Below are 144179 nucleotides of genomic sequence, written 5' to 3'. Positions count from 1 at the left end.
AAATTGCCTGCACTATTTAAACTGTTTTCCTCTGGGGGGACGACGACAACAGGACAGAGTACCTGTATTTGAAGAACGTATGAAGCAGAGCTCATTAAAATGTGCGTACCTTTTTTTGACATACCAGGTATTTACATTTTGACTATGTCTGCCTATTCCATGTTCACATCTCTTCATCCTGCAGATGCTGCCATAGTTTTGATTTTTAAGAAGAACCCCAGAGTTCAGTGCTCTTCTGGGAACACAGTGCTCTTTTTTCCCCATATGCCCCCCCCCCCGGGCCAGGTCTCTGTAGCAGATAAAACTACATAAAGAGGATAAAACTAGTCTCTCAGTGGATAAAAATTATAAAGTTTTCCCCAGATTAGCTACTAGTCTGGGTAAAGGGAAATCAGAGAGCAGGAAGCGATGTATGCATGCTAACCACTAGACACAACTCCCCTCAGTCAGCCTGCCTTCTCTCAGGGGTCCTCTTCCCTGACAGGGACCAATGACAAGAAGGTAAGATGAGGACAATTAAGCTACCCACAATTACACTGCACCCCTTTCAACATTCAAATCAAAACCCCACACTTTAAACACAAATTGGGCAGAAATATGAAAAAATGTGGTCGCCTCTATCATGTCTTTACCTTTATTACTTTACCTGTATTGGCATAAAAATAAGCAATTTCATACAGAGTCATAGCACAGAGTGAAAAAGGCAGCTCCTTATGAGGAGCTGTGTCACATCAGCGAACATTTACCCTTACACAATAGGGTAGTCCACATATTGCTAAATTATCCTCTGGGCTCCAGACATTGCTATCCTCTGTCATGTCTCAGATCCATTTTTTAAGCCTCAAAAATAAAAATGTGCTGCAAATTGAGTCTTTTCTTTCTCACTATCCCCAACATATCATTCTTAGAAAGATGGTCAATACAAATAGTTGGTTCAAGATAGGCAACCGCACAATTATGATATTGTTTTCTTGCCCATAACCTGTTCTCTAGAACCAATAGTCTCATTTGCTGCAAAACTCAATAATTTTATTCCAACAATTACACAGCATAATTAGAGTACTACTATACTATATACAGAACATACTACACAAATTCCTGTCACCCATACTCAGACATTTGTGCCAGATAAACCAGACAGATTAAAAGAGATCAATTGTGCATAAAAATCATGTGATAAGCTTTTGAAAAAGAGGGCCTTGAAAACATTGTTATTAACATTCAGACAAACAGTGTGTGCCAAAGTTCTAGAGGTTTCTGTATCAAGTGTATTGGCAAGCCAGGAAAGGATGTAGCCATATATATATATTATGTCCACATACAATTGTAACTGTTATAAGAAACAGCAAATCTAAGCTCTCTATCTACTTTCAGTCTCTTAGGGTTTCAAAATACACTGAGTTTGTAAAAAGATGAAAAAAGTTGCATAAGAGATTCTCTGGATATTACGTTCAGTTTTCAACTTATACCAGTGTCCTTGTAGAACATATAACTTGAGTTGCAATTTGATCTAAGCACACTTTCCTAAGGAGTAAGCTTCACTGAACACAGTATAACTTCACTAAACACACATTCTGGAGTAATGTCTGGAATCTTACTGCTAAGTCTGCATCTCAGATTTTCCATTACATGTACATACACTGAAATCCTTCTGTGAATCAAAAAAAATATTTTGGACACTGAAGTGCTGCAACGATAAAGGACTGTGCACCATAAGTCAGGAGCAGGGATGCCCAAACCCAGCCCACAGGCCACTTGCGGTCCGCTGTGGGTCACCATCCAGCCCCCAGGGGGTCCCCTCATCTCCAATGGGCACTTGGCCCTCACCCCAGCCTGTGCTGGCCCACCGCAGGAGCTCCACGCCTTACTTTCCCTCACTGCCGCTGAGCTCAGTGGCAGCGAAGACAAGCCCAGTGTGTGTGCAGGGCCTTTTATAGTGGGAAGGTAATGTGAGACTTGCAGGTCTTGCGTTACTTCCCACTATAAAAAAACCTGTGTGCTTGCCGGCTGGTCTCTTTCTGCCTTGCCCATGGGCTGGACTGGGCTGGGCTACAATCCGCTGGGTTTGGCTCCCCTCCCCTCCTACAACCTGAGCCAGGGGAGCACAGGAGAGAGAGATCCCCTGGGGGGGGGAGAAAGGAGGAGGTCTCTCCCTGCCTTGCACATGGGGCTCAGCTGGGCTCGGCTCCCCTCCCCTCCTGCAACCTGAGCCAGGGGACTGCAGGAGAGAGAGAGAGAGAGATTCCAAAGGAGGGAGAGAGCTCAGCCTGCAGCACATGTCTCTGAGGGAGGGAGGGAGGGCTGGTTGGCTGGCCAGGAAGGCAGACAGGCAGCAGCAGCACATGCCGCCCTAGCTAATGAGGAAGGGCAGTTAGGTGGGCAGGCAGGCAGGAGCAGGCAGGCAGCTAAGCGGGCGAGTGGGCGGCCAGGCAGGAGCACAAACCGCCCAAGCAAATGAGGGAGGGAAGGAGGAAGGGCGAGGGGGCAGGCGAGCAGGCAGGTGTATGTGTGTGAAAGTGTGGAAGATTCCCCCCCCCATTTGTTTGTACGAATGGGATCATAAACTGGCATGAAGATCTCCCCCCCCAGTATTAGTGTGAATGGGATCATGAACTGGCATGAAAATCTCCCCCCCTTATTAGGGTGAATGGGATCATAAACTGGCATGAAGATCTCCCCCCCTTATTAGGGTGAATGGGATCATAAACTGGCATGAAGATCTCTCCCCCCCCCTTATTAGCTTGAATGGAATCATAAACTGGCATGAAGATCTCCCCCCCCCCCCAATTAGGGTGAATGGAATCATAAACTGGATTTAACTCATTCATTCATTTTCCGTCTCTAATATATTTATGTAAATTTATCCAAATTTGAAATGTAAATTACCGTATTTTTCGCTCCATAAGACGCACTTTTTCCCCCCAAAAAAGTGGGGGGGAAAGTGTGTGCGTCTTCTGGAGCAAATACTGCAAAAAAAAAAAAAAAAAAACTCCGCCCCTGGCCCCGCCCCCTGCCCGCTCTGCTCTGCTCACCTTCCCAGGAAAGTGTGGGTGGGATGGCAGTCTTGCTGAGCAAACCCTCCTGTCTACTCAGAAGTAAGTCTCAGCGTCACTGGGGCTCACTCCCAGGAAAGCGTGGGTGGGGTGGCAGTCTTGCTGAGCAAGCCCCTAGAGCAGGGGTGCTCATTATGTCGATTGAGAGCTACCAGTCGATCTCCATGCAAAATGAGTCAATCGCAGGCTTCTCTCCCATCCAAGCATCCCTAGGAGTGAGCCCCTGGCAGGCTTGTGAGCCCAGGGAGGGAGCCTAGGGAGTGAGCCCAGGGAGCCCAGGGAGTGAGCACCTGACGGTTCTGTGTGGTTCTGTGTGCAAGGGGTTTTGCACTGGTCTTGCTGTGATTTCTATACAGAGATCTTCCCTCCCCCACACCTTTCCCCTGCTTTTGCACTGGTACGTATGGAGATCTGCGCCCCCCCCCACTTCCATCTGTTGGTTCTGTGTGCAAGGGGTTTTGCACTGGTCTTGCTGTGATTTCTATACAGAGATCTTCCCTCCCCCACACCTTTCCCCTGCTTTTGCACTGGTATGTATGGAGATCTTCGCCTCCCCCCACTTCCATCTGTTGGTTCTGTGTGCAAGGGGTTTTGCACTGGTCTTGCTGTGATGTCTATACAGAGATCTTCCCTTCCCCACACTTTTCCCCTGCTTTTGCACTGGTATGTATGGAGATCTGCCCCCCCCCACTTCCATCTGTTGGTTCTGTGTGCAAGGGGTTTTGCACTGGTCTTGCTGTGATGTCTATACAGAGATCTTCCCTCCCCCCCACCTTTCCCCTGCTTTTGCACTGGTATGTATGGAGATCTTCGCCCCCCCCACTTCCATCTGTTGGTTCTGTGTGCAAGGGGTTTTGCACTGGTCTTGCTGTGATGTCTATACAGAGATCTTCCCTTCCCCACACCTTTCCCCTGTTTTTGCACTGGTCTGTATAGAGATCTGCTCCCCCCCCCCCTTGTATTGGAATCGAGGAAGATCTGGTGAGGAGGTAGATGTGGTGTCAGCAGTGGCCCCTTTAAGGGTAAGGCCTGGGCATCCAGCAGAGTGTGCTGCACAGCTGCAGCCACTGGAAGGCAATAGGGCCCTCAGGGATATAAGGAGTACCAGAGGCAGAAAGGGTTTGTGGGTTTTGAAGGAGTGCAGGTTGGAGGTAGGGGAGGAGACTGACTGGGTTTATTGAATTTGGAATCTGACTGTGGATTGTGACTGGACTTGGATACCCTGATGGATTTGACTGACCTACCTGGAACCTGACCTTGGACTGTAATTTGGCTTATTGGCTCTGGACTCTGATTTGGTAACTCTGATTGATGGGACTGATTTACTTGGCATCTGTGGACTGGAATTGGACTCACTTTTGCTTGCTGCACTGGTGAGTTGCACAAGGGGGACTGATCAGCCTTAAGCGGGCACGAGGCCCAGTGGTTTGGAATTTGGCAGAACATCATTGTAGCAGAAAGATGATGTGATCCCCTATTTGTGTGCACCTGCTTTTGTGAGCTTCATAAATTCTGACTCTAGCGATGATGAGTTCTTGGGGTTTCCAGAAAACTAGAGTACTCAAACCTTTAAGTCTCTCCATTTGTTAATGCCACTGTTGACTGCTGTTCACTTTACATGGTTCAAATGTTATTCTGTTATAGTTTATTAAATATTTTATTACACTATTTGGTTCAGAATATTTTTTTCCTTGTTTTCCTCCTCTAAAAACTAGGTGCGTCTTATGGGCAGGTGCGTCTTATGGAGCGAAAAATACGGTAATTCTTTTATTTCCAGCCCCTGACACAGTGTCAGAGAGATATTGTGGCCCTCCTGCCAAAAACTTTGAGCACCCCTGGTCTAGAGATACATCTGTGCTTCAAAAATATTTCAAATAGGCACCAGTTTTGTACAAGAATAGAGAAAACAGCAATGTTCTCCATTGTCAAAAATTAGGCACTTTGCTCAACTAGGCAGTATGACCAGACCTACTTAAGCAAGCTGCAGACTACAATGTCAGTTGTCCTATATGCACAAGACTAGCTTTCCATACCAAATAAGAATAGTAGTAGGCACTCTATTCTGCCTCCCTTGCAGTTTATCAAAATATTTCAAAACCTCATCATCTACAACACAAACAATTTCAAGAAAGAGCCATTAGGAAATTCAGATTTGTAAAATCCTCCTATTCCCTAACCAACAGAACAATCATTATAAAATGTATCTCTCAAAAACTCAATGGTCAACCCAAAATAAAGCCTCTAGGTTAAGGAAATGCTATACTACAGTGGAATTTAATATCCATATATAGAAAATATAGAAGGCAGAATTTACACTTGCATTTTCTGCCTTGTGTATCTGCCTGTGTAAACGAGCAAGTTTCACTACTGCTTTTGAAGTATTTTTGTTTAACATGTGTCAATACCTGCTGATTATTATATTGTTTACTAGAACCTGCTTGCCTGAGGTGAACAATTATACAGAGCAACCTTGCTATTGACATCAACAGAAACAAAATCACATACACACAGCCCCCATACAGTTGCCCTATTTGACAAGGTGCAACATTGTGAAAGCAGCACATGTGACTCCCCACTATCCTTAAACAGCGGTTCAAAGGACAAAAGACAAAGCCACATAAACAGTTCCATATCACCAAGTTCTTGGTTCTATAAGAGTTCAAGTAAGGGCAGAACAATACACACAAGAGCTGTACATGCAGCTCTACTACCAACTGCTATTCCCAAGTCAGGAGTGCAACTTGTAAGGAAACTGATGATAGAAGCACTAGAAGGCAAGCAGAAAAAGTAAAGCAGGTGAGCAAAGCAGGCCAAGTTTAGAACAGAGGCACAATTTATAATATCTGTGAAAGCCATGACAACCATTACACATTTCCTAAATATAGAAAAGCACTTCTTTATAAGAATAGGGTAAGAAGAGCAAGGTGATCACATGTAAAGATAACACAAAGATAAGACACAAAGCTTCATTTCACTCTTTGGTCCAATGCCTTTAATCACTATGAAAGGTATTCTATTCAGTACACCAACTCCCAAGTTGAGTTAATTCTTCACTTACTACGTTTTATTTGTGAGTTCTACCTGTTATATCCAAAGATTATACTATACTAATCTTCTACATTTATACTTCTACATTTATACATTTATTCTTTTTCTGTAAGGAAACATTTTTCTGCATTGAATCTTCTGCTGTTTGATTCAAGAATTCTTTTCCAATTCTCTGTTTCAGTGGTTCTCAAATTGGTGGGTCGTGATGCACTGGCCTGAGAAGCACTGCTTTTGGTCCCTTAAGGCGCAGGGGAAGGACAAGGCAGCAACACAATCTCCAGGATCAAACCACTGCTGGGGAGGTTTATTTACCTCCTGTAGCACTGGCCTCCAGGGGATGCAAAGGGACCCGCAGAGCCCTCCGCAGTGCTCCCCAAGCCTCTGTGAGAAAAAAAAGTGACCAGAAACCATTTCTGGTTTTCAACTGCAAAACCAGAAGTTGTTTCCAATCACTTTTTTCTCACTTGCAGAGGCTTGGGGAACCCTGCTGAGCAGGCACTACAGGAGGTAAATAAACTCGCCAACCGCCCCAGAAGTGGTACAATCCTGGGAATTGCATCCCTGCCTTCCTCTCACTCCTGCAAAGACTTACCAGGATTCTCAAACTCCCTGGAAGTTTCAGAACTACTGCTCTATTTTCACCTGCTCCTTCTTCACGGTCTACTCAACTGTTCTTATTTCACTGACAAAAATTGCTTCTAATCTCACCTACCCTATTAGGGTTTCCTTTCAAGTTCTCAGGACACTCATTTTCTTATTTCTTTAAGCTTCTTCAACATATATTCTCTTTTTTCTAGCACTCTGTTGCTACTATTTATTATCTTTATCCAATACAGTATTTAACGACACACCCACCCATTTCTGACCTTAAAACAAGTCCACCATTGAGGTTTCAATCATCACACATAAACCACGAAGGCTACAATCCTATCCACACTTTCATGGACATAAGCCCCACTATCATGGGACTTACTTCTGAGTAGACAGGCATAGGATTGGGCTCGCAGTTTCTTAAGCACAGCCCCTAAAAGTCAGCCAGTACAGATGTCTACTAGAGTGACTAAAATGCATTTGGGCATTGACAAACTGAAAAATACACGCTCTTTTTGCATATGCACGTAAGTGTAGGTGAAATCAGAATCTATATGATGCAAAGGCAATAGGTTTTATTTTAGGAGATTAGAAAAATTGGCCAGGCCCAAAAGAAATTCCAGATTGCTACACAAAATACAACTGATCCAGAGGATAAGCAATTTAGCAAGTCCTGAATAATTATAACATAAAGATCTATCTAAAGTTATATTAGAAAACGCTTCTTCAGTGAAGGTTGTACTGCTGCAGCTGCAAATTCCATTTTAATAGAAATAAAATTTTATTCTTATTCTATTATACCATATTTGGAAGACACAGGAACTATCACAGAACAAATGGCTCTATATTTATGCTTTGTTGATACACACAGATACTGCTCTGCAAAGAACTGCATCTATAGGATAAACATTATGAGTACTGTAAATAAAAGTTCAGGGGTTGGTCATTCATATCCAGTTGTATGTACTCTTTTGAAGCTTCCCCATAATTCACTATGCCCTCCTGAGCTTGCTTCTTTTCCTTCCCATGCCCTAGGGTTGAGAATACGTTTGACTAGTTAAAAATAACTGGTCAATTGAGAAGTGTTCTGACAAATAACTCAAAGGAAAAAGTATTTCTGCTGCAGACCTATGTGCCTGTGAGAGCTGACAAAGAGGTCAGAGAGTTCCCAGGAAAAAGGTAGAGGTGGAGAGAAGGGGACGGGTAGCTTAAATGACACAAATGAAGGGGCAAGGGAAAAACCAGACAGAGCAGCTAGTGAGCAAGTGAGCCAGAGAAAGGAAGAGGCAGGAGCTCAGAGTGATGGGAGAACAGAGAAAGGATGACAGACAGGGGAAGAGGACCAAGAAGCAAGAGAACAGAAGTAGTGGGATAGAGAGAAACAGAACAGACAGCAGTACAGAGAGGTGGGAAGAAGGAAAGAACATAGAAAGAACCTGGCAGGCTCAAAAAGATGAAGCGGAGTGGAGCAGAAACAGACAGCCAGGGAAAAGGCTCAATGGAGACAAGAAAAAGAGTTATGAGGGAAAACAAGGCAAGGTCAGGGGGGAAGATAGGAGGGGCTAAAGACACAGAAGACCCACAAAAATGGGAGGATATAGGAGGAGGAGAAAGGAGCAGGAGCATGGAATCGGATGACACCAGGACTAAGGGATGAGTAGGGAAAGAGAGAAAGCAGCCAGGTGACTCCCAACCCTTCTCACCTTCCATGGCCATCCCAATTAAGTGGCCAAACCAGGGTTTGGTAGGTTGGACAGCCTACTTCACTGCTACCAGAGGTTGGTTTGAACAGCCTCAGCATTCCTCATCTCTGCTGGGGTAATTGCACTCCTGGACTAGGAGACTGGCAGGACTTGGTGGTTGGACTCATTCCTGAATAAAACTCTCAATAGACAGACAGCAGGTATCCTGTCCTCACTCTAAATAGCCTGACCTCTGGCAATGTCCTATACTTCCCCTTTCAACATCAAGCTCCCCCTTGGGAAGGAATGCCAAAGGAAGGGGTGCCCACAGTGCTCTTCCTTGATATTTAACTGCAACCCTCTGTGATAGTACCTACATACCTAGTACAACAATTCAACAAGCGTTTTTCCATTCTGCTCACTGGAGTATCATTTGCAAGCATAATTTACGTAGCATATCTGAATTTTAAAAGTTTGCCAATATATCCATGCACCAAAAGAAACTTTCACAGAAATAGTATAATTTCACATCCCACCAAATCTCCTCCACATAATTCATCCAGTAACTGTCTATTATGCACCTATACTTTGAAATCTGGAGACAGCAACATTTCTTCCCAGAAAGAATAGACTATGCTGCCAGTGCCAGATGAAGGCTTCTCCTTTCCAACATACTCAATGGCAATTGAGTCTTGGACTCTGTCCCACTGGGCTAATTGTGTGGGTGCTTACTTTCCATTCCCTGAACATTGTACAGGGGATTCCTCTGCACAGATGAGCTCCAGCAACCTTACACAATTTAACTAGCATGCAAGTGGAAGCTAGAAAGAGCCGTGCTGGGCAAGGAATATCCATTCCCAAATTAACTGTCTAAATGAGAACCACCTAATTTCTACTGGATAGTTTAGGAGAAATTCTTGCTTTCTCAGATGCCACCATAATAGAATAAAAATATCATTCTTGGCTTCTTGAATATTTGGCTCAAACGGGCAACCCAACTCAATTTCATGCTCTTCTTCAGACGTCACAAATTTTGGCAGGACTTCCTACAGTTCATATCTAGGAGTCACAGAGACTTGGCTTTGTTGTATCCTGTTCCAAAGAGGCAAAACAAGTGCATCCTTTTTGTACTCACTGCCCTCTAGGGTACTTTACAAGGGAGGAACTGCAACTACCATGCTACTCTCTCCCCTCTGATCCATGATATCTATGCTACAAGAATATATGAAGTAAGAGAAGTAAGATATCGATGCTGCAAGAATATATGAAGTAAGAGATGGTATCTGAGCATGAGTCAAGTACTTATCTACTAAGAATAATATAAGCTCAACCCCAAAAATTGATACCAGGGTTAGATACATGTTTTGGTCTATGGATCATTGTACAGAGGGTCATGCTGCATACTTGTTATAATTACTATCACAACTTTGCTGTTAGCTCTACTATTTAATTAATTCTGGAGCACACAATTTTAACTATCCACTTTAGTGTGTTTGTTCCATACCTCATTTTTGAATTGAAGCAGTTCTGAGGATGAAAATAGGAAGCTATCCTCTTTCATGTACAAACAACTTTTTAAAACCTGTACTCCTCCCAAACAGTACTCACATTTGCTCATGTTTGGTTGGCATTTGCCTTCCATACATGTGTACAAATGCTGATATGCACATACATATATACCCTCTGATACTATATCTAGGAGAAAGGCTGCAATGCCAGTATCTGTGTGTGTTGTATATGGAAGCAGAGTCTGAGGGCTGGGTTGTTATCCATGGATGGGGACCAAATGGAGAACTGAATTGGAGGCTCTTGTGGGCCAGATCTAGGGCAGAGGTTTTCAGACAGGGGTGTTGCGACACCCTAGCCAGAGGGCCCTGGCCTCTTTCCCCTTAAGAGGCGGGGACAGGGGGGATGCAGGGAGGAGGCAGCGACACGATCCCCAGGATCGTGCCGCTCAGGAGAGCTGCAGGGACTAGGATGCACTCACCAGTCGCTGCAGCAGCCTGTAATGAGTATTGGGACCCTTGCAAGAGCGTCTGCAGGGATCCCCAGGTCAGCAGAAGTGGAAGTGGAGTGTGACTGCTCCACTTTCACTTCTAACAAGCTGGGGAGCCCTGTAGCTGCTCACGCAGAGCTCCCTGCACCCCCAACAGGCTGCTGCAGAGACTGGTGAGTGCATCCCATTCCCTGCAGCCCTCCTGAGCGGCACGATACTGAGGATTGTGTCGCTGCCTTTCCCCCACCCACGCTGCCTCCCCCTGCCCCCGCAAGGACTTACTGCAGGTTTCAAACTCCCTGAGAGTTTGAAAACTGCAGCCCTAGGGCCTTACTTTGCTCACCTCTGCTATACACAAAAGCAGTTTGAGCTATTTTCCCTTAAAGCAGCAGTAGCTAATGAACAGTTCACATCTTTCTCTACAACAGTCACAAGGCAAAGAGGAGGCAACTGACAAGTGGTCTAGGTCAGATATCACACACAGCCTTCCTCTTTCAAATGTAAATAGGAATCCCATGTTTGCCTGCTATCACTAACAGCAGTTTGACCAAAACCTAGTTCAGACTTGGTCACTGGTCCAGTTTGCTCACCTGACTTGGAAGTAGAAAATCTGAACATTGGTTAATTTCAAACCAGCCTATCTAAGCTGGGGGGGCGAGGCTCCCAAAAATGGGGTAAGAGAGAGCTTGCCCAGCTAGGCTGAGAGAGCAAGATGTGTAAGATATGCAAAATGCAAGTTGGGCTTTGCAAGATGCCAGCCAAGCCAAGATGCAATCCATGATGTTGTCCAACTAGGAAAGAATTAACACCCAGGAAGATCTTTCCCTCCTGTGCCAGGAGGATGCAGAATTGTAATTGGATATTTCAAGTCACGGACTAAAGTGAAGGCGCTCGGGTCGGGCGAGCAGCCCTACCCGAATGCCCTGGATCCTGCGGAGCTCGGCTTCACGGACCTGCCTCTCCCCCACCCCCAGGAACGCCCCCAACCATGCCTCCCCCTTCCCGGAACGCCTCCCCCACGCCCCCGGGAACGCCCCATTCCCCATTCTGCAGCCTGGCGGTTGCAGTCACCACTGAGCTGCGGAGCACGGGCGCCCACCTCTGGTGGGAGCCTGGCAGTAAGCCCTGCAAACGGCAGTAAGCCCCTTACGGCACGTTTGCAACTGTGTTCTGCGCCACGCCTCCACAGGATTGGGCTCTAAGCCAGTGATTTTCAACCTTTTTCATCTCATGGCACACTGACAAGGTACTAAAATTCTCAAAGCACACCATCAGGTTTTTGACAATTGACAAGGCACACCATACTGCCAGTGAGGGGCTCACATCCCCCACTGACACTACTAATAAATGACCTACTCCCAAATTTGTGGCACACTTGTGGACTGCTCATGACACACCAATGTGCCACGGCACAGTTGTTGAAAATGGCTGGGTTAAACAAATGTTCTTCTCCAAGAATCCTGCTGTGTTTTTCTTTACCAATTGTTAATCCTTCCTGAAGCAGAAGTAGCTGGACTATGGGTCATATACAATTTCCCAGTATATATAGTTAGAACTGATGCACACACAATACGGCAAAAACAGAAGTGCATAGACCAACACAGAATCCAAGACAAATTTCAAAGTGAATATCCAGTGAATATGCTATTTTCTAAGGTAGCATAATTACATTAATGCTTAAACTATTACAGGCATGCCCCCTAAACTGCGGGAGTTCTGTTCCAGAACCCTCCCCCTGACACCTGAAACCATGGATATGGGTGAACGCCTGTTTCCGCAGCCCGAGGGCCATCATCCTCCCCCCCTCCAGAGGCAAGGGGACCTCTGCTTTCCTTGTCTCCAGAGGAAGTCTGAGCTTAGCAGAGGCCAAGGACATTTGTCCCCAGTCTCTGCCGGGCTCAGACTGAGCTGTATAACTCAAAACACATGACTTCCGGTTTCACAGAGAAACCAGAAGTGATGTTTTTAATGACTTATAAGGTATCAGGAGGCCCAGGGAAGCCCTCCAGCTTGGTTCGAGCCTGGCAGAGGCCGGGGATGGACATCCTCGGTCTCTGTTGAGCTCAAATTCCCCTTCAGAGGTTTCCCTCCTTTCTGCTTCCAGAGAGGGCGTGCGCTTGGGTGAGCGCACGGGGGGGGGGGGTCTGGACCCAATCCCTGGATAACTGAATCTGCAGATATGCCCCCCCCGTAATCAGAAATCTCCTGTCTAGAGATGTTTTTGAAACCCCCTCCCCCCACATTAACTATTTTATTATTTGAATACATTTTGGAGCTCTGATAAAGAACGTTATGATACTGAAAAATCTGTACAGGTGGGGCCTCTATATCCACGGATCCTATATCTGTCCCTGGTGGGGGTCCCCACGCTGAGTCAGACTTGGCTCCACCCGAGCCCTCCAGAGGCAAATGGAACTGTGTTCCAGTTGCCTCCGAGGGCTTTCTGCAACCCACAGAGGCTGCATGCATCTTGCCTGAGGCTTCTGTAAGCTTCAGAATGATCTTTTCAGACAAAAAACACTACTTCCAGTTTCCTAAGGGAAACCAGAAATGATGTTTTAATACCATATACGGCATTCTGGTGCACAGCCTCTACAGGCTTCAGAAAGAGCATTGCTTTGATTATCCATGATTTTTGGTATCTGCAGGGGGTTCAATAATGGATCCTCTGCGGATATCAAAGCCCCACCTGTATTGTTCTTCAACATGAAGTCAGCTCTGTAAAAGCTACTCACAGCATAAGCATATGTGTGTCTACTCAGAAGTAAGCCCTAGAATTCAATAGGACTTACTCCCATGCAAGCATATACAGGATTGCTGTCTCAGCCTCACTCAGGGCCCAATTTTATACTGCTCTGCCAGATTCTATACTCCTCCAGTCTGCAAGTGGAGCTCCTTCAGTCTACACCAGCAAAACAGTCAGTGCAGAATGGAGGAGACCCACTGTGGCCCCTGTGCCCTTACTAGAGGGAAGGGGACAAAAGCCCTCTTCTCCCAAGGAGACCTACCTCCAGTAGCCCCAGTGGTGCCGCTGGATGCAACAGTAGCCATTCTGGTGCCACTGCACCCCGTGGAACCAACGGGTATAGGACTAGGCTCTTAATGTCTCATTTTCTGGGACACAAAATTTTAGTTCATAATTATAAGCCATCATCTAAGCATAGTAAATGACCAAGTATGATATACCATAATCATACTTGAGCAAAATTTAATCCAACGCCAATGATCAAAATAGCTTGGAAGCGCAGGCTGCTTGCTGGTCTTGTGCACAACAAAGTAACATCCAATAACCAAGATAAGAACACCAACCACTGACAGATATTTCTGCTTTTCTTCAGATTCAAGAAATATCTGAAGTATTAACATAGAGTGTTGACACTATTTTACTAATTAGGGATGCATTACCCCATCACCAGATTTACCATCACCACTTGTTTTCACATTAGCAATACTGTTTATAACTCTCAGTGAAGAAGGGAAATCACCACGATCTTTTTTTTTCTAAACAAACACTAAAATCTTAAGGTTTTCTCCCAAACCTCAACCTTTGAGGTTTTCTCCTCAAAATATTTTTGACGTAGGACTAATATATAATTTCTCTGAAAGCATGAGAACTTTTGCTGTAGCAGTAGACAGAAAAGTAGTTTTTTCAGACTTTTTAACCATTCTGAAGCCTGCAGAGGCTGCAGGCGGATGTCCACCACCTCTGCAGGCTTCAGAAAGCCTTCGAGAGGGTTTTAAGGGGCTGAAACCGCAGATTTCGGGGGGTTCGAGAATGGATCCCTCACTGATACTGAGGCCCCAACTGTAGTTATATTTTGCACACACATAATAGAGAGAGAAGATGAATTAAGCATGCATAGTATGGATGTTCCTAATGTACACACAGACAGGACTATTTTTTGAATGTTTACATTAGCATGATGACAGTATAAATATTTATATTTGGTTTACCTAACATTTTCATCAAAAGTGGAGAACAAAATAACAAATTATGCAAATGGACCGCTCTGTGGAATTCAAAAATAATGTGTTGGACAGGTTAATAACTTTCAAAGGAATATTTTCCAAACCTAGAGATATCTTTGGGCATTGCAGGACATGGAGAAAGGATTGGGCTGTTAATTGTTTTACACCGTTTCTCCAACCATATTCCACCATGCAGCTATGCTGCCAGAGTGTGCACTATACACTATGGTGTGTATGTGGGGGGGGGGATCAGACTTTACTTACCTTCCAGTAAGCCGCCTGATCCTCTATGGGTCTTCTCAGACCCATGCCAGCTATTTTGCCATGTTATGTCCAAGAAGAGGAAGGGATGGTACAAATTAGAAAATTGAGGATAATATCCAGCATGCATCTTTGCAGCCAAGATTCACCCCCTTTGTAGCCAAGATCTACCCATCTCTTGTCCCAAACCTCCTGTTACCTAGTTTGGCATGGGCCACATCTGTCAGTGGTGGATATGCAAAGCTGCTGATACTTTGCATTGACAGCTCTGAAGTTCCCAGCAGCAGTGGGCCATTTATAGCAGCGCCACTGCATTTACAACAGTGGAGTTGAGTTCTGCTACTGTAAATTAGCCTGTAACGCTAACTACGTTTGCACCAGCCTATTTCTTCCTGGTCAAGAAGGATCAGCCTCAGGTTTGGCCATTCTTGATCCAACAAGTCCCTGTACTACTTTTTGCATATGTGCAGTTTACATTCTCTTCTCCAGCAGACTGGCACACAAGCAGGTAGAAACCATTCTACCATTTGACATTCAGACCATCACTGAAAAGCTTTTCTCAAAAATAAACTCTGATATTTCCATATTTGTACAAAGACTACGCATAGATCTTCTATATGGAAAAAAAAAGAACTTCTGGAAGTTCATGTACTGATAACTACAGATATTTGAACAGAGAATGGTATATTGACTACTATATAGGTCCAGCCTATTTATACACGGATTTTTTATACACTGATTTGACTTAACACGAATGGCCCCTGCAAATGAGAAGGAATGTGCTGATCCCTAGAGAAGGGGAAAAATGCATCCCTTTAAAATCAGTTCAAAAAACTGAACAGTCCTTTAACAATAGCCTCCTTAATGAGAGGGGGGGCAGCAGGCTAACAATCCATCAATCCTTCTCTCTCCTGCGGACCCCTCCCTTCCACCCAGCATGTGAAAGAAAGGTGATCATTTTGCATTGGTGAAGGGAGGGGCTGGGTGAAGCACTGATGGATTCTCTTCAGCGGGATAGAGAAGAGAAGGGCGGGATAGAAATAAAGTTTTATTATTATTATTATTCTAAATGACTCTTATCTTAGAGTCAAAAGGTCAGCAAGGCTGTTTTTAAATCACTGGAGCAAAGAAACTTCGTTTTTAAAATTGATTTGCTATAGTGCGTTTTTTGTTATCCACATGAGTGCTTGGAACGGAACCCACGCAAATAATTAGTCTCAACCTGTACATCAAAGTTTTTGTTGAAATCAAGAACAATACCAGCAACCTGTAACCTGAACTCTGAGGTTTCAATAATGTACAGTTTGAGCTCCACAGGAACTGTATCTAGGTTAGAGTCTAGATAGAATGTGATTAGTAAAATACTACTAAGCAACTCAGAAATGCTGTTTTCTATTATATATATATTGTAAAACCTACCCAATTAAAAGCTAGTACTTCACAAATACTTAACTTCTAACAGAAAAGGCAATTTAAGAGAGGTTTAAATCAGATTATTTTTTTACAGTTTCCAGTAGACAAAGGCGAAAACTGCTATCAGCTGTTATTCTATCTGCTACCTCAGTCAGGTGATATAAAGAACGCCTGCACAACAGTTCCTTTCTGACTGATAATTCCTTCAGATACGCAAGACAGTTGCTAGCCGTCTCATTTCATTTGACACTCAATTCAGATAACTTTCAGTTGAGGTTTTTCCACCAAACAGCAACTCCCCAGAGCAGAAAACCATCTCTCCTAACATCCTCTGCTTGAACTGTGGCAAATCAAAGCACAAACCACATCAACCACTATAAATGCTACCCATTTGTCTCAATTGTCTAACATAGTTTTCATTCTTCAAGGGAAATTACGTAAATTAAGAAAACAAACAATTAAGAAAACAATGTATAATAATTACCTGAAGACATATAAGCTAATATATGGTCAAAAACCCACTATAGAACAATTTAAATAACTAAATAAGACCATTCCATATTAAAAGGTTTAGCAAACAAAGTAACTCCTGTAATGTAATTTCCCAGAACATACACAAGCTAGCTTGGAAGTAAGAGATGTAGTAGAAGATGCTGTTCTAATGAGCTAAGATAGTGGTTCTCAAACTGGTCACAACCCACTAGTTCGTGTAAAGGGTCCTCCATCCCTTTAAGGGGAGGGGGAAGGGGCTAAGACAGCAACATGATCTCCAGGATTGCATCCCTAAGAGAGGTGCTTTCACTTTAACATAGGTAGGGCTGCTGGAGGCTCCAAGAGGTGTGGGGGAGACCCAGGAAGCCCTCTGAAGGGCTTTCTGAGGCTTAGAATGTTGAGAAATAAGAAAGCACAAAGTTCTTCCCAGTTGTATTTGTAACCCTCTTGTCCCCCTTAGGAATCGCATCGCTACCCTTGCCCCTCCTCCACAAAGTCTTACTTAGGGTGCAATCCTAACCCTTTATGTCAGCTTTCCAACACTGACATAAGGGCAATGCAGCTCTGAAGTAAGAGAACAAACATTCCCTTACTTTGAGGAGGCCTCCGTGAGTGACACCCAACTGCAGGATGCAGCACACGTCCCTTTGGCACCGCTATGCCAGTGCTGGCTCTGCAATGGGACTGGCTCCCAGGAAAATGAGGTTAGGATTACAGCCAAACAGTCTCTGGGTCTCAGTTTCACATCAGTTTGCAATTAGCAGATACACACAAAACAAAGTCTTCCCCTCCCCCAGCAAATTCATCACTTCTCCCCTCCCTTTCCAAAACCCTCCTGGTGTGCTGCTAACACACTCAGTGCATAATCCTAACCAGCTTACTCAGAAGTAAATCCTATTTTATTCAATGGGGCTTACTCTCAGGTAAGTGTGGATTACCTTGCAGCCTCAGAGTGCTTTTTTTGTTTCTAGTGTATAATTAGAACACCTTCATCCCCATTTTGGGGTAACTGAGATGAGGCAATGTAATGGGGAGCCGTGGCCAATGGCCATGAGGATCAGGGGAGTTGCAGGATGGAAAAGTTCAAGAACCACTGCCCTAAAAGTTTGAGAATCATTGAGCTAAGATAGGAGTGCCCAAACCCCAGCTCTGGGGCCACTTGCGGCCCTCGGGGGCTCCCAATCCGGCCCTTGGGGAGCCCCCAGTCTCCAATGAGCCTCTGGCCCTCTCCAGAGACTTGCTGGAGCCCATGCTGGCCCAATGCAACTTTTCTCAGCATGATGATGACTGTTCAACCTCTCACCTGAGCTGTGGGATGACAGCTCCCTTCACTGCTTGCTGCTTCACACCTGTGATACTGCGGCAGCAGTGAAGGAGAGACTAGCCTTGCTTTGTGCAAGCCGTTTTATAGGCCTTGAGCTACTGTAAGACCTTCATTCATTCATATAAGTTCCATCTCTAATAAATTCATTTATGTAAATTTATTCAAATTTTAAATGTAAATTAATTCATTTTTTTCCTGGCCCCCAACTCAGTGTCAGAGAGATGATGTGGCCCTCCTGCCAAAATGTTTGGACACCCCTGAGCTAAGATATAAAGCTGTACCAAGGCTGTAACCTTACAATAAAATCCCCTAAGTTACACCCTACAACCTATTAGGCAAGGCAAGTTCATCCTACAAACAGCCCGATCCTGAGCAGAATTAGGCACAGCTAAGTTAATTGCCTTCAATGGGTTTACTTGTACCTAATTCTGCACAGGATCAGGCCACATATTAGCTGCAATTTAAATTAAGTTATTACTACATATGGGGTAGAGGGATTGAGGCAGCAAAAATATACTGAAACACAGCAGGGAGCCAAAAGGAGTTAACAACCTGTAGCATGCTTTCAATAGCATGCCTATTTATAAGTAAGTCTAACTATATTTAAAATGCATTTCTTCCCAAGTTGGTGTGCACAGGATTGTGGCTTTAATAAACTTTACAATCAGAAGTACAAGCCTCTGGGTTAATGTGAACTATAAACCTAAAACAAGATCAATCACGCAGGCGTGCAGCAACATGAAAAGAACTCTTTAGGGAATGTGATTTCTTTCTGATACATCACACACACTGTCCTGCTCCCACTCTGTTCCTGCCAAGCCCTGCTTCTGTGCCATATACTGTAATACATCTAGGAATGACACCAATACATTTTATGGACCTTATAACAAAGGCTGCTGTTGCAAACCTACTGCAATGCCACATATGCTGTAGCGCAGTGGTATTCAAACTAGGCCGTCGCAACGCCACAGCCTGAGGGTCCTGGTCCCTTTCCCCTTAAGGAGCAGGGGCAGCCAGGAGGCGGCGGAGCTCATGGAGGCTGCAGGGGCTTGATGCACTTGCCCAAGCCCCCTGCAGCCCCCCGGAGGTGTGGGGAGCCCTGTGCGACCTTCGGCAGGGCTCCCCGGGTCAGGGAAGGTGACAGCGGAACGATGGCACCCCACTCAGCTAAACTGGAAGCGGTGCGCAATCGCCCCACTTCCCCTTTTGACCGGGCTGCAGGGACTCTCACTTTCCCTGACTCTAGGAGCCCTGCAGGCACTTGTGCCCGGCTCCCTGAAGCCAGGGACGGCTGCTGCAGGGATTGGAGGGTGCACCCCAGTCCCTGCAGCCCAGTCAAAAGGGGAAGTGGGGCGATTGCGCACCACTTCCGGTTTAGCTGAGCGGGGTGCCATCGCTCCGCTGTCACCTTCCCTGACCCGGGGAGCTCTGCTGAAGATTGCACAGGGCTCCCCACACCGCTGGGGGGGCTGCAGGGGGCTTGGGCAAGTCCCCCCGCCCCTGCAAAGACTTACTGCGGGATTCAAACTCCCTGCAAGTTTGAAAACTGCAGCTGTAGGGGTATATCAGCCACAGCAGGCTGACCTTTTTGCTAGGTCAGTGACACACAGGATTGGGCCTTGTACACAGTGTTATAGGAAATGAACTAGGTTTGCTGTCTCACACACCTCTGCCTCCTTATATCAAATACTGCCCTTCATCTGCTGATGACAAAGTTTAAAAACTTTGAGTGCCAAGCCACTTTGGGTCCCATCAGGGACAAAGGCAGGATAGAAATATAGTTAGTAAGTAAGTAAGTAAATACAAATGTCACACAAACTTCAATAAGGGAAGCACAGGAGGAGCCCTACATTAATTTTGTTTCTTAATAAATTGTTTCAGTGGAACAGTACAAACCCCCACCACTAACTATTCTCTGCAAAACAATATTCTTCTCCAAAAGTGGTCATAACCAAGATCCCCATCAAACAAGAACATTTACAGAGACTCCTACTGAAAACAATCAACAGGTAGCCAATAAAATTAGTAGCCCAAAAAATTAGACAACATAATTTTTCCTTCTATGTCTCCTCTGCATAATTTCCTCTTGATCAAGAAGGAAAAAAATCTGATCTATTTTTACAGTCTGATGCATTGGTATTTTGGATTATTTCCAATTATTCTTTATAAGGCTTTACAAATAAATGCAAAATATATGAATTATTTCAGCACTCATTGTTCATGAAGGTGAACCAGATTTCATCAGGAATCATGGAGATACACCTGTTCATATGGACATATGTCGGGATCCAGTAAACATAATCTGGCCTGAGAATGTAGATTTGTATTTTTTCTTTTTTTACCTGTTTTCTCCCTGCTTGTTATTCGAAGGTGGAGGATGCAACACAGTTTGATTCCCTTCCATCTCCACAATACACTTGGTATTCAACTCCATCTCTGAAATATAATGCAACAGAAGACTTCAGAACATTCTCTTACAGAGCAATATAGACACTTCGATAACCAGCAAGGGTTTTTACTCCAAAATAACTTCCAAACAACTGCTAGTATAGGAAATTATATAAGTGTAACTCTTAACAAAAATTAGAACAAGAGGTTTAGAGACCTATAGTTGAATGGAATCTTCCTCTAATGGGGAAATAGGTACTTTCTGGGGAACATGAACATCTTTGTAACATGCACCAACAGCACTTTGCTTATCAGATAACAGAGAGAGCTAGATTTTTCCATTACAAACATAGTCAGAAGGAATTGTGACAGATGTTCAACACTGTGTAGCCCACACAGTGATTTGTCTGCCTGGTGAGAAGATGGCGGACATAACACTTTGTCTAGATAGACTGCCCTATTAATACTGAGGAGGAAGCACTGATCATAGCGCACATTGGCTCCAACAAAATTGGGAAATGTAGTTGAGTTGTCAAGGAAGCCAAATGTAGGTTGATGGGTAAGATAATGAAGGCCAGGGCCTCCATTATTGGAATTTTTTGCAAAGCATTTTTGGAAATGCTAATTGTTCCATTTGCAGAATGGATGATGGCTGGATCCCAAAGGATCTCCTCTATGGAGAACTCGTGCAAGGAAAGCGCCCTACAGGTAGACCACAGCTGCGATACAAGGATATCTGCAAGAGGGATCTGAAGGCCTTAGGAGTGGACCTCAACAAGTGGGAAACCCTGGCCTCTGAGCGGCCCGCTTGGAGGCAGGCTGTGCAGCATGGCCATTCCCAGTTTGAAGAGACACTTGGCCAACAGTCTGAGGCAAAGAGGCAAAGAAGGAAGGCCCATAGCCAGGGAGACAGACCAGGGACAGACTGCACTTGCTTCAGTTGTGGAAGGGATTGTCACTCCCGAATTGGCCTTTTCAGCCACACTAGACGCTGTTCCAAAACCACCTTTCAGAGCGCGATACCATAGTCTCTTGAGACTGAAGGTTGCCAACATATATAGGGCCAGGCACATAGGTGGAGCTGAGGAATCCATGTGTGGATTAAATGGTAGTGTTAGGAGTAGGAATAGGGTACTGGTAGTGTTAGGAGAAGGGGCTCAGATCTATTCGGCCAGCAATTTTTCAGCAATCCTTTTTTTATCTCATGGTACACTGAAAGGGTGCCAAAATCGTCAAGGCACATCATCTGTTTTTTGACAACTGACAAAGCACGCCCCACTGTAGGTGGAGGGCTCACATCCGCCATTGGCCCTACTAATAAGTGAAGTAATAATGACCCTAAAAATAAATGACTATAAATGAATAATAATAGGTTGTCATGTGAGGCCCACCCAAGATGGCGGCAGAGGGAGGAGGAGGAGCAGCAGCACCAGAGTGGTTGCAAGTCTGCCACCACTTCCTTATGTTTCAACAATTTTGGGGTCTTGCAGCCACCCTACTCCCTCTACCTGGAGGGTGAGCCGCCAATGGAGAAGGAAAGGGCAGCAGCAAGACTACAAAGCCACCTCCTCCTCCTATTTTGGCAGCATCTTGGGTCTGGCTACTGAGCCCTCCTATCCTCCCACAGAGGCCTCATGAGAACCTCTGGGGGAGGAGGGGACGGCACAGCAGACAGACCAAGAAGTCACGGCTGCCTCCTTTTTGCATTTGCTGTGCTCAAAGAGGAGGAGGGTGCCGCCTCCTCCTCCAGAAGTGATGCTGCACAACATCACCATCCCAGGCACCACAGCTCCTTGGAACACCACTGGATCCAATGTGCAACAACTGTGAAGGTAAATTCTGCTGGGGTCATCAAGAATGGGATCATGAATAAGATCGCTAATATTATATTTCCCCAATACAAATCTATGGCATAACAAACTTTGTAATTCTAACCACACTTCAACAAAGATATTGTAGAGCTGGAAAAGATGCAAAAGATGGCAACCAAAATGAACAGAAAAGGCCACAACATTAGGGGATTTTTAGTGTGGGAAATGCTAAGGGGAACATTGAAACTTATACATGATAGAGTGAAGTTTTTCTTCACAATGTCAGAACCAGGAGTCAGTCAATTAAACTGATTGGTAGAAAATTTAGAAGTAACAAGATGGAGGTAATATTTCAGACAGTACACTACGAGTCTGTGGAATTCACTGCCACAAGATGGATTACTATAAAAAGGGACTGGAATGCTGTTCATGGAGGGCAGGTTCATCAATAGCTACTAGTTATGATTACTGTGTGCTATCTCTGGTTCAACAGCAGTAAGCCTCTGAATAGCAATTGCAGAGGAAGGGAGGTGCAGAGGCAGGAAAGAGGTATGCCTTTTTCTTCTCCTTGTGGTCTTCCCAGAGGCAGCTAGTGGGCCACGGTGAGAAACCAGATGCTGAAATAGATGAGCCCATGGCCTGATCAAGCAGGGCTTACAAATCATTAATGTAGATTTTAAGCCCCTGTTCACACACACAACTGTTCAACAAAAGAGTGAAGCGAAAAGAGCTCTCACTCTTTCATTTACTGCCATGACTGTGACTATGACAGAACGGTTAAAGGTCATTAAGGAGCAAATGAACCCCATTAAAACAGATTTTGAATAGGTAGGGCAAGAAGGAGAGACCCTGAAATGCATTCCCAGCATGATCTCCACTACTAGGAGAGACTGTGCTGCTAGCTTCCCCAATGGAGAAAGGGTGGGGGCTGCGGTGGCAGCAACTGGCATGGAATGAGAGTCACAGGTTGGGGAGGTTATCCAAGGAGAAACTGCCCCATGAGCCAGCGAGCAGCTTCCCCACACAACAAGCAAGAAAACGAGTTCTCTTAATAGGCAGCTTTGCAGCAAGCAACTTGTCTTGTGCTCCACGCCCCTCAGAGCTGCCAAGACAGGCTTGCACACCATTCTGAAACTTTCCCAATTGGTGAAGCCAGTGGTTCCCAAACTGGGAGCTGTGGCTGTCTGGGGATCCAGCCAGGGGAGCCGCAGAAACCCAAGTCCCTATGCAAGGTGTAGGGTAGTGGCCCAGTGAACCACCAGTTGAAGAAGTGTGCGGGCCACTGGGCTCAAAGTCCTTCTGCCCAACGTTGCATGCACGCAACAGGGATGCAGTGTGCACAACCTGCGGGCAGAAATGGGTTTAAGTCAGAGGTGGGATGCTAGTTCTGGCGGTGGCGTAACTGGAGGGGGGCGACGCACTCAGGCTGGCAGCGAGGCGGGCAAGCGGCCCCTCCCTTCGGAGCCATTCCCGGCGGGGGGGAGCAAAACGAAGCCGGACGGCTCCGAAGGGAGGGGCCGCTTACCCGACTCGCTGCCAGCCTGAGTGCTCCGGCCCCCCTCCAGCTACGCCACTGGGTTCTGGCACAGCCCGCACCCACACCTGCCCCTGGGGCGTCGCTGCGAGCAGCAGCAGCAGGCGCAGACAAAGTGGTCCAGAGCCAGCGCGCTGCTACTGCAGCTCCCCCCGCCCCTCCCCCCAGTCCCATCCAAGCACTTGGCCAAGAAGTTGCGGAGAAGTCCGGGAGGGGGAGGCGCCCGCAGGGGCTGCCGCGAGGGAGGAGTCGCGCCATTACCTCTCCTGTTCAGGGGCCGGACTCTGACGGCGACCTTCACCTTGGTGTCCGACATCTTCCCCGACTGGCGGCGGGGAGAACGTGACTGCGAGCCCTCCTTCCACGCGCGCGGGGAGAGCGGCACAGGCGCGCGCAACACCCTTCCCGCCTCGCCTCAGGGCAGCAACGGCCCCCTCGGGGACTCTCCCTCAGCGGCGCCGGGCTCCGTCTCGGCCGGTGGCGGGGAAGACCAGGAGAAGGGCGCCTCAACCCCGCCGCCCATCCTCATCCCAACCGCCATCTTCCAGCCCCCACGGCGGCGGCTGCTGCCTTCCTCTCTCTGCTCAGGCTGTGCTGAGATTCCAGAACCAGACGGACGGCGGAAATAGCCGAGGCGCTTCGGGACTCACTGACTGACAGGCGGAGCTGGAAGGCCCCCTAACGGCCATGCGCGGCCGCGCCTCCGCCGCCTGAGGAGGGGGTGGCGACGCGTCTGCGCAGGCGCCGATGGAATGTTCAGAAGTCACCTAGAGTACTGTGGATGCCTTTCCCCAGCTCGGTCCTATGCTTGTCTACTCAGAAGTAAGCCCCAATGTAGTCAATGGGGCTTCCTCCCAGGAAAGTGGGTAGGATTGCAGCCTGTGAGCCCAATCCTATGCATGTCTACTCAGAAGTAAGCCCCACTGTAGTCAATGTAGCTTCCTCCCAGGAAAGTGGGTAGGATTGCAGCTTGTGAGCCCAATCCTATGCCTGTCTACTCAGAAGTAAGTCCCACTGTAGTCAATGGGGATTCTCCCAATGGAATGTATGGGCAGGATTACCGTCTGAGGGCCCAATCCTATCCAACTTTCCAGCGCCTGTGCAGCCCTAAAGTAAGGGAAGAAATGTTCCCGTACCTCAAGGAGGCCTCTGTGACTGCCTCCCCACCACAGGATGCAGCGCATGCCCCATTGGCATGGCTGCACTGGCCCTGGAAAATTGGATAGGATTGGGCCCTGAGGCTGCAATCCTAACCACACTTTCCTGAGAGTAAGCCCCATTAAGCACAATAGGACTTACTTCTGAGTAGACCTGGTTAGGATTGTGCCCTAAATGTCTTATTGGCAATGCTTATTGTTACTTTAGTTTGGATTTTAAAAAATTACTTTTGTAATTTACGAACACGTAGTTTATGTCTTTGATGAGTGAGAGTTTTGTATCATCTTTGGATGTTGGATTTTTGAATTAACCACCTTGGGTTGGTGGATGGGTAGGGAAAAGTTTTTGGGAGGCTGCTTTTTAAAAAATTGTTTTAACTTTAAATTTAAATTTTATTTTATCTGCGGGCACTGTAAAATGAGTGTTTATTTGAAATTATTTCAATTTTATGTTAAGAAAAAGGAAAATTTTTATTATTATTAAATCATTTTATTATAGAATATTACTTATTTTTATTAATAAAATCTCATAACAGAGAAAAGTACCATAAATGTTGAAAAGACACACACAGTGGAGGGGTTCCCCCCCTCCCGCAGCAGAAGGATGGGTGATGGTGTCAAGCTGAAGAGAGGGGAGGGAGGGGTAAAAAGCACACAGCTCATTAGGCCACAAGCCTAATTTTAAGGGAGTGGGAAGAGATGGAGTAGGATTGATGAGGATCACAGCATAGTGACCTTGGTGGATAACTAGAAACGGTGAGGAGGATGGAGATCTGTTTTGTCACAGAGCAATAACTGGAACACTGTCCATTCTAAATGTAAATTCACAGAATCCTGAATTCTAGAACACTGTAATAGAATTCTCAAATCCTCATGTCCACTGAGTGTTATAAGGGAAGGTCACAGTTTCATTTGAGCCAAGACTTACAAGTCTTTATTAATTTTTAGTGTTCATAAGGCCAAAATATTAGGACCAAAAGGCAAGATATGAATGTCTGGAGAAATACACGTTTAAAAACTTAGGCCACAATCCTAATCAACTTTCCAGCACTGACATAAGGGCAATGCAACTCCAAGGTTAGGGAACAAACATTGCCTTACCTTGAGGAGGCCTCCATGACTGCCCCCCCCCCCCACTGCAGGATGCAGCACATGCCCCACTGGGATAGCTGTGCCAGTGCTGGAAAGTTGGTGAGGATTGCGCCCTTAATATAGCAATTTAGAACAGCTGTTTTTAATTTTTTTATTCTGGACACAACTTTAGACCTCCAACATAGAATCCATGTTTTACATAATTTCTTATGTTTATCCATGTTTTCTGTCTTCTCTCATTTCTTTTTTCTGTGTATCTCTCCTCATTCATCTCTTAAAAGACAAAAACAGTCAGCACAATCCTATGCATGTCTACTCATAAGTAAGTTCTGTGCTACTCAGTGGCAGTTACTCCCAGGTAAATGTGTTTAGGATTGCAGCCTAAGGCTGCAATTGTATGCACATTCACTGGAGAGCAAGACCCACTGAACACAGTGGGATTTACTTCTGAGTGAACATGGTAGTATAGGGTTATAAAATGGTGTAATCTACTTGGGTTGGGGTGTATACCCAGTTATGGTTCCTGACAACCTGACCTGTTGGTTGAAGTGGTTTCAAAGTGCTTCACGTAATTTAGTAATTTTTACAACATCAAACTCTGAAAATAATATTATAAACCTAATATTGCCCATTGGAGGAAATACTGTGTAGGACCATGTAATAAGTTCATTGTTGAAGGTAGATTTGAACTGGGGATGTCACCATATGATAAGACCCTACTTGAGCCTTCTTTCAGTCTCAAGAGTTCAACAGTGGAATTTCTTAAATTAGGAATGGAGTGCTCTGAACATGTGCAGCATGCCCTTACCTTATCACTGAGTAGTTAGCTCTGGAATTAGTGGGAAGGAGACTATAACCAGAGCCGCAGGCAAAAGGCTATACGTGGAAGGCCCAGACTTGGGGTGTGTAAGAAATTTCCATATGGCTAACTGGAATACAAATCATATACTGAGCACAGCAGTGGCATAACCTGGAATGTCACCTGATGCTGTCTTGGGTCCACTGCCTCTACACAACTTAAAGCAAGCAAAAAAAAACAAAAAAAAAACCAGCTGCTTACTGCACTCTTACTGGTTTCTTCAGGTATGGGAGTACAGAACACATTCTGTTTAAATGGATCACAGAATGAAGGAGCTTCTTCATTCACATGGTCCCTGTAAATCAAACCAGAAGTCCTGCATTTCCATGTTTGAAGAAACCATGTGAGGAACAAGGAGGTGATCCACTTTCTACTCACTTTTAGTGGGTGGAAAGTAGGCTAAAGGGAGGCAGTGGCTGTGGTGATGGCAGACTCACCTACTAGTTTGGAGAACCCACTGCCCTCTGATCCCCCTGCAATCTACCACTGATGCAACTCATATCACCTTCCCTGATGGATGAGTTGCTCCTGACTGAGCATAAGTACAGCAATTCTTATTCTGTCCCTGAATATAGAATTTCCAGGTCACCATCCTGTCTAATAGCCAGAGATAGACCTGTTATGAGAAACAGCTGTGGAAAACCAAACCCTGATTTAGTAGAAAAGCACATACCTTGCATGTATGATGCCTTGGGTTCTTCAGATACAAAAATCATTCAGTTGTATGCCCACCTCTCAGCCCAGTGCTCCTAAGGTATTTCACAGTGGGACTTAACATATAATATGTTACATATTATATTATATGTACAATATATTTGTACATATAATATAATACAAATTAACAGGATTTCAAAGACTTCTGCTACCACCTCATAGCTTCACATTCTCAGTCCCTAAGACATTTTCCCTGCAGTCAAACTGCAACTCTGGCTGTAAAGTGTTTCAGTGTGCTATTACCCACCCCACTTGTTAGTTAAAAGCTAACAAGGAACATTAAGGTTCTTTTGTCCTATTCCTAACCCTTTTCAGGCAACTCTTAAGGCTAAAGAATAGTGACAGACCCATTCACTATAATCCAGACAGCTGGAACTCATAATGCCATATTGCTTTCCTAGATTGTTCTGGAGAATAGATACAACTCCCCTTGCTATTTGGATAAGCCTTGAATGTATCAGTTCCCAGATCCATTTGCTATCACCAGGGACCAATTTCATTTTGTTCCACTTAAAAAATGGGAAAGCAAAGCTGAGTTTCAATGGAATAACTTGTACTATATTATCTTGTTGGAGGTTGTTTTTTTTCCTGACAGCCAGCTGAGGCAGAAGAACTTTTGACAAGTCTTTACTATAATTGTTATAGTATAGTATAGTATAGTATATATATACTATATAGTATATATATAGTATAGTAGTATATACTATATAGTATATAGTATAGTATATATAGTATATAGTATAGTGTATATAGTATATACTATATATATAGTATATATATAGTATAGTATAGTTATAATTGTTTACTATAAATGTAGTCACCGAAGAAGCGCTGAACAACGTTGAGTGCCTGCCTGTGCTGGTGGAGCTTGACAGTGAACCAACCCTAGAAGAACTTCATGTGGCCCTGGACTCCCTTGCCTTTGGCAAGGCACCTGGAAAAGACAGCAGGTCTGCTGAAGTCCTAAAGTGCTGCAAAGAGATCATCGTCACTGAGCTGCATGAAATCCCCTGTCTTTGCTGGAGAGAAGGTGGAGTACCTCAAGACATGAGGGATGCAAATATCATCACGCTGTACAAGAACAAAGGTGGCAGGGGTGACTGCAACAACTACCGCGGCATCTTTCTCCTTAGCGTTGTAGGAAAGCTGTTTGCCCGAGTTGCACTAAAGAGGCTCCAGGTACTTGCAGAGAGCATCTATCCAGAATCGTAGTGTGGATTCCGAGCCAACAGGTCCACCACTGATATGGTATTCTCCCTTAGACAACTGCAGGAGAAATGCAGGGAACAACGACAGCCACTCTTTATAGCCTTCATAGATCTCACGAAGGCTTTCGACCTGGTCAGCAGAGACGGCCTCTTCAAGATTCTCCCCAAGATTGGATGTCCACCCAGGCTCCTCAGCATCATCAGATCTTTCCACAAGGACATGAAGGGCACTGTTGTCTTTGATGGCTCCACATCAGACCCCTTTGACATTCGAAGCGGAGTGAAGCAGGGCTGTGTTCTTGCGCCAACCTTGTTTGGGATTTTCTTCGCTGTCCTGCTGAAGCAGGCCTTTGGAACTGCAACAGAAGGCATCTATCTCCGGACCAGATCAGATGGAAAGCTCTTCAACCTCTCCAGACTGAGAGCAAAGTCCAAAGTCCAGCTGAAATGTCTGCGTGACTTCCTCTTTGCCGACGATGCAGCTATCACTACCCACTCTGCCAAAGATCTCCAGCAGCTCATGGATCGTTTTAGCAAGGCCTGCCAAGATTTTGGACTGACGATCAGCCTGAAGAAAACACAGGTCATGGTTCAGGATGTGGACTCACCTCGCTGCATTACAATCTCTGAGCATGAACTGGAGGTTGTCCATGACTTTCTGTACCTTGGCTCAACGATCTCCGACACTCTTTCTCTCGATACTGAGCTAAACAAGCACATCGGTAAAGCAGCTACCACGTTTTCCAGACTCACAAAGAGAGTCTGGTCCAACAAAAAGCTGACAGAACATACCAAGATCCAGGTCTACAGAGCTTGCGTCCTGAGTACACTTCTGTACTGCAGCGAGTCATGGACTCTTCACTCACAACAGGAGAGGAAACTGAACACTTTCCACATGCGCTGCCTCCGATGCATCCTCGGCATCACCTGGCAGGACAAAGTTCCAAACAACACAGTCCTGGAACGTGCTGGAATCCCTAGCATGTATGCACTGCTGAAACAGAGACGCCTGCGTTGGCTCGGTCATGTTGTGAGAATGGATGATGGCCGGATCCCAAAGGATCTCCTCTATGGAGAACTTGTGCAGGGAAAGTGCCCTACAGGTAGACCACAGCTGCGATACAAGGACATCTGCAAGAGGGATCTGAAGGCCTTAGGAGTGGACCTCAACAGGTGGGAAACCCTGGCCTCTGAGTGGCCCGCTTGGAGGCAGGCTGTGCAGCATGGCCTTTCCCAGTTTGAAGAGACACTTGGCCAACAGTCTGAGGCAAAGAGGCAAAGAAGGAAGGCCCATAGCCAGGGAGACAGACCAGGGACAGACTGCACTTGCTCCCAGTGTGGAAGGGATTGTCACTCCTGAATCGGCCTTTTCAGCCACACTAGATGCTGTTCCAGAACCACCATCCAGAGCGTGATACCATAGTCTTTCGAGACTGAAGGTTGCCAACACTTACTATACTTGTTATAATTTATTATAATTCACTTCCTTGTAAGTGAATCAGGATTTACTTACTTACTTTGGGTTGTTAAAAATAGCCTTTCCAATTAGAAGTGTTATTTAAGAATTATTTGGGTAGGACTGTCACACTTGCATCTAGTTTAATAATTCCAAGGTCATGAGGCAACCAGATGTAATATTTTTCAACTGATTGAGCAATTGGATTATCTTTTGGTTTCTGCTGTTGTCCCAGTGCAGAATTTTAGCAGTGATTTCAGTGTAAAGTGCAGCACAACATGTAAGTACCCCTGGCTTAATATCTATGTGAGAGTAACTCACTTTAATGACACAAAGATTTAATACATTAAAGTACTGCAGAGTATAATCCCGTATTCCATTACTCTAAAAATAGTGTGAAGAAACTATGTTGCATTATTCCACATGCCATGTTACTATAGTTAATCTGACAAAATAAGCCAGCAAATATTAAATTGCTGTAGCAGCTGTGAAAAATTACAGTCAACGTGAAACATACTATTTTCCTTTGAATCCCAGTGCTGCAGATGATGTGAAACTTTATTCGCAGTAGTATGAGGAATTATCTCAATTTTTTAACTTCCAAAGAAATAGAGTGTTACTTTATTTGCTACAATATGGCTCATATAAATTAACAGAAAAGCTGTCACTGACTTTAGTAGGCATGGCATCAAGTTATGGATTCTTTCAGTGAAGGCAAAGAAGTTATTTTTGCTGTGCTAAGTTTGTAGTAAAAATATGTGCAAAATTAATCCCAGAAACTAAGAAATGACAAAATTAATTAAGGGCTCAGTCCTATTAAAAAGTTAAGCATTTTAAAGTCCAGTTTTCAGTAGTATTGAAAAGTACTTATATTGGGCTGGATTGTGTTCTGGTAGGGTGACAAATGATAAAGCCATATAAAGAGTGCATACTATCATGTCATCTGAAGTTGATCCAATAAAATGTACTACCTTGCTTATTTCACATCAGGCACCCTGACTCAGTTTCTTCATTGATTTTTTTTTTAATACACCAAAGGAAAGGGGGAAAATCCCAGAGATTTATTGACATTACGTAGTGTTAGAAAGAAAGCTAAGACTATAACATTCATCTGAACACAAGGGGATTTACAGTCTGCTCTCATGTTACTCAAGGGTTAGGTTCTGAAGTCAGTGCATAAGGCAAGAATTACTTATAGTCAAAATTATCCTTAAATCTGAAAAATGCATACTGTGTCTTTAAAAACTAAAATCACACCAAAAGAGACACTTGGGAACTGAAACAACCTAGGGAATAGCAGATTCTCCAATCTCATGGTCACTCCAGGGCAGGTACTCAGTGAGTGGAATGGTGAGTAAAATCACCCACAGTATTTAAACTGTTGTTTTTTCTTTTTTTGGCCAAACATGTATGCCTGAATTTGTGCATGTAAAATGTGTGAATGATGCAAGCTGACTGTATATGTTAAGTGGCAAATTTATCTCCCCTCACAGTGCTCTGGAAAGCTATTTGCCATTTTCTAAACTGTGTCAGGAACTCTAGTCCAGGTCTTGCCCTGGGCACCTCAGGATCTGAGACTGGGACCTAATGCAATGATGTACCAAGGACTACTGTGTATCCCTACCTCAGAGCTATGTATCCCTACCTTCAGCTATGAAAGAAAATATGGGAAGACAACATCAGCCCCTGCAGTAGGTGGGCAGTATGACTAGATGAAATGGTGTGAGTAGTAGAAGCCTGGCTGGCCTTCTAGCTGTACTTGGTCAACATAACCGTTCCTTGTGGTTGTTACTGGCTCCAAGTTTGAGATTGTCAAGCCACTTACCTTAGGTATCCTGAGCTGGAAAGCCTATATTTCAGGCCCAGATCTCGTATAGGCTTCTAAAGCTCTGACTGACCAGAAAAGCCATAGGTCCATGATACTGAACAAAGGGTGAGAGCAAAGCTGGTGAATTACAGCTGAAGCATGGATCAATTACTTGGAGGAGGGCTGCACATCATGCATAATTCCAAGGCCAACATTACAACATGAACTGTGGAAAAGCATCATTGTTACAGTAGTGTTCCCTTTAAGCTGTGTGGCTGTGCAGCTAGAATTGCAGCCTCATGCAACTTCCTTCACAGTGCACTGGAGCTGCCCCTGCACAACTCCATTAGGGCTCCATGCAGTCCTTGTAATTTTTAGAGCAGGGGTGCCCAAACCCCGGCCCTCAGGCCACTTGCGGCCCTCGAAGCCTCTCAGTGCGGCCCTCAGAGAGCCCCCAGTCTCCAATGAGCTTCTGGCCCTCCGGAGATTTGTTGAAGCCCGCACTGGCCCAACGCAACTGCTCTCAGTGTGAGGACAACTGTTTGACCTCTTGCGTGAGCTGTGGAATGAGGGCTCCCTCCACTGCTTGCTGTTTCATGTCTGTAATGCAGTAGCAGCAGCAAAGGAAAGGCCAGCCTTGCTTTGTGTAAGGCCTTTTATAGGCCTTGAGATATTGCAAGACCTTCATTCATTCACAGAAGTTCATCTTTAATATATTCATTTATGTAAACTTATGTAAATTTATTCAAATTTTAAATGTAAATTAATTCTTTTTTTCCCCGGCCCCCAACACAGTGTCAGAGAGATGATGTGGCCCTCCTGCCAAAAACTTTGGACACCCCTGTTTTAGAGGGAACATTGATTACAAGTTTAATTATAAAAACAAAAGATGTGACCTGCTGGATCAGAGCAAAGACCATTAAAAAATTATTCAGCATCATTTTCTCCCACAGTGGCTTGAGGGTAAGACAAGAGCAGTGCTTTGTATAATCTCTTTCCTCCTTACGTTGTGTCAGGGTCCTGATGCCAGCACCCACACTTGCAGCAAAATGAGCAGGCAAGCTCCCTGTAACGCACCAGATATTTCCAATATCAGCCCTGGGCAAATGCACCAAGGGAGATTGTGGCACTGCTTTTTACAATGTGTGGACAACCCCATGGTTTCACCTGTGGGATTGGGGGTGATCTGAGATACTGAATTTCCTGCTCCTGGAAACAAGGTTAGTTTCATGGTTCAATAAATTGACTCAAAGCCAGATCCTTTGTTTACCAGTCAGTTGGGAAAGAAGAAGACCCTTAGTAACACCACCACAATAGAGCAAGCTTGCATACTGTGTTTGAGTGATTCAGCAGCCCCTTCGGAAAGCCTCTGAGGCCATAAAACAATCTAAAAAGTGAAAAATAGGCAAAAAATAGGGGAAGATAGGGGATTTTCACCACAGAAGACCATTGACCCTAGATGCAGCATATAGCCAGCACAACTGGTAGTGACAAACATGTCCTCCATGAATTTATCTATTCTCCTTTTCAAGCCATCTAAGTAGTAGCCATCACTACATCATGTAGTAGTGAGTTCCATATGACAATTATGCACTTTGTGAAGAAGGGCTTTTCTTTGGTTCATCCTAAATCTCCTGTCAGTCAGCTTCATTAGATTATTGGGGTTTCAACAAGATCTCAGATACCATTTAAGTACATTTGTTGTCTTTGTCTATTTACCAAGACATTAAAGCATGTTGGTCAGGAGTACAGTCAGGTGTACCTGGGTGCATTTTTTTTTACAGCTGCTAACTGCACATCAGAGTCTTTTAGGAAATCCACTAAAAATCTTTTTGCAACAGACACATGAATCTCTTAGATAATGGGGAGCGGGAGAAAAAAAGGCAGATTTATTTAGATCAATCAGCGCTTTAATTAATGTCACCCTGGCAATATGACAGGTATAATATGGTAACTATTGTATGCATGAAAAACAAACAGATGTTAATGTTCTCAGAAGAATCTTTCCTGCTAAGGCAGAACAGAGTGATGAACTTCTAAAAAGAGATTAGTCTTAGATCTGAGGCTCCTGCTATAATACATGTTCTCTAGTTCTCGTTATTGTACACCAGGCAGAGCTGGAAAATGAATTGCTTATCCCTGAATAGCAATTAACTGCCCCAGTCAGTTTGTAACATGTACAAATGAGCATAAACTGTAAAAAGGACAAGACTTCCATTATTCGCTCCTCCCTAAAAAGCATTCACTCTCTTCATCATTACAATAAAGAATGTCTGGTATGCAAGTATGGGCAAAACAGATCCCTGCAGTTCTATTGTGAATATGAATCCTAAATGGGGACTGGAGGCTTTTGGTAAAACAAAGCAGGAGGCCAACTCCTAAACACTGCTGGGTTATTATTTATGGTTTCAGCACACATATATTGCTTTTAATTATACTTTCAGAAATCAGTACATGAAGAAGAAAACAATACAACTTTCCAAAAAAGAGAACATGTAAGAGCACAGATCATCTTGAAACCTGACATTCCAAAATGTAATGAAGAATTATCAGCACTTCATAAAATAGCTCATTTGCCTCCCTGCATGGATTTATACAAGCACATTTAATTAAAATGGAGACACCCCAATTTCTGTAAAAACATGTTCCCAAAAAGGCATTTTCTGCCATTTCTGGATCTGTTTTGATACAAGGACATCTGCAAGAGGGATCTGAAGGCCTTAGGGATGGACCTCAACAAGTGGGAAACCCTGGCCTCTGAGCGGCCCGCTTGGAGGCAGGCTGTGCAGCATGGCCTTTCCCAGTTTGAAGAGACACTTTGCCAACAGTCTGAGGCTAAGAGGCAAAGAAGGAAGGCCCATAGCCAGGGAGACAGACCAGGGACAGACTGCACTTGCTCCCGGTGTGGAACGGATTGTCACTCCCGGATTGGCCTTTTCAGCCACACTAGACGCTGTGCCAGAACCACCTTTCAGAGCGCGATACCATAGTCTTTCGAGACTGAAGGTTGCCAATACAATACTTTGTTGCTAGGATCATATAAACATCTAAATATAATGCCCAATGGATCTTTAATCATTTGATACATGCCTGCCATTAGCTCAAAATTTATCTAGGAATTTATGGCATAATCAAAACCAACTAAATATGCATTCTACTTAGTCGAATAAAGATTTATCTTAGTTTATATTAAAGCTTCCAAATTACTTTCAGTTTAAAAGTAAGTACCAACATTTTAGAATGTGTTGAAAATGTTGAGAATGAGGTCTCTTGTTATCTGGTGTGCTCCCTGTGGCATTTGGTGGGCTGCTGTGAGATACAGGAAGCTGGACTAGATGGGCCTATGACCTGTTCTTATGTTCTTATGGTGTGAAATTTGGCACATAGAGTATCAATTACAGTGGGCCCTCGATATCCGTGGGGGATCTGTTCCAGGACTCCCTCCCCCACAGATACTGAATTCAGCAGATAGTGAAATCCATGGTGGGGAGGAGGGGTTTGCACCAGCAAAGTGCCTTTCAGAAACTTCCAGGAGGCATTCTGAGGTGTGGGGAGGCCACGTGTGAGCTTCCCATGTCTCAGAAGGTCTCCTGGACACTTTTGAAAGGCACTTCTAGTTTTTTGAAGGGCAAGGTTGCCATTTATATATGTGCCCTGTTTCATAACTGAGAGCAAACTACAGGTACAAGTTACATACAAATGCATACAAATACATACATACAAGGGGGGGATGAAAGGCAATTTCAAAATGGGACAATTCTGAGGGAAGGAGCGTGAAAGGAAATAGAGAATTTTAACCCTTTCTTGACTAACCATTTGACCAATGTCTTAAGCCTTTCCCTCCCAGCCATCCCTCCAAGCCAGTGTTTCTCAAACTGTGGGTCAGGACCCACTAGGTGGATCATGAGCCAGTTTCAGGTGGGTTCCCATTCTTTTCAATATTTTATTTTTAATATATCAGACCTGATGCTACCATGGTATGTGACTGCATTTGGGAAAATGTTACAGACCTGTACTTTAAACAAGCTACTATGTATATTCTTTTAACAACAATAGTCAATGGGACTTGTGGAAAGGTCTGCAGCCTAGGATTGTGAAAAATATTCCTGCTTGATTATGTCACTTCCAGTCATGACATCACTTCTGGTGGGTCCTGACAGATTCTCATTCTAAAAAGTCAAAATGTGTGAGAAGCACTGCCCCAAGCTCTTACATTTTGCCCTTCTAGCCTTCCCCCTCCCCCAAGTTGCTTTTCTCGACACAGTTACAGAAATGCATTTACAGCAGACAACAGGACTAGACATCCTAAACAGTGGGATGGAGATCTCTATCATGCAAAAGATGACATCCCTTTAAAGCTGTTAAAGGGTAACTAACTTGCAACTGAGACAAAAACATTGTTCATATTCCTAGAAGGGTGGCAACTGTAAGGGGCGCGTTCCAATGTTGCTTCCAAGGAAAGAAATGTCACATTAGATAATAGCAGCACCTTTTTCTTTGCCCACTTTCATAAAAGATGCTGCAATTTGTCTCTCTGTCTCCCACACACCTGATAATTGAAAACCCCTACTTGGAAGCACACAAAGTTGGCACATGTTCATAAGAACAGGAAGCATGCACCACGTTATTCACATGAAATAACACATTTCTATGACCTGTCATTTAAATCAATGATTGCATTACCCGTATTCACAATATTTTAAAAAATATGTCACAGACAGGATGGTTGTGAAACTTTAAAGTTGCTTTCTCTGCTACACTTCAGTTAAGAACATAAGAACAGCCCCACTGGATCAGGCCATAGGCTCATCTAGACCGGCTTCCTGTACCTCACAGCAGCCCACCAAATGCCTCAGGGAGCACACCAGATAACAAGAGACCTGCTGAAGTCAACCTTCCTGGACTTTTCCTTGGATGGCAGAGAGCCAGTATGGTGTAGTGATTAGAGTCTTAGGGTGCAATCCTAACCCCTTCTGTCAGTGCTTTCCAGTACTGGCATAGCGGTGCCAATGGGACGTGTGCTGCATCCTGCAGTTGGGTGTCACTCACGGAGGCCTCCTCAAAGTAAGGGAATGTTTGTTCCCTTACCTCAGCGCTGCATTGCCCTTATGGCAGTGCTGGAAAGCACTGACAGAAGGGGTTAGGATTGCGCCCTTAGAAAAACCATGGAGTCCTGAGTTCAAACTTCTTTCAGCCTATGAAGATGATGGGGTGGTCTTGGTCTGGTATCATCCTAACCTCCCACCCTAAGTTGTTGTGGGCATCAAAAAGGCATTTTCCCTGTACATAACTGTGAGTTCTTTCGGGAAAGGGTGGGATATACATACATGACTGTATATGTAAATAATAAAAAACATCATGTACAAATGAAAGGAGCATCAAAGGTCATTTTTGGGTTGACATGATACCTACAATTTCTGCACAAGTAGGTAAAGGACTTCAAATTTTCAACCATAAGCAAAAAAACAAAAAGGAAATAATTACTAAATATAACAAAATTAAATATCACTCAAATGTTAAAAGTTTTGCATAAATCATATTTTGATTCAGTTTTGTGTTTTCCATTTGGATTTCAAAGAATAAGCATTGTTTATGATTTCTCATGGCTTCTTTTTTAGTTTATCAAAGAAAGTTGTGCTCTATCAGACTAACCAATATGCTCAAGACATAGCATTTTCCCCCCCACTCTTATTACCTAAAATATATCTGATTATCCAACATACAGTCTCAGAGACTCTTTAAGTGTATCTCAATATATTTCTAAAATTATTTTTACATTGTACAGTGCTGGAAAACAGTAATAGCCAACATTCTGACTTGCTTGGATTGTTCCTTCTTCCATTTACGTGGACCTCAGAATGTCTAACATTGTTGGTTTTGTTGAGAATTGTGGGGGTGGTTTTGCTAAAGAAGGGTGCATCAGAATTTTGCGAACTGGGAACACAATTCAGCAGTCAGCAGACATCCCCCTCTACAGATACACATAGTTACAATGGTGCATTGAAGCACTGAACACTGCAAGATACAGAGGCATCCAGGGTGTGGCAAATGAAGCAGATTCAGCCCATAAAAGGTACATCCAGCGGAACACTATTGAAAGGGCTTAACCTTATATTCTAGACATGCAGCACCAGCCAGGCTGGTTCCATGATATGTGAATAAGTTGTGCTGAGAAGGAAGTGAATCATCCCCACACCTACCTACCACCACCCTGGTTCCAACATGCCCCTTCTTTGGCCTGTTCTGTTCTGCTTTATTGCTTTGTATTATGACACTGTAAAACATCTGGTGAAGGCAGCTATCCCCAGAGTAGCAGTGCTGATGCCAACTAATGTCAAGTAATGCTGCCCTCCCAGTGTGGCATTTCCTGGGTTGGTTCACAATGGTACAGTGTCCTAAATCAGGACCTTATAGCAATACAAAAGTCATTATTCTCCTATGCCTAATTTGCAGGCACAGCAATCCGCATGAAAGCAAGCTTTCAAATGAGCTTCCTACAAGAGGCTGGCCTTGTCCAGAACCCAACACAGAAAGTACCTGTTCATATATAGCCAAGCATGTCTTACTGCACTAATTCCTATGGGAATGATTGACCTAAGCCTGTTTCACATCAACTGGATTGAATTCCACCATAGAACTCATATTAACAATTCCCATAGGAGTCAGGTTGCTATAGATGAAGACCTGCTTTGTACTTTTTGGGCTGGGTTGCGAATGGGATCTGTTTGGCCTCAGCAACTATTTCAGCTAGCCGTATATAATTTTAAAGAATGATCTCCACCATCCAAGACAATCAGAGAATTATCTGCTGTGTAAGTTAATGCCAAAGGGTAAGAAAGACCCTGAGTAATAATGGGCTTAGCTACAGGGCACTCTCCAGGTTTTCCAAGGCAGAATACTGCTTGATTGAAGGCATCAGTTACTATTATATGACCTTCCCTACTGAAAGCCACATCACTAGCATATATTTTAGAAGGAAATACTAGATTCAGGCCAAAACTGTCCACCTGGCTAATGAGCTTCATGTCTGCGCTGAAGATTTTCACTCTCGTGCTGCCATAACTAGGGGCTTTTGCCATCAGATGTTCTATCACTGTGATAACTCCAGAGGACTGAGAAACAGCCACCTTTCTTGGGTGACACAAATTAGAATACAATTTTTTCACTCCCTTTAATTCTCCCTTTTTAAAGTCAGCTGTCAAGCAATACAGAATACCAGCTTCTGAATCAGACATGATGATATCATTCTGAGGCATAGTATCCAGACCCCAGGGTAGACAAAAAGACTCTGAGATGACTAACTTGCCTCTGCCATGAAAATCGAACACTTTAACAGAACGATCCCCACTGTCTGTGACTACGATGTGACCATCCAATGTGACTGTGACATCAGTCGGATACCTAATGTCATTTCCTGCCTCTCCTCTCTCTCCAAACTGTTGAATGCAGCTCCCATTGAAAGTAAACAACTTAATCCTCTTCTTGCCATCGTGAACCACAGCGACACAACCAGACGTCTGACACACAGCAACGCCTGTTGGGTTGATCAGTGTTCCCCATCCTCCAAAAGAAAGACTGAACGTTAAGACCTGAGATGCTGATGTAGTCACATCCTCAGCTGTCCCAATTGTCCTTCCTGGAACCACAGCATTATTAGTTGATGGATTCAAGATTTCCATCAAGTGCAACAGTGGTAAACAGTCACTGGTCTCTGATGATTTGCAAGATCTCCGGCAGAAAGGACATTCCAACTTAAAATTCCGCGGATGAGCTAGAGACGAGACACACTCCAGGCACATAACATGTCCACATGGTAGATTCCTTGGCCGGTGTTTTTTCTGCTGGCTGTATTTTTCAAAGCACACTTTGCATTCAAGCAGATTAGTCTCAGTTTGATCAACCAGCTCAGTCATGGCTTGTATTTTCTCAGTGGCCTTGGCAGACATTTGTACACACAAAGAGGATTGTTGCTTCTCTGGGGGTGTGCTGTGCCATCTGGTCACATTGGAAGGTCACAAGACCCTTTTACATCAGAGGCCTTTATACGGATCTCAGTGAATTCTATGGTTGTTTCATAAGGAAAGCTTTAGTTGTAATTTGCTGCCCTCTCTAGGAAATGCATTATATAACAAATGCACCAGAGCGCCTGCAGCCTGAGCTCCAGGGTATGATTTGTTATCCAACTTTGTCTTTTCTTTCTGTATTTCATTTTCAGCTTGAATGAAAACAGATATAAATACGGATCTGAACAACTGTAGTGCACCCACGTAATTTTATCCGTGGCAGTTTTCTCCGGCAAATCTGATGTCAGAGCAACATTTCACTTGCTGAAGATCAATGCAATGTTAAAGTCCACTAAGACAAATTAAGGGGGTAGGAAGGAATTTGATTTGCAAATACAGAGGTCTTGCCGAGGTCATCACTAGCCACTCTTGTAACTTTGCTACTCTGCCCAAATGTAATGTGATATGCATTATTAATTTAGAAGGAGATCAGATAGCATGATTACAAAGCAGTCCTTGTTGCTGCTTCTATTTTACTTTCTTGCAACTTCTGTTTCCTACTTTCTCCTGGGGCTTTGCTTTATTCTAGCAAATGTTGATCTCCAGCCTAATCCTATGCATGTCTACTCAGAAGTAAATCCCATTTTGGTCAATTGGGCTTACTCCCAGGTAAGTATGCATAGGATTGCAGTTTTAGTCAAATAGTAGGCTAAAGTAGATTATTTTTTTTAGACTTTGTGTAGTTTGTCATGTAGGGATGAGAGAAATGTTACTCACCAAAATGCCCTGTTCCTAGTATTTCTCATTAGCTAAGATTATATGAGCATTGGGGGAGGGGGAATTATATTGTGAACATAACATGAGAAGCTGAGTCTTCTTTCTCCTGCTGCTGTTAGATGCTGCTTTTTCACAGTTGATGAAGTTTTCCTGGGCTCTGCCATTACAAGGTACACTTGGGAAGAAACTTCTAAAGAAACTTCTGAAGTGGCACTTTTAGGCACCAATAGTCACTTTTTGGGCATGATTTTGGGTGGGAAAATGGCATGGAAGTAAGGGTTTAAATACCATTTACTTCTGTGCCATGGTCCCAATCAAGCCATGGCCTTCCTCAGCTGCTACATGCAAGTAAAGTAAGTTTAAGCATATGTGGTAAAAATAATTTGACCTTGGGTCACATTGCCCTTATGGAAGGTACACAGGGAGTAGCTAGGGCTCCCAACACAAAGATCATGTGGGCAGAATGGTTTAGCAACCAATAACAACTAGAAAGTGAATGGAGTAAATAAAGTGATAAAATATCACTTGAAACACTTTCAAAGAAGGCCAAATTAAAAACCCAAGGGCTAAATCTGAAAACCTATACAGCTAAATTTTTAATTTCATGTGGGTCAGCACTGTACCACAAGAGGGAAATGAGGCCACAACCCCTTATGAAATGTGTTACAAGTGGCAGAGCAAAGGTTCTGCTTGGATTTGCCATTACCCATGATGCTTCATATTGCAGGTATTTCAGGTACTGGGCTTTGAGTCACAGACCAGTAAGTCTTCTTGTAGGAATTTTAGGCTATTACTCAATATTCCAATGGTATTTGTGCTCACACTGGGAAACAAGGCCCTTCAAGATAATTTGATAGGTGTCATTGGTAGAGGCCTTCCTTGAGGTACCTAAGGTGTATACTATCATTCTGAACTGTGATTCAAGTAAGATGTCCCTAAAATTTAGCAGATAACTTGAGTAAAGAGTTTTGCAAAAACAGAAATTAGTGTTAACTTTGACAGCCTTTTACCAAAAGCTTAATGCTTCTGATCTTCACCAACCTCTTTCAGAAAGGCATGCAGATAAAATGATTTCTTGTTGTGTGCAGTTTCAGCTGCTTCACTGCTGCCTTTCTATTTCCCCAGACAATTGAATGGGTTCTTGTGGGAGCAGCTGTTTCCTCAGCTGTGGGATTTCCTTCACAGCACATTAAGGATTCTTACAATAAGGGCATGGAGAGACAGAAGCAGTGGGAACAGCTGCCTCAGCAAGAGGAAGGATTTACATATGCAGTGGACAGGGGTCAAGATGGCAGCCCAGCTAATGAATACCACCAACCAGCAAATGAACCAATGCATACTCGTTTCTCACTACAAATGTTTTGCATTTCACTATTCTGTTGGTTTGAGTGATGACTAAATGCGACAAAGGGAAGTAGCTATATAAGAACATAAGAACAGCCCCACTGGATCAGGCCATAGGCCAATCTAGTCCAGCTTCCTGTATCTCACAGCGGCCCACCAAATGCCCCAGGGAGCACACCAGATAACAAGAGACCTCATTCTGGCGCCCTCCCTTGCATCTGGCATTCTGACATAGCACATTTCTAAAATCAGGAGGTTGTACATGCACATCATAGCTGTTCCCTCTAAAACAGGGGTGTCCAAAGTTTTTGGCAGGAGGGCCACATCATCTCTCTGACACTGTGTTGGGGGCCGGGGAAAAAAAGAATTAATTTACATTTAAAATTTGAATAAATTTACATAAGTTTACATAAATGAATATATTAAAGATGAACTTCTATGAATGAATGAAGGTCTTGCAATATCTCAAGGCCTATAAAAGGCCTTACACGAAGCAAGGCTGGCCTTTCCTTTGCTGCTGCTACTGCATTACAGACATGAAACAGCAAGCAGTGGAGGGAGCCCTCATTCCACAGCTCACGCAAGAGGTCAAACAGTTGTCCTCACGCTGAGAGCAGTTGCGTTGGGCCAGTGCGGGCTTCAACAAATCTCCGGAGGGCCAGAGGTTCATTAAGAAAATAAGAACAGCCCCACTGGATGAGGCCATAGGCCCATCTAGTCCAGCTTCCTGTATCTCACAGCGTCCCACCAAATGCCCCAGGGAGCACACCAGATAACAAGAGACCTCATCCTGGTGCCCTCCCTTGCATCTGGCCTTCTGACATAGCCCATTTCTAAAATCAGGAGGTTGCACATACACATCATGGCTTGTACCCCATAATGGATTTTTCCTCCAGAAACTTGTCCAATCCCTTTTTAAAGGCGTCTAGGCCAGATGCCGTCACCACATCCTGTGGCAAGGAGTTCCACAGACCAACCACACGCTGTGTAAAGAAATATTTTCTCTTGTCTGTTCTAACTCTCCCAACACTCAGTGGATGTCCCCTGGTTCTGGTGTTATGTGAGAGTGTAAAGAGCATCTCCCTATCCACTCTGTCCATCCCCTGCATGATTTTGTATGTCTCAATCATATCCCCCCTCAGGTGTCTCTTTTCTAGGCTGAAGAGGCCCAAACGCCGTAACCTTTCCTCGTAAGGAAGGTGCCCCAGCTCCCTAATCATCTTAGTCGCTCTCTTTTGCACCTTTTCCATTTCCACTATGTCTTTTTTGAGATGCGGCGACCAGAACTGGACACAATACTCCAGGTGTGGCCTTACCATAGATTTGTACAATGGCATTATAATATTAGCTGTTTTGTTCTCAATACTTTCCTAATGATCCCAAGCATAGAATTGGCCTTCTTCACTGCCGCCGCACATTGGGTCGACACTTTTATAGACCTGTCCACCACCAAACCAAGATCTCTCTCCTGATCTGTCACAGACAGCTCAGAACCCATCAGCCTATATCTAAAGTTTTGATTTTTTGCCCCAATGTGCATGACATTACACTTACTGACATTGAAGCGCATCTGCCATTTTGCTGCCCATTCTGCCAGTCTGGAGAGATCCTTCTGGAGCTCCTCACAATCACTTCTGGTCTTCACCACTCGGAAAAGTTTGGTGTCATCTGCAAACTTAGCCACTTCACTGCTCAACCCTGTCTCCAGGTCATTTATGAAGAGGTTGAAAAGCACCGGTCCCAGGACAGATCCTTGGGGCACACCGCTTTTCACCTCTCTCCATTGTGAAAATTCCCCATTGACACCCACTCTCTGCTTCCTGGTTTCCAACCAGTTCTCAATCCATGAGAGGACCTGTCCTCTAATTCCCTGACTGTGGAGTTTTTTCAGTAGCCTTTGGTGAGGGACTGTGTCGAACGCCTTCTGAAAGTCCAGATATATAATGTCCACGGGTTCTCCCGCATCCACATGCCTGTTGACCTTTTCAAAGAATTCTATAAGGTTCGTGAGGCAAGACTTACCCTTACAGAAGCCATACTCATTCTCCCTCAGCAAGGCCTGTTCATCTATGGGTTTTGAGATCCTATCTTTGATGAGGCATTCCACCATCTTACCCAGTATAGATGTTAGGCTGACCAGCCTATAGTTTCCCGGGTCCCCCCTCTTTCCCTTTTTAAAGATAGGCGTGACATTTGCTATCCTCCAATCTTCTGGCACCGTGGCCGTTTTGAGGGACAAGTTGCATATCTTAGTCAAGAGATCAGCAACTTCATTCTTCAATTCCTTAATAACTCTTGGGTGGATGCCATCAGGGCCCGGTGACTTATTGATCTTTAATTTATCAATGAGGTCGGAAACATCTTCTCTTTTAACCTCTATCTGACTTAACTCCTCGGTCAGGAGGGGCCGTTCGGGCAGCAGTATCTGCCTGAGGTCTTCTGCCGTGAAGACAGATGCAAAGAACTCATTTAATTTCTCTGCCATCTCTAAGTCTCCTTTTATCTCCCCTTTCCCTCCCTCACCATCCAGAGGGCCAACCGCTTCTCTGTCGGGTTTCCTCCTGCTAACATATTTGAAGAAGCTTTTATTATTCCCCTTAATGTTGCTGGCCATGCGTTCCTCAAAAATTTCAGGCTTCCCTGAAAAAGGGGAACCAAGGAAAGTTAATACTTTACTTGTTATATGAGTTTCAGAAAAAAAACAAATGCAGGCATGGTATAGAGGCTATTTGCAAGCATACAAAGTGGATGGTAGTGATGAAGAAATATCCCCCTCCCCTGCTATTGCATCAACTGAACAGTCTATACAGGAACAGTTTCTGATAGTGAATGGGTTAATTTGCCAAGAACTGACTCACTAGAGGCTCTGAGTCAGGGTGAGCATTAGCTGATGGAAAGGATTTTTCTCTGTTCTTTGCTGAGTGATTAAAAATCACTGAAATCTAATCCAACTTGGATGCTGCTGCTATAGCCAAGTCTGCACAAGAAGTGCCAGAAGCATCTCTTGGGTCAATTTCTTGGATCCATTTAGCCTACTTTTTAAAAAGGATTTGGATATGGTACTGGAAGTTACACCATATGTAACTTCACTCAGGGTCGCAATGATAGGTTGGTTAAAGCTAGTCAAGCAGAGTTTGGGATATACCTACCAAAATCCTCAGTGCCTTATCTGAGGATGGCAACATCTCACCTTCTTTACAGCAGGCAATGATCAGGCCTTATATTATCAAACCATAATTGAGCACGGGTGACCTTGTAAATTCAGACCTGTGTCCAACCTCTCCTTTGGCGGGAATGTTACATCTGACATGGGTTACCAGAATTGCTCTTGAGTTGTTCCAAACCTTTTTGGACTAGACTAATTCAAAGAGTTGTAATCAGTGACAATAACTCAACCCCTCAGTCTGTCATATAACGTTCCAGGGACATCAATTGTAACTCATGTTGTTTAGGATATCCATGAAACCACTGCGTTAAGACAATCTGGTTCTCTGAATTTCGTTTCATCAATATGCTGATGATACCAATATTTTGTTAACTAAACAGATACTCTGGTTAGAGTATCCATCTTTGGAGGCAATGGTCAAGTGGATGGGACTGAGCAGGGTAAGAAACAATAAAAAACAAGATGGGGACAATATTGGTGGAGTGGCCAAATGTTCTAGAAGGATCGTTTTGGTGTATGAGGTTGCTATTAACACACTGAAATGTCTGCAAGTATCTCTAAACTTCACTACATCTGGAAACTGTGGCTGTTTCTGTCAATGCATCCGTTGCATATACTTCTTTCTTGCCACCCTTTTATCTCTTTGGAATGTGACTAGTGCAAGGTGCTTTTTATGATGCTATCCTTGAAGACAACCAAGAAATTTCAGCTAGTACAAAACACTGCTACTTGTCTGCTGGAAGAGGTGGGAGCATATACAACAAATGTTATAGTGCTTTCAGTAGCTACTGGCTGTCCTTCAGGCTCAAATTGAGGTTTAGCTTTATACAGTCCTTTATTGCCTGCAACTTACAATCTAATGGAACCACCTCTTCTCAAATGTTTCCTTTCCTGTCAGTTAAAATCTGCACTGAGTGTCTTGGCCCATGAAATCTTGTTGGCCTAAGTTAGGATTAGAGCTTTTTCAGCGGAGAACTGACAGTTGTGAAATAGTCTCCTGAAGAGTTCCACTGAAGCACATCTCTGATGGCTTTCAGAATGGACTGCAAGATCTTTCTATTTAGAAAGATATTTGAAAGTTGAGGTCAGCTGAGCTGAATATTTAATTTGCTGCTGTTTTTACTTGATGGTACCCTTGTTTTTATTAATATAAATTATATGACTTGCAGCACAATCCTAATCCCCGGGTTAAGCTGGCACAAGTCACTTGTGCTGACTCGGGAGTGTTGCAAACATGCTGTAAGGCAGGTTTCCATCAACAAAGGAGTCGGTGAGGCCAGCACAAGTTGTTGCGCTGGCAACCCCATGCTGGATCCAGGCCTGGCAGAGTAAGTTTGCATTGGCCAAGCTCGGCCGATGCAGGGGTCTGGGGGAGCATTGGGAGGGCGGGGAGGAGGCATTTCGGGGCAGGGGGAGGGTGGGTGGCAGGCGTTCCCAGGGGTGGGTTGGGAGGGAGCAGGAGGCGGGGCCAGGATCCAGGGGTTATGCCAGATCCTGACCCTGAGTGGTGCAGAGCAGCCTTTGGCTGCTCTGTTCTACTCAGATTAGCACCACTTCCTGAGGTGGCACAGATCCGAGTAGACCCATTGGGGCCAGTGCAGCATGACACAGGGTAAGGGGAGAGTTTTCCCCTTGCCCCAGATTGTGTTGATTCTGGCCCCAAACTTGCACTGGATGCAAGTTAGGATCGTGCCCTAAATTAAAGCTTTAATTATAATGGGCAGCCTAATCCTATCCCCGGCGGGGCTGCTGGCTGCAGTGGAGCCCAAATGGCAAGCGCTGTATCCCGCGTCCCCGTGGAGGCCACCGGAAGCCTCCTCATGGGAAAAAAATGTTCATTCCCTTCCCCTGAGTAAGGGCGCAGGCCTCACAATGGCGCTACTGGAGAGCCTCCATGTTGGGCTTTGCAGTGTCGGACTCTGCTGGTTCCACCCTCCTTTTGGGCTGGTTTCTCTCCTTGCCCTACCCCCCACCCTGGAATGCCTCCCCCCACCCTAAAAACCTGTTCCATCACCCGGTGCTGTTACCTTGTTCTGGGCAGCCACATGGTGTCCTCCACCCAGCATTGGGACCCAACACTGACTGGCACTGGCCTGGGGCCTGCACTCCCTACTCTGAGGGTGCAGTAAATGTGCTTTACAGCATGTTTACGTCACCCAGTGTTGGAGCTCAGCCCTGGCTCTAGGGTCCAATAGGACTGGCCCTAAGTCACCGAGAGTGCAGGATGACACAGGATAAAAATATTTTGAATAATGGTCAGGGATCCAGTATTTGCAGAATTTTAAGTGGCTTGGATGCACCATTAGTGAAGCAAATCATCTCTCAATCTTCTGACTGCACAGTCCAATCATCACTATTATAGGATGTGAAATGAAGACAGGAGCAGCTAGCAAAGTACAGAAACCCTCTAACCCAGAGGTTCTCAAACTCTAAGGGAGCTTTACTCCCTCAGTAAGTTCTTGTGGGGGAGGGGCTAGGGCTGCGACAAGCATTGCTAAGGGGGACGAGGGAGGGTGTTTTGCACTTACTTCAAGAAGGCAGGGCTGTAGCAGGCTGTGGGAAGTGCGGGGATCCCAAGGCTTGGAATGTTTGCTAAAAGCGGGCACAAGGCACCTCCTGCAAAATGGAAGTGCTTAAAGGGACAGGGGAAGTATTACACGAACTGGTGGGTCACAACCCACCAGTTTGAGAACCACTGCTCTAACCCCACACTGTGCTAGTCAACTCCAATCTTCATCATTTTTTTTATAATGAAAAAATTCAGGAGACAAAACAAACTTAACATTATTTTTATGTGAGAGTTCTCAGAAACTGAATTTAAAACACAGATATAAGTTAACTAAAAAATCAAGAACATGAAAATATTCAAAAGAAAGCTGTCCTGCAATCAAGTCATCAGCTCCTGAGTGCATTCATGAATCTCAGTATCACCTTGCTATTTTAATACAAGCATATACATGATCTCCCAAAAATAATCTAAACCCCACTTTTCAGGTATCCGTGAGAGAGAGTCTTTCTTTTCAAGGCACTTAATATCACAGCATTTGCCTGAAAGAAAAGTGAGAACAATAAATCAAAGCTCTAGAGATGAATAAAAAAAGGCAGTTTTGGAATTGCAAGGAATTTAGGGCCCAGTCCTATCCCACTTTACAGCATCAGTGCAGCCTCAGTGTAGTCAGGAGGTAAAGGAACAAATGTTCCCATACCTTGAGGAGGCCTCTGTGACTACCTCCCCACCACAGGATGCAGTGCATGCCCCAAAGGCATACCTGCACCGGCACTGGAAAATTGGTTAGGATTTGAGCCTTCTTCTGGCAAGGGCAAAGCCTTCTCCCTTATTTTTAGTCACCAGTTGCAGGATGGTTACTTGAATAAAATAAGGAAGAAAGCATAAATAGTACTAGAATTCTGCATAGGGCATCCAACATATTTAGCAAATATTAAAAGTAAGTACTGAGGTGCCCTCCTCTCAGGAAAACTGATTATAAAACTCTCCTAGGATAAATCACAACTTCTGACATGGAAATGCTGTTTACACAATGAAAATGCTGTTTTGGTTCTTACTGCACCCTATTCACAATCTGCCTTCTACTCAGACATAGCCCAAACTGTTCTCCTTTGAACTCTTTTGCAACACTCACCATTAGCCATTCTGTTTTTGCACAAGTTATACTTGCTTACTCTCATCCCCTACTGCTACTTCTCTAAATAATTTTTACATCTTTTAAGTGTTGCCTTGTGCTGCAATCCTTACCTGGGACCAAGTTCCACTGAACTCAAAGGGATTTACTTCTGAATAGCAATTCTAGAAAGTATCACTGTCCAAAACTTTTTGCATGATAGGACTATGTACTGAAGACAAAAATATGAAATGCTGTCATTTAAGGCTCAAATCCATTCTTCTGAGCCTGCTCTCAAAAAACATTTGGAATCTCCTGTCATACCAGTTTTAAAAAACTTCAGCCTGCGTACACAGAAAGTAAAATGGCTACTGAATGTGCTTATATGACACTTCTGTTAATGCACACTCTTATATCCGCATATGATGATCCGATGACCTTCTGTGCATGTACTTGCATATAAAAACATGAAAAGATGCAGGGAGCTAAAGTACTGCAGGTAGTGGCACAAAAAGGAGTATCATTATTTCTATTTATATTGGGATATGGTAGAACTGTGCTCCTGACTATGCTGCCAGTGGTACAGATAAGCTTCTGCATGACACAATGCAGACTACAAAGGATGGATATTCAGAGTGCGCCTGAAATAACACCAACATACTCAAGTCTCCCAGATTGGACACTATCAGAAGCAGCTTGGGTGAAGTGAGATGAAGGATGCCAGTTTGGTCTGTAAGTAGGAGCACTGAAACATTAACGGAGAACAAGAACTATGCCAAGAGGAACCAATAGAAAAATCTAGGTTAAATTATTGGGGGTCAGCACTGAAAGTAACCTTGAACTACAAGGAGATAGGATCTGTTAAACTAGAAGTACAGGTCAAGTTTCTTCTTGCCAGCACAAAACCATCAGCTGCTATACTTTTGGGGGAAGTAGTGGCTTCTGAGGGCATTGATACCTTTCTGGTGTCTATTTTCAGACTGCATGTGCTTCTAGATCCTGTGTAGGGAGCAAACAACTGTACAAACTATTGTTTGTTCCAAACAGCTGAAATGACCAATTTGTTCCTATGTAACCATACAGTGGGTTTTTATTAACAGATGTCAAAACTGCAGTTAGGTAGACTCACCAAATAAATGTCTCACTTCTGATTCAGGAACAAAGAATGGTGGGCCTGAAAAAGAAGGAAAAATCAGGAAAAAGTTCTCCAAACTTATGTCCCGATTTCATTTTGAAAACCCCCAGCACAGCTGATTTCTCAGATTGAAATTAGGAGTGTACCTAATTTCTTTTCAACCTAGTTCAGTGATGGGAAGAGGACAAAATGGTGAGGAAGAGATAGTGTAAAGAGAACTTGCACAATTGGAGTGCCTGATCCTGATCCCTAAAACCTGATCCCACGTTATAAAAGTTATCTGACCTGTTTTAGGATGCAACCACATGCACATTTACTTCAGGAGGACAGGGATTTCCTTATGAGTAAATGACTGTATGGTTAAGACCATTTTTGATCTATTTATATTTTCACTGGACTTTTTATAAACTGCATTGGGGGCTCAGTAGGTAGGGGAAAAAAACAAGACAAAGGGCGCAATCCTAATTAACTTTCCAGCATTGACATAGCTGTGCCAATGTAGCATGCACTGCATTCTGCAGTGGGGAGACAGTCAAGGAGTCCTCCTCAAGGTAAGGACATGTCTGTTACCTTACCTTGGGGCTGCATTGTGGCTAGGTCAGTGCTGGAATGTTGGTTAGGATTGTGTCCAAAGGAATATATTGGGAAGCACCATTGCAGCCCTGGAATCACAGACCAACATACAACTGGCAAACCTGACTTTGCGAGCTTGCTAAATTCATTCTGCCCTGGAATCTCATGTTGGACCCAATTCCTTTCCCCAGTTGCATATTAACCACCAGTTGCAAAAACAAAAGGTCACCTCGTGATTGGAAATCAAGTCGTGTGAAGTATTCTAAGCCTCTCATGATTCCTAGAATATTTGGCCAGAATATCCTACCTTTATGTTTGCTTGGATCATATGAACAGGTGACCAGAAGATAACAACATTGTCTGTTCATTAGTGATAACATCAAATTGGCATAGCTAAAAAGAACAAAATTCAAACATTTGTGTAAAAAAACAAAGCACAGAAATATACAACAAACAAAATCAGCATTCTAGCATTTTGTATGCTTAACAATTCTATGAATATAATATTAAGGCTGCAGCTGCAGCTGTGATGCAGCTGAAGCCTAGAGGCAGTGACAGATATACTGTAAGGGTCAAACTAGACGTGAGCCTAATTGTGCAACATGGCCCATTGGGGGGTTATTTTTATTTATAAAGAGAACTCATGGGTGGCTCTAAAATATGGCCACAGCACACATTTTTAAAACCATAGCATGGGAAAGGAGGGCTTAATACTTTGATCTTAAGTATCTTGAGTACAAGATAAAAACCACTGTGGGGGCAAAATACTAAAACCTCTGTATACCCCTCCCTCCAGTGGTTTTGCCACATTTTGCATCCTTGTCCGCACTCTTTTTGTTGAAAAGTATACAAATATTCCAAATAATAATTATAAATACAAATTACTGACCGTTCTCTGTCACAAGGGTTAATAGCTACCAGAGACCCCCTGTCCCAGATCCCATCGAACTTGCCAATAACTGTACTATAAGTAGAGAGAAAAAAGTTGCTATAAGTAACTTACTGTAAATATTATGGTTTCATTATCTATGAAAACTGCCTACTTTGGATCCTGCGCATGCAACTATCATGGATATTAGGATGAATTCACACATGCACATTCAACACAATGACTATAGTATTAACTGACAACATGCATGTGTGAAACAGTTATCACAGAGAAAAACAACATAGTCACATTGTATCCACTCAGTACTTTTCAAATGACTGCAGTTCATGCATTCAGCATGAGGAGCAGGGCATGCATGAGTAAATTGGGCTCTAAAGCTAAGCTCCCTCCCTCCATGCATCCTAGAGCTAAACCAGACAGGATGCACAATACATCTTCCTCTCACCTAGTTTGGCCCCAAATTCCTGTTAAAACGTCCCTTGTTCACAAAGGACAATGATCAATTTCTGCAGTTCAGAAATCAGTCAACCATTTTTGCTAATAACTAGGCTTTGGTAGCTTGACACAGTTGGGGAAAGTCTAAATAGCTTCACATTGTATGCTTACTAGTGGGAATGATACTGTTGAAAACACAATGTATTCATTAGTCAAAGAAAAGCCAAGCATCTAAGCTCAGCATGATTTTGAATTAATTAATTACACAAAATAATAAAAAATTACAGGTATGCAGTAAAGAAAATGGGTAAATAAAAAACCTATTACTGCAAACAATGCACGTCTTGACCCCATTAATTTTTAACTAGGTCATGGAAATGCTACTTGATTTCACACTCAGGAACTCAGTATTGATAAGACAGTACAGGTTGAGAATAATTTATCATGTGGGTTCCGTTCCAAGCACTCACCTGGATAAAAAAAACGCACTATAGCAAATCATTTCAAAAAACAAAGTTTCTTTGCTCCAGTGATTGAAAAACAGCCTTGCTGACCTTTTGACTCTATGAGTCACTAAGAAGACAATCCATCAGCACTTCACTCAGTCCCTCTCTTCACCAATGCAAAATGATCAGGTTTCTTTCACTGGGGGAAGGGAGGGGTCCGAAGGAGAGAGAAGGATTGATGGATTGTTAGCCTGCTGCCCTCTCTCTCTCTCATTAAGGAGGCTGTTAAAGGACTGTTCAGTTTTTAAACTGATTTTAAAGGGAAATTTTAAAGGGAAATCCCTTTAAAGGGAAACTGCTGGGGGAAGGGAGGGGTCCGAAGGAGAGAGAAGGATTGATGGTTAGCCTGCTGCCCTCTCTCTCTCTCATTAAGGAGGCTGTTAAAGGACTGTTCAGTTTTTAAAACTGATTTTAAAGGGATGCATTTTTCCCCTTCTCCAGGGATCAGCACATTCTTTCTCATTTGCAGAGGCCATTCGTGTTGAGTCAAATCAGTGTATAAAAAATCAGTGTATAAATAGGCTGGACCTGTACTATGATTAGATTGGACCCAAGGCCTCTCTTGCACAGGCTTTGATGCCTCCAAATGAGGCTTTGCAACCCAACTGGGGTCATGACCCACTGGCTTAAGTAAACAGACTGATTGCTATGCATAAGCAACAACACCATTTAAGAGCACTGCTGTGTCTACTGTTACCTCTCAGCCTGTGAGTGTAATCCACATCTTTTTGAAGTCAACAGCAAGTTCCCATTGATTTTAGTGATTATATACTACACCAAGAACTCCTACTTAGGCACCAATAATATTACATGTATAAATACAAGTACAATACTACAAGTACAATGAGCGTTTTCAGTGTTCTCATGAGATGTATGAACTGGAAAGCAGTGGCATCACTAGGGTTTGCGCCACCCAGTGCACGAGGCCAGTGAGTCACTCCCATGTTGGACCTCCTTCCATACAGTATGCGGGGCAACAACCTGGGTGGTGGGCATGATGATGAACCATCACCTTGCCCCCACTGGATTTTTGGCTATACCTTTTCATAGGACATAGATATTTCAACGCAATTTGTTTCATTGCATTCTGCATGAAATTATACATTGATTGATATATTTTGGTGGTGGTATTATTCCTACAAACAGTGATTTTAGCAATTTTGGTCACTAGTCCTGTTACCTCCCTCGAGGGTCTCACCTTACTAACACCTTATTGGTTCCATGCTGTGTCATAACAACGTCTCATTGACTCTGAACAATCTGTCTCATTGATCTGTTCTGAATTACGGAAATGTACTTTTTTGTTTCATAAGGCAGTTGCATTTTTGTTTTCAGGTTTTTTTGTCATAATTTTTGATAGAATGGAGATATTTCACTCTGCTTTTTTTGTTGTCTGGTTTTGTTCTGCTGTAAGTTACACATCGAATAATATATAGCCTGATGGTATTATTCCTACAAACCGCAATTGTAGCGATTTTGGTCACTAGTGGTGTCACCCTCCTTTATGCATTACCCCCTTAGCGATGCCACTGCTGGACAGTATTTTGAAGGAATAAAAAAAAATACAAAACCACTATATCCTGCTTCTGGGAATAACAAAGTACCATATTAAAATGATGAAGATGCAATGTATAGCAGATGTAGCACTCACATCTTTATTTTTCAGGAAATCTTTGGTGAGATTGGATTTAAAAGGATGCAATGTCATGAAAGGAATTACTGATTATGGAAAGATTGAGAAACACCATTTTGTTCCTACCTGGTCAAATCATAAATACTGCAACAGTATAAAGAAATATTCCCAGATGTGCTCTGCAATAAACAACAATAGGAAAAGAACCTTTAAGTAGCCACTATGATTGCCCTCACTGGGAGAAAGGTGAGATATAAGTTCTTTAGATAAACATTTAATAAAAAAGCAGAATGAATCATTACTACACAGATCTTTTTAATGTGAAAATCCCTGAAAGGAAAATCCCAGTGGAACTTCTATTCCACTGCTGCTTTCTGTGGTGGACATGAAAAGATTTTCTGCATAACTGGGCATAACAAAGCATCTTACTCATGATCGGTTTAATGGCTACTTCAAATGTAATGAACTTCTTACATACACAGGACTTTCTTTTGGAAAATTCTATGAAAACTGCATGTTTCAAATCCACTTTTGCTTCCTAACATGGGTACAAGCAGTGGAACAAATTTTCAAGTTTTCATCACATTAACAACCTCCAGGAGATTTGCTGGGCAATTCCTACACAAAAATTCAATTTGTGTGAGGAATTCATCAAGATTTTAGATTGACAGTGATAAGTCAATCACTTATTTTCTATGGCTGAAAATAGAAATGTACAGAAGCAGCATTTAGGACTAAAGGCTCAAACGTAGGGTCAAAAGTGGTAATTCACCCAGCACAAATTAAACATTTGATTGTTTTGCTACACCCACTGCATTAGGAGAGATGAAGGTAGAAAAAAAAGACCTTTTCTTGGTTAGGTGTAGAAAATAAAGCCCCTCACACATTCTCCTCAACAGAGAAATTTCCTACCTCACTTCCTTTTCTGGTGTTAGTCAAAGTTTAGTATTATAAGGGCACTGATATAAATCATGGTTATAAGAATGTGGTTTGCTACTATAGTTTGAAAACCTACTTCAAACTATAGGTTTTAATATCTGGTTTATAAGGAAAGTGTGGTTTGTATGAACTATAGTTTCTGTCAGAGCACAAGTAGCAGAAGATCATGGTTAACACTGTGAAAAAATGTCTCCAAAGAGGGGAGGAGGGAACACACATTCTCAAGGTCAGTTCTAATTTGCAAGCATAGGTTGTTGGGAGCTAAGTTTACATCTATAAGTCTCTATGTGTTTAGCTGCATTAATAAATACACACAGTTTTTGGACAACAAAAACTAAGGTGAGGTATGGGGGGAGAAATACAAACCTTGAATAATTTAGCTCCAGGGATTTCTGGAACTGTTTCTTCAGCAAAGGAAAGATTCTGTTCTGAGAAAAAGTCCTTTAGCGCACTTTCACTGATTTCCACACCAACAACAGAGTGTCCCAGGTCAGCTAACCTATGTGCAACAATAGCGGCAACATGTTTACTTATGCTTTACCACCATATTTCAACCCAAAGAAAACATTCAAAGTCTACTTGGCTGGTGAAATGAATGGCCACTCCTCATCCTCTTGTGTCTGAAGAGTTAAGTATACTTTATGGGCAACTGACATAAAAAGAAAACTCAGGCTTGAGATAGGAGAATTTGAAGCAGAAAAGCTGTACTAGGGGAACAGGAGGGAATGCTTAAAACTTTTTTCCCACCTGTAATTTTTCCACTTCAAATTGTGCCCCCTGAGGTTTTTCCTCATAGTTTCAAATGTAAGCTGTTTTTCTTTTTCAAAAAAATTAGTGTTGGAGTTCTTATATGTATTTGCATTTACTGTATAGTACTTAGACACTGAGAATTCATGAAAACAGACAAATAATGAATGCACATATCTATGTCCAAGAGAAGACATATGTCCAAGACAGAGTGTATCAATTATATGGGTTTCTCACTGTTGCCTACAGGTAAGAAAAGTTTCATGTATACAAGGGTATACATTTGTGATATAGTGATAGAAATTACTCTGGATTAAGCACCAAAATGAGATTTTGCTAGATTATTCTCCCTTAAATTTTAAACATCCCTCCCAATCAGGGACTATGAGAAATACATTCGCTAAACGAGCTCTACTCCTGGATCCTTCATAAATAGTGGATATTTGTGTTACTGTCCCAGCATCATAGGTGGTATTTTTTCTGAATGTTTGCCCATGTTTCTCAAAAATAAAGCAAGAAACAAACCAAGTCCAATCTGTTTCTTGTAGTAAACAAAAAAAAAAGATGAAAGAATTACATGTCATCTAAAGACTTACAAACTAATTGTGGTCACAAGTGTCATTGTGAATCCCTCACAGACTATTTTGTCCATTTCCACCTCTACACACACAGTACCCATTTGCATCTGAATGGATTGGAAGTAGTTATCCAGTGCAGATTAAGCAACATTCAGATTCAAAGTACTGATGTATGTCCTCAATTGTTCTAAACACCAAACACCATACCTCTCTATTGTTGTTTCTAACACCTGATTCCTATGTGCAGGGCTGGCTCATCCATATGGCTGCCTGAAATGTATCAATGGAGCAGCCAGGGACCAGCAACCTTAGAGGGGCAGTGCATGGATGAGCTCTCAGCCCATTTGTCCATCACCCTCTTCAGCACATTACTCTACTGGGCTCTGCAATCCTTTTCTGACCTGCTGAGACCATTGGAAGAGGATTGCAGCAGTGGCAGCCTCCTTTTCCCTCCAATGCTGCTAAAGGAGGAAAGTGGGGTGGGGGGAGATACTGTGGCTCCAAATCACTTCTCCCTGCCAGCTTGCTTCTTGTGAAGCACTAAGTATGCAGGGGAAGGAAAGCTGGAGCCTGCCCAATCACCTACCCCTTCCCTGTACTTACAAAGATCACTGCATGCAGTCTTCCTGCTCTACTCCTGTTTAAAATGAACACAAGCTAAAGATGCAGTGCTCCCAGCAGTCCCCATGCCAGTTCATTTCAGACAGAAGATGTGCAGACACAGAAGGCTATAAAGCATGAGTTTTGTAAGTAAATGAAGGGGGGATGGAAGAACACCCACTTGTTCACCAGACCTCCCTCCACAAGCAGAGGCGGTCTGCACTGCTGATTCAGGCAGTGGGTGCCTGCAAAGGGCTCCTGCTGAATACTGATGCTTTTGCACTATTTCTGAAGTAAAACTGAAGTAGTGCCTAGTCCTTTGCAAACAAACTACCAGGCTGAAGTTTCTGAAAGTGAGAGGAGCTGCCTGGTAAATCAGATGCATATCATATGAAACACAATATAAAGAATGTCCAGAAACTCAGCAATGTTGCCTCCTTGCATGTTTTGGCATTCACCTGTGTGATCTATGCTCACACGCACTGTGATAAATGTTCTGTTTTCTCATCTTTACCCCCATTTTTCTCTATTTTTGGATACTTCCAATCCTCCAGAGGTCCCTGTGATGACTCAGTATTCTAAAAGTTGGTGATATATTCTCCTGCAGCAGGCTTTGTCCTTTGTCTGAACTGCCATTCCATAACAGCCTTCTGGCTGGATGCTTATCAATCCTTCTCTACGTCTAGGTTCCCCCGAGGAAAATAACTCTTAGCCAAGTCTCCTACTGAGATTGGCCCAACCTGCCTCTGTAGGTGGGATAAAGTAGCCAGGTGGTTTCCACTAATCTAATCAGTAAACTTTACAACATCATAAAACAAGTTCAAGGACAGAAATGCTTGGGTGTGTTTACCACAGATCTGCTGTGGGAACCTTGTACTAATTCACTGAAGGCACACCCACTTACTCTCCAGTAAGTTCCTGGGACAACAAAAGCACCTAGCAATAGAGACTGTATTTCTAGCTAGATGGATTTAGGGAATTAATTTTCTTTTGCTTACTCTTTTAACTCAGGTCAGCCTGCAAATGTTAGGGAATGAGGTTGGGGTTATGTTTGCTTGGTTCTTAACTAGCATCCTGGCTTCCTCTACTAGGCATGACTAGTTACTGCATCCTATTTGGTCAAGCTATCTTTTGTGTCAAGTGCTGGCATTTTTCACCAGCCTGCTTTTTTGCACTTTTCTACTCCCTTGGTTTCATTCCTTTTTTGTTGAGGTTTGAATAAATGGGCTTTGTTTTGATTCCTTACTGACTTAATCCATGTTCGTAGGTTATTCAATGGGTTGCCATATCTGATAGCACATGGATACTCCTTTGATTTCATTTTAAACTACAGGACTTTGTGCTGTTCTGGGATGGATGATTATTTCCAAATACATTCCCCCTCTACCTGGTCTGGTCAGTTTGGGATGATAGCAGTAGGTAGGTTTACCAGTTTCTCTCCATTCAGCCGCTGATCCAGTAAAAAGAGAAAGTGGGAGCAGGAACAGGATTGCTGAGCGCTAACTACTAGGCACTATGCTCCTTGGTTGGCCTTTGGCCTTCATCTCCTTCCCTGACACCCCACAGAGCCATAAAGTAACCTCAAAACAAAACTGAGGAGCTGTATATGTGCACTAAACCCTCTGCAGGACGAGATTATGCTAAAATGGGTTAATCAAAGCAAAAACTATACTGTACTGCCTAACATACTTCATTGTGCTAGTCACACCTCTTACTTGGCTCCCTATCACCCATTTCTCTCAACCTAGCATACAGTATTTATCCTATTCTGGCCCAGTTCAGATCCAATGCTAATTATGATTAAGTAAGGTTTAGTGTTACTTGCATAGGTTCACACACTCCCCTTCTTCCCCTTGGCTTCCATTCCTGGTTCAACTCATTTTTGCGTGTACAATGTACACATTTGGTCCCTGTTGCGTATATGCAACATTGGGCAGAAATGGCTTAAAATAAACCAAGATTTGTTGGTGTGTCCAAACCTGGCAAATCCTGGTTTGCTCTAAACCAGGATCATATCCTATGTGGAGGCAAAGTTTACAATGATACAAAAGAAAATAGTGAAAATCAGTATGACCCTTGAATAGCACATTTTACCATTTCATATCAACGGCTTTGCCACAAAGTGGGAAAAATAACTTCAGTCCTGTCCTGCCATTGAGAAAAATATCCAGATACTTCCTAAGAAATCTGCAGAAGAAAAGGAAATAATTTAAACAGCATAACTGAGCTTTACTAATTCTGCATGCAGAATGTAATAAGTTTGCTAAAATGCTTGTTAATTCAGCTATTGAGAGAACTTTAGTATTTCAAGAGCTTGAGTTAAAAAAAAAGTTACTAAAAAAGGTTGAATTGATATAACAGGAGTACATGAAAGTAGATTATAAGCACAGTTTTGACCCTGCCCAAGATAAACAGAGACATGACTGAGGGTCCAATACTTGGCTGGGCCAGCACCAGCATGGACATCCAGTCCTGGTGTGGGTGTCACAAACGTGCCGTAAGGCATGCCTGTGATACCCTGCACTGACAAAAGTCCCCTTCTCCCAAGGAGACCTCCAGCAGCTGCTGTGGGGCTGCAGGATGCAGTGCTTTGGTGCTGTTGCATCTGACACTGCCTTTAGGACTGCGCTGTAAAGGGGCCTGCATGTCTAAAATTCCAAGTGAGGTAACCAGGTTAAACTACACAGGAGGTAGTCTTTATTACATCCTTGCCCTGCACCTACCTGGTCACTGTTAGAACCAGAATGCTGGACTAGAAAGACGGTTATTCTGATCTAGCAGGGCAGTTCCTATGAGTGATGCCTTGATTCACTAGCTATAATTTCTGACAGCTTACATCAGTGGTTCCCAAACTGTGCACTATGGTGCCTAATGGCACTGTAGCAAACTCACAGGAGCACCATGGAACTTTCCCAGGGGACACTTATTCCTGGCTGTCTTGGGCACTTCCATGTGGGATTGTGTGAGATCTTACGCAATCCAAGATGGTGGCACGCAGAAGAGGCAGAAAGAAGAGGCCACCTCAAAAGAAGGGTGCTGAACCCAAACCCTAAATTTGAGAACCACAGAATCTGCACAGGCACTGGCATGTATTTTCCCCATAAGGTCTGGAAACATACTTTCTGAAGAAAATAAAGACTGTAAATTATGAAGGTTCTGCAATGACCACATTACTTTATAAGGAAGAGATGGCATAGTTTAAATGTAATGCCAAACTATAGCTTTTGAGCAAAGTTAGCTAGCCCTAGAGGAGTTAGGCTCGTTTACTTCTCCAAAGTAATAAAGTGCCTTTTTTTACTCAAACTTTGTATGTAAAACCAAAAGTCTCACACTTCCTAGTTTAGTAAAACCATGTGACAGAGCACTATAAGGAAGTGGCTATCTCCACTCTGCTCACTGTTAGCAAGTGGGAATTAGATCAATGAGACTTGCACCCCTGGCAAGCTGGAAGGAGGTAGTGGAAGAGAGTGAACAAGTCTACTGACCTCTCACTCTCCGATGCAAGCATATCATGTGGCTTCATGATTGGGCCAGCCCTGTACTAGCCTATGGTTTAGCATTTATCTGAACTGGTAGACATTGTTCTGAAGCACTGTTCACATTCCACAGCGCACTTATAGTTATATTCTTTTTTTTGCTGCTTTTCCAGGGGAGTATGGTTACCACATCCTGTGAGTATGTGAAGCAAATTAAGTTGATTTGGATAAATCAATGTGAACTGGAAGTCTTAGCAGTAAATAACTCTGTGTATCCATATAAATAAGTCCTCCCATAAACATAGTTCTTTTACAAGACAGTGAGTGATGCAAAGTCTTCTACAAAGAGCAATATTAACATAAAATGGCATTACTAGAATACAGTACATACGGGTGTCCTTGTTCAACATGAAATGCAATATTGTTTGTTTGCCATTTCTGCAGCCATTCATCTTTTGGCACCAGTCTGCCTTCTTGGGCTTTAACACCTTCTTCTCTTCTGGATGCATCTAAGGAATGTTCCATGACTTCAGCAACCTTTGTACAGAGAAAAAAGTTCCACATTTGTGAATCTGGATCACTGGTTAAAATTTCCACCTAGTCTTTAAGACAAAATCTTTCTATAAGTTTACAAAGAGATGCTATTCTCCCTCCACTTTAAATTCAGTAAAGATGATAGAATTTTTTTAAAATGCTGTAGAATCTGCAGAAGTTGCATTAGTAATACACACCAATTGCTTTTTAAAGCACACACTGTGTTTTTTTTTTTTCTGGGAAGGCATTGCAGTCCTGTGCTTCCCTTACAGAATGAGCTTTGATTGACACAAGAGGCAATATGGGAGCTATACCACAGAATAGGTCCCACTGGCCAAGCTCAGAAAATGTACTAAGTTTGTAAACATGTATATGCACAATATAATGCTGTAGTATATCCCCAGTTTCTAATAGGATTGCTCCTATTCTAGTCAGTGGGAAAGAGGCGCCTGTTTGGGACTTATGAGAGATGGTTACTTATCCCAAAGGGGCTTTGAAATTGAAAAGAGACAAAGGAAACACCAGCCATCAGCCATTATAAAGGTACTCTACTAGGATGAACAGAGTCAGTTGGTCTCCATCTGCTAGATCTGAGAGAACCACCACCAGTTTAGCAGTTAGCTGGGGTAGTTGATTGCACATTCAGAGTCACATTTTTATGTATGCCAAGCATGCCAGATACTTTGCTTGATGAGAGATAGAAGGATAAACTTGGCAGTTTATTTATTATTTATTTTATTTATACAGATATTTATATACCGCCTTTCTTTGGTCGTCAGATTTTTCCTCAGACTTTTAATCCAAGGTGGTTTACATAGGCAGGCTGTTCTAAACCCCCATAAGGATTTTTACAATTGAATAGTTCTAGTCTTTCATAGAACTCCTTGTTCCAGCTGGATTCCTTCCTGGTCTGGCCTCTCTCTGGCTCTTCGCCTCCCACGCTCCACTTGACAGCAACTCCTCTCTGCCACGAGGGTCAGCTCATCAGTATATCAGCATGTCATTAGTTCTCGGGTCTTCCGGTTGTTTCGAACTGGCAGCCTCAGATTTTCAGGCATACAAGGTGGCAGCTCTACCAGCTGAGCCAGACCTCCTGCCCAGGAGTTGCCCAGCAACCAATCGGCCCACCAGAACACTGACTTTGCAAGGCAACTGTCAAGTTCTGCCACCTTATTCTTGATAAGTGATCTGGATTGTTGGTGCCTTGGAGAGAACGCTAATCCCAATCAGGTGATGACAGTGGATATCTCAGTGGATTGGGAGGGATGAGTTAATAATGCACCTGCTGGGGGTTTTGTCTATGAAACCTGAATATACCTTCAGACTGTGTGTCCTTTTACCTAGTTAAGCTTGCTAGGGTTTTTTCCCCACCCTTTGTAACTTCACATCTCTATAGAAGTCACTAGAGACAGGCTCACACATGTATGTTCATCATATTGATAGAAACATCAAGGGATAACGTGTGTGTGTGTGTGTGTGTGTGTGTGTGTGTGTGTGTGAGAGAGAGAGAGAGAGAGAGAGAGAGAGAGAGAGAGTCACCACAGATGAGACACCATAGGTAAAGCTTTTGTATCACCTTACATTAGTTAAAACACAATACTTTTCAAGAGATCCAGTTATTCACACATTAGTCTGGGGATCAAGCCTGTGCATATTCATCATTTAATGATGACTTTCATGTGTGAATGGGCCATGACAGATAAACACCACAGAGTTGTTTTTTTTCACTTCACCTCACACAGAGCACTTTTCAATGAAGTGGTTCACACACCCAGCTGCCAGTAATTAAGGGCTTCTTCACATCGCTTGGTGACTGCAACAAATGACCATGGAATGGGTCATGGCTAGTATAATTATCACAGGCTAGAAGCAGTAATGTATAGTGGCTAGAACAGCAATTTTCAACCACTGTGCTGTGGTACACAGGTGTTCCACAGATGGTCTGCAGGGACATTGCAGACAATGTCTGGTCTGCCAGACATTGAGGACAATCATTTATTAGTAAGTAACTGGGGGATTTGAGGGCCCAATCCTTTTCAATTTTCCAGTGCTGGTGCAGTCATGCCAGTGGGGCACGTGCTGCATGCATCCTGTTGTGGACAGGCTTTCACAGAGGCCTCCTCAAGGTATGGGAACATTTGTTCCCTTATTTCAGGGTTGCATTGTGGTTGCACCGGTGCTGAAAAGTTGGATAGGATTGGGCTCTGAGTCCCCTACCAGCAGCATGGTGTGCTTTGTCAATGGTCAAAAAATAAATGGGGTGCCTTGACAATTTTAGCACCTTGTCATAGTGTGCCAGATGAAAAAGGTTGAAAATAATTGGGCTAGAGAAAAAAAACTGGTTCCAATTTTTGCTCAGTCATTACACTTGCTGGATAACCTTTGGCCCATCTTTTTGCTCTCTGCTTAACCCAACTTAGGACTCAATCCTATCCAACTTTCCAGGTCCAGTGTAGCCACAATGCAGCCCCATGGTAAGGGAACACATGTTTCCATACCCTGAGGAGGCCCCAGTGACTGCCCCACAGGACTCTACCACAGGATGCAGTGCACACCCCACTGGCACAACTGCAGCAGTCCTGGAAAATTGGATAGGACTGGGCCCTGATAGAGCTTCCGTAAGACTAAAATGGGCAGGATAAATGCCTTTAGAACCTTGGACAAAAAGCATCATTCAAATGGGGATTCACAGCCCAATCCTATGCATGTCTACTCAGAAGTAAGTCCCATTAGAGTCAATGGGGCTTACTCTCAGGAAAGTGTGGATAGGATTGGGCTGTCAGGCTACAATCTTTCCTGGAAGTATGCTCCATTGACTATAACAGGATTCCTGAGTAGACACGCCTAAGATTGGGCTCACAGGCTGCAATCCTATCAACACTTTCCTGGGAGTAAGCCCCACTGACTACAATGGGACTTACCTCTGAGTAGACAGGCATAGGATTGAGCTCTCAGTGAAGAGAGCTCAAGCAATGTACACGCGTGCGTGCACCTGCCCTCGCTCCTGAACCATGAAGCGATAAGAAAGGAAGAGGCGCTACACGTGAAGAGGCGCACGTGTGAACAGCCCTCTAAAGTGCGCCTTGTGTTCCAGCTGCTCAGCCCCGCAGTCAACACCTGGAGCTCCCCACCTTTGTTCCTTTTTTGAAACACTGGAGCGGCTTTCAGCTTACCTCAGGCTGCAGGCAAGGGAAGCCGATTAGCCCGCAATCACCGAGGCGCCTGCCTTCTCTCTCGGCCTGCCCGGCCAGGAGGGACGCCCGAGCCTTGCAACACTGTCTCCTCCCCTCGCTACGCGCTGAGGACAGCGGAAGCAGCCTTGGGGGGAGGTGGGTGGGGAAGCCGACGGGAAGAGCTGGATGGTGGCAGGGCTCAGCGAGCGAGTGAGTGGCTTGTTTGTTTCTTCGCTGGGGAAGCGCTGCGGGCGCTGGGCTGCTGCGAAGGTGGGTGCTCCGGCTGCCAGCTGCGGTGGCGAGCCCATGACAGCAGCAGCCGCCGCCGCCGGCTCCGCGCTCTCTCCCTCGGGCTCAGCCTCCGCAAGGTCCTCCCGGGCGCAGAGGCTTCCGTGGGCAGAACGGGTCTGTAGCGTGCGTGGTGCGGAGATGACTCCTGCGGAGGAGCAGATGCGGGCTTTGCTGCGGGTGGCGGTAGACTCCGGGGGAATCCGAACATGGCTTCGTCCCCGGACCGGGAAGCCCTTCTCCGTGCCCAGGCAGGCGCACAGCCCCGCAGGGGCATAATGGGGAAGAGTCTGCCGGAGCCAGAGGCAGAGAGCGTGCCTTTCCACCACCCCCACCCCCCGCCGTAAAATGAACGCATTAGGAGATAGCCATGAATAAAATGTGCAACTCCGGCTAGCCCCTCCTCAGTCTGGACTGGGAGCCCAATCCTAGGCGTGTCTACTCAGAAGTCAGTCCCATTATAGTCAATGGGGCTTACTCCCAGGAAAGTGTGGCGTGCAGCATGAGAGCCCAATCCTGTGCCTGTCTACTCAGAAGTCAGTCCCATTACAGTCAATGGGGCTTACTCCCAGGAAAGTGTGGATGGAATTGCAGTCTGAGTCTTCAGGGAAAGCCCCAGCCCCAGCATCTCACTGGAGAAACTTGCTTTGGGGAGTTCTAGCAGATTCTCTGGAGTTTATCCAGGCCTCTCTCTGAAAGTGTTGGGGTTTTTGGGGGCGTGTGTGTATTTTTGATTTGCAGTGACTGTGTTTCAAATTTGTGTGTGGGGGGAGCACTAAAAATGTGCCCCTGCATTCAGAAGTGGTACAGTCTCACCACCTCATTCTGTGGCATTTGCACCTCAGGGCCCAATCCTATTCAATTTTCTTGTGCTGGTGCAACCATGCCAATGAAGCAGGGACTGCACCTTGTGGTGGGGAGGCAGTCACAGAGGCCTCCTTGAGGTACGGGAACATTTCTTCCCTTACTTCAGGGCTGCACAGGCGCTGGAAAGTTGGATAGGATTGGGCCCTGAGGCTGGACCCCAGCACTGTCCTCTCTCTGTAGCACTGTGGAAAGTCCTGTAAATAGAAACCTAGGAGTTTAGCCCTAGGTAGCTTGAGGTTTTAATTGGATTGCCAGGTTTTAGAACTGAAGGACAGGTTATAGGTTAAAAAAGAATTAAAATAACTTTCCTCTTGTCAAAGGCCACAGATAACTGCTTCCTCATCCCCATAAATGCTGTGGTGCTGTTCTGAGCGGCTACCCTATGACTCTTGGTCACCTGAAGCCACTCTCTTTTTCTGGAAGTGGTGAGATGCTCTAAATCAGGGATGTCGAATTCATTTCATACCTTGGGCCAAATAGCATTCATGATGCCTGCAGAGGGCTGGATGTGATGTCATTAAGCAGGTCATAACCAGAAATAAGCAGTTTTTTTCTCACTTAGGCACGCATTAGCTGCATATGACAGAAGGGAAAGTAAGCAAATCTTGATCATATTTTCAAGATATGGGAGAGCCCATATTATGTGAGCTGCCCTTTCAGCAGCAATACCTCAGCACAGCTCAACAGCTGAGAGCAGTTGATGGTGGTGCTAGGAGAGCCAGATAATGAGCTTCCACAAGCCGTATCCAGCCCACAGGCCTTATGTTTGAAAGCCCTGCTCGAAATATTCCATATGAATAGGGGTTCCCCAACTAATTTGGCCAAACTTTTCTTCAATATTGCAACCCTCACATTAAGGCCTCCATGTTTTGAACGTTCAGAATTCCACAGGGGAGCATGTGCTGCCTATCCAGTACTAAATCAGAGGTAAGCAGATGCAGTGGCTTCCAAAATGGAAGCACATGTGGATTAGAGGGCCTCCAGTATTCCCCTTGTGGACTTACTGTATGCTGAATCTTGAGATCCCCCCTGCCTTGCTTGTGGAGTAGCAAATATAGAGTTGTTGTATGCAGTATTCCACAAGTGTTGAATGAGCAGATCTCTGATAAAAGTTCCCTCTCCCTATGTGGACCTGCTCCTTGTATCAAGCTGCTTGAAATGTGTGTGTTCCTTCAAACTGGCTCCCTTTATGCATTGGCATTCCATATTCCTCTGAGAAACCCAGCATCTCATTGTTGGAAACTGTGCTCCAGTGCAGTTGCCTCTCCTTCCTATAGAGGGAATTCAGAAAAATTGGGGAGGGGGGCTGCTAATAAATCTTTGGCTAGGGTCTGTTTCTTTGGAAGTTATGACAATATGCTGCCTGGGGTAGGTGATAAAAGATTCAGTGGCTGGGAAGTTTTCTTTGCTTTTAACATGCTTTCTTTTTGCTAAACAGACCTGTAACAACAACATTGCTTTGGATGGACGTTAATTTGGCATCTGAAAACTGGGTTATTTGACTCCAAGGTGAGCAGAAGCTTGCCCTGTGGAAATTACCCATAAAGAAAATAATACTCTTTTTCTGACACAGTTGCAGTCCACCCTCTACTTATAGTCTCTTAGGGGTATTGTGGGATGAAGTCTATTCCTGTCCACTGTAAGAATGTATAGTATGCATGAATTCTTCTAAACAAAGCAAATCTACATTGGAAATGAAAGGAATTCCTATTTGCTAGATGTGAATTAGGAGTTCTTATTCTAAAGTGCACTTCCTGCAAACAACTAGGTGTATGAAGACCTCCAAGCCTGAGATGAACCAGTTCTGGGCATCTTGTACAAGATACAGTTTTGGAAGCATGTTGGCAAATTCTGGAGGAACAATGTTTTGTAAATGCATAGGTTGAATTCAGGATTCTGTGCTTGACTGTGTGTGAGGTTAGTGGGCTCATTACGGGCAATGAGACAGATTGTGCGGGCTTTTCAAGTGGTTAGCACCATCTGGTCTGTTGAACTCACTGGTGGTGTTGACCACTTAGATCTGTATTGTAGTGGATTCGTTGCATTTTTGTTAAAATGCTGAAAAACTCAGTAAACAAAACAATCCTAAGTGTTAACTATTTAAAGAGAGCAAACAAGAACAAAGGATGAGTGATGCAAGGCGGAGGAAATAATTTCATATTCTTAGCTAACTTTTGTGTCCATTTTACACATTTAGAGTAAATTTTTAATTTTGTTTACATATTTAAAATGTTATTTATAGTTCTTTCACTTTTAATTTGTGTAAACATAATTTCTTAAAAAAACATTCCGCATTTCAAAATATTAAGGTGTTTCGCGTGTTAAGCTTCTCAGATCAGAGCTAGATGACAGTGTAGCGCTTTGAATAATTCACAAAAGAAGCACATCATTAATAAATGTGTTAATATTACTTGAAATAAACAAATGTTGCCTCTTCCTGTTTATCTTAATGCCACCATGAACGCCACCCTAAGAGTGCAATAACATTTAGTGATAATTGCTATGTTCAGTAAACATGGTCTTGACTGGCTCTTTCTACAGCAGAAAATGTGTTCCCAGGCCAGCTGACCCTCCTCACACCATTTTGTTCTCGAAGAGGGGTACAGCTGCATATCATGTTGTCTGAAACATCTTAATGCTGTTTTTCCAAAGTTCAAAGCAACTTAGAGAAGAGAGGTGTTTTGTTGTTTTTATATTTGATCACCATACTTGGAAACTTGAACAACAGGTGGTTCTTGCAGCTTTTTGGAACAGATACAGCAATAGGAAGGTGTGTTGAAATGTCAGAGGAACTTGCTAACACATGTGTTCTGCTGCTGGTGCTGTGCTGTTAAAATTAATTGAATTGTTTTTTTAATGAAATTGCTGCTATTTATGTGCTGCAACATGTACTAGTGAATAGTCAGGTCTAACTAGTAGAATCACAGCTGGTATGTGACCCGAATCATTTATTGTTCTTCTACTGATACCAGTATTTGTAAAACTTTTTACAAAATCACTATTACCATTGGTAACCCCTTTCTTTGACTTCTTTCTTCTTTGTTTCTCTTTTCTCAAATTGCTTCTCTCCACAAAGATCTTTACCAACAGAAGCTCCTTCAGGATCTAACTACTTGTTTGCTGATGATGTATATATAGGGCAGTGTAGCATTCCTTTTTCGGGAGGGGGGGGAGGTTGCTGGCATGTTCCCCATGATCCTCTGTGCTGTAGCTGACTGTACTTTTTCTTTTCTTTTTCAGTTTCCTTTTTCCTAGATATGGTAGGAAAGCTGTCAGCTAAACCATTAGTCTGTACGGTAGAGAGAACTGGAGGGTTTTCTTTCTGTGTTGGGAGATTAATTGCCCTAAACCAGGGGTGCCCAAACCCCAGCCCTGGGGCCACTTGCGGCCCTCAAGGACTCTCAATGCAGCCCTCAGGGAGCTCCCAGTCTCCAATGAGCTTCTGGCCCTCTGGAGATTTGTTGGAGCCCACACTGGCCCAGCGTAACTGCTTTCAGCATGAGGGTGACTGTTTGACCTCTCGCATGAGAGGTGGAATGAGGGCTTCCTCCATTGCTTACTGTTTCATGTCTGTGGTGCAGTAGCGGCAGCAAAGAAAAGGCTAGCCTTGCTTTGTGCAAGGCCTTTTATAGGTCTTGAGCTATTGCAAGACCATTCATTCATTCATATAAGTTCATCTTTAATATATTCATTTATGTAAACTTATGTAAATTTATTCAAATTTTAAATGTAAATTAAGTCCTTTTTTCCCCACAGCCCCTGACACAGTGTCAGAGAGCTGATGTGGCCCTCCTGCCAAAAACTTTGGACACCCCTGCTCTAAATCAAAATTCACAAGCTAATTTCCTGGTTTCTACCCTGCAGCGCAATGTCTACAGGGAGAGTCCGAACAAAGAAGAAAACGCCAACCGTAGACCAGTCTTCTGATAACCTACCTTTGAGAAGTTCAGGGAGACAGGTACTTTACATCATTTTAAACATGTAAATGACATGGGTGTGTGTGTGCATGAGCATGTGCACATCTTAGAAAACTTGATATAATAACTTGAGTCTCAGAGCATAATTTAAACTCTTAACATAGCACCCAGAGTTTTTTTGCTGCTGAGAAAGAAAAACTAGGGAGCTACCACTAATCTGCTGCTGTTCTGTTCTATTAGGTAAGGAAAAAGGCTGCAGAGACAGCAGAGGATGATGAAGATGGATCAGAGAAGAAGTACAGAAAGTGTGAAAAGGCAGGATGTACTGCAACATGCCCAGTTTGCTTTGCAAGTGCTGCTGAAAGGTTTGGGTTTTTCTCTTCCTTCCTTGACCTTTACTTTCAATTAGTGATCTTCAGTGCAGTAGAGTCCATCTCTGGGTGAATACTCATTACCATTTTGAACAGAATAAAATGAAGTTGACTCCCTTTGTTGTTTTTGGTGAGTTGAACTACAGCAAATCCTCACTTAAAGTCATTTCTTTCAAAGTTCTTTTGTTATAAAGTTGATAGGGGGAAAAAATGCATTCCCAGCCAGGCAACTGTCTGTGTGGAATTCTGGTTTTTGACCCAGGCACTGATCATACACTATCACATTTTAAAATTGTTTATTGAACAAATTTTTATCCTGCCTTTCTCTAATTGGACTTGGGGCACACAATTTTTCAGGAGTTTCTTTGTTCACAGAGAATTGCAGAAGAGAGAAAGCTCTACTGATGTTTAAAATAGATCAGTAGGGATGGTATTTATTTATTTACTTCGATTTACTTCGGTTATATCCCACCTTTCTCCCTGAAGGGACCCAAGGTGGCTTACGGCAATGATTAAAAACACAATTAAAAACATGATTTATAAAGAAGATAAAAACATATTTTCAACAGACATCTTAAAAACAGCTATTTTGTATGACTTAAAAACTTTGTACAGCTGACTCTAGTGTCGATCCCCATGAGATTTAGAGACAGGAGCTTCAGGAAGAAAAGTTGGAAGTGAACTCTAGAACGCTAGGGTACTTGTTCTAAGCTGCTGGCAGCAGCGCTCTGTCTAATGCTTTCATTAAAGTATGCCTTTGTTCAAGCAATTATGGAGCTCTTCCATCATTGGCCAGCATATAACTGCATGAAGCAACAACAGAATTGAAATGACATAACTGCCAAATGAGCTAAGCCTGTATGTTCACAAACTGCAATAAAATGTGTTCAAAGTAGGGAAGGGAGACAAATCGTAACCCTTCTAACCCTTCAGAACAAGTCGGCTTAAAAACTAAACAAGATTCCAAGTTGAGTAACCTCTCCTTTGCTTTGTGGGTGGATACAGTCACAGGAAGCTGTTACTACCTCTGTCATTTCCTCTTGCAGTTCTCCATGTGTCATTTCCCAAATGAAAGATCAGAAATGTAACTGTCCTGTTACCAAACTGCCAATGCTATCCTAATTTCCAACACTGATGCAGCCCTGGGGTAAGGGAACAAACATTCCCTTACTTTGAAGAGGCCTCCATCACCATCCCCCCCACCGCAAGGCCTGCTGGCACAGCTGCATCAGTTCTGGAAAGTTGGTTGGGATTGGCTGTAAGACTACAATCTAATGCGCAGTTATTTGTACTTTAATCCGTATTGGACTTCTGTAGCTATGCATATGGTTGCATTGCAGTGGAGTAAACGGCCCCCTAGTTTATAATAGGGGATCCAGGCAAGTTTTTTTTTTCTAGTGTTTAGTTGGGAGAAAATGCTATTCTGTACAAGTAAAGACAGAGCTTATGTTACAGGGAAGCCATGGGAAAATAAAATTTATTTTAGATGGTTATCACACCCACATTTAATTCAGCATTATATGTAAACAAGTAGACATTCTTCATATGTGGTGTTCTTAAATACTTTCAGGGAGCAGAAGGTAACACATTCTGGGAAACTTAGATCTTATATGTTCTTATCTTTTTTAGGTGTGCTAAAAATGGCTATACATCAAGATGGTATCATCTCTCCTGTGGTGAACACTTCTGTAATGAGTGTTTTGATCATTACTACAGAAGGTACCCTGTAACCCTTTTGAGCTTATTATTATTTCTTTAATAACATGTACTATGTACCATATTTTATAGACTTGGGCCAAAATGCACTTACCTGAGAATAAGTCTCATTAAACTCAGTGGGGCTTACTTCTGAGTAGACATACATAGCCTTGCACTATAAGTTTCTGTTTAATACAAACAATTTAGTATTTGGGATCCCTTCTGATTTTAATGTTCAAGTGAGGCTTAACATTACAGTAATACATTTATGTACTGGCCCTGCCTGCTCCACCTTATCCCAAGGGAGTAACTCTAAATTTTAGGGGTTGGGAAAGGACATTGGGGCCAGGTCTTCGAGATGTGAGGAGCAAAAACGGCTGCTTGGAGGCTGATAAACTAACAATCTCCTTATTCTCATAGAATGATTTCAGCTCACCTTTTGGGTCTTGTACCTGGTTTCAGTCCCCCTTGTTTCTTCCCCATCCTGCATGTGTCTCAGTTTCTGCACTGATGACCCTTACTATAAGTTCCAGCACCTCTTGTAAAACCAGTCCACGGGGGACGGGGACTGACTTAGTATCCAGCTATACTGCCTCTGGGCATGACTGAGAGCTTCTGATATTGCCCTGAGGGACACAACTGTACATTGTATAACCAGGGGAAGGGGATGTGTAATGGTGTGATATTTCTGCCACAAAGACTAGGCAAAAGAGAAGATTCTTACTTTGCTCCCAGCAGTCTTGCCACTTTCTTCTCTCCTCTCTGTCTTTGGTCTGTTCCTCCCTCCTATCTTTTCTCCCTCCTTTTCATTTCCTTCCCCTTCTTTCCTGTTTGTTTTCCTTTACCCAGTCCAGTTTTCCCTCACCTCAGGGCTCTCCTTAACCAGCTCCTCACTACTTTTTCTGTCCCTCCTCACTTCCTCTGGCTTTCCTTCCAACTCTTGTCCCATCTCCTATTCTGTATAGCTCCTCTGTGTCCCAATTCACCCTACCCTTTCTTGCCCGTCTCTTCCTCTTTTCTATCTCCCAGTCTTCCTAAACCCTAACTCCTCCCAATGGAGGCCAGCCTTTTCCTAAGTCCTACTTTCCCTGTTGTTTCACAGTGACATCATCGTTGGGCAATCAAACTCAAAGTGGCTTCAAACTAAAGCCCACTTCAGGGCTGTCCTTACCCTACTGGGATGCCACAGCACCATAAGACATCACAATTTATAGAAGTATGTAAATAGAAGTTGGTAGAAACAACAAAAACCTGCCATTAGTAAGCTGCCTAGTACAATGATTAAAATATTGGACAGGGAGCTCTAGGTTCAAATCAAATTCAACCATGATGTACACTGGATGATCTTGGACTACTTACAATCTCCTAATCTAGTTCACTGGGTTATTGTCAGGTTAAAGTGAGATGGGGATAACTGATGAATGACTGGAGAGCAATTCTTGTGCTTGTTTCTAAAATGTCAGTTCTGTCACACTAGCAAAAACATTTCCTTTTCACAGTAACTTATCTTACCCCAGGCAATAAATGTTTTTCGTTAAAATATGTGTCCTTTATCAAGTATATCATGGATACTTGTAGGAGGCTGGAGATACCAGCTGAGTGTCCACCCTCCCAGGATAACTTTAAAAGGTCAAGCTTCTAATTGTACAGTGTTGTGCACAATATTGAACAGTGTCCAGCAAAATGTTTTGTGCTGGAGAATGTGCAGAACTAGTGGGATGTGCCAGTGGCTTTGAAGAGCGCAGGTTGTTTGCTAAAACCTGAATGTCCTGGAAGATCAACTTGTGTGGATAGCAGCTATTCCAATAGTCAAACTAGAGTAGGGGATCCATAACTAGGGGGTTCTGCAAATGCATTTGTGAACTTATAGGATGAATGTGATCTAGAGATTGAGATAAAACAAAAATGTTAAACTTCTTTTCAGTAATTTCTCTAAATTGACACTTGTACTTATTTACATTTCTTTGTCAGGATCTCGTTTTCTTGATGTCTTTTTTTCTTGATATTTCTTTTTCTTATTGCTTCATGTTTGAAATAAGTGTAGTAGTGAACTGAAATACACTCAACTGTGCCCAGCCCATTTGCTCAAGTTATTTATTATTTACTCTGTCACTTCTCTTAGTCATAAAGATGGCTATGAAAAATACACTGCCTGGAAACGGATTTGGACCAGTAACGGAAAAAGTGAACCCAGTCCTAAAGCTTTCATGGCTGATCAACAGCTCCCATACTGGGTAAAGACTTCATTTGTAATGATGTTTCGCTATAATAGAGTGCCTATACATTGACTCCTCTTCGCAACACAGGTTGAGTCTCATTATTTGCAAGGGTTCCATTCCCAGGACTCACATGGATGGCAAAAAACGCACTAAAGCAAATCAATTTAAAGAACAAAGTCTCTTTGCTCTGGTGATTTTAAAAACAGCCTTGCAGACCTTTTGAAGGCAATCAGTCTCTCTCCAGGTGCTTAGGCTTCACTTGGAGGTAGCAATCCCTCCCTTCACCAGGAGCTCCAGCAAGGGGGAAAGAATGGAGGTGATAATCGCTGCCATTTAGCCTTCATGTGCTCAGGGGGAAGGGAGGAGTGAAGCCTGCAGAGAGAATGATTGATGGATTGTCAGCAGGCTGCCCTGTCTCACATTAATGAGGCTATTGTTAAACAACTGTATTCCTTTTATTTAAAGGACCCTTCTCATTGGTGTTGAGATGGAAAAATCAGTGGATAATTAGGTTATACCTCTAATCACCTGCATGACTGCCTCACTACAACAGTAAAAAGCAGTTTTAAAAACTGATTTTAAAGGGATGCATTTTTCCGTTTCTCCAGAGATCAGCTCATTCCTTCTCATTTGCAGGAGCCATTCTTATTGAGTCAAATCTGTGTATAAAAAGATCCGTGTATAACAAGGTTGGACTTGTACCCATTTCTGAATGATCTACTAAGCACTGGATCTTCTTATGGAGAAATTCAGTAGTAGAAAGAATCAGATTATAGGAAACTTAATATTTGCTGGATATTTTCGTAGTCCTTGAATGGGCTTGTAGTTCTATTTGCTCTCTTTGCAAAGACTAGTTTGGAGCTCACTAGTGGCTAGGCCTTCTCACTACCTCCATCTGCACTAGATTATTTCAGCTGTGTTTGGTGTTTTGTTGTGTGTGTGCCTACTGCATATTTTTCTCCTTTTCTGCCCAAGGGTAGTCCCCAATGGTTCTATGGAAAAAAGCCAACAGAAAAAAATGCCCTTAACCATACCCATTGAATCCTCCCACCTTAATCCATGTGGGCTTTTTTCATGTGTGCTTTTTCTGGGTAGTGTCCCCAACAATACTCTGAGCCTTGATTCTGAAAGTTAATTCAACTGGCTTCAGTTAATAAAACTATTTTGAGCCTCCTCCCTAGATAGATGGGCTTGATTGGCTATACTCGTGTAATTAGGTCTGGAGAGATGAGACCATTGGAAAAGAGAGATTGGACCTATAGAATAACTTGAGTGAACCTCAAGGAGGAAGGAAAAAAATGGGCATTTGTTCATTGACTCATGAGGAAGAGCTGCCTAATGTATGCTGAGGGTATTTCTATACCAGAATGCCATTGTTGTAGTTCTTTTCCTTGTCTTGATTTGGTTTGTTCCTCATTTGTTGTGCTGTTTGTGTGTTTGTAGTTCAAACAAAAATTGGTGCAGCAACAAAGCTCAAAATGGCACATAACCATGCCTCCTGAATACACCTGTTTGCAGAAAGGCATAGAATATGCTGCTAGAAACAGCACTTTGGTTCTTACTCAAAAAGAGGTTCATTAATGAGACACTTTCATTTTTCTAGGTCAGTCAAGGGACATTGAAGGGAAATGTTGGTATCACTTCTGTTTCCCCATGAAGAAATCAAAGTAGAACCCTAGTTATAGATAGGGCTGAAGTGCAGTCTGCACCAGCTTTTGAGACATTTTTATGAAAAGCACCTGGTTCAGACCTAACATGAGAAGGTGATATGTTTCCTGGTCAACCCAGGAATAGACCTATGCGAATGCAAGCTTGATGAGAAAGGAGAAGTTTTATTTTAGCAGGGGTCCATGCTTCCTTAAGGAAGTCTGCTATCTCTTTCTGAATACATATAGGTGTGCCTTATATAAAAGAAAAAGCTTTCCACTTTCTTTATTTCCAGGCGCAGTGCACAAAGTTGGAGTGTGGAAAATGGCGTCAGCTGACAAAGGAAATCCAGCTTACCTCACAAATTGCCAAAACATACCGCTGTGGGATGAAACTAAACAATTCCATTAAGGTATTTTCACCACTCAAATCCACTGGCATTTTCAGTAGGTCTTTTGTTTCTAGGAGACTAGTGTATACCTCTGTCCTATGCAGTGGTGTCAGCGCTTGTAAGTAGGTTTGTATCATGCCAGTGCATCATTATCAATCTGTTTTATTAAGTTCTAATGATGTAATCGTACAGAAGAAGGGGAGAACTTGTTCACTGTGGCTCTTGATTTGAACCAAAGATCTGAACCAAATGGTTGAAACGAAAGGGAAGGAGATGTAGGCTAAACATGAGGAAGATTGTCCTGGAAAGAGTAGTCTCTGGAACAGCCTGCCTTGTACAGTTCTGGGTTCTCCTTCACTGGAGGTTTTTAAGCAGAGGCTGGACGGCCATCTATCTGGGACACTGTAGTCACCTGCACTGGTCAGTGAGTTGGACTAGATAACTTCCATGGTCACTTCTAACTCAGATGTTTTATGATTCATATGTTCTAGCATTACAAAATATTTTTGTACCCGCAGTTTCACAAGAACAGCAATAATTTTTGCATCTCATCTTGAGTGGACGCACGGCTTAGTGCTCCACTTCCCAGAAACTTCCCTTCTGTACAGAACAGCAAGTCTGCTGACTAGAAGCAGGGTTCTCTACGTTTTTAAGGGTAAACCGTACAGGTGCAAAAGCAGCTGGAGGGGAATTATACCAGAAAACAGATAAGTGGGGTGAAGTTGTTGATCACCCTGTTTTCCCCATACCTTTTTCTATACTTCAAATCATCCCTTTCCAAAGCTGCTTTTTCCTAAGAGCAGTTAATTTCTGGGCTTTACACACATTACATTCAAATCTATCAATTGCAACAGACTCCTATGCATGTCTACTTTGAAATAGTTCCATTGAGTTCAGGTAAGTGTGTAGGATCGCAACCTTAACTGGTCCTAAATTGAATGGTATTTATTTTGTTGGTGGAACTTGTGCCATTGCTTCAAGGCTGGCTTAAAAACGTTTGTTTCTGCAGGTTAGAATTCAAATTCAAAAACCTGAATTAGGCATTAACAAACAAATATGCAACATGTGTTTCCATCTCATGAACTAGATGCCAGATTTCGTCAACACCCTCAGTTGTCTGCTAATTGCAGCTGCAATCTTGGGAGTCACTGAATTCTTAGCCCCTATTGTATTGTCCTTTTTATAAGGATACCAGAAGTATTTTTAAATCCACTGTGGATGGGCACGGGATGTTGACATCTTACGCTTGCTTCTATTGATGCGTTAGTTATAAGCCAAATGGCAATTTTTTTTGCTTGATATTTTAACAAGATGCAGGATTAATTCTGTCATTTACCTTAATGATTCCACTTTTTAGAGTCTGTTTACATTGCCTTTTCCCTGTATGTTTGCAGGTTAGAAGAACAGTTCTGTTCTCTGATATAGTTTGATTTATTACAGGTGGAAGGCTCAGATCAATGCGCTATGCCTGAGGATCTGGTAAGTAACGTGTATAAGATTCATGCTTGTATTACTGGAATAAATTGTAAATGCGGGAATGATGTGGATAGTGGTTTTAGTGGTAGATAAACAACACCAGTAAATATTCTTGTAATTGGTGATTTTCTCAAAGTGCTGAGTTGTTGCTTAGAGGGAAAGGTCAAAGTCTTCTCCGTAGTTGTCTTCTATTCCAACAGAAGGAGCATGATTATGATATGTTGTATTGGGGGTTCTTGTCATCTCTTACATTCACAGTGACATGCCGTTTGTTTTTGTGTGTGTGTTCAAAAAAAAAACAAAACTGAATGGAAGAGCCCTACTTTGTTTACTGTCTGCAAAATCTCAGCTCTTTGACCTCTCATTCTTGTGAAGTATCTGGAGTTGTGTTAGAGCTAGAGCATCCTCTCTCTTTGGTATGGTTGAGAGCCAAGACATCTAGCACCTCCTTTGACTTTCTACTCAATTGCATCAGGTGTAAATATGTGCTTTCTATTTTTCATACAGAAGTTTTTCCATACTTCTGTTAGTGAACTACATCAGTGATCAACATCTTTTCCCTGTAGCACCCTTGTGCAGAAAGACAACTCTGCACAGATCTTGCAGGGGACCATAGTACCCATTCTCCCAAGGAGCCTTTATAGGAAAAGCTCACAAGAAGGATTCGTAGACATCATTTTATGGTTTTTGGTGGACTTTAAAAACATTTTTATTCCACTTGGCTTTTGAGGGGTCCTAGGGACCCCTTTTTATTTAACGTTTATAGGTCTTTGGTTGCTGTTTACACAATTTTTAAAATATTATAGCTATTTTTACATCTTTTAACTGCTCCAATATCAGTTTAATTTGTTTTAATTGATTTTATTTTTTATTGATTGTATGTCTTAGTACGTTTTATTGTTGTACACTGCTCTGAGCACTGGAAAAACAGTATAAAAGTCTTTTAAATAAATAAATTTTTTGTCTATGAATTCATCTCTCTTACGTCAGTACTTTTACAATTTACCATTAATCAGTTACTAAGAAGATGAAACCAAAAGTATATCTTCCTCATCCTGACTCTTTTTCTCTGATCTTTTCTAGAGAGTTGCTGAAGTTTCCGATCATTGGTGGTACTCAATGCTCATTCTCCCTCCTTTGCTGAAGGATAGTGTGGCTGCTCCTTTTCTGTCTGCATACTACCCAGATTGTGTTGGCATGAGTCCATCTTGTACCAGCACTCACCGGTTGCTTGGTGAGTCCAATGCAGTAAAAATGGAGCACCTGAAACCTCCACCTGCTATACTTGGTAAGTCGTATTTTCGGTATGGCTTTTCTGTTCTTGCCTGAATATTCTGCACTTAGGTATGAATTAATCATCACAAGGCTGCATGGGCAGCACTTTAACAGGTGTTCCATGTACCATCTTATTTAAAAGGTGCATACCATGTGCACCGGCCTGTTCATGTGCAGTGTTAAAAATCCAACAACAAAGGCAAGTGTTTTTAGAGAAGATGGTGCTGAATGCCCACATGGTAAATGCTTTCCATTCAGCTTCATCATTTTTGAATTGGGCTTCACAGCCTATAACTATTACATAATAATCTTGAAGACTTAATTTTTACGTTAGGAAGTCAAATGTCATGTTAAAACTCTAGTAACTGTAGTTCTTTTAGCATTTTTTTAAATTAAGTGAGCTATGTGTTGGTTTTCAAGAATTAGTTCTGGCCCTGATTATGTCACTTAGGATAAATTTTGCAAGCTTCTGTTGTCTCCACCTTGTGAGCTCTGTCCTTTTGTGCTTGCATTGATCCCAGCACTGCAGTTTGCTCATTGGGATTAATTAGATAACTCTTGATATTACAGCTATGCCCACTTTCAGGAATTGCAGGGAGAGACATGTTGGAGGTGGGGTGGCCATTTACATTAAAGAAGGGATAGAATCCAGCAAAGTAGAGATTGAAGGCGGGTCAGAGTTCACCATAGAATCTCTGTGGGTTAAATTACCAGGCCTGAGGAGCAATGTAATACTGGGGGCGTACTATCGTCCTCCAGACCAGAAACCGGAAGGAGACCTTGAAATGAGGAAACAGATCAGGGAGATGACAAAGAGGGACAGGATTGTAATCATGGGGGACTTCAATTATCTTCATATAGACTGGGTCAATTTGTGTTCTGGTCACGAAAAGGAGACCGGATTTCTTGACATGTTAAATGACTGTGCCTTTGAGCAGCTAGTCATGAAGCCCACCAGAGGACAGGTGACTCTGGATTTAATATTGTGTGGTACTAAGGACCTGGTTAGAGATGTCAATGTTACTGAGCTGTTGGGGACCAATGATCATGCTGTGATCCGTTTCGACATGCACGTCGGGGGAAGAATACTGGGCAAATCTCTTACAAAAACACTTGACTTCCGACGAGCGGACTTCCCTCAAATGAGGAGGCTGGTTAGAAGGAGGTTAAATGGGGAAGGTAAAAAGAGTCCAATCTCTCCAGAGTGCATGGAAGCTGCTTAAAACAGTAATGGAGGCCCAGCGAAAGTGTATACCTCAAAGAAAGAAGGGCTCCACTAAATCCAGGAGGGTGCCTACATGGCTAGCCAGCCAAGTTAGAGAGGCTGTAAAGGGCAAAGAATCTTCCTCCCATAAATGGAAGTCTTGCCCTAATAAGGAAAATAAAAAGGAACATAAACAGTGGCAAAAGAAATGCAAGAAGGTGATACAGGAGGCCAAGATATACTATGAGGAACACATGGCCAGCAACATTAAGGGGAATGAAAAAAGCTTCTTCAAATATGTTAGAAGGAGGAAACCCGCCAGAGAAGCGGTTGGCCCTCTGGATGGTGAGGGAGGGAAAGGAGAGATAAAAGGAGACTTAGAGATGGCAGAAAAATTAAATGAGTTCTTTGCATCTGTCTTCACGGCAGAAGACCTCGGGCAGATACCGCTGTCCGAACGGCGCCTCCTGACCTTAAGTCAGAGGTTAAAAGAGAGGGTGTTTCAGACCTAATTGATAAATTAAAGATAAATAAGTCACCAGGCCCTGATGACATCCATCCAAGAGTTATTAAGGAATTGAAGAATGAAGTTGCTGATCTCTTGACTAAAATATGCAACTTGTCCCTCAAAACGGCTACGGTACCAGAAGGTTGGAGGATAGCAAATGTCATACCGGGCTTTAAAAAGGGAAAGAGGGGGGGGGGACCCGGGAAACTATAGGCCGGTCAGCCTAACATCCATACCGGGTAAGATGGTGGAATGCCTCATCAAAGATAAAATCTCAAAACACATAGACGAACAAGCCTTTCTGAGAGAGAATCATTCTGTAAGCGTAAGTCTTGCCTCACAAACCTTTTAGAATTCTTTGAAAAGGTCAACAGGCATGTGGATGTGGGAGAACCCGTGGACATTATATATCAGGGAATTGGAGGGCAGGTCCTCTCCTGGACTGAGACCTGGTTGAAGACCAGGAAACAGAGTGGGTGTCAATGGGGAATTTTCACAATGGAGAGAGGTGAAAAGCGGTGTGCCCCAAGGATCTGTCCTGGGACCGGGCTTTTCAACCTCTTCATAAATGACCTGGAGACAGGGTTGAGCAGTGAGGTGGCCAAGTTTGCAGACGACACCAAACTTTTCCGAGTGGTGAAGACCAGAAGTGATTGTGAGGAGCTCCAGAAGGATCTCTCCAGACTGGCAGAATGGGCAGCAAAATGGCAGATGTGCTTCAATGTCAGTAAGTGTAAGGTCATGCACATTGGGGCAAAAAATCAAAACTTTAGATATAGGCTGATGGGTTCTGAGCTGTCTGTGACAGATCAGGAGAGAGATCTTAGGGTGGTGGTGGACAGGTCGATGAAAGTGTTGACCCAATGTGCGGCGGCAGTGAAGAAAGCCAATTCTATGCTTGGGATCATTAGAAAAAGTATTGAGAACAAAACGGCTAATATTATAATGCCGTTGTACAAATCGATGGTAAGGCCACACCTGGAGTATTGTGTCCAGTTCTGGTCGCCGCATCTCAAAAAGGATATAGTGGAAATGGAAAAGGTGCAAAAGGGAGTGACTGCTGGGCTGGGGCATCTTCCTTATGAGGAAAGGCTATGGCGTTTGGGCCTCTTCAGTCTAGAAAGGAGACGCCTGAGGGGGAACATGATTGAGACATATAAAATTATGCATGGGAAGGATAAAGTGGATAGAGAGATGCTTTTTACACTCTCACATAACACCAGAACCAGGGGACATCCACTAAAATTGAGTGTTGGGAGGGTTAGGACAGACAAAAGAAAATATTTCTTTACTGGGCGTGTGGTTGGTCTGTGGAACTCCTTGCCACAGGATGTGGTAATGGCATCTGGCCTGGATGCCTTTAAAAGGGGATTGGACAAGTTTCTGGAGGAAAAATCCATTACGGGGTACAAGCCATGATGTGTATGTGCAACTTCCTCATTTTAGAAATGGGCTATGTCAGATGCAAGGGAGGGCACTAGGATACAGGTCTCCTGTTATCAGGTGTGCTCCCTGGGGCATTTGGAGGGGCCGCTGTGAGATACAGGAAGCTGGACTAGATGGGCCTATGTCCTGATCCAGCAGGGCTGTTCTTATGTTATATGTTTTGAGGCTTAGGGAGGCTGCATGTGACTGCCTTGGACCTTGGAAAGCTTCCTGGATATGGGAGATGTACTCCATCCATGGATTCAATTAGCTGCAGGTTTCAGTATCCTGGAGGTCCAGAAATGGACCCCCCTCCCCCCCGCAGATACTGCGGTCCAACCATATTGCCTTTTATACAGGAAAAAGTGAATTTATTCATTACAGTTTTCTGCACCTTCCTGGAATAAGCAAACAGTTGCTCCTTCCTGCCTAATCTAAGCAGCTGCCATGCAAGTAGGTTTTATGTCAATTTGTGTATACCTGGATGTTTTATTGAACTGCAGTGAGAGCTCTTGGAGGTGTATGTGAATCTAATTATGTGCTATGCTTGTATTATCTTTCAGGGATGAACAAATACTTCCAGCCTTTCTACCAGCCCAATGAATGTGGTAAAGCACTGTGTGTAAGACCTGATGTGATGGAATTAGATGAACTCTATGAGTTTCCAGAGTATTCACGAGACCCCACCATGTACCTGGCTTTGAGAAACCTAATTCTGGCTCTGTGGTACTCAAATTGCAAAGTAAGTAAGCCTGGCATATTTTCAAAGGATTGTGGAAGGTATGATCCACCTTCCTTCAAATAACAGAGGAAGTGTGGAACGTGCTAGAATTGCTCTCAATATGTCCTACATTTCCTGTTTAATACAAAGGAACTAAATGAGGAAGGTAGTAGAGAAGCCATTTTCTGTGTGGTTTTTTTTTTTTAGGGGGTGCTGCTATTGCCTTGGGCACCATCCACCTGTTACCTTGGAGATGGATGAGGTGGCAGTGGATATTTATGAAATTTCTGTGCATCAGGTGTGCTGGTCTTGCTTACTGATTACATGTACATGCTCTTCTTAAGTGATTGTGGAAGGTTATTTGGGATATTTAAACTTTGTTAATTGGTTTTGGGGAGTTGCACAACTAGCAGCTAAACCTTGTTAGCTGAGTAGCAGTTTGCTGTATGGTTTGACTGGGGCCAAATTCTTGTTTGTCTTGATCAGACCTCACAAGGTCTTGATCATTTTGTTTCCTCAATATCCAGGAACCTCTAACCGCTCAGAAATGTACTCATCACATCATTGTCCGAGGCCTTGTGCGTATTCGCTGTGTACGGGAGACAGAGCGTATTCTTCATTTTATGACAAGGAAAGGTCTGATTAATACAGGAATTTTGTCAGTGAATCCTGACCAACCTCTTCTTCCCAAAGAGTACCACAATGTAGGTATCTAAGAGTTGGTAGCATAGTTATAGACTAGTCCTAGAGAATTCTGATGGAACAAGGAGAGGGTGGGCCAGTGGAGAAAGGACTCTTTTGAAGGTAAGAGAGATTGGGCATGAAGATGCTTGTTATTTCCTATCTAGTGTCCAAACCTTTCTTCAGATTGACTGCTTTTGAAGAATGATTGGATGATGACAGAGGAAAACCCTTTTGCTGATGCAGGGCTCAGACGAGGATTTTTTCTTTCCTCTCAGTGCATGAGATCCTCACACTCTACACTCCAGTGTCCCATATCTAGTTCTGGTCATCTTCAGTGCCTAAGGAGTTAAGAAGCTTTGGAATCTTTAGTGGCAAAATTTCAGTAGGACCTTAGTAAAAAAAAAAAAAGATGGGGGAAGAGAAAAGTACATCTTGCATGCTCCCTAATATTTGCAGTTCAGATGGGACAAAATTCCTTGTTGTATTTTTTCTTCTTGCTTGCCTCTATCCACTAGGGGCACAATAATACAGAACACAATTAATTTTAAAATAGCATGTACTGTACAATGTCCAGTTCTCTTTTGGCTAGAAATTTGAGGGGAAATGGCAGCTGTCTCGTAACTTATATGTTACTTAAAGAAGCTGTTGAATTCTCAAACTTATGAAACATTGTGATATTTACAAATGGCCATTAAGTTATGTGACATTCTTACACCTGTTCCTACATGTTGATGGGAGAGCTTTAAAAATTATCCTTTAAAGTCAAATTACAGTGGTGCCTTGCAAGACAAAATTAATTCGTTCCGCGAGTTGTTTCGTATTGCGAAAATTTCATCTTGCGAGGCATCACTGCAAACTGCAAACAAACAAACAAAAAAAATTGCAAAAAAAAATTCGTCTTGCGAAGCACGGCCATAGAAAAATTCGTCTTGCAAGTCACCAAAAAAATCGCAAAACGCTTTCATCTTGCGAGTTTTTCGTTGCGCGAGGCATTCATCTTGCGAGGCACCACTGTATTACACTTTTTATGGTTGTCTAGCCTCAGCTATGAAACATTTTCACTGTTGATTGATTTGGCATGCAGTACTTGCCTAGTTTCATTAAACTATTGCTAATGGAACTGTTCAGTAGGAGCAGAATTTTTTGCATAGTGATCCAATTTGTGCACAGATAATAGTCTTAAAATAATAACAATTTCATCTCTTCTTTCCTCAAGAAATCTGTAATTGTTGTTGGGGCTGGTCCAGCAGGATTAGCAGCTGCAAGGCAACTTCAGAACTTTGGAATCAAGGTAAAACCTGTTCAGTTGAAAAGTAAAAGTAATATTTTTCTGTTGTCTTCTGGCATGTCTCCATTCCATTCAGATTGCACTCCTGTTACCTGAGGATATAAAAAATATCCTGTTTTTCAGGGTCTGGAAAGTATGACTATCCCTGGCAGAGAACAGACCCTTAGTTGTTGAGATCAGTGATGCAGAACTGACTTGGAAGTGGTTCTGCAGGATGGGGGCACTGTCGGATGACATGTTATCACATGTTTGGATGACCTTGCAAACCTGGGTTTTCTGCAAGCCCCTCCTTTTGTTTAGAATGTCATGTTAATATTATTAATTATTAATTATTAACAGTATTTATATACCGCTTTTCAACTAAAAGTTCACAAAGCGGTTTACAGAGAAAAATCAAATAACTAAATGGTTCCCTGTCCCAAAAGGGCTCACAATCTAAAAAGATGCAAAAGAATACCAGCAGACAGCCACTAGAACAGGCACTGCTGGGGTGAGATGGGCCAGTTACTCTCCCCCTGCTAAAAAAAGGAGCACCCACTTGAAAAAGTGCCTCTTACCCAATTAGCAGGGGTTATGCAGACAATCTCTGCCCAATGCGCCAAGGATCTAGGTTCAGAACATACTGTAGTGGATTTCAGGAAGTACAGTTTCCCCTGAAGCTTTGTAATAGCTTGGGATTCCAAGAGGGTTGAAGGATAATATGTCATTATGCCGTCAGGTTGCCACTGAGTGTTTCTTACTACTTCCATTTGTGTGTTTCAGGTCCTTGTACTTGAAGCAAAAGACAGAATTGGTGGGCGTGTTTGGGACGATAAAACTTTCAAGGGAATCACCGTGGGAAAGGGGGCGCAGATTGTTAATGGCTCTGTCAACAATCCAGTAGCACTAATGTGCGAGCAAGTGGGTTTGCATTTTTATTGATGACAACATTATGGTTATGAAACTTATGGATAGCTACATACTGATCCATGTAAACATAAGTATTCATTTCAGAGGGGTACTTTCAAGCTGCTGAGAACCAGTGGAGAGTCTGATGGACTAAGACCTGAGATGTCCAGGTTCAAATTGTGGGATGTTTCCTTAGCTTTTACTTCCCTATTTATGACAGTAACACTTAGGACCTCTGTCACAGGTTTGCAAGGAGGAATGAGATGAGGAAAAGTGGCTACCATCCTTGGGAGCTGGAAGTTTGACAAATTTATTTTAAAATACTGTCTGGTGCTCTCAGGCAGGCTCTCTGTTCCTAAAGTTGTTTCTTGCATAGTAGTTGCAATTTTGATATACGTTCCCTATTGCCTTGAGTTAACTCACAAATGCATGGAAACTATTACTTTTTTCCTGGATAGAGCAGCTTAGTCTTTGTAGACGAGTAGTACTTGCTGTTTCGACTGATTAGATTATGTATTTATCGAAATACAAGAATTCAGTGTCAAGTTCTCATTTAAGGCATTTATCCCTAATTTAATTCTGTTTAGAACTTGCTGTTCAATCAGGGAAGCTGTATAAAAGTATAAAACATTCTTGCAGCAACTTACTTGGCTTTTGTTGTTAATTATAACTGAATATTTCTGAAAACTGAGGTTTGCCTCCAATAAAAGTAACTGATTCTTTGTCTCCAAAAACAAATATCCCCCCCCCCTTTTAAAGCTGGGCATAAAAATGCATAAACTTGGAGAGAGGTGTGACTTGATCCAGGAAGGTGGAAGGATAACAGACCCTACTATAGATAAGCGAATGGACTTCCATTTCAATGCTATTCTTGATGTTGTATCCGATTGGAGAAAAGATAAAACCCAGCATCAGGATGTTCCCCTTGGAGGTAAGGAGAAGCAGTTTGGGGTATTTTTTTTTAAAAAGCTTTAAAAGTAGTACAAGACATTGGTACTAACTTGCCTTTCCATTTCTGCATTATGTTGATTTTTCTGAATGGCATTCAATGCCCACATCAAGGCTTTTCAGCCATCTTCTTCCTGCCGAAGTCTCCTGCAACACTGACCCTGAAGGTCGGAGACTTTCCTGAATGGTATTCAGTTATGCCTGAGGGGCATGCATAGATACATGGAGTATGTACATGGCCCTCTCTAAATCTCAGTCAGTATGTCATAATACTAGGTAAAATCCATGAAGAACACTTCCCACTATTAAAAAGAGTTGGACTGGGGAAAAACTGCAGATATTTTCTGAAAAAAATGATGATTTTATATTTTCTACTGCTGTGTTAAATTGTAGTTTTAAAATGCTGTAGTGGAATGGAATTTATCTTGCTTTTATTGTACTGAAACTGTCATTTCTTATTTATTATTTTTGTAAGTCACCTTGTGTTGCTTTGTAATAAAAAGGAGTATACCTTAGTAGTTAAATAATAATAAAAGATGCCCTAATTAGGCAGCAGGCTTCTAAATGATTGTTTGCGCCTGCCACCATAGACAATAACAATCTTAGATGCAATGCTGTGCACACTTTCCTGGGAGTAAATCCAATTTAATACTATGGGGCTTACTTCTGAGTAGACATGCATAGGATTGGCTCAGTTAGGAAAGGCAACTCTTTTCTCTCACAAGGAGAAAATGTATCTTCTCTGAGATGGTGCTTCTATGACATATGGGCCTGTCATCTAAACGGATATAGTAGTGCTGTTTTCTTTAATCATAAGCTGCAGTGGTTCTCAATCCTTTTAGAGTCCCTAGAGGCTGCTACCTGATACAGGTAGATTACCCCTTATCTGAACATCTGAAATCCAGATATTTTTGTCCAAGACTCTTTAAAAAAAACAACTTTCTTCTAGTAGTATGAACACTAGAAGGTCTTGAGCTCATTTCCACATACAATGCAGGTGCAGGCTGTAAGTTTTATTCTCGGCTCTGTGGTGTGTACCTGTACAGATACTGTTGAAAAATGTCAAAGAGGCTAGCAGATATCCATATGGGTAATGGTGAAAAGAGGAAGCAGTTCTCATATTTATGCAATTATTTCAAAATCCAGACACCTTTCCATCCCAGACAGTTTGGATAAGGGATAATCAACCTGTATATAAAAACCAAGGAGTGTATTTATAATGGTGATTGGGCAGCAGTGCCCTGCCACCTAGTAGCAGCTTGTCCTTGATGCGCATAGCTTAATTTGCCCTGTCAGTTTTGTGACCCTCCAAAAATTGGATATATTGTGCACTGTTTTATCCATATATAAATTTAATAAATTTAAATTCAATTTAAATTGAATTCCCAATTCAAGGTGCTGGTTTTGACCTTTAAAGCCCTATACTGCTCTGGGCCAGGGTATCTTAGAGATCGCCTACTCCCGTACAATCTGGCTTCTCCTCTTAGGTAATCAGAGAAGGCCTTTTTACAAGTGCTGCAGCCTAGGGAGGTATGTGGGGTGGTGGCAAGAAATAGGGCCTTCTCAGTAGTGGCACCAACACTATGGAATTCCCTTCCCCTTGACTTAAGAACTGCTCCCTCTCTTGAAACTTTTCGGCGAGGCCTGAAGACCCTTCTGTTTAGACAAGCCTTCTGAATTTCTGGCCTTTTAAACATCATTTTCACATCTCTTAATTTTTTTTTAACATCTGTTTACAGGCCTGATCCTTTTCTAATTTGCCGTGCTATGCTCTTATCTGACTACTGTTTTTATGATATGTTATGTTTTTTATCTGTTTTTAAACTATGTTTTTAATTTGTTTTAACCTTGTTTTGTAAGCCGCCTTGAGTCCCTTCGGGGAGAAAGGCGCGGTAAAAATAAAGTATAATAATAATAATAATAATAATAATAATAAATTATTCCGAGGAATTTTTATTGACTAAAATTTCTTTAATCTTTAATTTAAATTGTGCTAAATATCTACATTGCATAGTATGTTTGGAGCACAAAGTTGTGTTTTTCTTTACAGACTGCAATTAGTTGTAAACCGATCACTGAATCTTGAAAATGAAGGACATTTAATATTTGGGCTGCTAGACGAATTGGGGCTCCTCAGTAGTGGGGTGTGTTGTATAGGATGTAGAATACAGAATATTTTTATCTTGTAATATGTTTTTATCTTGTTTTAAATTATGTTTTTAATGTGTGTTTTAATGTTGTAAGCTGCCTTGGGTCCCTTCGAGGAGAAAGGTGGGATATAAATAAAGTAAATAAATAAAGTAAATGTCTAGAATGTTTTGTTTACTTAAAAAGTAGTTTTTATTAAAATACTGAACAGGATTTTAAAGTAAATGAGTCATCATTCCTTACAATTGACCGTCTTCCCTCCTTGCAGATAAAATCAAGGAGATCTATAAAGTTTTCATTCAGGAATCTGGTATCCAGTTCAGTGAACTGGAAGAAAAAGTCCTTCAGTTTCACCTCAGTAACCTTGAATATGCCTGTGGCAGCAATCTGCATGAGGTGAGCATGAGAAATTTGTTCATAATGAAAGAAGAATCTGGTTTAAAATGTGTGCTTTCAAGTACTGTAAAACAGAGCAGCCATACCATTACTTAAACATGAGCCACTTACTCTGAGATAGAAGCACTTGTAACCTTGGATAAACTTGGAACGGCTGCCCTAATGGCTCTAGGTGTGGACTCTTGGGGGAAAAAATATAGAATTACTGTTTAGGGCCAACTGGAGAGCTCACTTCACCCAACCAGTAAGCAGTAGGCTCCAACATGACATGTATCTTGGTAAGTAGTACTGCATATCCCCTTTTGTTGCAGGATGTGACATTTTGCTTCAGAAACAGGTTGGGTCAGCTGGGAGAGAGTAGGCATCTTGGAATGCTTAATATGTTCTGGGCTGCAAATGAGAAGCAATCCCATAGCTGTGACTTGAGATACATAGTCTTTTACCAATATCCCAGTCGGAAGAAGGGTGGAACTTGGCTTGTATGCACAAGAGCTGAGAACTGACCACAGGAGAGGGAAATGTATCAGCCTAGCTTAGTTTCAGAGAGGCTCAATTCCAGTACTAATGTGTTGGGTGTTATGAGTGATTGATGAAAAGTGATACTCTCTTTACAGGTTTCTGCACGCTCTTGGGATCACAATGAATTTTTTGCTCAGTTTGCTGGTGATCACACTCTTTTAAACTCAGGATACTCTGCCATAATTGAAAAAATGGCCCAAGGCCTGGACATTCGGTTAAAAGTTCCAGTGAGTAATAACAGGTGGAACAGTGGCTGGTTCTATTTGGTTTTCCTGGCATAAGCATTTCATCAGAATGCCAGATGCAGGGGAGGGCACCGGGAGGCAGGTTGTGTCTGTTGTCTTGTGTGCTCCCTGGGGCATTTGGTGGGCCGCTGTGAGATACAGGAAGCTGGACTAGATGGGCCTATGGCCTGATCCAGTGGGGCTGTTCTTATGTTCTTCCTAGCACCTGTTCTTTGCAAGCATACAGGTGGATTTTTACTTTGCCAATCTGTCCAATTTCATTGTTTGGTATGTATCTTCCTACGGCTTATTATAGAGATTATGGCATTTCCCCCTATCCTGTCCAGTATGCTCAGGATGTACTCCATGCAGTGGCATCATTAGGGTTCGCGTCACCCAGTGCAGGATGCCAGCGCGTCACCCCCATGCAGTGGGCGGGGCAACACACCAGGTGGTGGATGTGGTGATGTACCATCACTCCGCTTCCACTGGTTTATTGACTGTACCTTTTGATAGAACAAAGATAGAATACATTCTGCATGAAATTACACATTGATATATAACATGATGGTATTATTCCTACAAACTGTGATTTTAGTGATTTTGTTCACTAGCGGTGTGACACACACACTCCCCCAGGGTGTCAACTTACTAACACCTTATTGCAGCAGTCCTCAAACTTTTAGCACTGAGACCCACTTTTTAGAATGACAATATGTCCAAGACCCACCAGAAGTGATGTCATGGTGGAAGTGACACCATCAGGAAAATTAAAATAAACAAATATAAATAAAGTAAAACAAATAAATAAATAAGCAGAAGCCAGCCCTGTTCCACCAAGTTAATCTCCTCTGTAGCCTGCCTGCAATAACCCCCCCCCCAAACCAGTAAGGTCTTCAGCCCTTCCCAGTGCCCAGTTCAGTTTAAGAGCTTCTGTTTAAACCAGATCACTTCAGGATCCACCTGGCTTTGCAAGTCTCAAAAAAGTTAACCTTATCAGCGGAAGCTTTATGTTTTGATCTTTTTTAGTGGGGAGGGGGGGTTGGACTGCCTTCTGGAGCACTTGTTTAGCTCCAGGTGCATAGGATCAGGACCATTCTGGTAGCCTTGCACTCTCCTTCACCTGATTTTCCACACCAGCCAACGCACGTTTGCTTACTTGCGAGTAAACGCGACCGTGAGGCTTAGTTTTGCTTTCCATAGGGCTCAATACATTCATCTGCTTGGAGGGAGGGACTTCCTTCTCAGGTGTTTTTGGGGGCTGCATTCATTGGATCAGGACCATTCTGGTGTCGTTGGATACCTCTCAGCCTGCCCTTTCCAATGAACGAAGGCAAGTTCACATACTCACGAGGAAACGCGCAATACGGCTCACATTCACTTTCCGTAGGGATCCATGCATTTTTTGTTCTCCAGTCTTTTGGAAATAACTTTTGATATAAAGGAGATATTTCACTCCGGTCTTTTGCATTGGATTCCGCTCAGAATTTCGCATCCAATGGTATATAATATGATGGGGTTACTCCTAACCACCGTGATTTTAGCATGTCACCCCCCTGTGCACATCACCCGGTGCGGCCCACACCGCCTAGCAACGCCACTGACTCCATGTAGCTTTGTTTTTATTTTTTCAACAATCCTGTGCGAGAGAAATCCCACTTCATGAGTTGTGTCTGATTTAACATGCTGGATGAAATGTTCAGGGTCAATGATGCACAAGAGCAGTAGATCAATCTATTGCACAGGCTCCGCTACTCACTCATTAGAAAAATCATCTGTGGAAAATTGGTTTTTAGGCATAGTTAATTGCTAGTGTATCTCCTTTCAGGGAGCCCCATCACTTTTAAAAAGGCACTAATGGAAAGAAAAGATCACAACTAATATTAGTATGCTGCACAGTTCGTAAGAAAGAAAATTGAGAGTGTAAACCTCTGATTTTATGATTTTATATATATGTAAAGGGGTGTTGGTTTTAATTCTGTGTATTTTGTTTTGTTGTTTGTGTTTAGCTGGTCGGATGACCGTAAATAAAGTATCTAACTAATATTAGTATGATATATCCTGTTGTATTTTGCAACTGTGGTTCCATGTTTCTCTATTTAAACAGGTCCGCACCATTGACTATTCAGGGGAAGAGGTTCAGGTGACTGCAACAGATGGAACTCTGTGGAAAGCACATAAGGTGACACTTCTGCTACATTTTCAACGTTCAAAGTAAGGGGCCACATCAAAGTGACCCATACAACTGAAACCTTAAGAGCAGCAGTTCCCAAAGTCTCTACTCCCAAAGTAGAGTTTGGGCCACTGTAAGTGTGTGCGGGTGGGGAGGTGATGGCACTTCCGGGTTCGTGTTGGCACTGGGGGAAAAAAGGGCTGTTTCTGTATTTACAGGCAAGGCCAGCCTCCCAGAGGGTACAGGAAATATGGCCCTCTCTGCAGGGCTCTCTGTACCTCAAAACTGCTAAAACATGTAATTGCGAACCACTTTCAGTTTCATGGCACAAACCGGAAGTGGATTGCAGTAGCATTTTTTGCAGTTTTGGGGTCCAAGGAGCCCTGCAGAGAGGGTTGACAATGCCTCGGGTAAGTACAAATCAGCCCCTTTTCCATGTGACAGTGTGATCGTGGAGGTCCCATTGCTGCTTTCCCACTGCCACTTAAGAGGGCAGCAACACGGCTTCCCTTGCTGGGGCATTGCAGTGCTCCAGTTTGGGAACATCTGCTTAAGAGGCTTTTCTGGCTGCAGCACCGAAACATGTTGGCAACCTTCAGTCTCGGAAGACTATGGTATCGCGCTCTGGATGGTGGTTCTGGCACAGCGTCTAGTGTGGCTGAAAAGGCCAGGGCAAATTTAAACTGGTATCCTAAACTCATTGAGTGGGACTATTTATTCTGTTTCAGTTGTCATTCGTTAGCTAATACCCTATCCTTGCATTTATACTTGCTACTGTGAGTTTTTTAAATATCCTCACACTAGTGATGGTGTCTGTCAGTACTGAGAAAGCTGTGGAATGGAGCTGACCATCTGAAACAGAGCAGGGCAAGGAGCTTTGGCAAGCAATAGGAGCACTGGGGATTTAAATACCCCTCAGGCTTTAACTCTTTCCAAGTCTTGCCTGTCTGCATTTTTCATGGGTAAGGGAGGAAAAATTGTCATGGTAGGGCCCAATCCTATCTAGTTTTCCAGTGCTGGTGCAGTTGTTCCAGTGGGGTGTGCACTGCATCCTGTGCTGGAGGGGCAGTCACTGGGGTCTTCTCAAGGTATGGGAACATATGTTCTCTTTCCAAGGAACTGCACTGTGGCTACGCCAGAGCTGGAAAGTTAGATAGGATTGGACCCTAAGTCTGCTACAGTAAAAATTACGTGGAGTCTTGTGACCCTTTAATGATTAACACATTTATTTGTGGAATAAGCTTGCATGGACAAAAGTCTAGTTTATCTTTTTACATGGGAGCTGATTTGTTTTAAATACTACACCGAGCATTTTCACTGTTAGCTTAATTACAGCTTTTTTTCTCTGTCCAGGTTTTAGTGACTATACCTCTGGCTATTCTTCAGAAAGGTGTTGTTCAGTTTAATCCACCCCTCCCAGAGAGAAAAATGAAAGCCATCAATAGTTTAGGAGCAGGGGTAATTGAGAAGGTAAGATTAATGTGAAATCGCATAAGAATTCCTTTTTGACTGTAATTCTTCTAGGTTCACAGAAAGTATCCTTTGGTTGGCCCTGTGGAACAGCCAGCTTTCAGACATCAGATCTGCATAGAAAAAACAGGATTCCTAGGCTCAAATGCAGAATACTGCTTTAACTGCTTGTGTGTTTAGATTTATAGTCATTCCATCCTGCACATTAGACATTAAAACTACACTGAAGTAGGAGGAGGAGCCAACAGTGGATGAACAGACATGTCTCCAGGGGCTCCTGAAAGACAGTCTGTTTTCCCCAAAACAACTGCAGGTCTGAAGAGGATCTGAAGATCTTTATCAGGAGAGATAAGATCTTTCCACGGTGCAGGTACCAGAGACTTTGAAAGCCCGATTGGGGGGGGGGGCTTTCTTCTCGGAAACCTAATCGTCAGGGACAGTATTGGGGGAGGGGCAGTGTCTGCAATCAAGCTGCTGGCTCCGTGCCAAGATACCATATGGAAGAAAAAGCATGAAACGTAAAGTTTAAGTTGGAAATTTAAGATAAGTATGTGTTAATATTGTCCCCGGCTTTGATCGACTGATTTGGCTAAAAGCCCTGGATACACTGAAGGCGTTAATGAGAAACTTTTTAAGGATGTTGAAAGTGCTCTTTATCTTTGTAGTGGAATAAATCGGTCGTGGATTATAATTATAAATATAATTTGGTGTGTGGACTAAAATCCAGAATTACTTGTGGACATAATTTTTATTAGACTTGAAAGGTTTTTGTCTCCTTGAGACTGTTTCTTTCGTTTCGTTTTTCTCCATTAATCACACTGTTATCTGTAAGAAAAATTTGAAAAATGCTTGACTGAAAAAACATGTGGTGAAAGTAAGGAGAATAATACACTGTGGACATCTTGTGGATCAGAGAGAAATTGCAAGATGGAGCCTGTTCCAGATATTTGGACTCAAATGATCCTCAAAAATTTGGAAAAATTGCTCACAATGAGAAGACAGCAGTTGAGTTGGTCCTTGCAGATTCAAGCCAGTTCAAAGACTCTCTCTCAACAGATAGACATGTGCAAGGAGCAATTGGAAGATGTGAAGAAAACAGAAGATAAACAGAAGGAGAAAGTGGAAAAGATGATGGTGAGGGATGAAATCATCATCATCAGAAGAGTGGATACAGAAATTAGAAGAGTGGAAAATCAACAGGATCTAGAGGGGACGCTGATGGAGATTGAAATAGAGAAGATGGACAGAGTATCATGGGCGCACAAAATACAAAATTTGTTGGAACAAGAAGAAGAAAACCTATCCCAGTTAATTGGAAGAATGATCATACCTTATACAAGAAAGTATGGGCTTATTGGATTCTGTTATGGAGATAAATTATTAAAGATATTACAGGAGAAAAAATGGAAAGAAAGAAAAAGAAACCTGAGGGTTAACCTGAGGGTTAAAGAAAATTGGAGGATTTTATTTAGTTAATAACTGGTTTAAATTATTACCCCTGGGGGCTGGGGATAAGAATAGGCCCTCAGTTTGGCTGTACTTGTCGTAAGAGGCGACTAAACAGCCACCGGGTAGATGGGACTCATTAGCCTGGGAAGGCAGCTCATCTGAGAGAAGGAAAACTCTGATCCCAAACCTCCACTGCCTTGTGGCTACATCCAGTTATGGAAAAGGCTTCAGGAGTCAACCTCAAGGCAAAATCCGGAGCCGGAGTCCCTGAGGCAGTTCATGACTGAACACAGTCATGTTCTGGCAACTCCTGCGATGCCGCTGGAACCAATCGTATTGGCCTCTGCCTTTCCATTGGACCATTTCAGCGACGTGGAGAGGGGAGATTTGCTGCATGGGTAACAGCCTATCCTCCATACCTACTTTACCCAGGCTTCGCGCTCTGGAGAGGACACTCTGTTCCAGAACCACCATTCAGAGCGTGACACCATAGTCTTTCGAGACTGAAGGATGCCTACAACAACTGGTTTAAATTTACTTAAAAAATAAATATATATGAAATTTTATTTATTTATTTATTTATACAGGTATTTATATACCGCCTTTCTTTGGTCGTCAGATTTCTCCTCAGACTTTAATCCAAGGCGGTTTACATAGGCAGGCTGTTCTAAACCCCCCCCTAGGGATTTTTATAATTGAATAGTTCTAGTCTTTCATAGAACTCCTTGTTCCAGCTGGATTCCTTCCTGGTCTGGTCTCTCTCTGGCCCTTCACCTCCCATGCTCCACTTGACGGCAACTCCCCTCTGCCACCTAGGGTCAGCTCATCAGTATATCAGCATGTCATCAGTTCTCGGGTCTTCCGGTTGTTTCGAACTGGCAGCCTCAGATCTTCAGGCATACAAGGCGGCAGCTCTACCAACTGAGCCAGACTTCCTGCCCTATATATGAATTAGAAAAAATAGCGGGAAATGTTAGCATGTGGATGAATTGTTTTATAGGTGGTTATTATGTTAAAAAAATGTAATCAGATTGGAGAATTAGATTGGAGAATGGTAAAGAACATATAAGAGATCATTGGTTTTATTATAATTTGGAAATTAGATTATTATTATTTGATATTAATGAGTAATTGAACTAGTTGAGATAAAAAGTGAATATTTAGAAAAGATGTTATAGGGAATTAGGAAAAATCTATTATATTTGATATAAGAAATATATAAATGAGTAGAATAGTTAGAAGTAGATGGAAGAATTGTTTTATATGTTATACTTTGGTAATTAGATTATTTTGTTTTAATATTAATGAGTAATTGAAGTAAGTTTGTTTGATAGAAAGTGAAAATTTAGAAAATATAGTATAGGGCATTAGGGAAAATTAAGTATATATATAAATAAATGGATAAACTAATAAGAGGCAGAAGTAGATGAGTAGTAGATTAAGAGATATAGTATGATTAATGAGTAATGGTATATGGTATTTAGCACTCCTAATGTTATATGTTTGTATGTCTGTGTGTGTTTCAAAAATTTTTTTAAAAAAAACTACACTGAAGTAGTGTGGAGTTAAATTGTAGGCCCCACTTAATCTACACTCAGTCTAAACTCTAGCCACAGCTCACTTTCTGGCTATGGAACAGAGCTGTTGTGACATGGCTGGGTAGATGATGGGGTGTGTGTGTGTGTGTGTGTGTGTGCATGCATGCATGCATTTGTGAGATTGTACCTGTTGTAGAAGGAAATGTGTCTTTAAATTTCTGCTCCAGTAATTCCCCTTCCCTTGATTTGTGTTTGAAAATCTTGCCTCTGGGCTTATAAGTGTTGCTAGGTTACTAAAAGAGGCAAGCTACAATTAATTTTGTCCCTTGCAATAAGTTCACTGCATGTACAATATCTGAGAATAGAAAATGTGGCTTTGGATAGGGTTATCAGATACAGTATGCATGCCTATAAATTTAACTATGGAAGAGGGAATTTTGGCAGATGCAGCTCATTATGGAAGGGTTTAAAAAGCTGCACCTGCCAAAATTCCCTCTTCTATCCAAAAGTTAAAGGTATAGGCACTCTGTCCCACTTTGTGTCTGGTAACCCTAGCTTTGGCACTCCTAACAACCAAGTTCTATGGATGTCTACTAAGAATCCATTGGAGTTCAGGGGGCTAGTTCTTAACTAAGTGTGTATGATCGCAGCATAAATCAGCAAAGGAGTTAAAGAAAATTATTATAAACACATGGGAATGTACATAGTGGTTTGGAGCTTCATAAAGTCTTGCATCCTAATTCCTGCTCTCTTTTGCTAGATTGCACTACAATTTCCTTACCGATTCTGGGATAGCAAAATTCAAGGAGCTGATTTTTTTGGCCATATTCCACCTAGTGCCAGTAAACGTGGACTGTTTAGTGTTTTCTATGACATGGATCCACAGGTATTGCATGAAAGTTGAATAGCTACCCTTCCTGTTTTTTTTTAATTAGAAAAAGTAAATTCAAATGGGTAAAAACAATGGGCTTTAAAATAGATTGGCCTCTAAATTGGCCTTTGATAGTCTTTTGAAAAATTCTTGGTGCTGATATTCAGCTCATTCATATGAGATTAGTGTTAGAAATGTTTGCTGCTTTTCATATTTGTGTTTTTTTAACATTGTGGTAGATTACAGTGTTTGAAAAAGTTTGATAGCAAGTTGTTCTATATACACACACAGTATTTATTTTTTTCTGGTAAAGCTGCAGTTTGAGGGGTGCCATAAGTAATATTTCACATTTCATGGATTGGCTGGCATTTATTTAAGAGAACCTATTGGGAAACGAGAGGCATGTGGCTATGGAAGTACAGTATATAATTGAAATTGTCCTTGTTTCTGTCAGCGTAAATGCAGTGTTCTAATGTCCGTGGTTACTGGTGATGCTGTGGCAACAATTAAGAACCTGGATGACAAGCAAGTGCTACAGCATTGCATGGCTGTACTCCGTGAACTGTTTAAGGAACAGGTAGGGTCTGTATTCTGTTTATAAAACATGAAATGTAAACAAGGAACATTAGGTCATTTTTCTTCCTGTCCTAAAAAGGGCAATGATGTTTGAATTGTAAACAGTGACCTAAATAGGTTTTGATTGCATTCCACTAAAAAACCCAGACCCTGCCTTTAACAGCCCAATGCTATCCAAGGCTGGCCCAGAGCTTGTAGCAATGCTGACACTGTGTATTCTGCATGCTCTCGGCCAGCCTGGGACCAAGCAGCTCAGGAGAGCTAAGGAAAGAACATTTTTTCTTACCTCTCTATAGGCTATCTGATCTCTAGTTAATCTTATCAGACTTATGTTAGCTCCTTAGCTGGCAGTGGTGTACCTGAGGCATCTGCTGCCACAGAAAATTTGACACCCTCCACACAACAAAAATCAAAATTAATATATCATTAATATCATTAATTAATTCAACTATATTAAGAAGCTGTAATACACTATCAGTCTCTTGCTATGAAGTTCAGCATGCTCCAACCTCATAATTTAGACAATTGAGGGAAGAAGTGAAATAATAACAATATGAAAGTTGACAGAGGGAAATGAATAAAATTAGTAAGTTAAATACATTTTTCATAAACATTTCCAAACTGAGTAAATTTGGACAGTAGGTTGTAAGTAATAAAATCAATGACAAATGTTAAAGAAATGGAGTAAAAAAAGTATAAAAACAAAATGGTGGATTTTCCTAGGATCTAGCTACACTGGAAAGGAGTTTGAACATCACCAATTCAAATGATGAGTTACCAACGAAATGCTGATGAGAAAGCATCAAGTGTCATTTGGGGTTACATTAGCAGACATACTGGCTACATGACAAGGGATAATACTGCCTCCCTTCTTTTATATTCAAAGAATATTAACGTTATTTATCATGATTCCATCCAATGCCATGATTCTGTGTTGTGAAAAGCCAACCCCAGTTTTGTTTTGCAGCAAATAAAACTAGTTCACTGACTATTTTTGTATAGTTCAATTGAATTACCTTGACACAATTTTTTTCTGCATCAACTTTCCTATAATTTTACTGCTACCTTCATTCAGTTGTTGGAAAATGGGAATGTATTGCCCTGAGGCACAAAAGGGTTTCATAAAAGAAAGGTGAAAATAAATGAAAATCCAACACCTTTTTAAGGCAGCAGCGCCCAAACTTGCAGCTGCTGTGTTACAGAAAAGCAGTTCCCATTCAGACCGCTTCTTTCCATTCTGCCTGGGATACTGTGCAATGTCCTCCATGATTGGGGGACAGGGATGCTCTGGGCACTCGCCCAGTTTGCCTGGTGTCCCAGATGGCCGCATGACAGAACATCTGAGCAGCTGCGACTGTCCAGAATGTCCCTGTCCCCCCAATCATGGAGGACATCACGTGGTGCCCAGGTGGTGGAACCGAAAGGTCTGCTCACTGGGTGGACAGATCCGCATGAATGCCAGATCTGGCCCCTAGGCCACGATTCGACCAGCCCTGTTTTAAGGAAAGGACACCTGTGAATAAATTACAAAAACTGTCCATTTGCTTGCCCCTTTTAATCTTATGTCTTATTTGAACTATTGGACATGTAACTGAATATCCTGTCTGTACCTGAAGAAATAATGAAGCATGTCTGCCGTAAAACAGCAGAACAGCGGCTGTAAACGTAACAATTGCCTGTGATTGATTTCAGGCTTAATTACTCTGTACAGAGTTCCACAGCACTGTGCAGGAGGAGACAGGCAGGAAAAGGGTTAACTGCTTAAAGGTAGAGATCAGCAAAGCACAGGAACTTGGGTTTTAATGACTCTTATTGACCCTTAAGGGCTTCCATAGCTTCAACTTATGTATGTAGCTGACTTACTGCAACAGAGCACTGATCAGCAAAATTGACAAGATAAGAGGCGGTGTGGCACTGTTGATGACATGGGCCAGCACTGCCGCCCCTGAAGGAATGCTGCCTGGTATTACAGGATACCCCCAGCCCTATGAGAGCTACGCCAGTATTGGCTGGCATCCATCTGAGGAGCCTCTTTGGGCAGGCTCTGGCCAGGAAGGTGGGAGGTAGAATCTGGTGTGTGCTGGTATTGTTGAGATCTACCCCCCACCCATCTCTGCCGTTCCCCCATCCCAGCCTGATCTTTGCCCCTATTTGCTCCCAATCAGTCCCCCATTGCCAGCTTATCAGTTACAACAGAGGTTCTGCGGACCACTGTTGCTGGCTCACAGCCTCTTGGCCTTGTGCTTGTCACAGCTCTCCACAAAACAGAGCAGCTATGGTGCCAGTGGCTTGCGCAGTATGCTAATTGATTGCTTCCACAGGATTGAGTTGAAAGGTTACTTGCTGGAGAGGGAGGAACTGCATCTTCCATTTCTGTGAACCTGTGGGTTACTCGTTTCTTATTTCTCTAACCAAGAAGATAGTGTGGGAAGAATGTCGATTTAGAAACTTTCCCCCGTGCTTTCTTCTAGCTGTATGGTGATGAAGGAAGAAGGTATTGGAAAGAGGCTCTTGTTTGTTTTACATCTTGAAGCCAGAGCACACCTGATCCTTATTCCTCAGTATGCCCATGACTTTGCTGTCCTGCATGTGGATGATAAAAACTAGATTTCATAAAACCCACTGCTCTGGATGAGCAGAACATCTCCTGGCATACATTTCAATGTGCATGACATAGTCCACAACCAGGACTCTACTCCTCTTACCACTTATTGTGGAACTAATTTCAATGAAACTGCTTCACAGCAGGTGATCTGTCACTGATGCCTGCATGTATATGTGTATGTTTGAGAGAGGGAGATGGAGATGCAAGTGTCTGAGGTTCTGTGGGCATCTTTTATTTTTACATACCAAAGTGTCTATTTTGATTGGATTGTGCAATTTGCTTACTTTCATTATGCAGGAAGTGCCAGATCCAATCAAGTACTTCGTTACACGATGGAACAAAGACCCTTGGATCCAAATGGCATATAGTTTTGTAAAGACAGGAGGTAGCGGTGAAGCTTATGATATTCTAGCTGAAGACCTACAAGGAATGATCTTCTTTGCTGGCGAGGTGAGCATCCTGATTATGTACATGTTTTGAAGAGAATTCAGTCCTCTATTAATAAACTACAAATCAGAACAGAACAGAAGGCATTAAAGCTGTGAGGCTGCCAGTCAAACCAGACTGTAATTTGGCAATGAAATCACATAACATGCTGGACTGGGATCTTGTTCCTCATCCTTTAAGGACCACAGAGATGGACCATTGAGTGGCAGCAGCATTCCAGGGTCTCAGAAAAAAACTTTCCTAGTTTTGCTATCCCGATTCTTTTGATTTGAGATATTGGGAATTATTTTATTATTGATAAAGCGCTATCAGTGTACATGATGCTTTTACATAGTGTCCAAGACTATATATACATAGAACTCTTTCACCCTTGCTTCAGGCCCGGAGACTGATACTATCTTGTTATGGACAGTTATAGACAGGATAGATAACTTCACTAGGAAATAAATGGGCAGTGTGTTCCTGATGATTCTCCTTGCTCTTTTAGTAGCAGTTGGTATAACTAAAACTGTTGTTTTCCTGAGGTACCTGAGAAAATTCAGGGTTGAATGCACTGCTTTGTAGCAGTTTCACTCTGATCTGAGAAGTGGTTCAAAAGATGATACTGGGAGCTCTGCTGTTCTGCGAGAATTACCCTGTGGAGTGTTGCAAGGTTTTATCTTGGCTCCCAGGCTCTTTAAGCTGCTAGGGAAAGTTCTGCAAAAACTTGGAATTTAGTGTAAGTCTGTGTGATTACGCTTGGGCGTCTTTCTTCTTCCTCATATTCTACAGAGGCAATAGATTCTTTAAATGTGTGTCTTCTGATTCTTTAAACTAGTTAGTAATGAGTCAGATAAGGGCTTAATAGGCAGAAGCTCACTCCAGATAAGATCCAGTTGTCAGAATCAGCTGACCTAGGAGTAGATGATAGGCATGTCCTGGATAGACTATTAGCACCGGGACCCACTTTTTAGAATGACAATCTGTCTGGGACCTACCGAAGTGTTGTCATTAACCTGGAAGTGATGTCATGGCTGGAAATAACATCATTAAGCAGGAAGTGCTTACCTGAGAATGCAGCAAGTACTGAAATTGCCCATGACAAGCAATGAAATTGTGTCATTTTCCCTAGATGGGCAGGGTATAAATCAATTAAAACAAATAAAGTAAAACAAATAAGCAAAGGGAGATGAGATGAGGAAGCCATCCCTGTTCCACCAAGTGAATTCTCTCTGTAGCCTGCCTGCAATAATCTCAAGGCGCCCCAATCAGTAAGATTTTCAGCCCTAACCTGCACCCAGTTCAATTTTAAATTCTTATATTTAAGCCAGTTCAGTGTGATTTGGGACAAAAGCAATTTTAAATCCAACATGTTTTTTGTTTGGGCTGGATTGAGATTCAAAGCTTCCCTCTAAGCAGCATAAAAACCCAGAATTAGGAAGAGAGGAAATGAGGCTCCAGTATCTGGGGGGGGGGGGAGAATCTGGGGAAATTGGGGTTGTTGGAAGAGACAACAACCCTTTCCAATAAAGCACTGTTTCCCAAACCTTTTAGCACCGGAACCCGCTTTTTAAAATTACCATACCATCAGGGCCCACTTAGCTTTACAAGACTAAAAAAAGAAATTAGCCTTACCAATTCAAGCCTCTTTTTACTATACTTTTTTTTTTTGGGGGGGGGCGCTGCATTCTTGGAGCACCTGTTGAGCTCCACATTAATTGGATTGGGACCTTTCTGGTAGCCTTGCTCTCTAATTTGCCTGACCTTTCACACAATCCAAGGCACATTTGCTTACTCATGAGTGAATGTGAATGTGTAGCTTAGTTCCCCTTTCCATAGGGCTCAATACATTTGTCGGCTTGGAGTGAGGGACTTCCTTCTTGGGTGTTTTTTGGGGGCTGCATTCATTGGATTGGGACCAATCTGGTATCATTGGATTCCTCCTGGCCTGCCCTTTGAAATGGACCAAGGCACGTTTGTCTACTTATGAGTTAACATATGGTGTGGCTCAGTTTCATTTTCCGTAGGGCTCTTTACATTTTGTTTGTCTGCTATCCGTCTGTCAGTTGCAACTTCACAACCGACTAACAATTGGTCATGACCCACAGTTTGTGAAACCATGCCTTAGACTGTACATTTAAAAGCATCCAGATACAAACATTTGAAAATGACAGTGAAGTTTCAACTTTTTCCTGTTGCCTTTTGCTGCTGTGTTTGTCTGGTTTAAGTAATTTGTATTTTAGTGTGTGTCTTTTTATTGTAAGTTGCTTTGGAGTCCATGTGTTCAATGGAAAGAAGGATGAAAATAATATTCTGCCAGTAAATTGTGACCCCTCCTCTAGCCTTGTTCAGCCATCAGACTAGATTATGGAGTCCTTTCGAACTCCCTACTGAGAGAGGATGTATTTCAGACCCCAATAAATAACTGGACAATTTTTTTCTTGAAAACCTTCAAGGAGGAATATTCCATACCTTAGGCAGATCATGCTAATTAACTTGTTTGACTTTGGGCAAATCATGAAAATGACCTATGATCCAAACTTTAACATGTTCAGGGATTTTGTTTGCATGGGCTGTAGCCTGTTCCTTATGCATCTGTGATTGTAACAATATTTGGAAGCTTCCTGTGTGAGCCTCTGCAAGCATCAGATACACTATCAATGTGTTCATATTTTCATATAACACTTTCATTTACTTTGTTTCTTTTTGAACAGGCCACCAACAGGCACTTTCCGCAAACAGTGACAGGAGCCTATTTGAGCGGTGTTCGAGAGGCAAGCAAAATAGCAGCGTTTTGAATACAGAACTACTGTTTACATTTTTTTTTTACAACTTTCTCCAGTTCAGACCTAATATTCAGGATTCCTGTCATTGCCCCTAGTTGTGCTCAAGTCTGTGGTACCTAAAGAGACAATCTTCATCATTTTTTTGTTATACCTGAGGATGCAAGGATGCTTAAGTTTTATCAGCAATGAATGCTAAACTAGCCTTTATTTATTTGCAATGCTACCAGATGAACAAGCTCATAAAACTCTAGACTTTTCTTTGTGGTCCATTTTAGATAGCTACAGTATTCTATAGTTTGGAGGGCTGGAATGTAGAATAATGAAGGGTAGTGGCAGCAGCAGCAGTTGGAAGACCATTAACCAGCTTGCATGTGAACAATGGTTGAACGACAAGAAAGATGTCACGTCATGTATGTGTTCCTTTTAAACCAAACTTCTAGAGGTGCTCATAAATACAATCATAGGGCTTGTTGGTGATGCCCAGTTTTTTAATGACAGAAAATTTATAAAACTGTTCTTTAGAAACCTTCCTTTAATATTTTCCCAAAGGAAATGTAATAGAAGTATGTGTTCAATATGATGGGGCTAAATACAGTATTTGCTGATCATGTATATAGATCAGCAAATATGTTAATTTTGTGGCTATTTCCTTTTTGTGCAGTGAAACTTCTAGCTCATATGAGCAATGTAGGTGAAATTGTTTTCTAAATGTATAATTGTAAAAGCATGATTGGGGCAGGCAAGTGAAGCATTCAACTTTTGTGTATGTATTTTTTTTTTGTCAATGACTGCTTTTTTAAAAGGAAGGGTTAAGATAAGGTGGTATCCAGCTACAGCACTTTTAAGTCCCACTGATTTAAATAGGAAAGACTTGAGCAGATGCTTTCCCCACTGAGATTAGTGGAACTCAGAAGTGCTTAACTTTGGTTGAATTGTACCCTTTGTATGCAAGTTGACTTGTGGTCAAAATGCCTGCTGAAGAAAATGAGTTTGCATTATAATTAGATAGTATGCTAAATAGTTCAAATAAAGTAATTGAAAGGCATTCATGTATGCACACAGTGGTTTTTCCATGGCAAAGTGCTTTGCTTTTGTTTTGGGAAAGTAATGACAATTTCAGCATGGTAGAATGGACTGCCATTTGCTATTACCATCTGAGAAGCCCTCAGAAAATGTGTGACTGTAAAGCGGTGTATATTTTACTATAAGAATGCCAATACATAACACTTTTGAAATAAAGCCCTGAATCATAACATGTTTTCTAAAATTACAACGTAAGGTGGAATGAAAAGTGATGTCCGAGTAAGAAATTATCAAGTTTTTCTTTAGAGCTGAACTGCTGTTTTATTTGCTTCTAATTGGTGGAGGGTAACTATGGAAGCTTCTAGTAAGAAATGCAAAATGCAGATATAGGATGCTGATTTCCTTGTACCTTTCCTTTAAAATTTTAAATTGGTACAATGTTGAGAACATGGCTATGAGAAAATGTCTACACATGGCTAGAACAAATTAAGTGGGCTCCTTGGTACTAAGTAATCCTACTGTTGATTAAAGTGCAAATTTCATTTTATTGTAAGTCAAAAACCGATGGAGCCTTGCATTAGTCCTGGGAATAAGTGATGGAGCAAATTTAAAGCCAGGTTCAATAGAACATACCTATTTGAAGCAAAGCACTTATGCATCTGGAACTACGCGTGACTATAAGGATTTCCTGATAATTAGTATTAAGACAAGATGGAGTCATACTATAAATGTGAAACCATTTTCTCTATAAATATCTGTAAATTATTGCTTGGTAGAAGTGCTTAAACAGTAGAAGCACCTGTTTGTATAAAAAAAAGCAGCTGTGTTAAGGAGACTAATTGTTTTTTTTTTACATTTTATTTAAACTGTTGTTCAGGAAGAGTTCAAGGGTTCAATTTTAACAGTTGATCCCAAAGAACAAAAAAATCCAACAACCTTGTGAAGCTTATTTATAAGCAAGCTCATATTTATATTGTGGACATACAACTTATGCCTTGTATTAAAAATCAATCTTCTGACTGTGGAGCATGACATAAAATACAGCTTTTGTGACTTAATGGTAACATAAGACTGCAATCCTAACCACACTTTCCTGAGAGTAAGGCCCATTGAACAAAATAGGACTTGTGAGTAGACCTGGTTAGGATTGTGCCCTAAATCTGGAAAGTGCCCATTTAGTTCTGTGGATGATCCCTGTTGAAATATGAAAGGGAGAAAAAGCTGTACAGGTCCTTAGAATACGATGTGTTTTTATTGAATCATGCACCCTCCTCAGAATTCAGGGGATGTCAATCTTAAACAGAATCAGTAATAGGTTTGTATGAAAATCTGTTAGCCAAAGAAAAGTTCTTAATTCTGGAAAAAAACTTCTATCAAGCCACAAAAAAGGGATTTCTGAGTGGGCGAGAAGATGCAGAGAATATTTTCTCTGCTTTCTCTACCGTCTAGTCTCAACATTAGAACATTGGTGGAGGGGCAGTCTGCCAATATAATGTCCAGTAGGATAGATCTGGTAGCCTGGCCCAAAATCTATTTTTAGAAAAGACTCTGCTGTCACAATGACTGCTCTTTTTTTACTGTGCACTGAGGAGAAAATCTGTTGGAAGGTGAAGCTATAATAAGCATCTTATAGTTTGGGGTGGCCAACCTTTCGACTTTAGGGCTCTTGGACCTTTAACAATTGTAGAGGTGGGAATTTCAGCTGTGAGATGACAGGTTGCACCTGCTGAAATTACCTTTTCTACACAATTAAGGTCCAGGAGCCTTAAGTTGAAAGGTTGGCCACCCTTTTTATCTGGTTCACCTGCTGCTTCTGGAGGAGGAAATTGTGTGGTTTGTTAGGATAATACTACCACTTCCTCCCCTTGCCTTTACTTCCATGTTGTCTCCTTTTCCTTCTCCCCCTGAAATTTTGAAGGCCACATTCCACCATTTCTCTCCCTTATTATTTGTACAGTTGGGCACTGATTCTAAGTAGACTTGCTAAGAAGTCCCACTGAAATCAGTAAGACATTCCTAAATCAGGTGTTCATAGACACCCTTCTCAGCTGATTTGCAGAGCTATTTCAAGCAGAAAGAGTGGTGCCGTGTCTATCTTAAGGACTACTATCTAACGTTGTAAGGCAAGCAGAATCCAAATGCATTCTGCTGGATTGTTTCTCTGGTCCATATGTTCTTACAAACCTTAAAACAATTTTTAGTTTTGTTGCATAGAAATAGATGGGAGACATGCTAAAAAATGGTTAGCTATACAAATTCCTTTAACTCCTATAAGGGAATTGGGAACACTGTGAGTGTGTATGTGGGAGAGGCTATGGTAGTAACAAGATCCCCAGATTGAGTTGCAGCTAGGGACAGAAGGGGATTTTTTTATTTACCAATGCCTGAGTTCTGGGGGGTCCTGGGGATCTGAGGAGCCCTCTGCAGGCCTCCCCAAGCCTCTGTAAGTAGGGAAAAGAGAAAAAAACTGGCCTTAACAGTTTTTGTTACAAAACCAGAAGTGCCAAATTGTTTCCTTTTTCACTTACAGAAGCTTGGGAAGCCCTGCAAAGGTTGGAGGTAAGTAAAAAAACCCCTCCCATCCTCAGCAGCAGTACTACTCTGGGGATCATGTTGCTACCTTCTCCCATCCCTGCCTCTTAAAGGGGCTTCACTGGTGGATCACAACCCATCAGTTTGGGAACCACTGCTCTAAATGTGCTTGAGATTGAAGGATGTTGTCATGTCCTTTTAAATCCTAGAAGTTTAAAATCTGATTTAAATCAAAGTGGAGGCTTTAATACAATTCTCAGCTAACATTCCCTACCTAAGACTATTCCTTGTGGTTAAAGGGCTAGTTCATACTTTATACATAATTGAGCTACATACTTTCTTGGTAGATACTATCTGACATATGCTGGTTCATGCAACATTTTCTCTATACTAGCCTATCTGTCCTTGTCTTGGGAGATGAAAACATGTCCACTGCATTGTAGCTACCTACAGAACCTCCACCAATCTAAGTATTGCTGTGCCCAGTTCTCATGGCTCATTCACTAGGTCCCAGATAAGTATATACTCATTTGTGTTAATCTATCCCCCTTTATATAGCATTAATACCTGTTACCCATCTTACTTGAAAACTGAAACTCTGTTTAGGCTATCTTTTGGAAGAAGAAAACTAAACTCAGAACAGATGGTACAGAACAGGAGGAACTGGGACCAGTGAGATAACGGACAAACTCACCATGAATCCTGTATAGATACTGAAGTTCTAATAGCATAACTTAATGAGGTACTATCAGGAAATAGTTCGCCATATGACCTTTATGGTTCATAATGTACTAACTCCAGTTCCCAAAGTGTGTGTTGTGGAACCCCAGTTCACTGCAGCAACCTCACAGGGGTGCCATGGGATAGTTTAACTTTCCAAGGAGAAAACAAGAACAGAACTGTAGGGGTGCCATGAACACAGAAAGCCTGGTAACCTCTGTGACTGAAGCTGGACAAAATAGGTTGTTTTAAATACCGGTGAAATTACTATTGATGGGCGGGGGAGCAACTGCTCAAAGGATAATGACTAGTCTTCTAGTGAAAGGATTTTAATACAGATACATAGCTAGTAAACATCTGTATTCATACAAACCTTTTCAGATCCCATGGGAATTGGTGAATACCTTTGGAGTTTCTTCCAGAAATTGGCAACTCATCAGCTGCATTAATTGAATTCAACAGATCAGTGACATCAGCATTTAGGTTTTAAGGCAAGCTCAAGGTTGCCTGGGTGTGCTTCAGCTTGATTGTGTCTGTACATGACCAAGCTAACATCTACCTTCTGGTGATGAGATGTGACAGACTCTTCAAGCTGACCTTGAAGTATGTACAGAGGAAATTCAGTTTTCTTAGGTTTCCCTGTAATCATCAGCTTATATTTTCACCAAGAGCAGCAGCTAGACTGCCAGTCATTACCCAAGCCTGCTAATTATATTTTTTCCTCCTATTACCCAACTCCCCTCCTCCCCATATTTTTTAATAAACTATATTTTCTCTTTATCTGCCTGTGATTTATTGAACTCATTCAAAGCTTTTCCCCAGTTACCCCCAATTCTGGGCTACATGTTATTTGGGGGAAATTCTCTGACAGGGAGGATAGTTTCTACCAGGCTTTGTCCTCTTGGCAGCAAAATCTACTGATTTTGGCCTTAGCATAGAGGCAGATTAGGCAAAAGGAGGGAGGGCACAAAGGCTTGCCCCTGCCTGATCACAATATTGTACATAGCAGCAGGGTTCAAAGTTCTTGCCCGCAGTAACAGCTCTTGAGTTTGAACCATGGTATGTTTCTCTGTTGGAAGAAAAAGTGGTCAGAAACACAAAAGGCAAAGGTTAGAGACAAGCAGGGTTTTTTTTATTTCTTGATTACAGCAGGGATATAAAGTTAGAAATAAAAGGTAGCACTTGGTATATGCTAAAAACCAAGACTGTAAGAGAAAAACAAGGTTCCAAAACAGCACAGAAGATGCCACTAAAATGGAGAACCCTAATGGCAGTAGGGTTAGTCGTTCACAAGGACTCCCCATAGTATGGGTCAAGCCCCAGTAGTGGCAGGGAAGGCCCTGTGATTTCAGTTGAAGTATTAGAGACAAGTTAGATACTGAAAAATAACATAATGGTAGCCATGGAGAAGCAGCTAGTGGCCTCTAGAATTTTGTTTTCGTTGAGTTGTATATACCGTATTTATCGGCGTATAACACGCACTTTTTCCCCCTGAAAATAGGGGGCAAATGATGTATGCGTGTTATACGCCGATGTCCAGGGAACGGAATCCTCTTTAAGGGATCCCGTTCCCAATAGTGCCTAGCGGCAGCGCAGCGTCGTGACGTGATGTCAGTGCTGCGCCCGCCGCATATTATCACAGCCGCTGGCAGCTGATGAATATGGTAAGTGGAGACCCTTTCTTTGGGGAGGGGAGGGGGAGGGATTGAGGTGAGGTGAGGTGGGGTGGGGGCAAAGAAATACTGACGTTTGGGAAATGCCTCACTACTTATGATTGGCGTTGTACAGAATGCAAATTTACACCCCCCTGATACTACGGTACCTTACTCTTTTTTTTTAATTTAAACTTAGGTAAAAAGTATACCACTGCAGTGTGACTCATCCTGACATTTTGACGCTGAAAAAAACTGCATTCATAACCGTATTTACGGTATTTCCCTACTACTGGTATCCCTAATGGATTTAAAACCCTAATGGGTTTAATCCCTAATGGATTTAAAACAAAAGCGTGGAGCATATACATAAATATAAATTTCCCTCTTAAAATGAAGATGCGTGTTATACGCCTGTGCGTGTTATACGCCGATAAATACGGTAAAACTTTTCTAAATAAAAGACATTTCTGTTTTCACAAGAGAGGGAGAAGAGTGATCACTGCTCATCTCCCTATAGCCCCAGAACCCACTGCAGCTCATAGTATTCCACTCTAAAGGGCTTCCCAACCCTCTCTAGAATTTTTTTTTTGGGGGGGAGGTGTTGCGCAGAGGGCTATGAAGCCAACGAGAAGGCTTCCACATGCCCCTTTGAATGGGTTATACCCTAACAATTTCTGAAAGAGCATATCAGTGCAGAAATAATTACATTCAGGGTACAATCCTAACCAACTTTCTAGCACTGAGGTAAGGGCAATGCAGCTCCAAGGTAAGGGAACAAACATTCCCTTACCTTGAGGAGGCCTCCATGACTGACACCCAACTGCAGGATGCCCCATTGGCACCACTATGTCAGTGCTGGAATGTTGGTTAGGATTTGGGCCTCAGAACAGTAACAGTGCAAAAAGGATATTAAAAAAGTGGTTTATAAGAATTGTCAATAACTGCTACCACAGAAAATGTATTCAGTCTGTATGTCTGTTCAAAGAGTGATGTGCTTACCTAACCTAGAGATTCTGTCTCAGTACTGGTATCTGGATTGCATTTGTACCTTTAAAACAAGGAAAATGGAACATTTTCTTCTAGATTACACAACAAGCACCTTCAGTTATGTATTAAGTTTTACTGTACATGTATTAAAATATCAAAATATACATTTTCCTTAAAGACATTTATTGAATACAAAACTTAGTTACATTCAGCTTTAATATAAAGGATTACATGCAAAGAAAATGGTAAAAATGGTCACAATCAGCTTTCTAACTGGTTGAATATTTTCAGAATGTTAATCTTGACCTTCGATTCCTCATCTACACATTACTAGAACTATTTGACATCTGCAGTACTTGCAATCAATACAGTCATGGAGGGATTAGTTACATTTCACCTTATGACACAAACTTGTTTGGCATCTGTGGAAGTTTTAATCCATGATTATAGGCTTTGCTTTGTTTCATTTCATACCAACAAAGCAAATAGCCAGGGGGGTAGAAACTTTTAGTAAAACTTCGTGTAGAACTGTGTATAGAACTGAGGTTTTAATTTTGATATTACACTGAACCAAAGCGGTAGGCATCTACAGTTACTACCACAGCCAACACGTAACAACCTATCCTCCCAATTATAAAATACATGCTCATTCTGGATGAAGACAAAAGAATACTCAACTGGCGAGCTGAAGCCACAAAGATAGTAAAGGGTCTATTGTGAAATTATTCCTACACTAAAGCATGTGCTTTTCTAAAGATTCTGAGCTTGTATTACTTCAACAGTAGGACCACTATAAAAACTGTACATGGTCTGAGCTTTGCTCAAGTCTCTACTTATCAAAAACTTTGCTCAAGTCTCTACCTATCTCATGAAAGGTTACTACTTATTTCAAAGTCAGATTCATGTTTGGTGTTTTTTTCCCTATGTATTAGCTTCAATGCATAGCTATATCACTGCTATATCACACAGGTATATAATGATATAACTATATTATATTAAGCCTTTGGAACAAGGGCCAACTGTAGCCCCCTCTATGAAGTTAAACACTGGAAAAATATGAGTGCAATCAAACTTTCCTCAAAAGGTATATAACACTATATTTTTTGTATGGTAATTATACTTTCTTCCAAATTAATCCTGAACACTGACACTGGTCATAAATCCAATAAAACACACTGATTTTTTTTTTAAAAACACAGCCACCTGGGTTTAAGCAAAGTAGCCTGAATTTAAGCTTATATACAAACAGAACTCTCTTAAAAGTACAAAAATAACATCTATTTGTGAGTTAACATGCTTTGACAATTTCAGGTGATACATGCAAGACAGTATAATTTAAAGCACTTGTAGTCAGGATTTGAAACATAATCCCAACAGAACAAATGTAGGTATTCAAAATTATTGTAATGCCCAATCCTGCAATATTTGACAGTCTCTGCATGCGTATGCACAGGTACAACTTTCATATTTGATTTTTAAAAATTCTCTACATTACAATACACTAAAAACAGCTATAGTAAATTTGCTTGGACAAAGAAATTTCATGATGTACAAAGTAACAGAAGCAGTAAACATTTATTGCCATGCAAAAACCTGTGAACTGCATTAAACGTAAGTTTTAAAAGTTAAAGCAATTTCCATTAACACTCAGAACATTAAGCCAGTAGAATCATCCCCTGACTAAATATTATGTTATACAAAAAGGCAAAAGTAAAAAAAAAATCCACATTTGTGCTGGTGTTTATAAAATATTTTAATTCACAGGAAGATGTCTTTAGCCTTTGTTTTCTCCCCATAAGATCATGAAATGAGCTAAAAGAGAAGAGTTGTGTACTTTTAATATTTAATCTGTAAAATCCCTCTCCCCCACATTCTCTTGCTACAGTCTGGCTATGCTGATCTAACCACTTTCTTGAAATTACGTACAAGGAAATAAACAGGTTAGACTTTGGCTATAGGCATTAGAGGATATAATATGAACCTTAACTAACATCAACAAGTGCATTAACCTCATCACCCAGATGAGAGAATTTGTGTTTTTCAAATTGACTGGTTCTAAACTGATGACTGATGAAACATCTAAAATGTCTAACTTGAACTGCAGAGAATGCTTTGCTTTTCTGATTAAATGTTCTGTTTTAAGCCTACATTTGGAACAATCTAGGACTAAACAAACTTACTTTCAGCTGCTTGGTATCACATTATGAAATTTGATCTTAATTATGAAAGCTATCCAATAGATCTCACCACATTTCCATTTAAGAAGGATCTAAGGTTTCAGCAGACCCCCTCTGTTATTCCAAATGACCACTACATGAAAATTCCAGACAATCTGATGCTGAAAATTGCTAGGAGACTGTCAATGAAATTTTATTTCACTACTTGTTTACTTCCACCTTCTCATTCATATGACATAACATGTATTTAGAATTGCATGTCTGAAAAAATGTCTCACGGATTATTTCAATTGAAAACTGAACTTTTCCAGGCTAACAGAAATGGGCAAATAAAAGAAAAGGTGGCCTATTTTGCTATTGTTACATGGGTATGCTAACAATTCTCTGAAAAGAACGTAGTGAATTGTTTTATTGAAAAATGGTCTAAAACAAGTAAAATGTACTTAAGCAGTGCTGTCCAATTCATATTTACTCAGAAGCAAGTCCACTAAGTTCAGCTGAGCTTACTTGGGAGTAAGCCTGTTCAAGACTTAAGATACTGAGCTGCAAGGCATCATTGCAAATATAAGTGATGGAATTTAAGGATCTGCACTTAGTACTGGAAACTTTGCTCAGCATTTTCCAGTTTATTTTTATAAGCATAAATCATCATATGATATTTCACCAATTAATTATTTACCTCTTTCACTGTTTCTTTGATGAAGTCTTTCCTGTCAGACAAGTCATAGCTGGGATAGCTTTCGTATACCTACAACAACCATTTTAAAACAAAAGGTGAGTAAAGCAGTACAATTCAAATGTACTCTTAGGATGAGCAAGAGGTGATGCAAGATCTGTGGAGTTTAAAAAAGAATTAGCAACAGCTGTGGGGGCAATTTGGATTGGAGTTGCAGAGCTGGGGCAAGGTGGTGTTTTTTTTTTTAAAGCTTTTTACACAAATTTAATGCTTAAAGCTGCCTCCCAAAAGTAGCCACAAAGCAAAGCTAATGATGCTTTTTGCAGGTGCATTTGAATTTAACTCTCCAATCCAAATGCACGATCAGGCTTTGAACAAGATTCCTCTCACTGTGTACATAAAAAGAAGTAAACCATCAAACAGAGCAATCCCTTGTTTACCAGAAAGAAGCATCTCTTTACTTGGATATTGGATAAAAACCTGTATACTCACCAAGCATGGGAGGGGTGGAGTGGATGGCAAGGGGCATGAACTGGCCAGGAAGGACCAGGGTCAAATTTCTTATTAGTCATGAAAGTTGCTGAGTCACCTTAGGTCATTGACCATCTTTTACCTGACCTTCCTCATAGGGTTGCTGAAAGGGAAATCATTTATACCACTACCTGAGCAGCTCAGAAGAATGATAGATCTGGATAGATCAGGGAATAAGTTAACGGACCTTATACATGCAAAATATGTACTCAGGCATTTATAGCTCCCTATGTGCCAGGCAGGAACCTAAATTATTACTACTCAAAACAGAGTAATATATTGTGGCAATGGATTTACATTGAAAACAAGACATTAGCTGAATTCATTTCAGTCTTTGGTGCATCAAGAGGGGTGCATTTCTAAAATATGCATGTATTTTATAATTTTTTCTCTAAAGTCTCCCTATTGTATAACCAGAGTACAAATCCAATGCTAAAACACTTACCTTTTTACAAATCTGTTTCATGGTAACTTCCTCTAAGTTTGCATTAGCTAACAACTTCTTCACAGTTTCCTTTAGATCTTCATCTGTGGGTGGCTTCTTAAGCTTTTTAATTAGAGGTTCATCATCTGAACTGTCCTCAGACTCACTTTCTAAATAAACAGAAATGTTATTAAAATGCAGCGGCTGACAATGTTGCTCCTTTCCCAAAAATCAATGTTTTGCCCTGGATCCAAACAACTGCACAGCTAGTTGTGTATGTTCTCAGCTTTCAAGAGCAGAATGCAGCATGGTAGAGATCTATAGTTACCCCTTCTCTCTGATCTCATATCTCAATAAATCCCCAATGTGATCTTTGATGCTCCAATTCTACCAACCCTCAGTTATGCAAAGGTCTCTTGCTTCCTTAAAACCTCCGTGCATGTTTTCTTACTGCCTGTTTGGCCCCAAAACCCTTCCCAGAACACAACAGGACCATCTTATAATATCATATATTCTTGTTTTTACATGCGCTGCCTTTGGCCTCCACATATGTGGAAGAGAGGTGGAGCAGAAATATATTTCATAAATTGGAGCATCAAACCCTACCAATTTAAATCTTAAGATAACAAAGATAAATTTTTGTTAGTGTAGAACTTTCACTGATATTTCTAGACCCCTTAAATCGCTTATTTTGAACTTTAATGAGTTATTGTAACATCTTTTCACTGCTAGTCGACCCTGACTAAACTACAAACTATGTAATCAGAATTTTGTTCAGTAGCTAGCTTCTCCCTATATGCAGCCTGCCCTGCAAAAAGGAAAACCCTATTCATCTAAATCTTACGGATTACAAACATACTGTCAAATCCTTGTGAGTGCAAAGACCAAAGTTCAGAAGAGCCCTAGCAGCCTCCCATCTTCCAGATAATTTCCAAGGAAGAATTACAGGTGACTAATATTTTAGCCCAATACTTCTCACCCTTTCTGGAAATATTTCCATACCATTTCTAAGTGAGTCCAATCTAGATTTTTGGTGTAGGCACCAGCAGCAAATAGCAAAAAAGGCTATTTTTTGCAGTGCAGAAAGTGCACTGCAGAAAGGCTATATGGTAGTTGCAGATTTGCAAGTTGAAATCATCCTATTCCACTGGAAGTTGGACGTGATTAAATGCAATCCTTTATCTCCAAGAGCACAAATACATTATCAAGGACAGATTATTTACCTTTTTTGGAACTGTTCTGGCTCTTCTTGGTTGTGCTGCTATCAGCTTTCTTAACATTGGCATTCTTTGTACCCTTTTTGCTTTTTGAAGCTGTTTTTTGCTTGGGTTTTTCTTTTTTTGATACTTTTTTAGGTTGCTGCCGAAAAAATGCAAAGGTTATTCAGTTCCATTACAATATTTTGTCACTTTTACTACTACAATAGTGATCTGCCACAGTTTGTGGTTAGAAAGTTCTCTCTGCAGCAAAGACTAGAATACAGGTGCTCCACCCAAACTACTGCAAACAGTATTATATAACTGTAATTTATTTGATGAAATGGACTGTAGTCCACAAATGTTTATGCTAAAATAAATATGCTAATCTTTAAGATTTTAAAGACTGGCTTCTTTGGGAGCTTTTGGTTGTTACAGGAGACTAACATAGCCAATCCCCTGGAAGTTGGTACCATGTTGCAATCTATTGAGTCCATGGGATAAAGTGGGATATACTTTATATACATAAGTGAAATTTTTGCCAAGTAATCAAGCTCAAATTTTCACTTCGCCTTTTCTCTGGGTCAGAGGGCAAAGCCTTTCAACTCTGAAAAGTTTCCTTTCTCAAGCCGCAGACAGGCGCCAAGTTTCTCAAGCAGCAGGCAGGCACCAGGCAGGCAGGGCAGAGATTGTTTCTACGGCAACTGGGAAATTCCAGCCAAAGTTTACCTTTTCATCTCCTTCCTTCTGCTGCAGCCTGGTTCTGGTTCTGCTTGGCAAATGCTTGCAAAGTAGATCTGTTTTTTGAAACACCAGGATGGGACCCTCCTTCCCAGACTACAATTCAGTGCACCATTACTTAAGAATAACTCCCATGGAAAACAGTGGGTCTACTTCTGAGTAAGAAGGGTTGCAAATATATGCAGCTGCATCTCTCTGCTGTGAATTGAATTGCACACTCCCAGTTATGTTTTATATGCTGTATGTAGAGCATCTGGTTTAACACACCAGACACCTTAAAGGTGGATTTGATTCATGGTTCAACCTTTTTCACTTGCATATTCCTTGGCAGCCTATTTCCATAACTTGTACCCTTCATACTAATTACAAACATTTTGCATTAATAATACAAGCCGTCATCACATATGAAAGCCCAGACTTCATGTATTTATCACAGTGTTTTCTCTTTCATCTGTTTGAAGAACAGAAGACTCTGCCTTTGCACTGTTTTGCACCAGAAGTATCCTCAGAATTCTGGGTGATTGATCACTTTCCATGTTATGTTTCAGCTTTTTTACTGTGCTGGTTTTCAATCACTGGTTCATGACCAAAAACTAGCTATTGGTGGGACTTTCACAGTCAAGTACCTCCCTCCCTTCCAGTCATGCATTCTGGAGCATAGCCTGCCTTTTTCTGCCATTATTCCATTCTTTTTCAAGTATCCCTAAAGGTCCTGTTGAGTGTCCCTGGGTGTACATGAATACCAAGTTGGAAACCACTGATATGTTGTTTACAGTGCACTTACTCTGATAGTGTTTACAAAAAGGTGGTGAAGACCAGAATTTAAAAAGAATAAAAATGTATCTTATGATCTTTTACTGTGTTTTTGATAAATTAGAGACTACAGTTCTTAGGTAACAATTAGTGGTAGCTTATTTTTCAGGATCTGGCCTTGAGTAAAATCAGACAAAACTATAGTCAGACACCCCCCCTAAGTTCAACCCCTGACTTATCCGACGGTCATAGAAAATTCCATGATTGTTGGTTCAAAACTTCTCTTGACTTATCTGTGGTTGACTTACAGGCAAGTATCTGCAGTAAATCTATCAGGCATAATGTACCGGCATTGGTGGATAAAACTTCAAATTTTATGGGGATGCAAGACAAAGTTTTTTATTTTTAATTAAGAATATTTATATCCCACCTTCCATCCCATAAAATTATCTATTATACAACAAAAAGGATTGCAACCTCCTATACTAGGTTGGGATCTGTCTTTTTTGTAGGATTTCAACTCAAATCACAAGCTGAAATTATTCAGGTGAACAACGACTCATTGGTAATTCATGCCTGCACTTCCTAGCATACAAACGTTTGTCAACATGGGCCCTCAAATATCCTTTTGGCTTACTAGTTCTTCATTTTAGCACCCACCAGACACAGGGTCACAGCACAGTCCAACAAAATCTGTTTCCTATCACCAGGGCTATAAAAAGCTAGTGAGCACAATCTTTCACAGGAGTCCACCAATTCCACTAACAGGTTTTCATGCCAACTTACCCCTTCAAAGCAAGTCAAGAACATAACAGCCCCGCTGGATCAGGTCATAAGCCCGTCTAGTCCAGCTTCCTGTATCTCACAGTGGCACAACAAATGCCCCAGGGAGCACACAAGACAACAAGAGACCTGCATCCTGGTGATCTCCCTTGCATCTGGCATTCTGACATAGCCCATTTCTAAAATCAGGAGGTTGCACGTACACATCATGGCTTGCAACCGTGACAGGTTTTTCCTCCAGAAATTTATCTAATTCCCTTTTAAAGGCATCCAGGCCAGATGCCATCACCACATCATGTGGCAAGGAGTTCCACAGACCAACCACACGCGAAATAAAGAAATATTTTCTTTTGTCTGTCCTAACTCTCTCAGCACTCAATTTTAGTGGATGTCCCCTGGTTCTCATGCTGTGTGAGAGAAAAGAGCATCTGCTCTCTAGAGCATTATGCTCTATCCTTTCCATGCATAATTTTGTACGTCTCAATCATGTCCCCCCTAAGGTGCCTCTTTTCTAGGCTGAAGAGGCCCAAACACTATAGCCATTCCTCATAAGGAAGGTGCTCCAGCCCAGTAATCATTTTAGTCACTCTCCTTTGCAACTTTTCCATTTCCACTATGTCCTTGCTGAGATGTGGCAACCAGAACTGGACACAATATTCCAGATGTGGCCTTGCCATCGATTTGCATAATGGTCCCACAATAAGTCCTTGTGGGGGAGGAGGAAGGCTTTGGAGGGACGCAGGGGCTTGGCTGGACTTACCAGAGCCTCCTGCAGCCTCCTGGGGGTGCGGGGAGCCCTGCGTGACCATTCACAGGGCTCCCCAAAGCTTAAAAAGCTTCTGCAAAACCAGAAGTGGAGCGTGATCACTCTGCTTTCACTTTTTGAAGGCTGGGGAGCCCTGTAGAGGGTTGTGCAGAGTTTGATCTATTCAAACTGGTGCGTCACAATACCCCAGCCTGTGCGCCCTGGCCTCTGCCCCCTTAAGGGGCTGGGGCAGCGAGGAGTCAGGGAGGAGGCTGCATTGGCTTGGCTGTACTTACCAGAGCCTCCTGTAGCCTCACGGGGGTGTGGGAGCCCTGCGTGACTGTCTGCAGGGCTCCCCAATGCTTCAAATGTGAAAGTGGAGCAACTGTGCTCCACTTCCGGTTTAGTGGAGGCTGGTCGCAATCGCTCCACTTTCACTTTTGAAGCATCTGAGAGCCCTGTAGATACTTGTGCAGGGCTACCTACACCCCTGGGAGGCTGCAAGAGGCTCTGGTAAGTGCAGCTAAGCCCCTGCAGCCTCCTGGGCAGCGCAATCCTGGGGACCCCCTGCTGCCACCCCCCGCCCCCACAAGAACTCAGAGTGGTTTCCAAACACCTGGAGAGTTTGAAAACTGCTGCACTAGAGGAGAGCATTGTAGGAAAGCATTTTAAAAGTTATAATTTACAGATTTATGGCACTTTCCTCTGTAACCCTGCAGTCTGAACAAATTTGAAAGACAAACTGATGCTGCTCAAGTTGTACAGCTATACGTAGCTTTTACCTCCTCTTCACTTTCTTTATCTTCTTCAGATGATTCATCTTTCTCTTTCTTTGTATCATCTTCACTACTTGATTCATCTGACAGAATCTCCGGACATTTGGTGCGTTTGGCTTTCCGTGCAGTTCCAGAGCTGCTGCGTTCTTTTTTACTGCCTTTGCTGGGTGTTTTCTTTGATTTTGGCAGCGGCTTTAAACATTGAAACAACATAATACATAGCTTATACCTCTCCGCTTATATCAGTGGTCTTCAACTTGTAAAAGCTGGGGCTCAGTTCAAACCCTGACCTGCAACATGGGACTTGCCTTCAAGAGCCAAGTAAGAGCCATGTCTTGGCCAAGTAAGAGCCAAGTAAGAGCCATGTCTACTTACTTTTGAGTAAACATGCATAGGATTGGGCTGTAATTCTTTAAGTGGCAATCCTATACACCTGGTTCCCACACTATGCACCGTAGAGCTACAGCAAGGTCAAAGGAGTGCTGCAAGATACTCAAAGACAAACATAGCAAGGGGTGCCATGAAAACATTACACATGTCCTAGGGTCACCATGGAAAGAGAAATTTTGGGAACTACTCCTATACACACTTAACTGGGAACAAAATGAGGCTTACTTCTGAGTAGACATGCATAGGATTGCACTATTAGATATGATTAAATTTAGGATACAACCCTAAGGAACTAATGCTTTCTGGTTGTGGGTCACTCTTTGTCACCTAGTAACCTTGCTGCTGGTCAAAAATATGGCCGACCAAACAGATATTGAATCTTACCCTCAAGTCCAGGGCTTCTCAAACTAGGGTGTCGCAACACCCCAGCCTGAGGGTCCTGGCCTCTGCCCCCTTAAGGGTTGGGGGCTGGGGGGAGGCAGCGACATGATCCCCAGGATTGCTTCCTTAAGGGGGCTGCAGGGTGCCCTGCACAACCCTGTACAGGGCTCCCCAGCCTTCAAAAAGTGAAAGCGGAGTGATCACGCTCCACTTCTGGTTTTGTGGAGTTGGAGCACGAGCACTCCGCTTTCACTTTTTAAGCTTTGGGGAGTCCTGCGGAATGTTGCGCAGGGCTCCCTGAACCCCCAGGAGGCTGCAGGAGGCTCTGGTAAGTCCAGCTAAGCCCCTGCGTCCCTCCAAAGCCTTCCTCCTCCCCCAAAAGGACTTACTATGGGGCTCAGTCCTGCTCTAGTCCTTTTAGGACAATAACAAATAGCCCAAATTAAAAAGAATGATCACCATTAATGTTCTTACCCCCACCCTATCCCAATTCAGATTGCTCTCACCACAGTTTTATTATGTCTTACGTTACCTTGCCTGAAGGTTTTGGATGCATTAGGAAGTTTAAGATTCTGGCTACCAGTTCACTATTAACTCCTGATCTTTCCAAATCAAGAACTTCACATATGCTTTTCAGCATTGCGTTTCTGTACCTGCAGATAAATACATTTTATTAAATATAGCTTATATATGTGGCTTCCAATACAATGAAAATAAATAAGCCTGAGATAGTCATATGGGCCAAAATTATCTCATTTAGCTGGATTAGGACTACTCATATTCAAAATATGAATATGCTTGGAATTAACCTTTCCTAAAGATTTATTTATACAGAGCTTTCCAGCCTGATTCTTGGCCTCTCCATATCAGCATACAAAAACTAGACATAACAAAAATTTAAAATGATTGATCATATTATTTTAATCAGTAGACTAAGGAAACACAGAAATGGAAACTCAACCCAACTCAAATGTTTGACAGAACAAAAACACTGCAACCAATTGATGAAAAATTGTATGTGAGTGAGCCAAATGGGTCACAGACAGCAAGGACTTTCATAAACTGGGAACTGTAACAACAAAATAAACCCAGTCACATGCCCCTGTCAAATGGACATCTGACAGCAGAGGAACACACAGTGGAACCTCAGCTGATCAACAGATTTATCAGAAGTGGCAGCCTTTCAAATATCCTGGTCCAAATAGTTAAGGGCTTTAACAACCAACCCCTTAACAATGAAGCCTAGAAGTGAGCTGGTAACCACTGCAGATGGAACAAAAAGAGAGTGACATGCATTTGAACTCAGGGTCCAACAAGGACCCCAGTTGCTACATTCAGTACCAGTTGTGGCTTCCAAAAATTTCTTAAGGAAGTCCTGATATAAAGCGCATTTGACAGTCCAATCAAGATGTAAGTAAGGCATGTGGAGCACTAGCCAAATCTTCCTTTCTCCCCAAAAGCAGCACAGTTGGCACATCAGCTGAAGCTGTAAAGAGGTACTCCTGGCATTGCCATCACTTGATCTCTAGAACTTGATATAGGCCTACAAGTACCCCTAAACTACAAATTGGATTCTTCAAGTGGAGCACAATTCTGTTCAGAACAGGATTTACACCCTCTTCTAGATCAGTTCACCTACTAACCAGTAACATCTGTCTTGGCTAGATTAAGCCTTAGTTTGACAGCCTACATCCAATCCATCTCCAAATTCAGACATTACAACCACCACTTACTCCCTAAGATCAGATGAAAAAAAGAGAGACTGGTTGGGTGTCATCAACATATTGATGACACCCCAATTCAAATATATTGCAAAATATAAGATCTTACTCAATGTTCTTCTAGAACTAAATCAATACCACATATGCACTTTCAACTGTACTTTCTACTGTACTCAGTTGAAGATTATAGAAATGTAAAGCTATAGAAATTGTCTTCAAATAACTGATAATTTTTCTCCAACAGTTACATCCAACACTATAAAATTTTACACAATGAAGATTGTGTAATACTTCTGAAAGAGTTAGAAATAACAGGCACAGAGGACAGGATATAATTTTCAGTTCAGGGCAAAATTCAACTCTCCTGAGTTCAGAAGGTTTCAGGATGACTTTTTTAAAAGATCACATCCTTAAATAATCTTCTAAATAATGTTCTTAATCACATTTTAAAAAAAGTTGTGTGCAGGGCAGCAGAAGGGCCACCAGACACTCATAAGAACATAAGAACAGCCCCACTGGATCAGGCCATAGGCCCATCTAGTCCAGCTTCCTGTATCTCACAGTGGCCCACCAAATGCCCCAGGGAGCACACCACATAACAAGAGACCTCATCCTGGTGCCCTCCCCTACATCTGGCATTCTGACTTAACCAATTTCTAAAATCAGGAGGTTGCGCATACACATCATGGCTTGTACCCCATAATGGATTTTTCCTCCAGAAACTTGTCCAATCCCCTTTTAAAGGCGTCTAGGCTAGACGCCAGCACCACATCCTGTGGCAAGGAGTTCCACAGACCGACCACACGCTGAGTAAAGAAATATTTTCTTTTGTCTGTCCTAACCCGCCCAACACTCAATTTTAGTGGATGTCCCCTGGTTCTGGTATTATGTGAGAGTGTAAAGAGCATCTCCCTATCCACTCTGTCCATTCCCTGCATAATTTTGTATGTCTCAATCATGTCCCCCCTCAAGCGTCTCTTTTCTAGGCTGAAGAGGCCCAAATGCCGTAGCCTTTCCTCATAAGGAAGGTGCCCCAGCCCCGTAATCATCTTAGTCGCTCTCTTTTGCACCTTTTCCATTTCCACTATGTCTTTTTTGAGATACGACGACCAGAACTGGACACAATACTCCAGGTGTGGCCTTACCATCGATTTGTACAACGGCATTATAATACTAGCCGTTTTGTTCTCAATACCCTTCCTAATGATCCCAAGCATAGAATTGGCCTTCTTCACTGCCGCCGCACATTGGGTCGACACTTTCATCGACCTGTCCACCACCACCCCAAGGTCTCTCTCCTGATCTGTCACAGACAGCTCAGAACCCATCAGCCTATATCTAAAATTTTGATTTTTTGCCCCAATGTGCATGACTTTACACTTACTGACATTGAAGCGCATCTGCCATTTTGCTGCCCATTCTGCCAGTCTGGAGAGATCCTTCTGGAGCTCCTCACAATCACTTCTGGTCTTTACCACTCGGAAAAGTTTGGTGTCGTCTGCAAACTTAGCCACTTCACTGCTCAACCCTGTCTCCAGGTCATTTATGAAGAGGTTGAAAAGCACCGGTCCCAGGACAGATCCTTGGGGCACACTGCTTTTCACCTCTCTCCATTGTGAAAATTGCCCATTGACACCCACTCTCTGCTTCCTGGCCTCCAACCAGTTCTCAATCCACGAGAGGACCTGTCCTCTAATTCCCTGACAGTGGAGTTTTTTCAGTAGCCTTTGGTGAGGGACCGTGTCAAACGCCTTCTGAAAGTCCAGATATATAATGTCCATGGGTTCTCCCGCATCCACATGCCTGTTGACCTTTTCAAAGAATTCTATAAGGTTCGTGAGGCAAGACTTACCCTTACAGAAGCCATGCTGACTCTCCCTCAGCAAGGCCTGTTCGTCTATGTGTTTTGAGATCCTATCTTTGATGAGGCATTCCACCATCTTACCCGGTATGGATGTTAGGCTGACCGGCCTATAGTTTCCCGGGTCCCCCCTCTTTCCCTTTTTAAAAATAGGCGTGACATTTGCTATCCTCCAATCTTCTGGCACCGTGGCCGTTTTGAGGGACAAGTTGCATACCTTAGTCAAGAGATCTGCAATTTCATTCTTCAATTCCTTAATAATCCTTGGGTGGATGCCATCAGGGCCCGGTGACTTATTGATCTTTAATTTATCAATGAAGTCTGAAACATCTTCTCTTTTAACCTCTATCTGACTTAACTCCTCGGTCAGGAGGGGCCGTTTGGGCAGCGGTATCTGCCCGAGGTCTTCTGCCGTGAAGACAGATGCAAAGAACTCATTTAATTTCTCTGCCATCTCTAAGTCTCCTTTTATCTCCCCTTTCCCTCCCTCACCATCCAGAGGGCCAACCGCTTCTCTGGCAGGTTTCCTGCTTCTAACATATTTGAAGAAGCTTTTATTATTCCCCTTAATGTTGCTGGCCATGCGTTCCTCATAGTCTCTCTTGGCCTCCCATATCACCTTCTTACATTTCTTTTGCCACAGTTTATGTTCCTTTTTATTCTCTTCATTAGGGCAAGACTTCCATTTACGGAAGGAAGCTTCCTTGCCCTTCACAGCCTCTCTAACTTGGCTGGTTAGCCATGCGGGCACCCTCCTGGATTTAGTGGAACCCTTCTTTCTTTGCGGTATACACCTCTGCTGGGCCTCTATTACTGTTGTTTTAAGCAGCCTCCATGCACTCTGGAGAGATTGGACTCTTTTTACCCTCCCTTTCAACCTCCTAACCAGCCTCCTCATTTGAGGGAAGTCCGCCCGTCGGAAGTCAAGGGTTTTTGTTAGAGATTTGCCTGGTATTCTTCCCCCAACGTGCACGTCAAAATGGATCGCAGCATGATCACTGTTCCCCAATGGCTCAGTAACGTTTACATCTCTAACCAGGTCCTGCGTACTGCACAATATTAAATCCAGAGTCACCTGTCCTCTGGTGGGCTCCGTGACTAGCTGATCTAAGCCACAGTCATTTAGCACGTCAAGAAATCCGGTTTCCTTATCGTGACCAGAACACAAATTGACCCAGTCAATATGAGAATAATTGAAGTCCTCCATGATTACAACCCTGTCCCTCCTTGTCACCTCCCTGATCTGTTTCCTCATTTCAAGGTCCCCATCCGATTTCTGGTCTGGAGGACGATAGCACGCCCCCAGTATTACATCGCTGCACAAGCCTGGTAATTTAACCCACAGAGATTCTACGGTGGAGTCGGACCCACCTTCAATCTCTACTTTGCTGGATTCTATCCCTTCCTTAACATAAAGGGCCACCCCACCTCCAACACGCCCCTGCCTGTCCCTCCTGTAGAGTTTATAGCCCGGGATTGCGGTATCCCACTGATTCTCCGCATTCCACCAGGTTTCCGTTATGCCCACTATGTCAATATTTTCCCTTGTCACCAGACATTCCAGTTCTCCCACCTTTGCTCGTAGACTTCGGGCATTCGCATAAAAGCATTTATACACGGAATGCCCCAGGATGGGCTGCTTATTCGCTCCTTTGTCCCCGCATCCTCTCATTGTGCCAAACCGTCTATCACATCCCTTCACCCTACCTTTCCCAATTTCTTCTCCTACCCTGCCTTTGTCTTGTTGTTCTCTAACCTCCCCATCCTCATCCCATAGGGATGAGGAGTCCCGAACCGGATGCCCCTCGGCTCCTGTCGGCCTTCCCCCAGGGATCAGTTTAAAAGCTGCTCTGCCACCTTTTTAATGTTATGCGCCAGCAGTCTGGTTCCATCTATAAGTCCATCTGGACTCGTCTATAAGTCAACACCACAGATAAGTTGAGGGTAGGTTTTGAGCAAAAAATTTCACGGAATTTTCTATGACCCTTGGATAAGTCAGGGGTTAAACTTAAGGGGGTTTCTGACTATAATGTCGACTGATTTTACCCAAGGCCAGATCCTGAAAAATAACTTACTACTAATTGTTACCCAAAAACTGTACAGTCTCTAATTTATTAAAAACATAGTAAAAGATCATAAGATACATTTTTATTCTTTAAAAATTCTGGTCTTCACCACCTTTTTGTAAACACTATCCGTGCACTGTAAACAACATACCAGAAGAACAGTGGTTCCCAGTCTGGGATTCATGTATTCCCAGGGGCACTGAACAGGACCTTTAGGAGTACTTGAAAAAGAATGGCAGGTCCTGCTCCAGAATGCTTTGCAGGGCCAGCAAGGCAGAAAGGAAGGTAGCTAGTTGGCTATGAAAGCCCCACCAATAGCTAGTTTTTGGTCATCAATTCATGATTGAACCAGTGATTGAAAATCAGCACAGTAAAAAAGCTGAAACATAATATGGAAAGTGATCAATCACACAGAATTTCTCAGCATACTTCTGGTGCAAAACAGTGCATTATCTGTTCTTCAAACAGATAAAAAGAGAAAACACTGTGATAAATACATGAAGTCTGGGCTTTCATATGGAGGAGATGAGGGCTTGTATTACTAATTACAAACATTTTGCATTAATATGAAGGGTACAATTTATGGAAATGGGCTGCGAAGGGATATGCAAGTGAAAAAGATTAGGAGCCTCTGCAGGAGATCCATGAAACAAATCCACCTTTAAGGTGTTTGGTGTGTTAAGCCATAACACATAAGCCATAACACTCTACATAAAACATACAACCCATAATGTTACTTAACAGAGTGTGCAATTTAATTCGCAGTAGAAAGATGCAGCTGCATATATTTACAACCCTTTTTACTCAGAGGTAGACCCACTGCTTTCCATGGGTGTTATTCTTAAGTAATGGTGCACTGAATTGTAGCCTGGGACTTTGCTTCAAATGGAAAGGAGGATCCCATTCTAGTGCTGAAAAAAACAGATCTCTGCTAAATGCTAGTCTTTGCAAAACAGAACCAGGCTGCAATATCATTTGCAAAATGGAACAGAGGAGAATAAAAGGTTAACTTTGGTTGGAATTTCCCATCAAAGTTACTATAGAAACTAATTTCTTCATTGCTTCTAATGACCAGCTTGAGCAAGAAACTAAACTTGTCAGAGTTGAAAAGCTCTGCCTTCTGATTGACTCGGAGATAAGACAAAGTGATAATTGGAGCTTGATTACTTGGCAAAAATTTTATGTACTATAGGCGAGTATCTACGGCACTTCTGAGTATCTACAGTACTTCTGGGGGTTGGCAGACCCTGGTTAACCTAAAACTGTTTTGACCCTCTCACTCTGGAGGAAAGAATATATCACTAACCTGCTAGGAACCATATACTTCTGCAAATACATTAAGACCAAAGATAATTCTTTAATCTTTAGTTGAAAATTAAGAGCACAATCTGGTCAACAAGTAATTTAGGTGCTTAGAATTCTAATGAGTGAGAATAGAGTATGCTTAACTTTTCCACTAAAATTAATTAGCTGCCTAGTGCTAATTAATGTCCTAAGTCAGTTATGCATGAAACCATGAGATATAAAATAACTTACTGAATCACATTTCTGGCACCGAGGATGTTTTTATATTGTGTGCATGAATGCTTATATCTGAGATGAATTACCATAGATACTCGCCTATAAGGTGATAAATTTGTGCCTTATTGTTGACTGCCGCCGCCGCCGGACCAACAGAGAGCAGGGAGTACTTGGGGAATGACCTGTGCTGCCCACTCTCAAGCACGCGACTGCGGCCAGCAGGAAGGGAGGCGCCTGGGAGCACCTGGCAGGGAGTGAGCAGTGCAGGACAATCCTCATGCGCTCCTGCCCCTGCAGGTGGCAGGACTGTGGCGGGGTGTGTATGTGGAGGGCTCTGAGAAGGTGTGGGGGGAGCACCAGCAGGCAGGCCGTCCCCCCATGCTCTGCCTCCTCCGAGGCTCCAGGCGCGGACCAGCAGGGTGCAGGCTGGTGGGAGGCGCAGCTCCCAATCCTCCTACCAAGTACCCCCCGGGTGCAAATGGCCCCGTCGCCCCCTCCATCCGCAGGGTGACTGTGGAGATAAGACGAGGGGGGGTGATTCTCCCGTGAGTTTGGGGCACAAATTAATCGCCTTATAGGCGAGTATCTACGGTAATTCATCTCAGATATAATTATTCATGCACACAATATAAAAACATCCTCAGTGCCAGAAATGTGATCTCAAATAAAGTAATTGTATAATAAAGTCATTAAATTACATCTGGTGGTAAAAACCGAGTTCCAAGCGTTTGTCCTATCCAAGATTTGGAAAGTGCGTATTCAAAATAATTCTGCTAAGAAATTTTTAAAACTTACTTTTTTAACATTTCTTCTTTTTTCTTATACTGGTCACTTCCTTTGTCAAATGGAAACCCACTGAACTGGCCCACATTTTTCTTCAATGAAGCAACCTAAGAAAGGCAAAATGCATTTTATATGAAATGCAAACAGAATCATTCAATTAATTTTAGGTTTTATGACAACTTTAAAGCACTCATGCACAGAGTTGATAAGTGAAGAAACTCTGGCTGTTTAAACCGAGGAGTCTATTTTCATGTACAGGATTTAGTGTTTTAAAGAGATTGAATAACTTCGCTATTCTGAACTGCTGCAGCACTTCCCAATACTATAATTAAGAATTCAGAGTCTCCTTCAGTTCCGATGAGAGGGAGAACTGCTACAGGCTGCATACACTTACATTTCTGAACAACAAATATTATAGTAAGATTGTTTGTTGTAGACAACAGTAGTGAAGAAGCTGTGCAAAGTTAATATAAGTACCCAAGAAATAATTCATGAGACAGTTGTGCATTTAGTACTCAAGACAGGCTTAAGAAGTCTAGACACAAAAATGTTAGGACTCTAATACAGACAGCTTGTGTGTGATGCATTGCCATTATCCCATCAATTCAGCAAAAATCTCAACCAAACAACAGTAAAGTTGCTAGAAAACAAACAAGCAAAAGGTTTAGAGGCCTAAAGCAAGATAGGACTGTGTTTAGAACTGGCAGCACCAGTACAAAGGGGCCCAAAACCCTTCAACAGCAAGATTAAAGAAAAATAAAATCAACTGAAAAATGAATATTCATCCCTCTATCCTAAATATAATAGGTGAAGATCCAACTAACTGATCTCATGAGATAAGATGATCAAAGTGTATGCAAATTTACTTTTCTCAAAATAGCATTCGCCAGCTCCAGAGATGCCACTTGGCTGACCAATTTTTGAAACTGAAGCAAGATGCAAAAGTAGTTTGTGCGTATTCATATGTTCAAAGTAAAACGGGTCAAATATCCCAAGAGGCTTAAGTAAAGTAAATGCCTAAAGGAGATCTATAGAACCATGCCAACTACTGAAAATCTATTCCACTGACTACAGAGAAGCAAATTTTCAACTTGGGAATCCTCACGGCTACAGCCTACAGAAGAGAGGCTATTCTATATGTCAATTTTACACTAACTTGAATGAAGACTATATGTTAAGGTTTCTTACTGTGCCTGGTCTATTGTAGAGAAGTTTGTGCAGATTTCGAAGTTCATCCGTTTTCTTCTTGCTTAAGAAGTACTGTATTCTTTCAATTTCACAAAGTTTTTGACCCTTTCCTGAAAGGGAAAGTGTAGAAGTGTCATCATAGTGAAAAAATATGTCTAAATAATTACTGTATCAAACCTGTCAGGAAGTGACAGAGGGCCTGCTTATAACAGCTGTCAAATATTTAACTGATCATCTGTTAAGAATAGTTATTTTTTTAGTGACAAGGACTGAAAACTTGCATTTTAAAAATCACATTAAAAGATGCAAAGTCTACAAAAGAACACATAATATGCCTTTGCTTAAGAGACAGTCAAGTGGTAAACAGTAAGCTTTATTCATGAATGTAAACATTATGAAGTGATGAGCACAATGCACTGCCACCTCGAAAAGTATTTGTAGGTAGCACCAACATACCACAGAACAAACCTGTGAATGGCTCACAGTCTTAGAATTGATGTATAAGATGTCCTATCACACAGATACTATAAACCAACCCCAGAGCTGGAATGTCAGCTGTACAGATGCCACCCAAGGGGCTTCTATAGGCCCAATTCATGCAGGGGTCCGTTCTGCCTCTCAGCATAGTTTATGGAGCTCGTAAGAGCCACAGAAACAGGGATGTTCATGTACAAGATACATACCAAGCAGTAAGGTGTAGAGAGAAATTTCCTGGCAATCAAAGCAAGGCCAATGAACTCCGACACTCTTTTAAAGGATAGGACTGAGTTTCAACTGCTGCAAATTTAGCATTTGTTTGAAACACCAGAACTGGAGAGATAATTAATGCATGATACACAGTATGTTTAAAATAACTCACCTGGAGTAATGGTAAAAGGTTCCTTTTGTAAAGAGGACACCTGCATGGTCAATCTTTCTACTTTTTTCTTTTCTCTCTTTCCTTCAACAATGAGGCTCTTTTCTGAAAAAGAAAATTAAGAAAGCATATTTTTATCAAAATTTAGAAAACAGGTTATTTTATCACACAGCAAAAAAGGAGGAAATGTGCATAGTTCATACAGCTCCTAAAGACATTAATCCAGCCTGATTATTATTATTATTAACAGTATTTATATACCGCTTTTCAACTAAAAGTTCACAAAGCGGTTTACAGAGAAAAATCAAATAATTCACACTTTAAAGATTTAAAGTTCTTGGGTCGGCGCAAGGCCCAGGAGGATTGCAACCGTGCCATAAGGCACTTTTGCGCCTCCTTGAGAGTCGGCGTGGATCCTAGTCCACATACCCAAGCAGCAGCTTCAAGTTTCTCCGCTCTCCTTAGACTTGTACCACCTCAGGAGGTGCACAAATCTGAGGAGACCCATAGGGGCTGCGGTGGCTTACCCAGGGGTTAGGGGAAGAGTTTCCCCTTACCTTTGGTTGAGCCACTTTGCAGCCCTATCTTGCGCTGCATACAGTGCAAACCTCTTGGCTTTCCTGTTCCACAGCAAGATAGGATTGCACTGCACAAAATACACAAACTCTGAGAGAAGTGTTTTACTTCAAGGGCACAATCCATCCTCTCCCATTGTTATCATACTTGATTGCACACGTGTCTCTTATACACATATGCACTTAGTTATATAGTTATCCAAGGAATTACTTGGATACTACGGGAAACTCTCTCTCCTGCTGTGACAAGCCAGGCAAGCCATTCAATAAAGTGGGCACAGATTAATATCAAACCTGCAAGCACATGTAACTTTGGACCATTGGTCTGGAGCTGCAAAACATCACTGTAAAAGGCAAACAGCCAAGAGAAGTGTATAAAAGACACATATTAACATATGGATTGAACTTTTAACAAAAGTCCAAAAAAAAAAACACAACAAAACAGCCATGGTGCAGAGGGAGAAGCAGGAGCAGTACCAGCTCATCAAAATGCTCTTAAATAATCCAATGGTGTGCATGAAAATTGCCAAATTCAGATGCTCTTAAAGGTCACATCTCCATTAAATACTAAGATTTCAACAAGTTGTTTTTCAAAGATTAAAACCATTGGCTTGATAAGTTATCTGAAGAACTACTGTCTTCCACACAATCCAACCCACACCCTTGAGAGAAATTATGGATGCTGCCAAGCTTGGAGGCGAGGAGGATGATGGCTAATGGAAGGGCTTTCTTGGTGGCAGCACCTAGTCTGTGGAATGCCTTTCCTGGGAATCTGTAAACTGCCTCATCCTTTATGGTATTCTGGCAGGGTCTCAAGGAATGCTTATCGTCAGATTTCTCCTCAGACTTTAATCCAAGGCAGTTTACATAGGCAGGCTCTTCTAAACCCCTGTAGGGATTTTTATAATAGAATAGTTATAATCTTTCATAGAACTCCTCATTCCAGCTGGATTCCTTCCAGGTCTGGCCTCTCTCTGGCTGCTCTGTCTCCCATGCTCAACTTGATAGCAACCCCTCTCTGCTACTGAGTGTCAGCTCGTCAGTATATCATCATGTTGTCAGTTCTCAGATACTTCCGGTTGTTTCAAAATGACAGCCTCAGATCTTCAGGCATACAAGGCGGCAGCTCTACCATTGAGCCAGACCTCCAGCCTCCTGCATTTTTTATGCATTTTAATTTTTTTTACACCATTCTGTAAGCTGCTCTGAGTTACCTATTAGGATAAGAAAAGCAGGATGTAAATCTTGCAAATAGATAAAAAACAACTTTAATTACAAATGGGGAGTCACAAAACTATGCATCCTAAATATTTAAGAAAATCCCACAAAATTCAGCATAAAATTCACATGAATTCGTCATCCCTCCTATATAAAAAAGTTGTTTACAATTCCATCACTTATATAGTATCACTGCCTACTGTGTTACTTGTCTTCTCCTTTTCAATTAACTGCCCTCCTACCTTTTTCTGCACCTGAAATGCAGAAATACTCTACACAGCTACCTGTAACTTAAATATTTTGTCTCCCTTTCTCTAGTACCCTTATCCACTAAAAACATGTTTTCTTGCTCATCTGCACATGTTTTCCTTCCAATTAAAAGTGTACATGGATTGTGCTCAGTAAGCACACAGTACTATACTTGTTTCTTGGAAAGAAAACATCACTAAACAGAAAGAAGTCTGATCCAAACAGAAGCTTTGACAAACTGCAAAAGCCTCAAGCATTTAATGAAGCAGTGAATTTGAGAAATTGGCTACATATCCACCAGCAACTTTCTGTTACCAGAAGGAAACAGGTAAAAAGAATACGAATGTTTTCTCAAACACAGTTTTATAAAATCTCCAGTAACAGAGCAATCCTTTACTTTTATAAAACAAGGACTGTGCATATATCTTGTTACAGCATCCTGAAAGTTGGACGCCTTGCTGTGTGCATGGCCCCCTGACCTAGGCCCTTATGTTTAGAACAAGTTCTAGTGTTCCTCTATGTGGTTGTACACTTGCCTTTTTCTTCTTCCTCCTCCTCCTCCTCTTCATCACTCTCTTCAGCTTTGTTTTCAGTTTCCAGTTCTCTTTTTTCTGTTTGCTCAGCAGAAAGTGCATCGTCTTTTTCAGAAACAGAAGACATGGCTGGTTCTGTTGCATGGGAATATAGGAAAAAATAAATATTGACGGAGCCATACCGCAATTAACAAGCAAAAATGGGCCAATCAATCTTTTGTAGCACAAGAATTGTAGATTTATTAGACAGTGCTCAGTTACTATACACTGGCAATTTACATGATAAAGACTGGTGTGAATATTACACAAGCACAGTATTTTTTAATCTTAAATACTGACTTCATTAGATAAAAGTTAATAAACACTCTGCTGCTAGAAGAGTAGGAAAGCAACAAATGCAAAATGATTTGCAAAAGATAGAATAAGCAATTGCTTGTTCCAAAGCGTTATTTGATACAAGCACACTACGAACAGCATCTATCCTCTGCTATTCTGCATGGACTCAGGTCTCTTTTGAAGTCAGTGTTTTTGTTAAGTTTTTAAAGCAATTTCAATTGTCATCTTTAGATGCAACATGTACAAGAGTCAAGTTCCTGTTTTCCACATAGCTACCCATTCCTTCCTCATGGTTTTGTCACTTTTTCATGTCAATGATGACCTGCTACTCCCCTTAGCGATACAGGTGGACCTTGGTATCCACTGATTTGGTATCCACTGATCTGACTCACCACTGTTACCAAGGTCCACCTTTAAATGCCTTGTAAGGGGGGAAAAAAGCACCAAAATCCAACTTCCCATGTTCATGCTGTCATGAGAGCCAGGGTGGTGCAGTGGTTTGGGAGGTGAATTTAGGCCTGGAAGATCCAGGTTCAAATCCCCCCTCAGCCACAAAGCTCCCTGGGTGACCTTGGGTCAGTCACTTTCTCTCAGCCTCACCTACCTCACAGGCTTGTTGTGAGGACAAGAAGGAGGGAAGCAGCTGTGTACAGTGCCCTGAGCTCTTTGGAAGAAGGGCGGTATAAAAATGTGAAAAATAAATAAAATAATCATTATTTCATCCCACTAGATTCCATTATTCACGTCTGCTAGTGCTTGTATGTGCACTATACCAAATTCTGGGAAAACAATGGAGGAGCAAGAAACCTGAAACTGGGTCTTTAAAGTTATTTTTCCACTGATTTGGTATCCACTAGGTGTTCTAGAACGGAACCACTGTGGATAATGAGGTATGACCTGTATTATTTTTAAATCCCAATATCCCTTATCAAAATCCCTCTGCGCCCGCAGGTGTAGACACGCAACATTTAGGTGCTACCTAATGTTGGGAGGGTGGGCAGAAATGGGTTAAAAATAAATATATAACCCCAAATTCTGCAATGTGTAAATGCTGGGTTCAGGTAAAAGCAAACAAGTTGAACAAAACAAATTTGCATACACTTTACATACATTTTGATCATACAATTTGTAATTCAGAGACAATTGCTGAGTGATTTAAGAGTGGAACAAACAACTTATGGTGGGAAGATTAAGGGCACAACCTTAACTTGCACCAGTACAGCCAGGCCGCACAGCCTCCACTGTATCCACTGCAGGTTGGGAGGCTGCTGGAGGTCACTGCTGGATATTTTTCCCTTTACCCCATGTCAAGCCCCAGCCTGCCCTATAGGGCTACTTGGATCTGCACCAGCTATCTAGCTAGCGCAAATTTGAGCAGCCTGTTTAAGGCTGCCAGGCCTGGGAGTGGGGGTTAAGATACACATTGCGCTGCTGATCTCACCGCCCCCCATCCAATCCTCCACAGTTCTGCCCTCCCTGTCCAGAAACTCCTCCTCCCCACCCCCAGAACATCCTCCCACCATCCTCTCCAACCCCTATGCCACCTGACACAAATTCATCTTTTTGGCTGGTGCAGGGACATGATCTTAATGGCATGTTTGCAACACTCCTGAGCATAAGTGAACATTTGGATTGGGCTTTTAGAACATCAAAAGTTTCTCTCTAACTTCCCCCAGATTGGAATCTTTTCCCTTAGATCAGAGGTGGGCAAAATTAAACATTATCCAAAGGGGGGGGGGGGAAGAGGAACACAAAACTGAAATCAAACCACTCCTGTCTTTAGTAGTACAAAACTACTAGAGTGGAGCTAGCAGCAATGGACAGTTTTGAATGCCTCCTCACCTTGAATCATCCCTGTTACTCAGGACTGACATGAGAATAAAAGCAAATATAAACTGTAAACATGCTGATTGTGATTCAACCAGAGTTGAGCACTTCTGATGGCCATTATGTCAATGAGTGGGATAAGCTTTTACCACTGAAATTTAGTTAGCCCCGGAAATACTTTTATTTTGGAAAATTCTGAGCAGATGACATCAATTCTGCAGTAACAGAATTCCTAGGATTAGTTAAATAGTAGGATTATCAGGCCCCAAAGTTCACAATGCAGATGCTATTTAGCAATGGTGTAATCTGAAAGTGGAATGACTACTTTCTCTAGCGAAAGAGAAAGTAGCCATTCAACTTTCAGCTTACACCATTGCTAAATTGCCACCTGTAGTAGGGAATATGTCACTCTCTCCTCAGTACCCTTGGATTCATTTGGGCTCTGCAGAGAATCAGGCCACATTTGACATCTTGCATTTCCTTGGCCTTTTATTCTAGTGTGCAACATTTTTTTCACACACACACACATGCACATAAATCCAACAGTTTATGACACCACTTTGTGCAGCTGCTTAAGTGTATGTCAAATGCGCTGATGCCTCTTTTAAGAGGCATCACAATACCACTGTTTTTGCTACAACACAGTAGTAAGAACTACTGTTTTGCTTTTGTTTTGCTATTTCTTTGAAATGAAAGCTTTTAGAAAGCAATACAGAACTCTTAACATAAGAGCCCTGCTGGATCAGGCCAAAGGCCCATCTAGTCCAGCTTCCTGTATCTCACAGTGGCCCTCCAGATGCTTCAGGGAGCACTCAAGACAACAGGAGACCCACATCCTGGTGCCTTCCCTTGCATCTGACATTCTGAGGCAACCTATTTCTGAAACCAGGAGGTTGCACATCATTACTTGTAACCTGTGATGGACTTTTCTAAATGAATCTGTCCAATCCCCCTAAAAGGAATCCAAGCCAGGTGCCATTATTGCATCCGGAAGCAGGGAGTTCCACAGACTAACTGCACACTGGGGAAAGAATATCTTCCTCCATCAACCTGCCCCATCCCCTTTTAAAGCCAACCAGGCCAGGCGCCATTATCGCATCCTGTGGCAGGGGGTTCCACAGACTACACGCTGGGTAAAGAATATCTTTCTCCATCGACCTGTCCAACCCCCCTCGAAAGTTACCCAGGCTAGGAGCCATCACCGCACCCAGTGGCAGGGAGTTCCACAGGCCAACCACACACTGGGTAGAGAGATATTTTCCTCGCTCTGTCCCAACCGTGCACCGGGTCTTCAGGCTGAACGTGCACACACCCCCAGACTGATTTCAGGGGCTGGCTGGCCCGGCCCCCTTTCCAAGGGAATGAGCGGGGCGCTGGGGCTCCCCGAGCTCCCTCGCGGGCTGCTCCAGGACCACGAGTTCTGGCGGGAAAGGGCGCTCGCCGCGCGTGAGGCGTCAGGCCTGGAGCCGGGAGGGGCGCGCGCGAGCGAGCGAGCGGGGAAGCCGCCAGGGACGGGAGAGGGCGGGAGCTGCTGCTGCTGCCGCCGCCGCCTCTCGCGCTCTCCCTCAGAACGCGGCGCGTGCCGCGGACGGTTGGCGTGACCCCGACTCCAGGGGTCAGCTCCGGCCCGTCGCAACCACCGCTTCTTTGCGACCGTTTACCGACGACGAGAGGAGCGCCACACCCACCTTCTTGCCGGGCAGACACCTCAGGCGCCTCCAGGGGGGTCCGCCGCGGCCCCTCCGTCGGGAAAGGAGACCGGCGAGGGGGCGGGGCCGGGCGCGATCTCGGCCTCACGCGCGCCACTCGGGCTCGGAGAAAAATCAACAACGTTTCAAAATGGCGGGTTGTCAAAGGAGAAGAAGGAAGCGGGAAACAGCTGACCAATCAGCGCGCGGAACGTCACCGTGTGAGTCGGGTTTTGGAGGGTGATGGACAGGAAGGCAGGAGGGGGCAGTTGAGAGTGAAAGGGAGTGAGATCGGGAGGACGCCGTGCGGAGCATGCGCAAGACGGCTCGGCGCTCTCGGCCAGGCGTCCGCAGCTGGAAGGGAAAAGCCCCTCTTCATCAATCACCGATGCAATCGATCGGCTCTTGGACACTCTGAGTTCCTCTTGTGAGCTCCACTTGTGCCCAAGTGTGCACTGTGGCTTATTAGTGTAATGACAGTTTATAAGTGTAGGATACTAATTATATAATATTAGTATAATAATTATAATTGTATATATAAGTTGTGATTATTTATATATGTGATTAATTATATATATATAATTTTGGTTGAAAAGTGTTATATAAATACCATTAATATTAAAATACATTATATATAATCATATATATTGTTATATACATTATATTATAATATATATTATATTAATAGCATCATCATCATTAAATAATTAATCCCAAGTAAATACGAAGAGGAGCTCTGCAAAGCTGTGATCCTAGAATCACACACTTACAGCCCAATCTTAGGCATGTCTCCTCAGAAGTAAGTCACATTATAGTCAATGAGGCTTAATCCCAGGTAAGTGTGGAGAGGATTTGGCTGTCACTTGGGAATAAGATCCATTGGAATCAGTGATGCTTACTTCTGAGTAGACGTTCATGGACTCCGGGTGTAATTATACCTTTCAAGAGCTGGAAAATGCTCTGGGTTGTTGATACACCAACTGGCGTGCAGGCTGCCTATCAATGCTGCTGCTGCTCTTGCAGTCCTTCTTTATCTGTAGTGTAGACAGGAGGGTGACCCTGCTTTTGGCTAGAGTCCATAAAGGAGCTCATAACATTGATAAAAATGCAGCAAGTCCATTGAAAACTTTGCCATAGAATAATAATAATAATAATAATAATAATAATAATACAGGTGTTTATATACTGCCTTTCTTGGTCGTCAGATTTCTCCTCAGACTTTAATTCAATTTAATTTACATAGGCAGGTTGTTTAAATCCCCATAGGGATTTTTACAATTAAAGAATGGTTCTATCTTTCAAGAACCACACAACATTTCAGATGGAACTTTTGCAGTCTGTATCACTTTCTGGCCTCCTCCCACACAGGTTGACAAGCAACTCCTTCCAAAGAGCAGGTGAAATAACTGGGCTCAGATTGTCAGATGCTTCAAGGTCTCACCATTCATGGTGCCAGTAGCCTCGAACTGGCAACCTTCAGATGTTATCTTCAGGCAAGTGGAGGCTCAACCCTCTAGACCAGACCTCCTGCCCCTAGACCAGACCTCCTGCCCAAAAATAGAAAATTTTTGCTTGCATGGACTCGTGTCAAGAGAGGGGCTAGAAGAAGAGAGCAGGATGAAAAATTTAATTTTGAACTAGTGTACAGAGTTCAAGCAGAAAGAGAAATCAAAAAACAACAAAGGGTGCAATCCTAACTCCTTATGTGGAGCTTGGGAGGCGAAGGGCCAGAGAGAGGCCAGACTGGGAAGGAATCCAGCTGGAATGAGGAGTTCTATGAAAGGCTAGAACTATTCAATTGTAAAAATCCCTACTGGGGTTTAGAACAGACTGCCTATGTAGACCGCCTTGTATTAAAGTCTGAGGAGAAATCTGACGACCAAAGAAAGGCGGTATATAAATACCTGTATGTATGTATGTATAAATAAATAAATAAATGTCAGTGCTTTCCAGCACTGGCATAGCGGTGTCAATGGGCCGTGTGCTGCATCCTGCAGTTAGGTGGCACTCACAGAGGAGCCCCTAAGGCAGTTCATGGCTGAACACAGTCAGGTTCTGGCAACTCCTGCGACGCCGCTGGAACCAACCGTACTGGCTTCTGCCTTTCCATTGGACCATTTCAGCGACGTGGAGAGGGGGGGATTTGCTGCATGGGTAACAGTCTATCCTCCATATCTACCTTACCCAGGCTTCGCGCACTGGAGAGGACACTGTTCCGGAACCACTATTCAGAGCGCAATACCATAGTCTTCCGAGACTGAAGGATGCCAACTGTCCTCTCACATGCTCTCGCTCTCTCTCCAAGGACGAACACACCTGTGTTGTGTCAGAGGGTCCTCTTCACAGGACTCTCCCCCCCAACTGCTCTACAGGACAGGTAACTATCTTGCGCCTGGAACTCTTTCCCTTCTTCCTGCCCCTTCTTCTCCCCTTCTCTCCCCATCTTTAGTTAGCAGCTGGGGTTGGCAGATCAGGGACCACTAAAATCCTTCCCTACAACCTTTCCTTTTTCTAATTTCCTTGGATGCACCAAGTACTCTTCACACACAACCACCATGAAAGCTAGGTACATTGGATTCATGTATTAGGACCAAGAAACATACACTTATCATTTCTCCATGTGCACTGTGTTTACCTTTGTGCTTTTGTAATAAAACTATAATCTCTTATTAAAAGTTATCTTTCTCTCAGTCTCCTCTTTAAGCAAAAGGGAATTTCTCTGCATTATGCCGTCTTGTTATCCAGCCTACGATCCTAATGTTCCAATAAGGGCAGTGTAATAATTCCCCTAAACAAAACAGCCCTTTTGGTAACAAGGCGGCACAAGTGACTTGTGCCAGCCTACCCGGGGGTTAGGATTGCGTTGTTAGTCTATAGATTATATGCTTGTAGGCAGAGATTTATCATTAATTTTATGCATGTACAATTGTTTTTTAGGTGCTTAAAAGATTCATGGGAAAAGCCTGTTTCTGGTTGTGTCTGGAAGGTCCTCTGAGGCCCTCCAGCACGGGCTTGTGATCTGTGTTGAATCTAATCTGCTGATTGCAAACCCGCGGATGATGAGGGCTGACTAATCCACTGGATATTTGTTTGTTTAGAATCATCTATTTGTTTAGAATGATCCATGCCATTGTGAATTGTTGTTGTTCTGAGTTCTAAGAACCACTATTTTAGAATATTTACTATGCTGATGACAACTGAGATATACTGATCTAGAAAGAAAGGGAACATGTAGGAGATAGTGATGAGAGCCTCAAGAAAATTATAGATGAGAGGATAGGAATGTGAAGGGCAAAAAATGCTCCTTCAAAAGATAGATTCAGCAGCACATTCCACCCTCTGTATAAGTCTGGGGTTGGCAACCTGTGTTTTTGGAGCCGCATGCGGCTCTTTCATCGGTCTGATGCGGCTCTCGAGTGGGGGCTGGAAGCGGGGCGCTTTCCCCGCGGCCGCCACCCAGCCAGCTCAGCCCCAAGGTTCAGCCTGCTGCAGGGCGCAGGAAGGAAGGGCGCAGGGAAGAGGTGCCCGGCTGCCCTGTGTGGGAGGGTCCCCGCCCCCTTGCCCAGCAGGGTGCTTGCTCACAGTGGGGGGCAGAGAGCAGGTCTGGGAGAGCGCCGCCGCCCCTGCCTGCCAAGGAAGGAGCTGCTGTGGGCGAAGGTGGTGCCCCGGCCCCGCACTCACCAGCAGCCAGTGCCCGCAGCACATCGCTGCAAGGCGCCCCCCGTGCCCGCCACCAGTGGGGCTCACTACTCAGTGCCCACAAAGCCCCTTTTCTCCCCCTCCTCCTCCCCCCTTGGGACCTTAGGGTCACACATGTTGGAGTTTGGTGCAACTCCATCTGCTGTCCAGAGGTGGCAGGATACTGTCCTGGAAGGGTTAAGTAAGCCATAGCGCAGTGACCCTGGCCTACACTTTACCTGTCCCCTTTGGATGACCTGTGTGGGGGTGTGGCTCAGACCCTGGCCTATAACCTTCCCTTCGCTCCGAGCACGCCCTCTCTTCCTCACTGAACACTGACCTGACAAGGTGGCACTCAGCAGGGCTTTGCTGGTGACGCCATCTTGACCACATGGCACACACCAGCATCATTCAGTTGACAGAGCGCGCCAAGAAGGAGCAGAGAAGAGAAGATCCAGGGACCGGGACAACAGCAGAGCAAAGGTAAATAAATAGTAAATTAAAAAAAATATTTTCTTGGTGCTGCATAATAAAAGGACATAAGAACATAACAGCCCCACTGGTTCAAGCCATAGGCCCATCTAGTCCAGCTTCCTGTATCCCACAGCGGCCCACCAAATGCCCCAGGGAGCACACAAGATAACAAGAGACCTCATTCTGGTGCCCTCCCTTGCATTGGCATTCTGACATAGCCCATTTATAAAATCAAGAGGTTGCACATATGCATCATGGCTTGTATCCCATAATGGATTTTTCCTCCAGAAACTTGTCCAATCCTCTTTTAAAGGCATCCAGGCCAGATGCCATCACCACATCCTGTGGCAAGGAGTTCCACAGACCAACCACACGCTGAGTAAAGAAATATTTTCTTTTGTCTGTCCTAACTCTCCCAACACTCAACTTTAGTGTATGTCCCCTGTTTCTGGTGTTATATGACAGTGTAAAGAACATCTCTAGTCTATCCACTCTGTCCATCCCCTGCATAATTTTCTATGTCTCAGTCATGTCCCCCCTCAGGCGCCTCTTTTCTAGGCTGAAGAGGCCCAAACGCCGTAGCCTTTCCTCATAAGGAAGGTGCCCCCGCACCTACAAGGGACTTACAAGAGGGGGCTACATTATAAAAATGGGACCTATAAGAGCATAAAGGTAAAAAAACAACAACTATATATGCAGTGTTATCTTCATTTTAGATGTCAAAAGGGTTTTGTGGCTCCCGAGGATTTCTTTTCTCCGGAAAACGGGTCCAAATGGCTCTTTGAATGTTTAAGGTTACCTTGTTTAAGGTATAAGTGAATGAAATAGACATGATGGAACTATGGGTGGCCTATACAGGTAGATAGGAATGGCAGGGACTAGGGGCCTAGTGGGTTAAGAATTGTGTGAATAACTCCTACAAAATAAAAGTTAAATACAGGCGTGCCCCCCATCCATGGGGGTTCTGTTTCAGAACCCCCCACGGTTACCAGAAACTGTGGATATGGGCGAATGCCTGCACCCCCACTTTTTAGAGATGAAGGGAGCTCTGCTCCCCTCACCTCCAGAGGGTCCTCTGAGCCAGGCAGAGGCTGTGGATGTCCGGTTTCACAGAGAAACCAGAAGTGACATTTTTAATGCCTTAAGGCTAATTAGGAGGTCCAGGGAAGTCCACCAGAGGGTGCACGCAGGGGGTGTGCCTGGGGGGCCCACAGACCCAATCCATGGATAACTGAATCTGTGGATATGGGGGCCCCCTTATGTTACTGTATTTGACATTTAGGGTGCAGTCCAAACCCACTTTCCAGCGCAGACCTAGCCACAATGCAGCCCCAAGGTAAGGTAACAAACATGCCCTTACCTTGAGGAGGCCCCCTTGACTGCCTCCCCACTGTAGGATGCAGTGCACACCACAGTGCACACCACATTAGCACAGCTATGTCAGTGCTGGAAAGTTGGTTAGGACTGCACCCTTAATAACATCATGCAAATAACAAATAAGAGTTTTGGTCTGACAGTTCTTGTTTTTCTTTTCGTTTCCTTTGAGTTCTCTAATTAACTTTTTCCATTAATAAACAAAATAAACTGATAATAGATCATTCTGTTATTATTATTATTATTATTATTATTATTATTATTATTATTATTATTAAACAGTATTTATATACCGTTTTTCAACTAAAAGTTCACAAAGCGGTTTACAGAGAAAAATCAAATAACTAAATGGCTCCCTGTCCCAAAAGGGCTCACAATCTAAAAAGATGCAAAAGAATACCAGCAGACAGCCACTAGAACAGACAGTGCTGGGGTGACGTGGGCCAGTTACTCTCCCCTTGCTAAAAAAAGAGGATGTTAACAGTATTTGTTTAATACTATGAAATTTAAAGTCTTGTTAAACAATATTAACAAGAGTCATATTCTTGTTTGATTAAAACAGCATAGGAATTGCCAGATAAATAAAGACAATGTATTCATCAAAAATTGACCATTATATTTTATTTATTTATACATGGTGCCTGGTATAAAAAAATTATTCAAAGTATAATACATACTACAATGTTAGTAAAGCTTATTTTTAACAAATAAAGAAATGGTCTCTGAAACATTTGTGGTGAAACTTACCACCGTTCAGAAACAGTTTTCATTTCCATTTGTTCAGTATTGCATTTTATGGAGCGCAATAGAATAAACTTCACTTGGAATAAATTTGTTTTGTTTCCCTTAGATCTAAGTGTACAAAACTGTAATTCAAAGTCAATTATTACCTGCCCGTTGACCGATAAAGCATACGCAGACAAAGCTCTCTTTGACATGCAACTACTCCTCCCAGTCCGAAGGGCAAAAGGCATACATGCATCATATTTCATGTGAAACACAAAGCTGAAAATGAAAACTGTAAACAATGCCAGATGTTTACATCTGCGATGTAAGTACTGAGTGGTAAGTAACAATGTTTAGTGGTGAGAGGTGAGTAACAATGTGAGTGGTGAGATGTACTGAGTGGTGAGTAACAATGTTTGACCCTGTAAACTGAGCTCTGATTAGAATCTAGACTAGCCATTTTCAACCACTGTGCCATGGCACACTGGTGTGCTGCAAATGGTCCCCAGGTGTGCTGTGGGAATTTGGGAGAGGATCATATATCAATAGGACCATTGGGGGATGCAAGCCCCCCACTGACAGCACAGTATGCCTTGCCAATTGTCAAAAAAACCAATGGTGTGCCTTGACTATTTTAATGCCTTATCAGTGTGCCAAGAGATGAAAAAGGTTGAAAATCACTGATCTAGACAGAGATAGCAGGTAATACGAAAAGTATAATGGCTTCTGTTAGGATTAAAAAAAAATAACTAAATAATTAGGCCATCTCATTTTTCAAAAACTATAGGGTGCTTTGATGAAAAAGTTAACAATAAAGGCCACAATAGAATTCTGGTTATGTTCCAGGTTTCCATTCAGATATGGAAGAGAAATGGCTTGTGCATGCATAGGGAACATTATCAGTTCACAGATGACAATGAGGAAACCTATGGGGCCAATTCATCCTGTGTAAGTTTTAAAAGCATACATTTTCAGTACAGTCAGTTCTCATTTTCTGCTAGGGCAGTGTTTCTCAATTTGTGGGTTGGGACCCACTAGCCCACTACCCACTAGGGTCATGAGCCAGTATCAGGTGGATTCCTGTTCATTTCAATTTTTTTATCTTTAGTATATTAGACTTGATGCTACCATGGTATGTGACTACATTTGGGGAAATGTTACACATCTGTACTTTTAACGGGCTACTGTGTATATGCTTTTAACAATGGTAGTAAGTGGAACTTAGTGCTGGGTAAATGTGAGTAGGATTGCAGCCTAGGATTGTTAAAAATTTTCCAGCTTGATGATGTCACCCAGGATGTGGGTCCTGACAGATTCTTATTCTAAAAAGTGGGTCCCGGTTCTAAATGTATGAGAACCACTGCACTAGGCTTAGGTTCCTGGAAAACCTAGTGGATGCTGAATTAGTGGATACCAAATCATTGAATTACTGGAAAAATGGGATTAGATTCCAGGGGACCCTATTCACCATACACTCTATGAACTTTGTGAGCCTGAAACTTACTTTTAAGTTTATGGGGTTGGGTGATAGTGAGGGCTCATCAATATCTCCAGTACCTGATGCTTCCTCCTGCATGCTGGATTTCCCTCGTTCAGCAATGGGGAGGGGGTTCAGGCCTCAGAGTTCAGCAATGGGGAGGGGGTTGCTTCATCCTTCCTCTTCCTCCACCTGTCTCCTGCTTGCCTCAGCCCCAGAGCAGCCTTCAAATAGCTGACCAGACACCTTTCATCATTTCCCTCTCATCATTACCAGGGTTGTGAAAGTTCACTTGGAGTTCCCAAGATGGTACCCAAGATGGTGGGGCAAATCTGGAAGTGGAAACAAAGGTGTCCAACAATTCTCCACAGACCAATACCAATGCCTGTTTGATAAGGAAAATTGACCCAATCCAGACAACTTTCTAAAAATTGAGGAGTACAATTGACTGGATGCAATTACCACAACTCCTCCCCCCATCAACCATAAACTGTATAGGCATCTCTTCCTCTCTTTCCTGTATGGCATAGGCGCTGCCTTCTGCCCGTGAGGAGGCCAC

At 42.6% G+C, this 144179-nt stretch overlaps 5 protein-coding genes across 13 annotated transcripts in view; 1 reads left to right on the top strand and 4 right to left on the bottom strand.

Moving 5' to 3' along the window:
• Positions 1-24170, bottom strand: part of KIF13A (kinesin family member 13A) — a 128712-nt gene extending 104542 nt beyond the window's left edge. For all 3 annotated transcript variants that reach the window (XM_066623208.1, XM_066623209.1, XM_066623210.1), the window contains exons 1-2: positions 23824-24170; positions 20172-20265 (exon numbers count right to left, since the gene is read on the bottom strand). In XM_066623208.1, the coding sequence (XP_066479305.1) occupies positions 20172-20265; positions 23824-23878 (149 nt within the window). In that variant the 5' untranslated portion in view covers positions 23879-24170. The remainder of the gene's footprint in view (positions 1-20171; positions 20266-23823) is intronic.
• Positions 24171-37592: 13422 nt separating this feature from the next.
• Positions 37593-39840, bottom strand: NHLRC1 (NHL repeat containing E3 ubiquitin protein ligase 1). Its single transcript, XM_066626394.1, has one exon. The coding sequence runs from the start codon at positions 39799-39801 to the stop codon at positions 38599-38601; it is 1203 nt and encodes a 400-aa protein (XP_066482491.1). The 5' UTR covers positions 39802-39840; the 3' UTR covers positions 37593-38598.
• Positions 39841-47918: 8078 nt separating this feature from the next.
• Positions 47919-64097, bottom strand: TPMT (thiopurine S-methyltransferase). Its single transcript, XM_066625589.1, has 9 exons — positions 63984-64097; positions 60668-60813; positions 58895-58987; positions 55242-55374; positions 54063-54115; positions 51363-51437; positions 50781-50866; positions 49895-49939; positions 47919-48193 (listed from the first exon to the last, which is right to left on the bottom strand). The coding sequence occupies exons 2-9, from the start codon at positions 60799-60801 to the stop codon at positions 48081-48083; spliced, it is 732 nt and encodes a 243-aa protein (XP_066481686.1). The 5' UTR covers positions 60802-60813; positions 63984-64097; the 3' UTR covers positions 47919-48080.
• A 56-nt stretch (positions 64098-64153) lies between these two features.
• Positions 64154-105624, top strand: KDM1B (lysine demethylase 1B). Of its 3 annotated transcripts, XM_066622960.1 has the most exons (22): positions 64154-64193; positions 66577-66647; positions 69003-69096; positions 69296-69420; positions 71056-71145; positions 73247-73358; positions 75286-75402; positions 76822-76860; positions 77941-78145; positions 81833-82011; positions 82518-82694; positions 83891-83965; positions 84725-84862; positions 85610-85781; positions 88215-88342; positions 88957-89088; positions 91193-91267; positions 92612-92728; positions 96476-96601; positions 97041-97163; positions 100065-100217; positions 102908-105624. In XM_066622960.1, exons 3-22 carry the CDS (start codon positions 69007-69009, stop codon positions 102989-102991), a joined length of 2457 nt encoding a protein of 818 aa, XP_066479057.1. In that variant the 5' UTR covers positions 64154-64193; positions 66577-66647; positions 69003-69006; the 3' UTR covers positions 102992-105624. The 3 variants fall into 3 exon arrangements, with proteins under 3 accessions (XP_066479057.1, XP_066479058.1, XP_066479060.1); XM_066622961.1 differs by lacking the exon at positions 66577-66647 and having other exon boundaries at positions 64158-64193; XM_066622963.1 differs by lacking the exon at positions 66577-66647 and having other exon boundaries at positions 64174-64253.
• On the bottom strand, positions 94739-136059 carry DEK (DEK proto-oncogene). 5 transcript variants are annotated; one of them, XM_066622967.1, is made up of 12 exons: positions 135892-136059; positions 132044-132175; positions 129469-129570; positions 128610-128719; positions 127434-127528; positions 120002-120122; positions 118705-118890; positions 114928-115063; positions 113726-113874; positions 112753-112821; positions 109909-109957; positions 94739-95117 (listed from the first exon to the last, which is right to left on the bottom strand). In XM_066622967.1, the coding sequence occupies exons 2-11, from the start codon at positions 132165-132167 to the stop codon at positions 109928-109930; spliced, it is 1122 nt and encodes a 373-aa protein (XP_066479064.1). In that variant the 5' UTR covers positions 132168-132175; positions 135892-136059; the 3' UTR covers positions 94739-95117; positions 109909-109927. The 5 variants fall into 5 exon arrangements, with proteins under 5 accessions (XP_066479064.1, XP_066479061.1, XP_066479065.1 ...); XM_066622964.1 differs by lacking the exon at positions 135892-136059 and adding an exon at positions 135387-135755; XM_066622968.1 differs by lacking the exon at positions 135892-136059 and adding an exon at positions 135411-135754.
• Positions 136060-144179: the final 8120 nt, after the last annotated feature.

Source organism: Tiliqua scincoides, chromosome 4 (genome assembly GCF_035046505.1).
Source record: "Tiliqua scincoides isolate rTilSci1 chromosome 4, rTilSci1.hap2, whole genome shotgun sequence".
NCBI lineage: Eukaryota > Metazoa > Chordata > Lepidosauria > Squamata > Scincidae > Tiliqua > Tiliqua scincoides.
The sequence above is the reverse complement of the archived record's forward strand: the minus strand, read 5'-3'. Positions and strand labels throughout refer to the sequence as shown.

What these genes read in the sequence shown, in the direction of transcription:
- NHLRC1 (XM_066626394.1), bottom strand. Translation starts at nt 39,801, where the DNA reads ATGTCTGCCAAGGCCACTGAGAAAATACAAGCCATGACTGAGCTGGTT.
- TPMT (XM_066625589.1), bottom strand. Translation starts at nt 60,801, where the DNA reads ATGGAACATTCCTTAGATGCATCCAGAAGAGAAGAAGGTGTTAAAGCC. An exon ending in CTGGAGCTAAATTATTCAAG is followed by an intron (nt 54,116 to 55,241) that starts GTTTGTATTTCT and finishes TGTTTATTGCAG; the next exon opens with AGCACATCTGGGAATATTTC. An exon ending in AGAAGTGAGACATTTATTTG is followed by an intron (nt 48,194 to 49,894) that starts GTGAGTCTACCT and finishes CTTTTCTTTCAG; the next exon opens with GCAAATGCTGTGATATTAAG.
- KDM1B (XM_066622960.1), top strand. Translation starts at nt 69,007, where the DNA reads ATGTCTACAGGGAGAGTCCGAACAAAGAAGAAAACGCCAACCGTAGAC. An exon ending in GTGAACTGTTTAAGGAACAG is followed by an intron (nt 97,164 to 100,064) that starts GTAGGGTCTGTA and finishes TTCATTATGCAG; the next exon opens with GAAGTGCCAGATCCAATCAA. An exon ending in TGATCTTCTTTGCTGGCGAG is followed by an intron (nt 100,218 to 102,907) that starts GTGAGCATCCTG and finishes CTTTTTGAACAG; the next exon opens with GCCACCAACAGGCACTTTCC.
- DEK (XM_066622964.1), bottom strand. An exon ending in TCTACAATAGACCAGGCACA is followed by an intron (nt 127,529 to 128,609) that starts GTAAGAAACCTT and finishes TGCCTTTCTTAG; the next exon opens with GTTGCTTCATTGAAGAAAAA. An exon ending in CCAGAACAGTTCCAAAAAAG is followed by an intron (nt 113,875 to 114,927) that starts GTAAATAATCTG and finishes CTGTTTATTTAG; the next exon opens with AAAGTGAGTCTGAGGACAGT.